The sequence below is a fragment of the Salarias fasciatus genome, chromosome 19 (assembly GCF_902148845.1).
Source record: "Salarias fasciatus chromosome 19, fSalaFa1.1, whole genome shotgun sequence".
NCBI classification, from domain to species: domain Eukaryota; kingdom Metazoa; phylum Chordata; class Actinopteri; order Blenniiformes; family Blenniidae; genus Salarias; species Salarias fasciatus.
Window position 1 is genome coordinate 14126731 of NC_043763.1, and position 142820 is coordinate 14269550.

General features: G+C 44.2%; 6 protein-coding genes and 1 long non-coding RNA gene across 9 annotated transcripts in view; 6 read left to right on the plus strand and 1 right to left on the minus strand.

The window, feature by feature from the left end:
• Positions 1 to 9946: 9946 nt before the first annotated feature.
• vgll2b (vestigial-like family member 2b) lies at positions 9947 to 15180 on the minus strand. Its single transcript, XM_030117012.1, has 4 exons — positions 14881 to 15180; positions 14070 to 14415; positions 11944 to 12390; positions 9947 to 11053 (listed from the first exon to the last, which is right to left on the minus strand). Exons 1-4 carry the CDS (start codon positions 14965 to 14967, stop codon positions 11010 to 11012), a joined length of 924 nt encoding a protein of 307 aa, XP_029972872.1. The 5' UTR covers positions 14968 to 15180; the 3' UTR covers positions 9947 to 11009.
• A 9504-nt stretch (positions 15181 to 24684) lies between these two features.
• ythdf2 (YTH N6-methyladenosine RNA binding protein F2) lies at positions 24685 to 33147 on the plus strand. The gene is made up of 6 exons (XM_030116496.1): positions 24685 to 24864; positions 25073 to 25097; positions 27040 to 27119; positions 28272 to 29963; positions 31367 to 31432; positions 31742 to 33147. The coding sequence occupies exons 1-6, from the start codon at positions 24838 to 24840 to the stop codon at positions 31763 to 31765; spliced, it is 1914 nt and encodes a 637-aa protein (XP_029972356.1). The 5' UTR covers positions 24685 to 24837; the 3' UTR covers positions 31766 to 33147.
• A 20641-nt stretch (positions 33148 to 53788) lies between these two features.
• Positions 53789 to 91637, plus strand: msrab (methionine sulfoxide reductase Ab). Of its 3 annotated transcripts, none has more exons than XM_030116615.1 (6): positions 53789 to 53994; positions 62462 to 62530; positions 62693 to 62812; positions 66391 to 66495; positions 77709 to 77815; positions 90487 to 91637. In XM_030116615.1, exons 1-6 carry the CDS (start codon positions 53922 to 53924, stop codon positions 90646 to 90648), a joined length of 636 nt encoding a protein of 211 aa, XP_029972475.1. In that variant the 5' UTR covers positions 53789 to 53921; the 3' UTR covers positions 90649 to 91637. The 3 variants fall into 3 exon arrangements, with proteins under 3 accessions (XP_029972475.1, XP_029972478.1, XP_029972476.1); XM_030116618.1 differs by lacking the exon at positions 53789 to 53994 and adding an exon at positions 56667 to 56966; XM_030116616.1 differs by lacking the exon at positions 53789 to 53994 and adding an exon at positions 59459 to 59735.
• On the plus strand, positions 60128 to 61596 carry LOC115406522 (uncharacterized). Its single transcript, XR_003933546.1, has 2 exons — positions 60128 to 60411; positions 60961 to 61596. It is a non-coding gene; the product is annotated as an uncharacterized LOC115406522 (long non-coding RNA).
• Positions 91638 to 111503: 19866 nt separating the features above from the next.
• Positions 111504 to 113369, plus strand: id3 (inhibitor of DNA binding 3). Its single transcript, XM_030117329.1, has 3 exons — positions 111504 to 111857; positions 112044 to 112118; positions 112560 to 113369. Exons 1-2 carry the CDS (start codon positions 111561 to 111563, stop codon positions 112095 to 112097), a joined length of 351 nt encoding a protein of 116 aa, XP_029973189.1. The 5' UTR covers positions 111504 to 111560; the 3' UTR covers positions 112098 to 112118; positions 112560 to 113369.
• A 6895-nt stretch (positions 113370 to 120264) lies between these two features.
• Positions 120265 to 129327, plus strand: e2f2 (E2F transcription factor 2). The gene is made up of 8 exons (XM_030117058.1): positions 120265 to 120438; positions 120738 to 121030; positions 126070 to 126169; positions 126335 to 126554; positions 126911 to 127072; positions 127180 to 127294; positions 127389 to 127581; positions 127721 to 129327. Exons 2-8 carry the CDS (start codon positions 120752 to 120754, stop codon positions 128008 to 128010), a joined length of 1359 nt encoding a protein of 452 aa, XP_029972918.1. The 5' UTR covers positions 120265 to 120438; positions 120738 to 120751; the 3' UTR covers positions 128011 to 129327.
• Positions 129328 to 133233: 3906 nt separating this feature from the next.
• Positions 133234 to 142820, plus strand: part of asap3 (ArfGAP with SH3 domain, ankyrin repeat and PH domain 3) — a 19588-nt gene continuing 10001 nt past the window's right edge. The window contains exons 1-6 of the mRNA XM_030117314.1: positions 133234 to 133510; positions 136887 to 136959; positions 138776 to 138921; positions 140431 to 140505; positions 141571 to 141620; positions 142134 to 142257. Coding sequence (XP_029973174.1) covers positions 133331 to 133510; positions 136887 to 136959; positions 138776 to 138921; positions 140431 to 140505; positions 141571 to 141620; positions 142134 to 142257 — 648 coding nt within the window. The 5' untranslated portion in view covers positions 133234 to 133330. The remainder of the gene's footprint in view (positions 133511 to 136886; positions 136960 to 138775; positions 138922 to 140430; positions 140506 to 141570; positions 141621 to 142133; positions 142258 to 142820) is intronic.

Consider the following 142820-nt stretch of genomic DNA (forward strand, 5'->3'; position numbering starts at 1 on the left):
TGAAGCACTCTCTTCTTTCACATTTTTTGACAATTTTCCATCCAACCATCCATTTTTTACCACTTATCCGGTAACGGGTCATGGGGGCAGCAGTCTAAGCGGAGATGCCCAGACTTCCCTGTCCCCAGACACTTCCCCAAGCTCTTCCGGGAGGATCCCAAGGCGTTCCCAGGCCAGCCGAGAGACATAGGCCCAATCCCATTTCTCTTTCTAGCCCTCCCCCTTGGCCCTACCCCTTGCCCCTACCCCTTTGAAATGGAAGGGGTAGGGCCGAAAGTAAACCCCTCCGAATTGGAACACCCCTTTGAAAATTGCGTACATCATCAGTAGTCGCCGCTGCCGATGACGTAGACAGATGCGACAATTGTTTGCCGAAGAAGAATGTTTTTCTTACATTTTAAAACTTTATTATTTGACAAAATACTTACATTTATGAACTTCTTTTGTTGCGGACGCTGCCATTTTGCCGATCTTGGAAGGCTTTCTGGGAAATCTGTCATCCAGTGGTGGCCGGTAGCAAGGGGCGCTTGTTTTGTCCGCCTACACCGTGAGTTGCGGGTGGGGTTAGTTCACTTCCGCATTGGTGGGTGTGCTCATTTCCCACCCGTGCATTCCAGGCGGGCAGTGTTGAAGAAACCAGTTTATTGAAAATAATCGTCTATCTGTTGTGTGTGGAATGGGCCTGGAATGCGTGGGTGTGGAAACGATCGTTCCCACAATGCGGAAGTGAAGTAACCCCTCGCCACCGGCCGCCACTGAATCATACCCCTCTGTTTGGAGTGTGCTTTGGGAGAATCTCCTTTTGGAGGGGTGAATAGCCCTCCCCCTTGGCCCTACCCCTACGTCATAATGACACTTGGAACATTCCTACTCCTCCATGTGAACGCGCAAAACGGAGGGGTAGGGCCAAGGGGGAGAGCTAAGGGGTGAAATGGGATTCAGTGATAGTCTCTCCAGCTTGTCCTTGGTCTTCCCCGGGGTGTCCTCCCAGTGGGACATGCTGGAAAACCTCCCCAGGAAGGCGTCCAGGAGGCGTCCTAAAGAGATGCCTGAGCCACCTTAACTGACTCCTCTCGATGTGGAGGAGTAGCGGCTCTACACCGAGCTCTTCCCTGGTGATTGAGCTCTTCACCCTATCTCTAAGGGAGCGCCCAACCACCCTACGGAGGAAGCTCATTTCAGCTGCTTTTGTCCGGGACCTTGGCCTTTCGGTCATGACCCAAAGCTCATGACCATTGGTGAGGGTGGGGATGTCGAATGACCAGTAAATTGAGAGCTTTGGCTTTTGGCTCAGCTCCTTCTTCACCACGACGGACCGATTCAATGACCGCATCACTGCAGCTGCTGCACCGATCCGTCTGTCAATCTCATGCTCCATCCATCCCCCACTTGTGAACAAGACCCCTAGACACTTAAACTCCTCCATTTGTGCCAGAGTCTCCCCACGGACCTGGAGAAGGCAAGCCACCTTCTTCTGGTCGAGGACCATGGCCTCGGATTTGGAGGTGCTAATCCTCATCCCTGTCACTTCACACTCGGCCGCGAACCGCCCCAGTGCATGCTGTAGGTCCAGGTTCGATGAAGCCAACAGGACAACATCATCTGCAAAAAGCAAAGATGAAATCCTGTGGTCCCCAAACCTGACCCCCTCCGGGCCCTGGCTGCACCTAGAAATTCTGTCCATGAAGGTGAAGAACAGAATCAGTGACAAAGGGCCGCCCTGCCAGAGTCCAACATGCACTGGGAACAGGTCCGACTTACTGCCAGCAATGCGGACCAAACTCCTACTCCGGTCATACAGAGACCGGATGGCCCTTAACAAGGGGCCCCGGACTCCATATTCCCGAAGTCCTCCCCACAAGACACCACGAGGGACGCGGTCGAATGCCTTCTCCAAGTCCACAAAACACATGTGAAGTGGTCTGGCCAACTCCCACGAACCCTCGAGCACCCTATGGAGGGTATAGGGCTGGTCCAGTGTTCCACGACCGGGACAAAAACTGCATTGTTCCTCCTGGATCTGAGGTTCAACTATCGGTCGAATCCTCCTCTCCAGTACCCTGGCATAGACTTTCCCAGGGAGGCTGAGGAGTGTGATCCCCCTATAGTTGGAGCACATCCTCCGGTCCCCATTTTTAAAAAGGTGGACCACCACCCCGGTCTGCCAATCCAGAGGCACCGTCCCCGACCTCCACGCAATGTTGCAGAGACATGTCAACCAAGACAGTCCCTGCACATCCAGAGACTCCAGGTACCCCAGGTGAATCTCATCCACCCCCCGTATCTTGCCATCGAGGAGCTTACCAACCACCCCGGTGACTTCAGCTTGGGTGATGGACGAGTCCACCTCTGAGACCTCAGCCTCTGCTTCCTTCGTTGAAGATGTGGAGATGGGATTGAGGAGGTCCTCGAAGTATTCCTTCCACCGTCCTATAATATCTCCAGTTGAGGTCAGCAGCTCCCCTCCTCCACTGTAAACAGTGTTAGTAGAGACCTGCTTTCCCCTCCTGAGGTGCCGGACGGTTTGCCAGAATTTCTTTGAGGCTGACCGGTAGTACGCCTTCATGGCCTCCCCAAACTCCTCCCAGACTCGAGTTTTTGCCTCCATAACCACTCGGACTGCAGTTTGTTTGGCCTGCCGATACCTGTTAGCTGCTTCTGGAGTCCCACAAGCCAGCAAGACTCGATAGGACTCCTTCTTCAGCTTGACGGCAGCCCTTACTTCCGGTGTCCACCACCAGATTCGGGGGTTGCCGCCACGACAGGCACCGGAGACCTTACGACCACAGCTTAGAGCAGCTGCTTGGATAATGGAGGTGGAGAACATGGTCCACTCGGATTCAATGTCCCCAGCCTCCCTTGGGACATGAGCGAAGCTCTCCCGGAGGTGGGAGTTGAAAACCATGCTGACAGAGGGTTCCACCAGATGTTCCGGCAGACCCTCACAACACGTTTGGGTCTGCCAGGTCTGTCCGGTTTCCTCCTCCGCCAGCGAATCCAACTCACCACTGGTGGTGATCGGTCGACAGCTCTGCTCCTCTCTTCACCCGAGTGTCCAAAGCGCGCGGCCAGAGGTCAGATGACATGACAGTAAAGTCGATCATTGACCTCCGACCTAGGGTATCCTGGTGCCAAGTGCACTTATGGACACCCCTGTGCTCGAACATGGTGTTTGTTATGGACAAACTGTGGCTAGCACAGAAGTCCAATAACAAAACAGCACTCGGTTTCAGATCAGGGAGGATGTGCATCCCATTCACCCCCCTCCAGATCTCACGGTCGCTGCCCACGTGGGCGTTGAAGTCCCCCAGTAGAACAATGGAGTCCCCAGATGGAGTACTTTCCAGTACCCCTCCCAAGGACTCCAAGAAGGCCGGGTACTCTGCCATAAAATCAAATTAAATACATGCATCCAAGTCTTAAAAGGGCTCATCTTTCAGGGAGTTATTCCACAGATTCCATGGGCTATTATGTAACCATCGTCAGATTGCTTGGCAGTCACAAGGCTTTCAGTTGCATCAAGACCATAAATGCACCATGAGGTGAAAGAAAACTGAGAACTAAGCTAAAAGGTTTTAGATGACACTTAACTTTTCAAGCTTCTTTCATGTTTCTGTCTGTTAGTGTTCAATACAAATGGTTGTTTGTACACAATGTTGAGTTTCCTCCCTTATCAAAATTGATCCCTCAAGCACAGAAAGGGGCAATTAATTTTCCTGAAGGGGTCACATGAAAAATTAAGACTGCTGTGGACGGCCAATCAACTGTGATCAATATTCTCCTCCTGGTTTTTCAACAGCATGTTTTATGGCTTTTGAAAGTTTCGGTTTTTGCTCTGCAACAGTCAAGTTCTCATGTGGATACTTGACTTCAATGTCTCAGTGCAGTGAAGATTGCATACATTCACATGTATGAGCTGTGAACAACAGAAAATTAAAGAATCTACCTTAAAAATACAAAACCTTAACAGCATGAAGGTTGTATTGTATTGTCTCGTTTTAACACTGAAATACTGTTGTGGTCGGCATTGACCTGTTTTGACATTTGATAGCTGTAAAAATGCCCTGAATGTCATAGTTTTAGTCTAACATTTGATAACAGTGACCCAGAATAGGGAGAGAAAAAAAACTTTAATATCGTTACATTTACTTTTATTCTGTTTTTATACATTCTTGGCTAAAGAGGTTGTTCTGGGTCACTACATAATGAGCTAAGGTCAGAGGTCATAGATCAGATTACTGATGTACTATTTTGCAAGCAGAACTTTATAGAAGTTTACCTTTTTTTCTTTTTTTTTTGTTACCTGTCCTGTCCAGCATGGAAGCAGCAGAATGGAGTTCTGACTGCTGTTATGTACCCAACAGATTTGTCTTCCAAGATTAGCTTTTAAGCATAAAGCTCCTCTTGTTAACATGGTTTCTTACTTTATGTATTTTGAGTACTGATACATGATATTACTGGACCTGACAGGCATACAGAAAGATAGGTAAAGAGACAGAAAGTGAAAGAAACAAGCAAGCAAACAAGAAAAAAAAAGAGTGGAGCAAAGGAAGAGAGCGCAAAGATGTGACGGTCTTTAAATTAATATCGACACTCCAGACAACCAGCTACTGCACCTGCATAAAGATATGACAGAGGGCATCCTACGGACTTTTGTTGGAGAACATAGCTGGTTGTGAATTGGGACGTGCAAACTGAGGATCCGGGTATCAGATTACACAAGAGCATCAGGAGAGGTCTATTACAGATAGCCATTAGTCTAAGCCACCACAAGAAAACAAGTTAACCGAGTTCACACGCAGAATATGAAGTGTGATTAAAGATCAGTGTGATCATGCAAATGTGACACTGATCATGCATATCTGACCTCTGACCCCTGGGAAGACCAGAAGCAGGCCAGAGAGGCCCTTAGGTCCCAGACAACCGGCAGCCATCCTAGAGCCCAGAATTTTACCTTTTTTAACTGCAATTTCATTTGTTGTACCTCAATGACATCAAGGAGTGGGAGATAAATGTTTATACTAAAACTGAATCGATCTTCCAGGGATATTCAACCTTTTTGAAACTGTGAGTTATAAGGAGTATGGGGTGATACAAAGGGCTCCTTACTGCAAACTTCTTGAATAAAACACTTTCAAATCAGATTGTGTGTACGCATTATTATTTTATTATTTTTCTTGTATGCTACCAGATGCCTCCTCTATTTTTCATACTGCTTTGTCCAGCATATGCAGACAGATCAGATTATTCATTTCGATGTATTATGTTGGACTTAAGTTCATCCTTTTTATGTTCATTTCTTTGACCTGGAAGACATGGAGATGAGATCTCATAGAGCCCTTTAAGAGCCCTAAAAGCATCACGAGGTGAGATCATGTGAAACAAATTAGGTGAATTTATATGAAAATCTTGCAACATTTTATTGTTTAAAAGTTTTCTGAAAAAAGAAAATGATGCAGAATGTGTTGAAAAACAAACTTAAAGTACTATAAAATGGATAAATGTGAGGTGTTTGCTCGCCAATAAAAGGCCGCTGACCTTTTATTTACTTTGTGTTATTTACTTTTATTTATTTTGTGTTTAATACAAAAAGCTCAAGTTCAAAGGCACTTTTACACAGACATAAAGTTTGTGGCCTACTTTATGTGTACTATATAAACCATATACACCAGTCAAGTGACAAGATGACAAGACAAGTTTCAAAACAAATGCAAGGTGTAAATTTAGCATGTTCATTTTTTCAAGGCTGTGCACACATCAGGCTGTGAGGATTGGAAGAAATCAGCCATGAGTGTAAATTTTCAGTGTGTGCGTGTCGTACTGTGGGAAGGTTTGCGGGCTCTTCCCACAAATGCAAAACTGAAACCAAGCGACTGCATATGAAAACATGTTTCTTTTTCCCCAACCACTTCCACATTGTTTGTCACATGCTTTCCTGGCACATGATCGTGTCTATAACAGTCATGCAGAAGCCGAATCGCATCCTTTAAACAGTTAAATATTAACTAAATGACTTGCAGTTCTTTCACCTGTGTGTGGGAAGCCTTTGTTTACCTGGCTTCTGCAGTCTGTAAACAGGCTGAGAAAAAAGGTTGAAAACTATTTGTGATTTCATCAGCGACTGATTTGCATGATTGGGAGAAAAACATATTGGAATTTGGATTTCTGCATGTGATCAGGTCTCTTGCAAACATGGCAATATGTTACCTATATAAATGAAGGTCAAATAATTTAATATAATGCTGGTGGTTCTCACTGCACTCAGAATATTCGTAATGAAAAAGTTTTTGAGCTAATATATTGAAAAAAACTTTTTTATTAGCTCATTTTACACATAAACTGAAGGTTTTAAAATTTAAAAAAACTATTCCAAATATACTTGAAAGTCAAAACTACAGGATGCCAAAATATTAGATTATTTAATGAGATGCGCTTAAATTTTAGAAATGACTGGAAAAAAAACTTATTTTTCAATGATATTCTGATACACTTGTGCTCTGAAGTAACGTTTATGATATTTGATACACTTTGACACAGTTGTGTAATCTGATTATTGGTCAGTGTAGATTGTCACAGCTGACTGCTTTTACAATGTGTAAATGATTTTGTCACATGGGGAGGTGGAGGTCCTGATTCACTCTTATTTCATCCTGTATCGACCTGTGGCTTTGTCGTCCAGTCAGGTTTACCTGGAAAGAGAAGCTGATGTGGACACAGAGATGAACTGAAGTGGATGAATATTAATGTTATCATCATTTACTGCTTCTTCCAACTGGAGGAGATATAAAGGTGTTTTTTTTTCTCTCATATGAAAAAACCGAGTGGTATTTCACATGTTTTAACTGTTAATTCTTAAAGAAAGCATGTCTGGTCTTTCTATTGTTATTGCTGATACTGAAATCTTCTGAATGGACTTGATCACACTAATCATGGGAACTTCTTTTTTTACTGTACTTCAGCATTGTGTACCATGTGTCTGCTGCTGCCAGTGGCCGGTCATTATGTCAGTCTAAACTTGAATCAGTTTACGGTCCTTCCTATGAGGAACTGACTCAAAACGATGCTGAGATGGTTAGCAGTTCTCCGAAATGCTGCGTGACGACCACAGACCAGCATAGAGGTTTACAGCAGTGCAGTGTGGTTCCCACATTACCTCAAATTCACTCACACACATTTTTTTATAATTAGTTCCTTTTTTCAGATCGGGAAATGTACAATTACAAAACTGTGGAAAACACATTTCTTTGAATTTCTGAACAAGCCATGAAGTAGCATTTCATGACTCAAAAAGTTCCCATTTAAACAGTTTGTTCTGGGTAAAGTTCGTGCACACCCTGGACAGGCCGGCAGATCACCACAGAGGAAGACATTCGCACATACAGGCAATTCAGAGTCATCAGTTTGCCTCATAGGTTTAACTTTTAACTGTAGAAATCCCAGACGGGCAGAAGGAGAACCTGCGAGCTTTACACAGAAAAATTTGAAGCAATTAAACTGGGTGTTGTTGAGAGTTGAGTTTCCAAACATCTCTTTGCGCCAAAACTTCCTCCAGCTCTTCTGGAAAAACCCCAAGTCGATTCCAGACCAAACCAGAGAGACAATCTCTCAGGTGAGTCCTGGACCGACCTCTGACCTCAGCCAGGGAGCATCCTTATCACATACCCCAGTGACCTCTGAACTGTGAGGTCCCTCGAACCGAGGATCCTCTGGCTGTGAGGCGACAGTGCCATCCACTGTTCTCTATGCAGCATGGAAGCCTTTTTTTTTTTAAATCAAACATCCTGTTGTAGGATTGCTAGTTAACCAGGAGATGGCAGCATTCACCACTTTAATGAAATTAGTCATTTTACAGGTAAACAACCTCCAATGAAGACCAATAAAACAAACGGTGCATGTAGATTTATCAAGACTAATAAAGTTTATAAATCAAATTTGTGCATGTTTGAATTATGTTATTCTCAATAATTCTGTTTGCAAACTTGCAGACTCCTTCAGTAAACTTTAACGCAGGGCTGGACTGAGTTTCAGTTCAGTAAATCAATGTGAGAGATTCTGTGTTTACATCCTAAATCCTGGGTAGATTCTGATCAGATCAATGATCTGAGTTGGGGATGAAATGAAAACACGGCCTCCCCAGGCAGTGTGAATGAGAGGCTGAGAGGCATGCCGTCCACAGTACCCTCCTCTAACTTCATTACTCTACACGTTTCCTCAGCTTAAAGCCAATCAAATAGTTGGCTCCTCTCTCAGGAGGGGTCACACATAACAGCCGCTAAATTGTGACAGTGGCCCGGGCTGGCATACCTCCTCACATAATCTGATTATCGGATCAATAACGCAGAGACATTTGGCGCATAGCTTGGATGGCTGGCCTCGTCTCTGGTTTCACATAGCTGGCATTCACCACTCGTTCCCACTTTATGGGCGACAAAGTGTGAATGCGAGCAGGAATTCAAATGGTTGGCTTTTTAAATGAGGCGAGCTGCAGAGAGTATATCCTCCATAACATCTGGCTGAGCTACTGTCGCTTCATTCCAGTCACTAAAACACCAAAATCCAAAATCCAGAGGTGGAAACCTCTTCTGCTCAAGCACAACTGCTGTTAAAGCCATTAAAGTGTACTCTACCACAGGTTTCAGAAGCTTTTTACCTTAGAGTTATTTGATTCATACATGCATTTAAAGCACATTTTTTAACAATATTAAAACTGTTTTTGTTCATTTTAAAAAGGGTTTTTGCAAAAGACGCCATGCTGTGGGATGTTGTTAAGCAATAATAATCGATCAAGGTGAAGATTCTTGATCGCCAATTTTATTGTTTTTCAGTGAATGGCCTTGTGTCTGAATGGTGCCATAGAAATTAATATATTTACCTTCTAACAGGTCAATATGAAAAACAAAACATTAGTTAATTACTGCTTTAAAATAACTCATGCGTTAAATCAGATTTGAAACTTTACATTTTTTTTACCCATAAAGTACTTCAGACATTTCAGTATGCTTTCATCTTATCGTTTTTCATACATCAAATGACAATTATGGTTATCTATCTACATATCTATATAAATACATTTTGAAAAATTACTTGCTATTTTTTCCTTTTTGTATTGAGAGTGTAGAAATAACTGACAAAACAATAGTTTGAAATGTGCTGGCATAAAATGTAGCGGCGGCGTGGTGTGAGTAGCTGAAAGGCATTGTGGGATATGTTCCGGGGGGGGGGGGGATTGTGAAATAACCAAGAAGGCTTGACAGTGACTAACGTAAATTAACACAACAAAAAGCTCTATTTGTAAAGAAGAGTGTTCGTCTTCTGGCCACATGATGGAAGAATCTCCTCTGGTGATCTGTAGTGAACGTTGGCGGGATAAGTGGTTAATAAGTGATTATTTTGATATGACTTGATCATTTATTACATGTAAAGTTGTCTGTCAGTATTTCTACAATCCTGTAAGTCCAAGTTTGTCATCAAGGGGGAATTCATATGTTTGTTTGTTTTTTGTTTTGTTCTTTTTATATTGAATACAGCAACTCCCTTTAATCAGATTTACCTTAATTTTTTTTTTTTTTTAGGTCTATAGATGGTTGAGAGCACAGAGACTCCTGTTCTGACTGGAGTGGGTAAATATGAGGAAATTACATCCTCAAAAAAAAAAAAAAATTAAGAAACCTCTCTCAGTTATCTACCTATTTTTAGGAAATGCATGCATGAGTAAAATCACATACCCGAATGAGAAAAAAAAAACAAAAAAAAAAACTTAATAGGAGTCATTTCAGTATTTGCAATCGCCAAAAAAAGAAAAAAAGAATCTGGCCTTGAGCACCCATGACACTTCACTTTTTTTCTGTCCACTCTCTCTTGTATCAGTAGTGTTGAAATGCAAGGTGCACATTCATGAGATCTGACAAGATACCATAAAAATATTTATTGACATCGCAATCTTCTTGGACACAAAAATGAGAAATGACACACAAGAAATCCGCAAAAAAAAGAAAGAAAGTCCAAATTCAAAATGTCTAAGAGTGACAGACGAAAACAAGAGCTAAAATGGAACATCGTCAGATTGAAAGTACAACTTCAGAGCTCATGTCCCGTTGAACGAAATTGAACGATATGTTTCTGAGAGACGATTTAAAAGCTTCTCTGCACAGAAAGACGGAAGAGTCGCTCGACCCGCGCACGTGGCGCGCGACGGCTCCGTCACCTCTCTGTTTGGAAAACACAATCAACTGAATCACAATCATTTCAGAACACTGGCCAACCAAACATTTTAGAAATGCACATAAACACCAATAAATAGAAACACTTTATTTCAGAGAGCAATATTACATAATAATGAAAAAAAAAAGGCCTCATGGATGACAGTCACAAAGCATAAACCTCCAATAATTGCTGCTCTTGTTTATCGCTGCGTGTTGCATTTGTGAAATGCAGATAAGTGGATAATGACAACCACTGTACCAACACAGAGCGTGAGACAGAGATAACCAGGGACGTTGGAGGAAATCCCTGCTCGATGCTATTCATCCCTCTGCCCCTCCATTCATCCCTCTATCTCTCTGTCCTCCGCTAAAGTCTGCTGTGATCCTGTCTTTCTCGGTCCAAACAGGTCAGCGTGGCTCGCACCTCGCCAAGGTCTGTGCCGCACCGGCAGCGGCGGGAGAGGAAGCGGGGAGAGAGAGAGAGAGATGAGAGAGGGAGCGCAGATTATAGACAGTCCGGACCCTCTGTCTCTCGCCCTCGTTTTCTCTCTCTCCCTCTGCTTTATCTCCATGGTGCACACACGTCGACCTGGAGCAAGGCTGCATACTGGCAGGGGAGGCTAGGAGCAGAGAGAAGGGGGTGGATGGATGGGGATGCAATGTGTGTGTGTATATGTGTGTGTGTGTGTGTGTGTGTGTTCTGTGTGGAGGAGGGAAGGGATAAAGGGACACACGGCTTCAATAGCAGAGCAGGTCCAGGGACTAATTGGATCTGGTAATGGCTGGTCAGTGTGACTGAAGGGCTCGTTAGAACCAGTACAGCTCCTTGCCTTTCTTGTGCTGTTGCAGGCCTGAGGGTGGGGGGAAAAAAGACAGGGAAACAATGAGGAGGACAACGGTGAACAACAGAACACAGGTTGTCATGGAGCCTACTTTTGCCAAACATCCTGTTTCAGAGCAGAGGAACAAGCCTCGGTGATGATTATGATGTATTGTGTGCATGTGTGTCTTTGACTTTCTGTCTGCACACTCAGAGCTGTCACCGGCACAAAGGCCGAGGTCTTCAGCATCACCATCATATCCATATGCATGTGTCTCTTGGACTAGATATTTTAATGATTAAGTGTGCAGACAACTGCTTAACTAGTTGTTGGGATGCTTTTTTTCAATATTTCAAAGTTATTTTCACACTTGTGAAATGCCAGAGGAATGGGAAATGTGGACAACAGTGTGATCAACAGTTGTTGATCATATGTGGAGCTCGATGTTTCTGAGACAGAGAGCCTCGGGGAGGGCACAACAGAATCAAAAATCTAGATGTCCTTTGCAGAATGTTTTCCATTTCATTTTTTAAAAGAACTCTTTGAAAATAAGGAAGGAAATTTCAACGATTTCATGAAGTCACATGCATTTAAAACATGTGTGATTTAGGTTTAATTGAAGAGAATGAAAATTAGGAATAAGTTTTAATGCAAAACCAAAAGTGTGACAGTGATGACAGTTAAGAATATTAAAATGAAGTATTTCGAAAAAAAGCATCTACAGTGTCTCACATGTCAATGGATTACAGTTACTGTCTACGATAAAGTATTATGCATGTGCAATGTGAGAGTTTAACTTTATCTATTCTCCACTGAGGGTTTATTATTTGTCAGTGTACCTTTCTGTTTTCATATCTACTGGAACATTTTTCTTTTGCAGGAGATAAAGACAACATGCTGACACTGACGAGCGGCTATACCTGCATCCATGTTGAGCGCCAAAGTCTGGCTGACGTCTCCCGGCGGCAGCAGGCTGGGCCACGAGGCGGCGGGCTCCAGCTTGCTGACTTCGTAGTGGCTTGGCAGAGTGGGAAGGTGAGGCGGCCGGACGGCGGGCATGAGCAGCGGCCCGTAGTGCGGCTCCAGAGCCGACGGCGAGTACAGTTCGTGGAGGGGCCGCGGCGGGCCGTAGGCCTGCGCCTGAGGGTATCCCCAGCTCTCGGGGGGGTGGGGGTGCGAGTGAGGGTGAGCGTGCGAGTGAGGGTGGGCGTGTGGGTGCGGCAGGCCCGGGTGGAGCCCCGAGGCGTATGGGTCCATGGAATAAGAAGGTGCACCCGCCTCGCAGTGGGAGCGGCTCTGCGGCGAGGGGTAGTTACTGTCCCAGAAGGATGGGGGGAAACTCCGTCGACTGCTGGGCGAAGGGGTATCTGAAAGAACAGAGACGGACGGGTGGAGAGGGGGGGTCAGCAAGAATCTGATACAGGCCCGATCATCACGTGTCGTGAATCCCTTGATGTACAGAAACAAATCTGTATCTGAGCAGGAGGAGCAGCGCGTGCTGCTGCGCCCGCTGGCCCAGATATCTTCCCCATTGGATCACACTGCACACGGCTCCAGCCCCAACAAGACACCAAAATAAACACAACCACGTTCTCGCAGACAGAAGGAGCGCAAGAAAGAAAAAGAGAGGCAGAAAGATAAAAGGGAGCCGGATCTCCATACCCTCCAGTTCTATATAAGGCAGACATTCTGACCTGGAGGGAGCCCAAGGCCCACAGCGTCTTAAATCACTTGCTATGGTGACATGTCTCACTCTCATGTCAAGCCAGTGCCTCTGAAAGCACACACACACACACACACACACACACACACACACACACACACACACACACACATAGTCCAACACGCAATTCTGGCCCTGTGCTAGCACCAGCCGCCCCTCTCCTCTGTCTCCTGCACCCCCACCTGTTGTTTTCTCTGCCGCCACCCCGCCCCCTGCTGCCCCCTCTCCTCGCCCTTGACAGAATGTCAGCGGGCCATTATATGTTTTTAGCAGTATACTTTTATATTTAGGTTTCCCCTCTGAAAAGAGACACCGCGCGACACCCTGAGAGGTAGTGTTTCCCCAGCAGCTCCGATCGCACTGACCACAACATATATAAATCTGACCGACAGACGGGCGGCCGGCTGAGCGGCCATTGTGGGGCAGGAGCTGGAGCGAGAGTCAGAATGGCAGCCGCGGAGACGTTTGAAGGGGATTCGCCGGCGAGGCTGTGCGCTTACGGCCGTGTATAAACATAGCATCTGTTGTGAGGCAGGGCGCGCGTGTTGGTGCCGAAATGAAGACGTCCGGCTGAACAAGGAAAGAGACCAACAGCGACAGCAGAGCGGGTAAAGGTTGGAGGCCCTACATGGATATCCAGGGGATATCTGCACGCTGCAAGCAGAACGGGATGGTTTTTTTTAATGAGATTTTGATATTTACTCAATAAATTCTGCAAAGTCAAATCAATAAAAACAAATGGACACAATGATTTGAAAGTTTGTCTATTTTTTTTGTGTGAGAAAAATGCAATATTTGAACCACTACATCAGAAACCATTATTAAACGAGACTGCATTTCATGATTTAATTTCCAATTCTAACCATACAAGATCTTTTTTTTTTTTTTTTTTTTAAGTTCCTCACATTTTACTCAATATGCAGACTCAAAAGTGCAACTTAAAGTGCAACATATACTCGGAGGGGTCCCCTCTGGCAGCCAACAGCTCCTGACCTTCATGACCTCTGACCTGACCTCTCCACAGACAACAGCTCCAACAAGCAGCCCCTGCTCCTGTCACCTGATCACATCACCTGTCTGACTCTCTGCTGTGCTCTGCAGAACTGTCAGCTCACCCTGTGTGGCCTCAGAGCCCCAGCGAGACGCATCCGACGTGACAACTGCGGCACCTGGGCCCACAGAAAATCAACGGAACAATCTGGAAGGCACACCTAATCTCAATCCACACAAATTGTATGAGTATTTCCACATGTTGAGTCAGGAGAATATTCAGATTTTGCCATTAAGGAGCTATAATCTGTCTTTATGAAGGATGCAGTATACCTGTTCCCTGTTGATCGGGCACCCTCCGTTTGCCCTCTCCGTCCATGTAGGAGCTGAGGGCCCTGGAGAAGTGCTCGTCCACCACGCTGCTGATGTCGCCCTGGTAATAAGTGAAGAGGACGCAGCGGGACGTCAGGTACTCTGCCTCCGGGGCTTCCTGCTTCTCTTTGGGGCCTCCATCCGGCCTCGAGGTCGCGGGAGTGTAGGAGGACGAAGACGAGCTGGATGAAGATGAGGAGGAAGTTGATCCTCCAGCGCCCGGGCCCCCAGACATCCCTTCGGGACCGCTGGGAGTGTCCATAAAATCCCGGCAGTGAGGCGAAGCGCTGCTCAGACCTGTGGGAGCCTGCCGGGGGGGTTGAGAGAAGAACAGGCGCAGGAGGAAGAGGAGGAGGAGGAGGAGGAGGAGGAGCGGGGACAGAGTTAAGACAGGTGTTGCAGGCACTAGTTGTGGAGCTGACTCTGAGACATTTTGGCATAATGTTTTTCTTTGTGTGTGGAAGCGCTGGCATGTGAATGTGCGCCGCAAGACGTGCGTGCGCCAAGATCAACGTGAGTACAGAACAACTTATGTGCTCAGTCCTAATACTCCCGCACTTGAATACATTTAGAAATTAATTTCTAAAATAAAACAAACAAGTTTGTGTAATAATGAACTATTAAAGCACGTGTTTTGATTAAATTGTTTGGTTTTACGCGTTCGTTCCATAAATTAAACTCTTATTGTTAATCTTATTAACCCCAATTTTCCCAATAATATAAAATAAAATACATATTAATTTAAATATTTCAATATGAACTCAATTCCTACCTGCAAACTACTAATGAAAGCCGGGGCAGTCGGTGCGTACGGTGCGTAATGTCCATAGGCTGGGTACATAACATCCAAACAGCTCATGGTAAATGAGCGGCGTCTTCACTGCTCTCCTATAACCGACCTCAACGAGACAAGCAGCGACGACATTCCGCTTTCTAAAGTCGAGAAAGGAAAAGACTCCCAGTGGTCGCCGATCAGTGTGAAGAAGCCGGCGCCGGACTCCACATAGCCACTCCAAGAGGGAGCGCGCCTCTCCGCTCTCTCTGCGTGCGCAACGACAGCTGCGGTAGCGAAATGTGGTGAGGTTTATGGAGTAAGCATAAGGGTGTCCTGTCCTGTACATCTTTGTGTCAACCCCTCCCACCTTTACCAGCACCCCCCACCCCCCCCCCCACCCCCAACACTCTCCAACAACCATTATCTCTGCATCAATTATTGCACAATGAGCGCGCAAACACACACACACACGCACACACACACAAACAGAGAACATTTAATTTAATAATAAAATAGATTGGCTAAGAGCCAAAAACACTATTTAATGTCGAAGTTGTATATATTCTTTAAGTATGTCAAACTCATTTTCAATTCAATTACACAAAATGGACAAGAGTGAGTTGTAGAAAAGAGCGTGTGACGGATCACGGCTTCACTGCTTAATCCTGGTGTAAAATGAAGGTTAACTAGTATGTCATCCAGCTTCCAAAATAGACTTGGATGAAGTCATTGAGCTTTATAACGATCCACACAACAATGAGCACATGATACATGCAATTCGGTGACAATTTATTCCTCCCCATGTACTTTGGATACTTGAAAACGTTGTGCTCAGTCCAAGCCCGAAACTATCCGTGGTCTTAAAACAGCCATCGGTTGCCAAGTAAACCCTCAAGTCATCTGAAGTATTTAGTGTGTTCCCAGAACGACACATAGGTGTCAACTATAGGTTGCATACACTGGTCATACCAACACAGAGGAGAAAGGGACTCTGCACAAATCTATGACAAATTATCACCTATCAGCAGTGCAAACAAAAAGATATTTTCACATACACACACAAACGTACCTAATGGCAATCACAGACACCACCGCTGACCTGAATTCATTTCGTATCTAGTATCAAAAGGCTTCCAGAATCATCCAGAAAACCTTAGAAATGTCAACCAACAGACCACATTAACTCTGCTAAAAGTGAAACGCCGTTCCCTTGTTTAAAGTGTTTACAGGTGCTTGATGTTTGGGCATGCCAGTCTTTTTGACAGGCACTTCAGAATGCCTGAGAGAATAGTGTGGAAAATTTGCAGAATTCCATGGACGAGTGTCAGATGAGGTGGAATGTCTCTGATGTATGCTAGTGGACGAGCTCCTGGGGAAGTTACATCGTCTCTCCGCTGCGTTCTCCAGATGGAGAACATGACCAACATCTTGCTATGCATACATCACACATAGTATGAATAACTAGTGGCAGGTTATTGGCATGCTAATGAATTGAACACGCTCCTAAATAGCAGTGGATAAACTAGACGAGCAATGCTTCTCAGGGTGATATCCTGCTCTAATGTTGCATATTCTGCAAGACGATGTTGCATTTGGCCTGAGACGGGCAACAATGCATCGGCTGAAATGTGCAGATCCGCTTTTTAAATAGAACAGAACTGACGTTATTGAAAGACTAATCCCGCTTCAGTCCCAGATCCATATACATGCGGGGTAATGCAGGACAGCGCTGGACCCGTGGAGAAAGCGAGTGATGCAATGCTAGAAAGCTCACTGTTACACCAGCATGATCAACAGCTGCAGCTGACGGAAGGGAAGAGAGGCCGCTATGTATTAATGGCCATGACTAAATTTCTCTGTCTCTCCGCTTCTCTTTTTTGTCTCTGCCTCCGCCTTGTCTTCCCCGGTGATACGCGCACCTTTTCTTTATTTAATCACCAACGCCCCCCCTTTCTCCATCCCCTATAGCCTACGCCTTTTCAATGCAGCGCCGAAAGGGCGTGCACATGCGTGTGCTGCAACATTTGTCATCAAGTGACCAAACAAGGAAGAGGACGAGCGAGACAACCAGTGTGCAGAAACGTGGCACTGATCCCAAAGTCCACGACTTAGCCGCCTAGGTGCACTTATGTCTGTAAGTGATACTCAATAGTGTGCGTTAAAATCTTTGTGTGTAAAGAACAGTATGTGCAGGAGGAGGCTACAGTTGCTCTTGTGTGTGTGTGTGTTTCCCTGCTCGAGTGTGTGCGTGTGTCTACATTTACTTCTATATGCTGAAAATAAACACAGGTTACATCACTCCTTGTGACCCTTCAGCACGTCGAGGCCCCGCCCCTCTTAAAAGAGGTCCGACCAGGCAAAGTCTCCCATTGGCTAAGATGTTGCAGGCCGGTTGAGGTAGTAACGGCAACTTGGTTTTATTTAGCCCACTATTCAAACTGCAACACCAGCTTTAATCGTTGATACTCTGTGCTTGAAATGCCTGCGTACGTGAACGAAAGAGCGTTTGTGCTTCTGCCAGTCGTTCGCGCGGCAAACAAAGTTGTGTCGTCACACGTAACGCCGGTTCATTAGGATGTAAACGTAATAAGGAAAACGTTATCAGTAAGCTGATAATGATGGTCTGCGAAGTGGGGCTTGTTGCAATATGAACCTGAAACCATATAAGCTGCCTCCTGAAACAACAAGTCCTTTATTAAGGTCTCAGTCTGGCTCGGACCCGAGGGGGTAGGACCTCAGGATTCCACTGTTGTTTATATGCCTCAACGTGTATGTGTGCATATGTGTGTGTGTGTGTGTGTGTGTGTGTGTGTGTGTGTGTGTGTGTGTGTGGTGTGTGTGAGAGAGTGTATATGTCCGAGACAGAGATGTACAGCTGCCCCGTTGTCCAGCTCCACACAAATTCATCTCAGCTGTTCAAAATCATCACCGGGTGTCATCGGGAGCACAGACAGCCTGGCACACTCACACACACACAAAGGGCCACATATGGATAGGTCCGGCTCATTCAACCTTCTACACAAATGTTGGTGATAAATCCTCTGTGATAGAATGTGCAAGTGTGCGGCTATTTTCTTCCTCAGACAGCCTCCTCATTGTCTTCGCAGACCACCGGGGCCCCGGATGGAAGACACAGTCGTTTAAAACTTAATTCACTATCATTCGAACAATTCATGGGTCATGTCTGCGTTCGCCGCTGAGGCGAGTTATGTATTTCACATAATTGTTCGTTCTCCATAGCATGTAGCGTAATTTAAAAACCAATGGTTGCATTTTCTGCTCTTCCTCTGGGAAGTTTCCGCACTGTTTGAAAATCAGTCTAACAAAGATCAAACTGAACATTTTGTCTCAGTTAAAGGAGATTAGAAAAGATTTAGCTGCTTATCATGCTGAAAGTCAACACAGAATTGATCCCAGCAGACTTTGGATGGAGGACACCAAATGGACAGGTTGCCGGTATAATGCCCTCTTGCAATCGCACAACTCCAGAGTTACCAATTAGCTTCAATGCTTGTTTTCAGAGTGTGAAGGAAACCAGATAAAACCCACGTTTTGTAGGAAAAACATGCAAACTACACGCTGAGGGGTTCTTAACCACAAATTTACAGATATTCTCACTGTGAGAAAAGAGTGCCAACCACTGTGTGAAAAACTAACTAACCCGAACCCTCACTCAAATCGAAAACCTCCATTAAAGTTCTTGATATGTGGAGTTTGCATGTTCTCCTTTTCCATCTATGGATTTTGTACCAATTCAGACAAAATGCATGCATGCGTGCACACTCCCCTTGACCAACAAAACTAAACTAATCATGAGGGCTGTCACTTTAATATGTTGATTAGATGAATTCATTACACTGCAAATTAATGCATGATAAAAACTGATGTCAGCTTAATTACAGCACACTTCAGTGGCAATTCAATGCAAATTTAATTGCGAGTTGCCTTATTTAGAAGCATGTTATACTTGTAGTCTTCATTTTGAAGACTGCATTGATTTAGCTGTAGTATTAATGTGGAATTTACAGTTTGCTTAACTGCTTTAACTTACTTTATTTCATTTTTTTTAGTCTATATTTGTTATTTGTCATTTTTTAAATAATGCACCGGACCTAAATGGTTTGCTGGAATGTGCTTGACCTTTTTCTGCTATTGAATTTCATTAATGAAACACACTGAAAGTGTTATTTGAGTTGTCTGATTGGGCTTAGGATTTATTTTGGACACGATGCCCTGACTTAGGTTTCATTCATCATCAGTGAAAATGTGGATTTCAAATCTCAGTGCATTCATTTGATGAATCATGCCCTACAATTCTGTAACGTCCTAGAATTCTAATTATTATGAGATTCAAGATTTTGCTCAGGAAACTATCCGGACAGTGAGAGGAAACAAGATTACCTGAAGGAAACTCACACACATTCACAGGGAGAACATGCAAACGCCACACAGAAAGGCCCCAGCTGGTATTTCAACCCCCACTCTCTGACTTTAAGGCGAAAATGCTAACCGCTGTGACCTTAAATTGGATAAAGTGGATTTAGGCCAGGAGAAAAGGGATGCATGTTCACAGATATAAAAGTATTGTGGCTGATATTGTGATTCCTGTGTGGTGTTTTTTTAATCAACCTGAGCTGTTTGCGGAAATTGGAAATGAAATTAGCATGCGAAATGTAAGCAGACTGTCAAATGACGCTCTCATTAGGAAGCTATTTGCACACTTGAAATCAGAAAACAAACAGAGCGCCTGCTCACGTGCAAATATACTCAACACTCGCTGCTTATTAAAGGCTAACCTTCGGAAATGGACAGAATGTGAATTAACAGCATCCTCAGAGAGACTGACAAGTGCTACATTCCTAACATCCTATTACTGAGACTATTCTGCCATCGCGCTGCCGCCGGGTCACCGGAGTTAGGCGCACATAATCACAAATTCACATACTGGCATACAAACACATGCTGATATAAAGCCAAAGGAACACATACAAACATATGAAAGATGCACAGAGAAACTCTGATCTGGGCATGTGGGATTGTCACCTTCCCGCTTGACATTCCTGCGCCGCCGTGCCAGGAGGGGCCGGCAGTTAGAAGGGGGCACTATGGGAGGCAGTGTGTCGAGGGGAGGGGGATGCGGAGGGTGAACAGAGGGCAGAATCACAAATTTGGCGTGTCACATGGTCAAACAGGGAAGATTTACGAGCGATCATGTTCCTCATCAGCAGCATGGTGTTGTGGCCTCAGAATGCCAGGTATGGGAGTGAGATCAGACTCCGGCTTTAGTTTGTACACCCTTTCTGGCAACTGCAGCCAGTGTGACCGGCTGAAGATGGCGGCGCGGCTGCACGGGCGACGCCGCGGCCCGTCTTTGCGTCTTCCTTTACGTCCACGTGGTTTTATGGATAAACATGTCCGAGGATGTGCAGCTGGAAGAAGATAAAATTTGAGGATTGAGAGCTGAGCGAATGCAGATCCAGACAGAAACCGATGCAAGAAGTCTTTTCCCAACCTGAATTCATGAGGGCCATTTTTATTCCTCTAATTTTATTTCTCACTTTACACTCCGGAGCGATGATTTACTCACCGGTGACATCATGGAGACCGCAGCTATTTTTATTGGATGGTAAACGGCCAGCTCTTCTCCGTGCTATGCCACCTGTCCAATCCGCACAAGTCAACAAGCCCATGGGAGAGGGGGAAAAAAAAAGTCAAGCACCCAAAAATGATTGAGAGTTGAAAGGCGGAATACGATACGTGCATGTCATGCTACTGTCCTAGGCGTGTTTCACAAGTCACATCTCTTGTCACTGCTACCGGTTCGCCATCCCTGTTTGCCCGTGTTATTCAGACACTTGTGCGGTCAGTTGTGTGTCCCATGACCTATAATCCAACACTCACAGGCATTGCATCATCTCTGCTGCAATGTCTTTTTCCACAGCCCTTACACCATCACTCAACTTTCAGCTTTGGGGGAATTTAAATTTAGATGAAAGCTGAAATGCTTCTTTATAAAACAAGTCCTGTGACTGTGTTGGTCTCGTCTGCAGTGTTGTGGGGGGGGGGGGGGGGGGGCGGTTATTCCTGGCTGTGTGTCGTGTGTTCTTGGGTGCAACAGTTGCATACCTCATACAGTAGTGGGGCAGACGGGTGATGATTTCACGCCCCTGCATGACGGTAAAAGTCTTCTTCCACGCAAAGACGTGTTTGCTGCTCTCATGGTTTGTATGCTGCAGAATCATCTATATGCAGATTAGCAAAACTAGAAGGAAAAAAAAAAAGACTCAGTTGACAAGCATGATTTGTGTCAGGTAGTCAAATCAACACTGAGAGAAGGTCACTGGATACTGAACTGGATACTTGTTTGGAATCAGAATTATTTTTGAAATGGTTAACCTTGTGTTTAGAGTGTTGAGCATTCGAGGCCAGGCCAGGCTTTTCCGTGTAGAGTTTGCATGTTCTCCACGTGCGCCAGGTCGCTTCCCCAAGCCAAAAAGATGCTTTTCAGGCTAATTGGTGACCGTTAATTAAGTGCGTGTGCGTGTGTACGTGTGTGTGCATTTGCTCAGTGATTGACAGGTGGCCTGTCCACCCTGTCTGTCCCACTTTATTATCTGGGATCAGCTAAAGGACCGTGCTATAGAAAATAAATCTATGGAGATGATAGATAGATGGATGGATTACTTCAAATATCCAGGATTTTAATTAGTGAAAGTGCAACTTCAAATAAGGGCCTTTTTTTTTTCATTTCTTTTTTTTTAATTAATAAAACATACACATTGTCCAAAAAAAAATTGCACATATATTCCATCACATATATTTGGATTATTAATAACTTTTAAGAGAAGTTCATTAGGGGAGGTGAACGATTAGATTACAAATTCCAGATTATTTCAGTTTAAGGAATATGTACGCATGTAAATAATATGTAAATGATACAGTATTTTCCCCCTATTTAAATTTCCACACCAAAATTGCGACAATTTAGTTTACTTTTGTTCAGTTTTCCTTATGTGGGTCCACAACACAGCCACCTCATTGCATTTCACATTGATAAAAAAAAAAAAAGAAAGAAAAAACAGCCAGTGCTCTTACATGGACAACCATACATAAAGAATACTTGATTTGAATGAAGGAAATTAACTGGCAGTGGCTTCCTGTGTTTAAAGAATAGTAAGAGAAATCAGAAGCAGGCAGAGAACAAAAAACAAGTTTACATCAGATAGTACTGTAATCTAAATACTGTACACAGGCACAGATTTAAAAAATTCTGAGAGTTTTTAATAAAAAAAAAAAAACTAAAAAATAAGCAAAAACAACAAAATGTTCATTGGGGAGACCAGGTCAATTTACTCCTGAATTAAGTCATAAATTAACTACCTTATGAATTAATGATCTTGAGAAGATTAAATATTTATCGTACTCATAATGTTTAACATGTTATGTTGTGATGTTTTTGCAGGTCTTTAATTGTAGGGACTTGTAATAACCACAAGACTCCAACAGAACTTTACAACTCAGTAACCTCCGAGCAAAGATCTGCTTACATCTCTGATTACTGTTGGCAAAATGTCTGGTTTGCATGTGTCAGAAAGCTTAATACCTGATTCCTGCTGCCTCCCTTTTAAAATAGAAAAAAAAAGGCATAAACGAGGACTCCATCTGGTGGTGGAGACCTCAAAAGGATGTAATAAACTGAGGCGACACGAGGGGGCAGTAAAGTGAAAAACCTGGCAACACTGTAGTCATGTCATATTTTTCAGAAAAAAATGTCTGTTTTGTTTTAAAAGGGTTGCTGCTTTCAATAAACATTTTAAATGCTAATTTAGTGATTATTTATTTATTTTGCTGAAACTCTTTCTTACTTTTGTTCTTGTGATCACATCATCCCATGCAGCTCAATGTTAAAGACAAGAACAATACTATTTAAACTTAACTGATGAAGTAACGTGAACAGAAATGTCATCAAAGTGATACACTGGACAGAATTACTTTAATCCCTCACACATTTGTATTACATTTTGTTTCGTTTTTATAATGTGGTTGGTGAATTTACAAAATGATGAAATATTCAACAGAAACTAGTCAATTAAGTATCTTTATACACATTCAGTTGCATTCTCATCTAAAAATCTCAACATAATTACAGCAGGCCGATACGTTATTGATAAATTTGTACTCAAATTATGGAAATTGGTCTTAAAGAGCAAATAAAGAGATGCTTCTTTAAGACTACTGCTGCAACAGAGGTGTCACCTGCGAGCAAGTTCTGTTAAAAAAAATAATTAAGTCAAGCTTTTTTTTTTTTTTTTTTTTCGTTTTTTGTTGAAAAGTTATCCCACCAGTTCTGGCCTTCAGGTGATGCATTTGTCACCCCTGATTTAATGCAAGATCAAGATCAAAAGTGTTTCAGCAGCTGCAGAGTATTTATCAGACGGCCGGTCAATTTCTGGCCTGAGGTCACATGTGGCCCAGCCTCCTAATTCCCAGTTTGGTGTGGCCCGCAAGCCAGTTTCCAAAAATCTGGAAGATATTTCTTTCTGGTGATGAAAGCAGTGGAAAGGTCAGTTTAATCACAATCAAACCAAAAAGCACCTTATTACACTACAAGTGATGAAAAATGATAAATATAATTTATGCTGGAAAATATCGAACTGTTGGTTTAAACCATTTATCAGACAATAGAGATATTTGGTGTAATTTCTTCTTTCTCCCAAATTAATAGTTGTAAATAGATGAAAACATGATTGAATAGTTTTGCTATCCAGTGGCACAAATGTTGCTGTTGTGTTTCACTCTTTACTTTGTTACAATATGTCTTCCTCCAAGTCAGAACACTTTATTAAAGAATTTTTACTTCAAAAAGTGCTTGATCACACAAAACAAATGCAAGATTCCTTTTTTTTTCCGATCATTGGGTTTTTGCAGCAAACACTTTGTATTGTAGGTCACGAATGCTCAGATACAGCAGTCAAAAGTAATTAATGTATTTAATTTTGGTAAGTATGTTGCTGTTGGGCTCAAGGTCAACTTAAGATCCCATTTTCAAGATCTTGGTCTTGACTCAGTCTTGGATTAGTGGTCTCGACTAAAACTGTAAAGAATTATGGTTGCAAAGATGAATTTTGTCATGTCAGTCAGCTTGAAGTTGTTCAGCAACTTTTATTTGACAGAAATGCTGCAGAAGAGGTATTTGGTTAGATTATTGGCATTTATATAGTTATTAAATTCAGTTTGCGGACATACAATCGGTTGTTTTCACAAAATTTGTTGCCACAGTCAATTTCCCTGATATGCAGAACAGAATTGTATTGAATAGAAATACTTTATTAATTCCAGAGAGAAATTCATTACAATGTTGCCCCAGCCAGAATATAGAGCAAAGAGTAGAATAAAATGCTGGAATCTAAAATAAGTCAGGGCAAGTAAAATAAGTAAAATGTTAAATGTAAATTTGTACAAAGGCTGAATGGTGAGTAATATAAGCATGGAAATAATATACTTGGCAAAAAAAACAAAACAACCCCCATTTACAAAGATGAGCTTTGGAGTCTGAAGGCCACAGGAAGAGATGGATCTCCTGTGGCAAAATATTATTCATTACCAAACATTAAAACACTTAAAGAAGATGAAATTCATTAAAAGGGCAGAAAATAAAGGAAAATTGACATCTTGGGTGATAAATCAATTTGAACCATGATTTGAACCAATGGTGTCGTTCCTTGGTCCTCCTCGCCGCCAGGGGGCGCATGGTGGGGCTAAATAAGTGCCATCGTGGGTTGACGAGGCCGCTCAGCCATGTTGAGGAGTCTGACAGGGAAACTGCAGCCCGCCATTGTGTAGAAAGCAGGCTGTGTAGAAAGGCTCAAATTCTGCGGTAGCTAGACTAATTCTACACCCTGCCGCGTTTATTTAGGAGTAAATACAGTTACACAGGCTCCGGGGGGGAAAGACATGTCAGCCAGCAGCCTTCTTGAACAGGTAAAGAGAGGTGTTTTCTGAACATTTACGTGGGCCAAATTTGTCAGCATCGCGACGGCTAGCGAGGATAGCTTAGCTCCGAGGCAGCGGCTGAGGCCTGACCACCTGCTAAAGGAACTGACTGCTCAAAATATATCTCTTCATCTATTTTTCCCCTTCCTCTCTTCTCATAAATCAAACCTTCATGAATCACCTGGACCCAATCCAGAGACCGAAAGGCCAAGCTAATAAAGGTAAGAGCACATATTGTGTGAATATCCTCTCGTCTGGCTGAGTGAATGCGGATCTTTTTGCGTGCCGTGCGCCTCGAAAATCTTGCGTGCGCGTATGCGATAGCAGGTCCATGGCTTCTAGTGATGAAGGCCCGTCTAACATTGATTTCAGAACTCGTATGAAACACTAAGGGACAACTCAAGTGAATATGGATCGTCGCAGGTCTTAGATTCTCATTTTGTTTTATGTCATTTCCATCCCTGAAATATAGGGACGCTTCCTACAGGTAGCATTGAGCTAACGTCCAGCTAACGTTAAATGGCAACATGACACACAGCAGCATCCTTTCCTGGTTTAGCGTGTAGCGCTTTTCATTGGTCCAACAGGTATGAGTGTACGCTTGCACAACACGGTGTGGCTCGTGATGAAACATTTAATTAGCGTTAAAGTGCAGGTGCGTCTCGGCGGTCGGCTAATGTTAGCCCGGTCCGTCAGGTTGAAAGGACTCTTGGCGCTCGTTAACATGGAGACGCTGCTAGCAGCCGCTAGCGTTAGCTGATGGCTAAGTTAACCCGAAATGACACGTCTTCCGACATGCTTTTCCTGTATCCAACGGGCCTCGCGTTTTCCCGTCAGCATATCGTCCACTGTGACTGCAATTAAGCTCATATTCCTAGCTCCGTTTTACGACTTTTTTCCAGTGAACCGACCACCACATGCTAGCAGTCACAGACGTTTCCCACGCAGACGAAGTCTTAAACTAGTCCCGACAAACCACCGCGCTCCTGTTTCCCGGTGAAACATACAGACATATTATTTTGATATAACTCATTGGTTTTGTGTGGTGACAGATTATTGCACATTTTGTTTAATACTGCTTGACTTCACACAGTGGTGTATCTTAAACCTCCACACTCATAATAAACTGAAGTCGCAATTTAGCGTTTCTACACTCACAACATTGATTTATGCGTTTTCTACCGCATGGCAGTGCACTGCATGAAGTAATCCGACGTCAACATTAAATATTTTCCTTGTAGGAATCATGCTTAGACTCCTTGCGAGGTTTCAGCTGGACCTACTTCTTATAGTCTTGACCTGTTGGAGTGATAAATGTACCAGAGTTTTCCCACCACCTAGTGTTTTTTTGTTTGTTTGACAGTTTCTGATTTATTCCGCCTACCAAATATTTTGTCACCGCCACAGTACATCCCAGTCGATGATGGAAAGAATGTTTCCCACAAGTTAAATCTAATCAGGAAATAACACTTGGCAATAGTAACACCCAGTCAGCTCTCTCATCAGGCGGTAAAAACTCTAAGGCAGACAACCTCACACACACCAGCAGTGCATCTGCCTGCATAGTGTCCCGATTTGCTCTATGAGAAGCCAGAATCTTGAGGATAGCGTAGTCTCAAGGATTGGGAGAAGCTTTTAAATTGCACCTGCAGACAGTCAAAGTGGGATGCTGCTGTTTATTAAAAACCTCTTTATCAGACGGATGCAAAACTGTCAGTAGATAACACTGGTCATCAGTGAGGCATGTTATGGGTGTCACTCACTTGTTACACCTTTGCTGTCTCTCCTACTAGAAACAAGCAAAGGCGTTTTGCCTGTATCTGATCATTGCTTTTGCCAGAGTTGTCCAGACCACACCAGAAACAGTCTTATTAAAGTGTCCTTGTGCACAGAGACTACTGCATACAGGCAAACCTAGTGCCTGTCCATGTTTGACCAATAGACTGAATATATAAAGTGCGGGAACTGCTGCAACTGGGTGTTCCGCTCTGAATGACAGAAATGCTTAATGTGCTGTTAAAGAGGAAGAGGTTTATCAACAGAATAGACTGATGTAAATTCACATAGTTTATATCTTCATCTTAAATAATGATGATGTTTAGATTTGCATGAACTTGAACACTATGTTCACATCAATGTTTCTTTTTTGTTTTTTCCCCCCAGTGCAAAACGGAGCTGTGACCCAAAAGGATACTTTGAATGACGATGAGTTTGAGCCTTACCTGAATAATCCGGCCAGACAGGTAAGAGTTTCAGTGATAACCCACAGTGTTTAATCATTTTTGTCATCAGTAGCTTAAGAATTTTTTTGTTTTTATTTTTAATGGCAAATCTTTTGATGTTATAATGAATACTAGCCAATAGTTTTAAATGCAAACATTTCCTATTAAATTTAAGTATTTTCCTGTTAAGTACTAATAATGATGTGAATACAAAAGTCAGTTTATAAATGTCTGATGATCCTGCTCTCGTTGGTCATTTGACTATAAATGCCTCTTGTTTTGGAACTTCTGGTGCTCCATCTAAATCCTAATTTGATGCATTGCCCTGCATTCAGGATGTGAGGTTGAGGTTTTATGCAACCCTAATATACTAAGTGTATGGAAAATGGATGTCTGTTTGGAAAGCCATAAGAAAAAATGTATGCTCATGAAACTACAAGGTTGTGGTTCCTTTTTTAAATATATATTTATGTAAAGCATACACTTTTGAAGTTGATATAAGTATTTTCCAAAAGAGTTTAAATGTTTTTATGGAGAAACTAAGAATAAAAGTCTTCCCAGAGCAGAGTAAGCAATTCTTGCAGATTTAATTGGCTTCACTGGCCAAGTTTCCTTTTTGTACATGTGTACTATGCACGTCTTTGTTTTTACATAACTAGAAATAAAGGGAAGATGTGCAACAGGAGTTTGCCGTTGAACTTGCCGTTTTGTTTTCATTGATATTGAATGTTATCTCTTCTACTGCTGTAGTAAACTTGGTTCACCTTGTTTGCTAATAGACACACTGGGAGCTGAACTGTAGATGATAATGGAGCCTGTGTTCTCCAGAATTCAAAAGGATGTAGAATCCTTTTGTTCAAGAGACTTCAAAACAAGTAGCTTAGTTCATTGTTGAGGGCTTTGTGTTAATGGATTAAAAAAGATCAAAGACTGGATTTTAAGAAATGTGAATTTACTGTGTGATTGTATAATGACAATAATGCCATAACTTTGCTCATCTTTTATCTTGGTCTGACTATTTGGATCTACAAGAACAAGGTATATACCTAAATAAGCTAAGCCTATCTTGAATGTACATGTTTATCTTGTTGAGTAAACTATGTGCATTACACTGTAGTTACTAAGAGATGATGTAAACTTCTTGTCACTAAATCCAAGTTTCTTTCTGTTTAGAGCAATGCCTATACGGCCATGTCGGACTCGTACATGCCCAGCTACTACAGCCCCTCCATAGGATTTTCCTACTCCCTCAATGAGGCAGCATGGTCCACAGGTGGGGACCCTCCGATGCCTTACCTGGCCTCCTATGGACAGCTAAGCAATGGGGAACCCCACTACCTCCCGGACGCTATGTTTGGCCAGCCAGGCCCCCTGGGGAGCAACCCATTCCTCGGCCAGCACGGCTTCAACTTTTTCCCCAGCGGCATCGACTTCTCAGCATGGGGCAACAGCAGTTCTCAGGGACAGTCGGGGACGCCGCAGAGCTCAGGCTACAGCAGCAGCTACGCCTATGCTCCCAGCTCGCTTGGGGGTGCCATGATCGATGGACAGTCCCCATTTGCACCTGCTGCCAATGAGCCTCTAAACAAGGCGCCTGGTATGAACAGCCTCGACCAGGGCATGGCTGGGCTTAAGATCAGTGGTGCTGCCCCTGGCGGGAGTGGGGACATGGCCCCTAAGGTGGTTGGCTCTGGCTTACCTGGTGGGGGTCCCCTTGGCCCTGTGTCATCTGTAGGACCTCCGAGCATGCCGCCTGTCTCAATTGCCCCAGCCAAGCCCGCATCCTGGGCAGATATTGCCAGCAAGCCAGCCAAGCCTCAGCCCAAGCTTAAAACCAAGGGTGGCATGGCTGGCGCCAATTTGCCTCCTCCACCCATTAAACACAACATGGACATTGGCACCTGGGACAACAAGGGCACGATGCCTAAAGCTGCCACTCCTCAGCAGGTGCCCCCCATTCCCAGCAACGGGCAGCCGCCCAACCAGGCTTCCCCGCAACCCGGAGCTACTGCTGCAGGGAACCCACAAATGCCCCTGAGCAACGGACAGCTGGTTCCTCCCGTCTCCCAGATGGGGCAGCATCAGCTTCCTCCCAGCGGGCAGCCAGGTATCGCTCCGATGCCCCAGCCTCCTCTCTCCCAGGGCCCTCCTCCACCAAGCCAACAGCAACCTTCTCAGCCGACTCGCTGGGTTCCTCCACGGAACCGGGCCAATGGATTTGGGGACGCTAGCGGGGGCGGCGCGGGCCAGTCGCCCCCCTCCTCCTCCGGTGTGGGCGTGGTTCCGGGGGTCCCGTCTGAGCCTCACCCGGTTTTAGAGAAGTTGCGCATGGTCAACAACTACAACCCCAAGGACTTTGACTGGAACCCCAAGCAGGGCCGGGTGTTTATCATCAAGAGCTACTCTGAGGATGACATCCATCGCTCCATCAAGTACAACATCTGGTGCAGCACGGAGCATGGAAACAAGAGGCTGGACGCGGCCTACCGCTCGCTGGCCGGCAAGGGGCCGCTGTTCCTCCTGTTCAGCGTCAACGGGAGCGGTCACTTCTGTGGCGTGGCGGAGATGCGGTCGCCCGTGGACTACAACACGTCTGCTGGCGTGTGGTCACAGGACAAGTGGAAGGGTCGTTTCGATGTGCGCTGGATCTTTGTTAAGGACGTTCCCAACAGTCAGCTGAGGCACATCCGGCTGGAGAACAACGAAAATAAGCCAGTGACCAACTCTCGGGACACACAGGAGGTGCCGCTGGACAAGGCCAGGCAGGTGCTAAAGATCATCGCGGGATATAAACACACCACTTCCATCTTCGATGACTTTTCTCACTACGAGAAGCGTCAGGAGGAAGAGGAGTGTGTGAAAAAGGTAATCAGCTTACTGTTGAATAAAGTGATTAAACAGATGATTGGGGGGAAAGAGCGTGCTTTTAATTGACACTGAAAAAGATGCTGTCTGTAAATGTTTGAGAGTGTCTGTGTAAGAAAACAGCGAAGCTCACAGGATTTAGAGCGGAGTTAAGATCTTCCTCAGAATTAAATGTGACTGTATACATTAGAACTGTATACACTCTTTTGCTCTTGTGTTTTCTGAGGCGTTCCCAACCTGTTATCACTCCCTGCTTTTAAATTAACACGGGGGATGAACACCAGCGTTGATGATGTCCTTTTGCTAAAAGAAATGCTAATATAACAGAATGCTGTGGATTACAGGAGGCCATGTCTGGAAACAAACTCGGTGGTATTTGATGTGGAGATTTATGAAGCTCTGAGAAATGTGCTCCTTTATCCCAGATGTCTTTATGAATTAATTTTTCCATATTGTGTTGAGCTGTCCGGATCAACTGAAAAAGTTAAAAGGAAATGTATTTTGCATTTATAGAGACCAACGTTTTTTATATACTTTTGTATCAAAGAAAGTGTTTTTTTTTTTTTTTGGTTTTTTTTTTGGTTTTTTTTATGTGGGTGAGGTTTTTTTTCTTTTTAAATACTTATGATTATACAACAGAACACACTGGATCTTCACCATCATTATTAAGCTATATCAAGTCTTCTTGCAGTACGCATCTTTTACATGTATCTGTTTTGGTGTAGCTGTTTTTATTGATCCCAGTAATTTCAGTTCCACCAAAACCAGAAAACACAGACTTTACCAGATGAATTTGGTCACTACTCCCGCTAATTTGTTTGTCTCTGAATGTTTAGGGTTGTGCTGACTTTATCTCCAACACTTCCTCACCCTTGATTGCTGCTGAAACATTTTTACAAAAGCAAATTTAGCAGTAATTGCGACTGTGATTACACAGCCATTAGCTTTTATTCGTTTCAATTTGAATTATTCACTTTGCGGCTGCTTAATTTTTCCTGGAAATTCGTTTAAGATGTTAATTAGTTTTCATTACATCTATTTTTAGATCAACTCATATCAAACTGCCGATGTTTTTTTAATGTGTGAAATATCTGTTTGAGGAGTTTTGTTTTTTCTTTTTACACCATATTTGTATACAACTAAAAAATGCACCGTGTTAGTTTTTAATTGCATTTTCTTGAGCTCAGCTGGTGTGGCCATTTTTGTCGACATCTGGGGAACAGTATTCTGTATTCTTTAAATTTCCTGCTTCAGTGTCTCATCTCTCAGATCAGTTTTGTTTAACCAGACCTTCAGTCTGTAGCGTTTTGGTCGTGCTGTGGTGAGAGAGTGAGCAGAGAGTCTGTGTTGAACCTGAAATCTTTTGAGTTACGCTCAGTTTTTTTCGCTCCTATGTGTGACAGGTGGAGGTCCAAGGCAGCGAGCCATATCCCAGCAACCCAAGCAACAGGAGTCATTACAGGCTTCAGGTAACTCGCGTCACCTCCCAGTCACGGCGTGCGCTCGCTCCGGCGCTATTGTGACGCATCGCGGAGGCAGCCCAACCACCTGACCTCCTCCAGATGCTCCGTATAGATAATACCTGATCAGATCGGTGTGGAATGCTGTCGGCGTGTCGCGCTTCTCCGTCTGAAACCCGCAGTAGTTTTAATGCGGCAGATAACTCCGAAAAATCCGTTAACTCTTTGAACAACCAGACCGCACGCTTATTCATATTTATACTCTGCCATTAATGCGTAATGTGTTACTAACTGGTTTTCCCTCTGCCTGTGTTCCAGGAGCGCCAAGGACGAGTCAAGTAACAGTCGGTGCTCTGGTCAAAAGACTGCAAAGGCCCCCACCTTCCCCTCAAGCCCCGACCACCCCATTACGTCATTACATCCAGATCTCTAAGAAATTCTAATAGGGGTGAAGAATTAACAAAGGACAAAAAAACTAAATGAAGACTTTGATTTCTTTTGACTTTAAAGACTTACTTCGAACTTGTAGTGAAAAGAAAAAGGAAACGATTATTCATAGGACTACAGCTAAATGCATAGCATCCTTAGATGAAATCTTCTTTGCCCCACCCCATTCCACTACATATGCTTTTTTTCCCCCCCCTTGTATGCTGCTTTCTTCCTCTTTTTTTTTTTTCTTTTTTAAATGAAAGGATCATTTTCTGTTTGTTTTTTTGTTTTTTTTTTGTTTTTTTGGTCCAAAAAGCAAGTCTGTAATTCTCACACACAAACACACAAATCCAATAGAAATTTGTAGTGTTGGCTAATGTTAGCGTCCCAAAGTGACGAGTGGGAAGTCTGTCTCATTTTCTTGTCCCCCCTCCCCCCCTCCACTCACTCGACCCCACCAGTCTTCAGAGGAGGCTCAAACCTTCGACCAAAAAAAAAACCCAGTGGAGTTCTTTTTTTTTTTTTTTTTCTTTCTTTCTATTCTCGTCCTTGGTGGATTCTCATCATCAGCGGGTGCCAACGACACTCACTCCAGATTCTCATGTTTTGCTGGGGAGGACTGCAGATGTTTAGAAAGACCCTCTTATCGTTTGTTTTCCCATCGGTTCGGATGGAGTGTTTAGGAGAGGTAAGGTCAAGAGGAGCGGTCGGGGAATGGGGTGTTTGGAAGCAGAAGACAAGTTAAGTTGATGAGCTCTGCTCACTGTATAATTTCATGATCTGGTTAAAAAAAAGAAGAAAAAAAAGTCTATTGGTCTTAATTTACCCTCTTTCTTTGTCTTGGACACGTGAATTGTTGCTGCGGGCTGCTTTCTGTTTTGTTTCTTCCTCCATTTTCTAAAGACATCGACGCGAGTGGCTTTGCCCCCGCTCTTTCTATTAATCAGTTCAAAAGTAATAAATGTGGTATATTCAGCAGAACTGTGTGCATTCCCCTCGTTTGTCTGTGGAAAGCGGTTTCGTTCTCACACATGGTTTTTATGAATGTTGAATCTTTTTGTTCTTGCTTTACTTTTTTTTTTTTTTTTTACTGCAAATCTTCCTAAACAACCTGTCTACCTTCACCCTCCACCTTCAGTTTAACGCTGCAGCGTCCTGCATCTCTTACCTCTCTACTTTCCGAGCCCCGCTCTGTCCTCCACACTCCCAGGTTTTTCTCATTTCTGTTCAGCCAACCATTCATATAATATCACAAACGGCTTCAACCATTCTCAGAATGTCTTTGTTGGTGAGTTTAAAAAAAGAAAAAGAGAAAAAAAAAAAGTGCAAGGTCCTCTTTCAGAACTACTGGCTTTTATTTGTGGCATAATAAAGATGCTCCACAAAGTCACATGTGGGTTCTTCTCCTCATTGGATGCTTCTTATGGCCTCTTGTCCTCCTGTCTGTGTGGATTTTCAGCTCTTCCTGACAATAGGTGTGGCATAATCACTGGTGGGATGTACTTGAATGCAGTAAAATGTTTTAACCATGTTGCAATTCATTACCTGCAGTTTTTGTGTGTATAAAGCTATAAAGTGCTGTACAAAAGCTTGAGGCTGCAAGAGTGCTTTGCAAGTGACTTAATTTGATGTAAATTTCAATGTGCATCAAGCAGGAGAGGAGTACTCGGTGTGACCATCTGTTTCAGCACAGATGCATATAGTTTGGAGGGGTTTTCTAACTCTGGGGGAACTTGGATCCTTCTGTCTCGCGTTCAGATCAGGCTTCTGTCGTGGCACCACAGCACTTCCAGGACCCCCTACTCCTCTGACCATAACTTTTAAATGCTTGTTTTCCACCGTTTTGGTGATTAAATCTGCAGCCAGTCAGATATCTGGTATCTCACAGTGGAGGAGTTAAATTATGTTGCACTAGTTTAAAGCCTTTCCTTATTAAAGAATGGATTCTGGATCAGTTCTGTGCATTTAGCTGACTTAATCTATTATCCAGGGCTTCAATATTTGAAATGATGAAAACTTTGAGGATCTTTTTTTATATATATATCCACTCAAATTGACTTTGTTGTCGTTTCCTGCCTGTAGAAATAATAGTCCGCCATTTTCTGTCCTTTATCAGTGAGGCTGCAGTGCCTGTAGTGACCACGAGAGGGCGGCACAGGCCCGTCCACTGCAGCCCACTGCTCCACACTGCAGGTCATCAAGGCCTTCGCTTTACTTCACTTTAACCTCCAATATACCACCCTGTCTTTTATTTTTATTTTTTTCCAGCAACATACATGATGCATGTCACTGAATTCCAGACAAATAGTCCACAAAGGTGGATTTTTAATCGCTGTATACCTCACTTTCAATTGCTGACATGTTTCAGAGATATATAAGGATTTTAAAGGCCACTAGTTATGAGATGTGCATAAATAAAAGGTTAAAACAAATTCAACTTGAAAATTTGTTTTTATTTTGAAAACGTGGCGCAGAGCCACATGTTTCCGGTTTCCTTCCGGAGTAGACCGAGCAGGTAAAAATGCACGCTCACACCTGAAGTCTATCAAGTCAGGTTGGTTTGCTTTATTTATAGGGACTGTAATAGTTCCTCTTTTTTCAGTTCTGAAATGTTTTATTGTGTGAATGTGCAGGGTCTGGACTCTGCGTCGTGATTTTAGGAAACCGATGAAACGCAAATGGATCTTTGGCCTAATTAATTATTTCATTGAAACATTTTCCCGCCCGTCTTTAATGTATATTTGCAAGCTTGTGCCTCTAAAAAAATGTTGAGTTTATTTAAAATTTGAATGAAGAAAATGTGCGGAATTGTCAAAACTATGAATTACTTTAAAAAAAAAAAAAGTTAAGTTGAAAATGAAATGCGTTTGATAAGGGTAAAAAAAAACATGGAGGAGCGCAAAGTAATAAAATAGACAATAACTGTGTGTGTGTGTGTGTGTCTCGACAGACTGGGAGGGAGGGAGGGAGGGAGGTCGGCGGCACGTGTCGTGTCTGCGTGGAGGGTGCGTGGCAAACACGCCGCCTCGCCTCGAGGGGATCTCCTGTGACCCTTATCTGCGCCTCTCTGGGGACGCCTCCAGCCCCTCCTGGGATGCAAATGAGCGGCCATAAAACGGAGACAGAGAGCGACTGGAGAAGAAAGAGAAAGGAGGGATGGAGGGGAGAAAGTGATGGAGGAGGGAGTCAGCTCTCACCTCCTCTGGGTCACATGAAATAAGTTGCTCCCTTCAGATTGGTGAGAAGAAAAGGTGTGTGTGTCTTGAAAAAAAAAAAAAAAAACTACTTAAGATATTGACTGCATCCATAAGAGGCTCTTGAATCATTATTAAACTCCTTCCAGTTCAAATGAAATTTAATAAGCATGCAAACAAGAAAACAGTCCAGAATTCAGCCTCTGATTTGAGGGATTTTATATATTGCTGGGTTAACATTTCAAAGACATTAGAGATCATTTTTCTGCCGTATTCTGTGAAAAGTATTGCTGAAGCAGGGAGCTGCACATTAAACGCGCCGCGTGTCTCTGGGTTCATATTGCACTGCAAGGTCATGCTTCTGCTTTATTTTCCCCCTCATTATCATAAGGCATCCATCTCTTTCTTCCATTAGTGACGCTTCGCCATGTCGCCAACCCGACCTCTATTTACATGACTAAATTAGATTTCTTCTCTCTTTTCGTGTGTTTCATATCAGAAAGCCTGCCTATAGCTAAAGGACAAAACGGGCCACTTCATATTAAGAGTGCGTGGAGACTGCCTCATTTTTAGTAGGAGATATATGAATGTTTATGGACTTCACTGGCCGCATCTTCACCGTGCAACTTAAAGCATATTATGATACATATATTTTACAAATAGGACAGGATATACAGTCCCTGTATGTTACTTATAGTTGTCACACTGTGAGAGCAAGTGTAGTTTTCAAGACACTTTATTAAACATGCAGTGTAAATATTTATCTTTGCGATGGCCTGTAATTTATCTGCTTTATGTGGCATCGCTTGGATTCAGAAGAGGAAAAAAAAAATGAGTATTTAGGAAAAAGACTTATGTCAGGATGATGAATGTTTGTATCATGTGAGGGGGGGGGGTGTCTGTATACGGTCACCTGCTCTCCAGTCGGCAGGGGGTCCCGCGCTGTTGATACACTGAGCGTCACCCCCGGCGTGTGGTTTGGATTGCGGGCTCTGACGGTGCATAATGTGCAGACGGGCTGAGAGGGGGCCCGGACGCAGTTGATGACCTCCGTCTCAACATATGTGGCACACTTGCCCTCTGCACTCCCTGATTGTGTGGAGATGACAGGCATTAATAAAACGCCATTCACAAAACCATGAGGGGACAAAAAGGGCTTTTGAGATATTCAAAATATACGAATCCTTTTTTACTGGGAAAATCCCTCTCGCTTCAGTGAGGCGCTCGCTCTGATTATATTTATATTGTTAATTCATCTTTCTGGAATTAACACATTTAGACTGCTGCAATAAGAATGAAAAAATAATAAAACTATTTAAGATAATGGGATCGAAAGAAAGAAATCAATCGAGAAATTCAGGATTTCTTTCTTTCCCCCCTTTTGCTGATCACACCTCCATCATTGCAAATTTAGGTCAACTCACATCTTTATTGCCTTCAGCAATTTACAGCTTGAATCATTTGATGCTGCTCTGTGATTATAGGAGTGAACTGAGGCTTATTATTTTAATTACTTGATGGGGTTTGAACCTTTTTTTTCCCCATTACTTAAGAAAGAAATACTAAAGCATACAAATAGAAATGTAGTCCATGAAATGACTTCTTTATTGATGCTTTTTGTGTGTGTGTGTGTGCAGAACAGAAACAGAAAGGCGCGAAAACTCGTACACAACGGTCATTTTAGAAGAGTCGGAGCAGAAAGTGGTGTTTCAGGAGTTTGGACGGTTGTGGAGGTCGAACTGGAAGCATGAGAGAAATTCAAGTTGTTGCTTTTTTCTTCTTTTTTTTGGACTGAGTAAACTGAGTGAAAATCATTTTTCTACAGCAACACGTCGAGGACTTTTTGAGCATTTTCGCCCTGGTTTTTTTTTTTTTTTTTTTTTTTTTAATGTTTCTGTCGGAGAGGGCGAGTGTACGCTCATGCGTGAACATGTAGACCTTTGAAGTGGCCCTCTGTCGCCACATGGCAGATCCCCCCAGTGTGATCCCTCTGTCCATTTGGCCACAGGACCCACACTGCTTAGGCTGCCTGCGGCTCTGCCTGTTCCGACTTTATGGAAACCGGCGAGTCGGTGGACCCGGCCGACTTCCTCTCCGGCGATTACGCTGTCTTTACAATCGCTGCGTTCAACCTCTAGGTCTTAATAATATATGTGATCTGCATTAACTAATCTGAACACCTGTCTGAGGCTCCTGCTCGCCTAACGCCTCCTCTCCTGCTCCTCTCAGTAATCTCCCGGGATTGTGGGGACCGTCCATCTGTGGAGCTGTCAGCGCCACTCTGCTGTCCTGTAGCGGCTTCACGCTGGTCTCTCAGGTGAGCGACGACTGTGGCTTTTCTCTTGGCATTCACCGCGTGCCTTAATTGTATTGAAATTAAATCAAGGTCCACTGTGAACACAAAGAGCTCAAACCCAAAACTTTACTTTCCACGTCCTTGTCTAATCTGCCACTTACCTTGTGTTTTAGCAACACTTTCCCTACTTTGTATTCTTGCTCCACTGCAATCTTCAACATGTGGACTATTTGCTAAATGGGCCACTTGTGAAAGTGTGTCCTTTTTTTCCAGTCCTTTTCCCCTTTGACATTCCTCTCTCCTCACCTGTGATCTCTCATCTCTGCAGACTCAGTGGCAGCTATGCGGTCCTCTCACACGTCAATATCCACGGCATGCTAATCCCACCGACACATGCATTGTTTCCTTGCAGTGAAAACACGTTGACAAATAAAACACATTTCAAGCCAGTGACATTTTGATTCCTCTGTTTAAACATCCTGCAGTATTTTCAATGCATGCATGCAGTTATGGATGTGCACGAAAGAATTACCAGCAACCAAAATGAGAACACACACACACACACACACACGTACAAAAAGAAAAAAAAAAAAATACAGAGACATCCAGACATCTTCAAAGCAGAATTCAGACCATTAGGACATTCTCTGTATATGCACTCTACAGCACATCATTAAAAAGCACCACAGAGAGAAGAGCACAGAGAGAAGCAGGGAGAGAGGCAGAGCGAGCGAGCAAAGCTACCTTTGTTGCACCATAAAGAGAGCAGCAGCCCAGCTACCTGATTGCTACCATTCCTGCAGACCATCTTCCCCTCAGAGCAAAACAAAGGATGACGACTGGATATTTATGAGAGCACACTGCGATGCATCGCTATGCCGAATCCCCTCCGTAGCGCTGCCTCCACTGCTCCTGGTTAAGAGCTTGGTGCGGTTTAACCAGACCAAGCAGTTCTTCATTACAGTTGGTAAAGCTGTGTCGTTATCTCCCCTTTACCCTCCCTCCCTCCCTCCTACTCTCCATCTCTTGTCTTCTGTTCTCTCTCTCTCTCTTGCTCTCTCTCTCTCTCTCTCTCTCTCTCTGTCTTTCTGTGCACTCTGCGCATGTAACTATAGCCATGTACAGACTGGAAAGCAGGATCCTAATAACAACAGTCTACATCAATGTGGCGAATATCTACATCTTCAAATGAATAATTTTGCAAAAGGTGAATGCTGATGTTAAACACTAAGCAGAAACATGGCAGGAAACATTTAGCCTCTCTGCTATTACGCCGGGATTTCCCCAAAAAATGTCTTTTTTTTTTTTTTTTTTTAAACTAATGACCTATACGCTTAATTCCTTGCTGTTTTTGCCTTTACGACTACTGTTGCACAAACAGAAGAAGGTACTTTTTTTTTTCAGATAAAATACATCCTTCCTCTCTAAAGACGAGGCAAAAAAAAAATAAAAAATAGCAGAGATGCTGCAGAGTATTTCCTCCTCCGGATCCTCGGTCCTGGTTTTGTTATTGTTGTTGCTGTAGTTGTAGCTGTGACTGCGCAGCTCCATCCTGTGAAGGTCCTTGTGGGTTGGGAATTGCAGGGGGAGCAGGCATACTGGGGGGGGGTGGTGGGATGGCGGACAAGGGGGCTGGAGGGACGGGAGGCAGGCAGGTGTCAACGCATGCAGTCAAGGGGGAAAGAGGAGAGGGTAGCAGGAAAAAAAAAAAAAAAAAAAAAAAAAGGACTAAACTACCCAGTCATCACCAATCGAAAAAAATTCCATTTGGATGTTCTCAAGACAAAACCAAAAAAGGAAGACGAAAAAGCCCAAAATGTAAAACATACATATATAAGCCAGGCGGGTATATATGTATAAGGATCCAGGGAGAAGGAGGAGAAGGAGAGAGAGAAGGGATGGACGGACGAGGAGGAACAAGCAACTGGCTCACACACAGACACACTGCGCCGAGGCGAAGGCACGGGCTTCAATTTATGCTTTCTGGTCGACACCACCCCCCACCTCACTCACACACACACACACACACACACATACATACACACACACATACACACACACACATAGAGCGTCCCGCCCCTATCTGCCCCTGTCCCTGTCCTGTCCCATACTGGATGCGTGGCCCAGCTGATCAGTGCAGAGGGATTAGCCAACAGGGCCAGCTGGCAGGGATTACACAGGCAAAGTGGGGGAGGTGTGTGTGTGTGTGTGTGTGTGTGTGTGTGTGTGTGTGTGTGTGTGTGTGTGTGTGTGTGTGTGTGTGTGTGTGTGTGTGTGTGGGGTGGTGGTGGGAATGGGAGGGGGGACGAGGGGTGAGGAGGGTAGGCCTAATACTGGGGGGAGCGGCGGTGGGGGGGGGGGATGGGAGGCCTTGTCTTGTCCTGCACACACACTCACACACACACACACACACACACACACACACACACACACACACACACACACACTCACAGATGTGCGACACACAGATTGGTCCAGATATCTAGTGCATGTCGCGAGGACGCACATACGCAGGACACACCAACATGACGCCAGATATGATGTTTTGCAGCGAGTGCAGGAGGCGCAGCGGCGCCGGCTGCAGGGGTAGCCAGTGCGGCCGCGCCGCGCAGTGTTGATAAATGTATGTAAATGCACAGGCGGCGGCGGCAGCGGTGGCGGCGGCGGGGGGTAGATGGACGGAAGAGGCGGCAGATAGAGGGGAGGGAACCCCACGGGAGAGCAGGGCCCGGCTGACAATGCAAGGTTTTGACCCTTGACCCTCCTGCGCTCCATCATCCGCGGCCATCAGCTGATCCCGGGAAATGGACAGCCACAGCGACACCCCCCCATACACACACACACACACACACACAGACACACACACACACACACACACCTCCAGCCCCCCCTTCGCTTTCTGCCTCACAGACGCACTCTCCTGCACACACACACACACTCAACTGCTTATTGCACTGAATCTAGCCTGCCTCACCTTTTTTGTACATGTTATATTTATATGTGTGTGTGTATACGCACACACACACACACACACACACACACACACACACACACACACACACACACACACACACACACACACAGTTCCTGCACCAGCCCTCCATCGCTCCTTCACGTCTCATCGTCTCATGCCTCACTTCACCACTTAGCTCATCGCGATATCCCCGCTCCTAACCTTTCTCATTATTTTGAAATGTGTCGACATCTACAACTGTCATATCTGTGCGAGTGGAGACCCCGGCTGTAGGAGTGTGTTTTTTATACCTTCATGTTTTCATTCAACCCACTGTATTATACTTTTTTTTTTTCTTTTTTTTTTTTTTTCATAAAGGCTGTAACTCCAGTTTTCTGGCCTTTTTTTTAAATCAACAAATTTTAATCAATTTGAAAACATAAAAATATTAAACTGGGTTTATGATGATGAACAGGCTGACGAGTCGCTCGAAAATCACATTAGCAGCACCTTCTCTGTTCAGCGCAGGCCAGTTTTGATCGTTTCCCTGTTCGGTTTAATCCACAGGGGTAGCGTTTTCACGTGAGCCTGGAAGTTTGGATCTTCCGCGTTGGTCACTGCTGTCAGGGTGAAATTTGTTGAGCATTTACCAAATCATGCAGGCTAAACGGCTGTACGTCTCCTCGCCGGCGATTTGACACACATTTCCTTCACACCCTTTGATCTCCGTTTTAGAGGGGGGGAAAAAAAAAAAGCATAAAATGTCTGTTTTGAGCATCACGCAGAATTATATACCTTGATGGAATAAAACGTCCCTGAATTTGATGTATTATTTTTCATGGAAAACACGATCTGTCACTGAATCTGCACAGGATGCCTGATATGTGGGGATAATTCAGACGTGTTCACTTAGTATTAGTTGTGCCGTGTGCTATTCGGTGAAAAGCTAAATGTCAAAAGTTTTTGCAGGCTGTCAACAACAGTTTGAGCTACAGTACATGAGACAGAGGCTCGCATCAGTCCAAACACACACACACGCATCCAAACGCCGTGCAGATGTACACACACACACACACACACACACACACACACACACACACACACACACACACACACACACACACACACACAGAGGCAGGCATGGATTGATTTCTGTAAAATCAAAGAGACATTTTGTTGGGCCTTGCAGGCAGGAAACAGCCCCTGTGTTTTATAGTTAATATATAGAATCAGACATGGCCGACGTGTGACAAATGTGACATTAGTTGAGATGTGTTTACATGAAAAGCACAATAAGGTTCTTCCGGCAGCTGTGGGGTGGATCGGCTGAGTCGACCGGGCCTTCGATATGGGAGGGACGGATTTTAGGACCGAGTGTGAGGAAAGATGTTTCAAATAGAAAAAAAAAATAAATGAGATTATTGAAGACTTTAGACTTTGTCCCAAATATTCTTTACGTGTGCGTCCTGGCGAGAGCTGGAACTTCATTATTCATGAGCGTTAATTACGCGTCTTGGATTTCATGCCCGCCGTATTGTTACTCAGTGTTTTTATTTGACGTGTTTACTGTTGTGTGTGTGTGTGTGTGTGTGTGTGTGTGTGTGAGTGCGCCGGCATGACGGTCCCAAAGAAGATTTGTAACCGCACTTTGATGTCCCACCACCTCGTCCTCCATTTTAAAAGGCTCGCACGCGAGCTGAGGATGAGAGCGGGGCGAACAGGCACGCAACCCCGACAGCAGACAGCGAGGAAGATCACAGGGAGGCAAGCAAGGAATTTTTTTTTTTTTTTTTTGTATCATACAGAGGAAAAAACTGCATGGAGAAAGACGCCCGGCGATTACACAAAGAGACAGACAGGCAGGAAGACGGAGAGACAGGCCGGGAAAAACAGGCAGCGCTCGTCCCCAGTTTGGTAATCTGATGGAGAGATTAGCAAGCAGGCAGCATTTGGGTCGGATTATCGAGTCATTAGAAAAGACTGGTGCTCCAGAGCCTCTCTCATGTGTTAATGTGGCTTTGCAGGTCCTCGGCTCAGTCTGCGCAGACGGGCTGGATTGCGTTAGGAGTTCATCCAGTAGGTAGTTTTCAGAAATGCAAAAGGCCCACGTAAGCTGAACACTCCATATGCCTCTGTGTATATTTCTTTTTCATTTTTCCTTTATAATTTTTTTTTTTTTACATTTTTTTTTTTATTTTATTGTTCAAGAATTATCCTGCTGTGGCTGTTATTAATAAAATTGTTTCAGTTAATTAAAAATGTGCAATATACACCTTCATTTTAACTTTTGTTACACTTTAGAGAACTGCTACATGAAAACTTCCTTTGCTTTTGCCGTAATTCCTGCAGTTTTAAACAGTTAAAAACTCGTGTCTGTCCCGGAGGTACGTGCAGGAAAAGTCTTCAAGCAGAATCATCGTCACTGTTGCTCGCTGAGACGCAGCCTTCAGCTCGGGCTGTGGGTCAGTGGGGAACACGGAGGAACGCGCCCCTCGCCACTCGCAAATCACACCGACGTGATGTTGGGCGATGACGGGATTTAAACAGGATCAGGAGGAAGCCGGGGAGCTTACGTGTGCGTGGGTGTCTGTGCAGGGAAATACATGTATTTACAGTAGGTTATGTGGATTTGGGTATTTACTCTGTAAATATCAGGGGTGATACGCGCAGCCCGCCGCGTTCAGTGGCGTCAGGAGTGGGGAGAGCCGGGCTGCTCATCGACAGCTGATCAATGCTGCTGACGCTTCCTGTGTCAGATGTGCTGATATGGTCCAGTGACCACAGTATCAGTTTCACTGGAGTGGACAGTCAGGCCTCCGATGAGTGTTTTTTTTTTTTGCTGTTGTTGTTTTGGTTATGCCAGATTGTCGCATTTACTAAAAGCAGAAAATGTACGGATTGATTTTTTTGGATCAGAAAAAAAAAGAAGAAGAAGTAGGACTTTCACACTGGCCTTAACACAAATCTTCACACTTCACTTTTAGGTTGTCTGCGTTTTCGCTCGCTCATAAACGCGCTCGCCCGTACACATACACACAAACACACTATCTGATCTGTGTTCCCAAAAACCTTCCCTTCTGCGCCTGCCTCTGCATACACCATGCCCCAGTTCCCCACCCCCATCCCTTTTTGTCAAATAAATTGCTATGTGACCTACTTCCCATTTTGCACCATTTCTCTCATGTTCAGATATTATTGTTTGAACATGAGTGATTTGCTTTGGGGCATACAGTATCAAAGAAAACACTGTGTACAGTATATAATATGGGGGCATGCCAAACAGTAGAGGCTAATGAATGAAACGCGTTTTTTAAAAATATGCACACGGTTAACATCGGCATTGATAGGCTCTTCTTCTTCTTCTCTTTTTAATTACAATTTGATGTTGTTGCGGCGTGCGGCAGCTTCCTCCAATGTGTGGGCATCGCGCTGTGTTTTATTTTAGGCTTTTGTTTTTTAAAATTGCCCTTGTATGATTTGTAATTAAAATACATGGTCCACGTATTTTCTGATTAACACATACAGTAATACTCATAGCGCTCATAATGACAGGATGTCTTTGTGATGGTCATAGACTGGGGAAATAAGGTAAATCAATTTTGCAGCCTAGTTAAGCAGAAAGCACAGTGGTAATTTTCAGTAATAAGCATGGCTAATTCATTGGACCACATTGCATTTATAAGCCAGTTAGGTCTGCACTAGTTGGCATCCAGTTTGGAGCTCGGACTCGGGGCGCATCTCAAAACGCACTTCAACATTTTATATCGGTACTTTATTTAACGGCTTTTTGTGGTGGAAGTAACAGTTAAAGCCAAGTTATATTTTTGGATTTTTCCTTTTTTTTAATTTTAAGTATGCAGTTTTTATGATTTTTTTTTTTAACGATGTGATCTACTTATAGCAAAAGCTAACTCAGTAAAGCCTCAGTTTGAGTTTGATTTATCCAACCTTTTTCTTCTGCTTTTTTGTTGCCAATAAGTTTAATTCTTTTAGCAGAGGAATTTCCTGTTTTACCTCGATGTGTGTTTCTGACATTGAAATAATTATGAATTGATTAAATTGTAATAAAACATCCAAGGTTAAGAAGTAACTCCGACTTTGAGTTTCCGAGGAGAACACTTTGTAGTTTTTACTGAATTTTTTTGTAACCGAATTCATATCAAGCAATTTAAGAAATTGATGTGCTTGAGTAAGACATTCATTCTCAGCTCTGTTCACTTCTAAATTTTATATTAAAACTACTTCTACTTAAAATGATCAATGAACTTTTTTTTTTTTTTTTTTTTTTGCTGATTTCATTCCAGCCAATATGTTATTTTATAAATTTTGCGAGTGAAGTTTCATCTTTAATTGTCACATTTGTCAGTATTTCTTATTCGGCATTTTGAGACCTGCAAGCTTACACTTGAAGGTGTGTGTGTGTGTGTGTGTGTGTGTGTGTGTGTGTGTGTGTGTGTGTGTGTGTGTGTGTGTGTGTGTGTGTGTGTGTGTGTGTGTGTGTGTGTGTGTTTGGTGACTTTGCATAAATGTGTGTGCCAGTGTGTTTCCCTGTGTATCGGATGGAGGCTCCTTGCCCTGCCTTCTCGCCGGCGTGGAGCGGTGGCACCGGAGAGACCACACTGACCCTGATTTATTGGGATCAGAATCCACATGACAGCAATTAATTTACATCCATTAACCACATCGCCCGCTCTCTCTCTCTCTCTCTCTCTCTCTCTCTCTCTCGTTCCTGCTCTCCGCGGACGTTTTGCACTCTCGCACAATCAGTTGGAACACTCTTCGTTTTCTCCCCTCACTCCTGGACTTTCTCCTTTCTCAGCATGTTCTCTCCCCTTTAATCAGTCACTCTCACTCCCTCAGTCACTCCTGCGTCTCCTTGCTCATGTTCTGGAATTCCATATTACTAATCCATTTAGAAGACCTTTAGCATTCTCCCCTACCTCCATGTATTAAGGAGCGCTATAGAAACCATAATTCCATCAACTTTATATTGCGTGTGTGTGTGTGTGTGTGTTTCCCCTGCAGTGTTGCGGAACCTCTGATTTACCGGGAATCGCGTGAATAATCCCTCTGAGTTATCATTGGGTTGTGTGTGCTCACTCTTCATTTAATAAAGGAACCGGCATTGCGTAATGGCGCCAAATGAAACGCTGCTCAACAAATCGGCTGATTGCGATTGCAGCAGGAAATTGACATCAACATGATAAGCTCAGCATCTTTTTGATGGTTTGGCCGTGCCCTCCGCGCCGCTCAGTCATTAGAGCATCCAGCGGGCCGCGGTGCTCTGGGGTCTTTGTCTCTTACCCTTACATTAAGACCCTTTATTACTGGCCTACATCTGTCACTGCTTCCGCACCTCTCACTCTTCCTTTCTACCACTGTCTGTCTGCCTAATGCTTTTTTTTCCCCCTTCTTCTTCTTCTTCTTCTTCTTTTTCCCGGGCCTTTCAACTCAAGACAGGAGACTTTGCTGCAGGGAGAATTTGCCATTTATTTCCGGAGACAAAAAAGTGGAAAGGGGCTTTAGCGCTTTGTGTCTTTCCCCCCTTTTTTGTCTTCGTTCTCTACGCATCTTTGCTCCCCGCGCCATTGTGGCGCGTCTTCATCCAATTCAGGCTTCCATGCTCTGACTCTGTCCTCGGGGTGAGTCGACCAGAAGAGCACGGTGTGGTGAATGTGCTGGGGGTTGGGTGACTGGGATGTTACAGTGGAGGTTGAATCCTTTCCACTCTCACCCCTTGTTCATAGCAAGTGAAGAAGAACGCGCTCTCTTATGCACATGCAATCACACACAGGAAACTCTCACATGCACATTTTCTATAGGTAAGCATGCAACGCTGGGCGCCCATACACACAGACATGCAAGCGACTACCATTTCTTTCTAGCATTGTGCATGAGCAAAGCCATTTTGTTTTTGGTTTTTTTTTTTCTTTTTTTTTTTCTTGCCTAATTCCAAATGTATTCTGAAAAGGAGAGACAATGAAAAAAAAAATCCTTTGCTTGCATCTCTTAACCAGCATAGCTTGGGGACAGGTTCCACCAGTATCTGTTCAAGGATTGGCTGAGGATGCGGTGCGGGAGGAAAAGTTGCAGTTGGCAGCAGGCAGAAAGACACTGCAAAGGGAGCGGGGGTTCACAATAAAGGATTTTAAACTAAAGCCTCTTTGGTAAAGAGGAGGGAGGGGGGGAGGCATGGAGAGAAGAATGGGGTTGTGGGGGTGGTGGATAGATACAGGATGACACAAGGTCCAGATTAACCCTAATCTCAGGCCTGGTGGTTTAGGTGAGGCTGTAGGGAGTGAAGGAAGCTCTTCCGTGCCAGGTGGTCATGAGTAGGTTAAAACTGGGAGAGGGCGGGGTGGGGTGGGGGGGTCATCGGGAGCATGAGTGCGGGATGAGGCGTTGCTAGGGAAGATAGATGGGGAGGAAAGCGAGTCGAACAAGGTGCCTCAAGGATAGAGCTCAAACCGAAAATCCAAAATGACTGTTCACAAACAGACTTTAAGAGGAGACGCGCCGGATTGGAGGTGGGGGGGGGGTGTTAGTCAGCTACCACAACAGCAGGGACCGCGGTGGTGGCTGCAGGGTGATTGGGTGGTTGGTGCATGGTGACAGTGGCACATGCCCGGGTGCATGGGATTAGAGGGACAGTCGGTAATCTGCTGTTTAGGTTGTATGTAGGGCAAGAGTAGCTTAGCCCAGCCACTCTTAGGAAGGGTGGAGCGCCAGACCGAGAGGAAGTGGACTGCTGTTACATAGCTGCACTCAGCTCGCGCAAATCACCCCTTGGTTTCTCTGGGGGGTTTTTCGTATTTCAGTTTGATTCTCCATGTAGATTTAATGATCAGACGAATTTAGCTCCAAATAATTTCCAGAAATGCAGCGACTAATGCCTGAAAGAGGCAAGGCAGATGGAAATTTATATAAATCACTCCATTCATTCAAATACAGATTAGAGAAATAAAAAATCTTATCATGTGGGGGGAAAAAAAAGAAAGCATTGTCAATGGAAGAGGAAGGAGATGATACATGAGAGAATGTCTATTCCCAGGCTCGGTGATCAAAACTGGCCTGTGGGACGGCGTTTCAAGACAAGTAAAAATTCCAAAGACGTTGACGGGATTTTTTTCTATAGAAAGTAAAAGATGAGTTCATGTATTTCCTGGAGAGCGCAGTGTTTTAGTAATAACAAGACAACACTGACACCCGAGGCGACAGATCAGTGATTGAGCTCATTGATAAAGTTCTGTTTGTGTGAAAGTCATACTATGAGAGGGATCTGGTGTAACTGAAACCACATGGTTTCTGTTTATGTTTCACTAGATTTTAAATAATGAAACTTTTTTTTTAAAATAATGAAGCATTTAAAATAATGGGATAATCTTGAAATTGCACTCTTATAAAATTATAAACGCAAGCTTTTGTAAGAAAAAAAAAGGATAAAAAAAACAAGGTCAAATTAAATGCAAGTTTTTTCCATAATGTATTTATACCTCTGTGCAGTAAATGAAGAAAAACATCTACAATTATCCACAAAGGTTATTATATAACTATTTTATTGATGTGGCCCACTTGAAATCAGATTGTACTGTTTATGTCTGAGATGTAAAATTATTTTTTTATTTTAACTTTTTAATGATTAAAAAACACACACACTCTCTCACACACACAATGAGCCAGTGGACAGAAGACACCTGTCATTGATACCCAGCAGGCCAAATAGTTCCAGTCTGTTATACTGTCAGGGTCAAAAAATGAAACAAGGAAACAGACAAGAGAAACTATGTATGAAAATTATTTTTACATCTCAGGTAAAAAAAAAAAAAGAATGATACAATAAGCCACCAAATCGAGAGTAAAAACAATATACACAGTGAAATAAATGTAGTTTTTTTTTTTTTATTCAACAGCAGAAACAACAAAATAAAGTTCAGTGAAAGCTCCTGCAGGCGCATGTGGGATAAATTGCTTTGAACAGAACTGGGTAATACAATCAATTACAGTACAGCTAAAATCCTATAAATTCTCAGATTGCAGAACAGCAAGAGCACACAAGAGACAGCCTCTAAAGAAGCAACACATCCTGTGAAGGTGATAAATATCAAACAAAGAGCCAATGCCAGATGGGCTGAATAGCTGAAGTGGGTCTATAAGCAAAAAGCCCCGAATAGTCAATGCAGAGCAGCTCTTGTCTTCCCATTCAGGATCAATTGACAACAAACTGTTAAACATAACTGTGAGACTTTTATAGCTCCGTTTGAGCTCTCCAGATTCACATCATGTTTTGCAATGAACCAAAAAATCATTGAGCAAATTAAATCTCATTGTTTGCACCGCTGGAATAACAAATGCAAAAAAAAAAAAAACTCACAACAAAATGACACGCTACATGGCTCTAAGGAGAGACGACAAATTGGCAGACTATCTCCTCAGAAGTGCACACACATCCCCACTGAGTGTACAGTGTACAGGCTCAGCGACTGTCAAATGAGAAGGATGCACAGAAAAGTGAGCGCTTACAGTTTGTAATCACCGTCGAACAGGAAGCGTTGCGACAGGGAAGTGGCGTCCTCCTCCTCTCCTCTGGAAACTTCTTGTTTTCAAAGCTCACAGAAAACACTTCAGAAATTCACATTCATCTGTTGTGAGTGAGAATTTTAATGAATAAGAAGGCAGCATTATTTATTATTTATCAGCAATACTTCGTTTCTTCTACAGTGTTGTATTTCTGTTTTTTTTTTTTTTTTGTCTCCTTTTGGTGTAGCCTGCGACTGAATTTAACCCTTTATATTCCCTTACATTCTCATTATCGATGGAAACTGTGCTTTTATTTACTGTGTATTTTATATCTGTGGCATAAAGTGGAAGAATATAACACAATGTGGTGAATAAATTGACTAAAGGATGCTTCATGGCACACAGCATGTAAAACTGTATTATGTAGAAGAAACTGTATTACCTGGAGAAAACCCAGACAAATTCCACATAGTGTCCACCAGGCAGACCCTGGATTCAGACCAGACTGCTACCACTGCACCACTGTACATAGCTGAGAGTCTCCTGTTTAGTTTGATGTTTAGCATCACTGTTTTTACACGACTACAGCGTTGTTGGCCGAGCTTTCTGTCTTCCACGTACCTGGTTTCCCTCATTTTTTTTTCTCAAACATAGATTGATCAGCAGTTGTTTGCAGAGGGAAGTGTATTTGTTGCTTTTGTGTTACTGAATTCATCTACAAGTGAGTTGAGGAAAAGCAGAAACTGGCTTAAATTCCTTTAATTTGTTTTCAGAATATTTCACTTTTTTCTTTATTTTTGAATAGTTATTTTTCTTTTCTTCTAAATTTATCACCAGTGTAATGAACTGATCGTGAATGAGAATAATTCTTTGAAAAATGATGGCATCTCTGACCCCAGTGTTCAGGGTTTAGTACTTTGTGCTTCCTGCCAGTGAGAATTGCTGAACTGAGGGAGAAAAGGAGGAGAGGCACGATGTCGCTTTGCAAGGTCACCTGTTATAATGTGGCTCATGCAGAGTGCGTATTTACTTTCTTGCTGAAAGCAACTAAAATATACAGCAACCATCTTGGAAAGGTACCACCGTGCAATTTCCCCTCCGCCTTTCATGTCATTCAAACAAACCCCCCATCTCTTCTCTCCATTTTCCAATGAGCCAAGTGATTTATGTCAAGTGAAGTCAAGCATGGGCCAGCATATGAATCAAAATTTGTCAAGTTCGCTTTTCTCACTCCGGTCTATGAATTGATACGGCTTACTTTTGAATATGAATCCCCGGAGAGCGCCACGTTGCTTTTAACTGACTGTAGCTTCAGCAGAGCAATCAAACCCTTTGTTTTTTCACACCATCCCACAATCCCACCTGCTTCGGCGAGACGATGGAGGGCCCTTTGAAAACAACGAGGCGGCATGATTTATTATTCTAATTAGGCGAAGTGAGACTTTAGCCACAATTACACTAAATCGCCAAAACAGTTTTCTGGTTGGCTGGCTCCTCTTCTGTTCAGATGTTAATCAGACGCAGCTATTGACTGGAGGTGCAAACTGCTTGTGAGTCACACTATTGCCGAGTAATATTGCGCACAAACAATCAAACAAACAAATTCTGGAGTCCGTATTGAATTACAACTAAGCATTTTGGCTTAATAAAGAAAGTTGCATCCAGTTGTCAAGACCAGGTATGGAGCGCGGCTCTCCAACCAACTCCCAGTCAAACGGGGCTTAACATGCGATGATACCCAGTTAAAATGTACCGCGGCGTTTAATTCCAGGTCATTTCATAATCTCTTTGATTCTCGCTCACATCTGCACGTCTCCTCACTTCTCACTCACTGACAATCAAACAGCTGCAAGCTGGCATACCCTCTAAATCCTCCGCTATAACACACACACACACACACACGCAAACATATGCAATCCCCGACCGCATGCACGCACGTACACAACATACACGAGTGCTCATTAGGGGGCTCGCGCGCACGTGCCTACCTGCACCAAGGCACAGACACGTCCAAGCGGATGCTCACATTCACTCCAAACTGCAAATGCAATCATGCAAAAATGGGTTTCTTTTTTTTCCTCGCAACATGTTTTCTTGCAGGTTATAAGCAGATCCCTCCACCATCGCGGCGCAGGGCAGAGTTGAAGGTGAAAAAACACATTTATTGATTCTTTATTGGAGGAATGCAAAACAGATACACACACACACCGGGAGGGAATTAACACACAACATGGACTCTCTCTGAGCATGGAGTTCCCATCCATCCCTTGTGGTTCTCTCCACTTTTTCCTCTCTCTTTCTTCCCATTCCTCTTCCTACGCCCCCCCACCCCCACCCCAAACACCCCAATCATCCTGCATCAACAGGCATGTGAACCCAGTGTTCAGTTCATCTCTTTCTATTGCTCCCTCTTCCTCCCTCTCTCACTCTGCCTGCTCTATTTTCATCTGTGTGCTTCCACTCTCCTAGCTTTCGGGTAATTACCTGGCATTTGCATTGCAAAGTCCCCTGTGCCGCCCTCAGCTCCTCCGCAGGTGATTGAGCTTCATTTCCCCAGCAGATAAGAGAGAGAAAGAGGAAGAGAGGGAGGAAAGGAGGATTGCAGCAGGGTGTGATGTTATTCTGGCTCGCAGGATATAGGAACAATGCCCTGGGTTCTTTGTTATTCTCGCCGTCTGGTTCAGAGCATTGTAATGTTTTAAGTTCCCTCACATAATCAATCATCGCCATTACGAACACCTCACCTGGTCTGGCTGGAAAGTGAAATCAGAGTGCAGAGGAATCTGCCTCATGACGACTGCAGGCCTGTGACTCAGTGAGTTTTATTTGAGAGGTTGAAGTTACGCTTGCATCCTGCCAAAAAAGTACCTCGTAAACTCTACGTCATCTGTGACAGACTGTTTCTGTAATAAATGTTCAACATTAAGTAAGAATTTCAAGGTTTTCTACAACCACTTTTCTCTTATGATCATTTTAAACAGAAATAACCTACAGTTTTGTACTGGCATTGATGGAATTAATACATAGCAAATCATTCATCAAAAATAGTCTATATTTGGTCTCCAGTGGCCATTTCTTCTTGGTCCAACATTGTTTTTCCATACTCAGCATTTAATCACAGACAGCAGTGTGCATGTAACTTGAATTTACAACCTGATGATGATAAATCTATATTTATATTAACAGAAGACTAGTCTGATGATGACGATATAAACAGTCAATGCAGAACAATACATGCTCTGGCAAACTCTCTGGCGCGAAGATTCGGTTCTTGCACTGATAAAGTGAAAATTATGTTGTTTATATCATACATCACGCCTCTGTACACAGCTCACCTTTGGACTAAGTACAAAAAAGGAAAAATGCAAAGACTACAAGTGGCCTACAATGACGCTTTATGTCTGCTTCTTAGGAGGCCAAGATGGACCAGTGCGAGCGAGATGTTTGTTACAGCTGGAAATAAAACGTTGCAAGCCACACTGCAAAAGCTTATGTATAATTTTATCGGTAGACTGAATAACTCATTGGATGTAATTATCTTATCACTGGTGAACATTGGCTATCAGTCTGGGATGTGGAAGCACTGGTACAGCTGTCTCTTTAATGGGACCTCTTCAATGTTTTTGTTTGTATTTTTCCTGTTTTTATTGTTTCTTTGTTTCTTATAATGTGTGTCAATATTGGACCTTGTGTCCTGAATAAAGCTGAAATTAAATATGACTTGGTTGATGTTTACACTCAGTGCTTCCTGCATCCTATGTCTCCAGCGTACAACTCTTCAGCCCAAATGGGCCGCACAGCAAGACTGTCCCCGGTACAGTCCAGTTTGGAGCCTCTCTGTGTGACGCTCTGCATGTTCACCCGGTGCATGCATGGGTTTCATCTGGGTTCCTCTGACAGGTCAATGGGTGACTGTTAATAGCATGTAAATGTGTGATTGTCCAAGATGGACAAGTATCTTTTCCAAAATATACCATGTTTGTGTCCATAGTTGGCTCACAGCCTCGCCTTTGATAAAGTGGCGGGCTACATCTCAGGGAAGGTCAATTTTCATCATTGTGAGAGTTGCAAAAAAATATCTCACCTGCAAGCCAAACCTTGAACCGACCATATCTACCTAAAGAGTTTCTCAGGATTATGATTATTGTAAGGAAAAGGCGGAATTTTATGTCCTTAACTTTAAACATATAGCAAGCACATTATATGGTTTACCTCAAAATAAACCCATCAATGCAATAATGCGAAGGTAAATCACTTTATTCTACTATTACCTGTGAAACCAACAGTATATAGATTTTTGTAAATTGGTAAAGTATAGGGATGGAGTATATGTGGCCCACTGTCTGCCAGTTGCTCACATCCACTATAGAGGACATGAATGGATCGATGGAGAAAATAAATAAATTGTCTCTGACAAAGATGACACACATGTAAATTCACAACATTTAGATCAAAGGATAAGAAGACTTAAAAGGAAAGCAACTGTCAAATTGCGTGAGATATACCTTAATAGAGGCAGACATATACAGTATGTGTCTTATGTTCTGTCCATAAAGTATATCAGCATTATTTATTTAATACAGAATATATAAATGAAGGTTGGAGCTGCTTGGTATGGGATTAACACCAGCCTCTTCCAAGTGTTAGTTATACACATTAACCTCACGCACGCCATTCTGTGATGTAAATGGGACCACAAAGGGAAGCCTAACCATCTATACATCCACAGCCCAACCTGGTCAACCAGAAGCGCCTCCCACAGACCGCGAGCCTGATAATTGGCGCGTGCTCATTTGCATGCCGCGCGTCGTGGATATTTATTTAAATTTAATTTCGTCCCCGCACACGGTTGCTCTGCAGGCTTTTGTGCCAAAGTCATATTAACCCCTTGACTAGTTAATATGCAGTGCACGGCGCTGCCCACGCGCGATGAATATTCATAGTCGACGGCGTTTTTCGCCGCCGTCTCTCCACCCTCCTCCTCCTCCTCCTCCGCCCCCCCTCCCGTCTCCCGCTGTGACACGGAACGGGAAGACCGGAGGCACGCGACCACTTTCACTTTATTCCAGACCCCAAACTGTTTCTTTCTGCCCCGCGAGTCGACACACAATGACCGACAAGACGCAGCTGCCGAGCAGAGAGCGCGCCCTGAAGGGGAGGGAGGAGAAAATGGTCGTGGCAGGTAAACTGGCGCGCGGTGGCAAGTTTTGTGGAGTGGAGTGGGGTGGCACGAGGTAACCTGTCCGAGTGTCCGTGACGCGGGAGAAATAAAACCAAAACAAACATCACAGGAGGTTCTGCCTAAAAAGAAAAAAAAAAAAAAAAAAAAAAAACATCAAAACGCCCAAAAAAAACAACAGAATTTTCAGTTTAAAATAGAATGAAATGATCTTATATAACAGGATCTAATGACAGCTGCATCTGTTTTCTCTGTGTTGTGGCCTGTAACTCAATTAACTATCCCGGCCTCTGCAAAATTAAAAAAAATAAAATGAAAGAAAGCAACACATTCTTATTACAATTGAAATTAAGTTCTCTCAAAGTAGAGCATTTACACCAGGAATCAAAAACTTTGATCATCATTCGAAGAACTGATCAAATATATAGTTCCCACTCACTGTGACTAACCTCATCCATTGATTAATTTAATAGAAACAGCTGTAAAGAAGCATTTCATGTACATACATATATCAGTTTAAACTGATACCTGTTTAAAATGTGAATAAATTGGCTTGTTTTCTTATATGCTTCTGCCAATGTACACTGCTAGTCCAAATAACAAATAAAACTTTGAACCTTATCAATGTAGAAGAAAGGGGGACCTTCAAATGTTCCACGAACTGTGAGTTCATATGTGGTTTGCACCTGTTGGATAACCACTGACCAGTGTTGGAAGTCTTTATACTGTTTACTTCTTCTTCGAAAAAAAAAAAAAAAAAAAAAAAGGAAAACTTTAGGAATCAAGTGGCATCTGTTGGGTTTTACTTTCTTCTTCATTTTAAACATGGACTTCAGGATACATTATATTTGAAGAATAGTGAGAGATCTGTGACCTTGACATGATAATTGTTGACTAAGCTGATGTTAATATTTACCACAGTTTAAACCTGTCTTGTTTGTGAAGTTGTTTGATTCACAGAAATAGTGCACAGTTGAGGGACAGTCTTTGCAAATGCAGAATAGAATTTACTCTATGAGAAAATGCACAATGTGTATTTTAAAAAAAAAAAGTGATATTTACAGTATTAATCAACAGTCAAGTGTCCAGTTCATATCGAGATATGAATGAATTTTAAGTGATCTGTCAGAAATTAAATGAAATGTGCCACATGTACCAGGATTAAATGACAGCTGCTGCTGATGGAGATCATTGACTGTCTTTGAAACATCTGTTGGTGTTTGAGTCCACCTCATTTTGCATTGCCCCAGTGCAAAATCAGAAATGAATCACCATCTAAAAATCATTTTATCCAGTTCTATAAATAATGCATTTATACCTGTTGGGAGACTTGGATTGCTATTGACAAAAGACTTAGAAATGTTAATGAAAGTGTTTTTCAAGCTTCAATTTTTAGTGTTGAAGTGATGGTGTTTTTTGCTTTTAAGTTGAACTTTGGAGTGCTTGATGCAATATTAGAAAAATGGCATAAGTCTCAGTCTTGCCACAAGGAAAACTGATGAATAAAACCCCACACAGACATAATAATCCTGGGCAAGAGCACCCTCATATAGTCAAATGAAAAGTAACTACAACAAAGGAAAACTTTTTGGCACATTGAATATTATATAGAGTGTCAAATTAATTAGATTAGAAGTTCCAGAATTGATGTGAATGTGTAGAAACTGCTTGAAAAGGAGGAACCTCTGTCTTGGTTCGCACCTTGTTGACTAAAATAACGGTCATAGTGTTTGTATGCTCAGTATGAACCAATCACATTTGTTCTGTGGCTTTGGAGGCACAACAGTGGGAAACACAAATGCTCCTTGTATTATTAATGCAATATAATTCAACAATTAGGTGTCCAGTTATTCATCAAATACAACTGCAACTAGTGTAGATCACACACTGTTACCAACATGTGTTTGTGTAAAAAGCAGGAAGCTTTCAGATTTTTTCATCAAGAAAAAAATTAAATAAAATACAACTTCTGTAACTTTGCTACAATTAATTTCAAATTCCTTCTTGCTTTTTTCCTATGTCATTCAATTGTTATGTCACATCCTTGCACAAAGATGAATTTGTGTTATGAGAAGATGCCCTTTGCCATTCCATTATTAATTTTTTGTGTGCTTCATTTCTGCTGTGTCATGTGAGACAAAGTTTGCAGAACAGGTTGCATAAAGTGTGTTTACTATCTCTGTTGATTTAAAGCTTTGATAAAGAGCAGTAAATGTTTTTATTGGGGGTTTTTCAAATCTCTCACAAGCCTGTACAAAGAATAAAACAGCCCACTACATACTTTACTAAATTAACCCACGTGCTTCTTGACCGTACTTGCTAATGTTAACTTTGTCGGTGCTGGTTTTTGCACCAGTTACTCAATTTGCGGAAGAAACCCAAGATTGATGGGTTTTGAAATAACCTTGCTGGGTTCATTTACAGTTTAAATTTGCTGGTAGACTTTTACTATTTCAGCTTGTTTTCTAGTTAGTCTTTGGAACTATTAAAACCATATATTTAGTCGTTAATTCAACTAATTAATTTAACTGCTAAAATTGTAATAGCGATAGGTCTGTTCCGACGTATTGTTAAGATTGTTATACAAAATGCTGATTAAATCTGGACAACCCCTATTTGTTTTAGGTGTACTGCCACTCGGAAAACCTGATGTTCTTGTTTTCCATTTTGTCAGTTTCGATATAGAAAATGAATGTGCTGCGCTCCTTTTGCATGCTATTTGAATTTAATCTCACTGTGTATCACAGTCTTTGCTTTGTTTTTTGGCATCATCTGCTTTTCATCACACTATTTTGAAACAGGAAGTCGGGTAGGAGTGCATCACAGAGGACAAACCTGATGCTGCCACTCCTCACCTACTCAGTCGTATGCACAAAGTGCATTGTGGGAGCTTGGTGTGAGAGCATAGGAGGAAACGGTGCCGCAGCGTCCAGGGGCCCATCTGGGCATTATGCGCATGAAGGCTCCGCCCCGTCGTAAGTTCCTTCTCCGTCTGTCGAAGCAGCTCGGAGACACCGCATGGCAGAAATCTGTTCCTCCCCTTTCACCATGGGGGGGGGGGGGGGGGGGGGGGGGGGCAGTTTAGACGGGGACAGGCTTGTGCTGCCGTGTGCATGTGTGTTAGGGTAGCATGCTCCTGTGTTTGGCGGCGTGGGCCAGTAAGCGTGAGTAATTGAAGGATTGCAGAGACAGTCTCCACATATGCCCCATGCAGCCTCAGCCCTGTGTGTCTGTGAGCGCGCGCGCTCGTCCCCTCTCCACAGTGAAGATCACTAATTCTGAAAGTTTCGCCCGGCCCTGCAGCCACCTTAAAGAAGCTCCTTGTGCCTTGTTCAGACGTCCTGTTGTCCTGCCTTCCCTCCCTTGCTCTAGTCTGTATAATGTACTCGGTGACCTTGGCGAGTGCGATCCAGTGGCAGATTGCTACATGGTAGGGGCACAGCGGCTATTATTTTGAGTCGGAGCAGAATAGACTGCCAATATTTCTTCTAAACAGGATGGGGCGGTCAGCTGACCAAAATCAATCTCTTGTTACATGTTTCACTATAACTCTTAAAAGCGGGTTCACGGTGAAGATATATTTCTCAGATGTTTCTTTGCCTCGCTGCTTTCCCTGCATGCCCTTGTTTTTGGCTTTACAAAGAGCTTAGAGGGGAAGACAAAAACATGTAAGCAAGCGAGAAAGCATGCAAATTAGCTATCCAAACATGAGATAAATAAATAAGAGAGATTTGCTATTAGGCAACACTGTGGCTCACTGATTAAGACCAGTTCCTTATTGTGGCGCTGTAACCTGATATATGACACCTGGTTGCTCTCTTGGTGTCCGTGTGAGGTTATTCTTGGTGATCTGGTTTCCACAGTCATGCAGGTAAATTGGAAACCCTGAATGGTGTGGCATGCATCCTGCTCGGTGCACTCTGCGATAGACCGTGCACACACTGTTGAAAATAAATAGATGATTGGATTTGTTCTCATTTCCACAGATCCTCCATAACATTATCACCACTGACAGGCCAGGTAAATAACACAATTCAATTTTTTAATCATAGCAAAAGTAGTATATAATTGGCTTTTTTTTTAAGTTGACTGGAACAATGGGAAAGTGTAAGGTTTTTTTGTGACAAGAGTCAAACAGAAATGGCCAGATGCCTCGGTCAGAACATCTCCAGGAGCATTGTGTAAAGTGTCTCCTGTCTCTTCTGGTCGATATTTATCAAAAGCTGTCCAAGGAAGGAAAAGTGGTGGACCATCCAGAAGGTCTTGTGCAGCCAAGGATCAAAAGCAAAGCTTGGCCCATGTGGTCTGATCTAACAGATGAGCTGCTGTAGCTCAAGTTGGAGCAGAAATTAATTCTGATTCTGTATTGTAAGTTGTTGCACAATTATAACAGTTCTGCTTAAGAGAACAATAAATTATAGTGGTCTGGTTTGATGAATCATGCAGCCTTTTTCATCAGTTGCATCGTCAGGTCTGTGGACGTCATTTAATTTTGTAGCAGGTCACCAGGTTTAGCTATGAGAACAAAGGAAGCTGGTGGACGCAGTGCGATGCTTTGGGCAATGTTCTCCTGGAATATATTGGATCCTGTCAATCATGCGGATGTCGGGTAGAAAACCACACCTAAGCATTGTCGCAGGCCGTGTACACTTAATCAAAAGTGTATTTAATGATGCCAGCTGCTTTCAGCAGAATTATAGGCTCTGCCACGATACAAATATGGTTTGATGTGGTGTCCTGATACACCGGATCTCAATTCAATCAAGTGTCTGTGAGATGTACAGGACAAACAAGCATGAGCCATGGGCCTGGCATTACATCTACGGCTACGCCAGATTACCCGATGAGTCGCTGCCATCCCATAAAGCACCTTCGGAGGTCTCTTGGAGCCCATTTCTCAGCCGTTTTGGCAGGAAAAATAGAATACACACACAAGATTAAACTGGTGGTTATAATGTTGTGGTTGGTCCTGACATAGTTGGTTAAGTTCTTTGTTTTAGTATAGTTTTGTAAACAGAATGATTTTTATTTTTTTATTTTTCCTTGCCAGATGAAGGCAGCGCCATATTCCCCCCACCCCCCCCAAAATTAGCTTTTGAGAATTTTTGACCAGGCCCCAACAGGATGTGCCTCCATCTTCCTGGAAGGAGATAATGGAGCCGCTGCTATAGTAAGTGGGCTTCTCCATAGCAACTGTATCCGTTGCTAGGCTACAGTATGTATGGGATGCATGGAGAGGTTGAAAGTTGTGCTCTTCAGAGTCTGGACACTTTTCCAACCCTGGACTGTGACAGCTTTAAACATGTGCATGTGCTGCAGCACCGAGCACTGTTGGTTTAAAGACCGCGGCAGCATCATTTACTTTACTTACCTCCCACTGTTCTTAAAAATGGACCACCTCCCACCAGTCTTGCCACATTCCTCCCCTCCCCTCTTTTGCCCCACTCCTTCTCGCCCCTACCCATCCTCCAATACAGCAGAGGGTAGTTGGCACCAGTATAAAGCATCAGCCTCCTCCGACAACTCGTGCCTGACTCTCTGCCAACCTGTGTGAAGCTAGAAAGAGGAATGGCAAGAGGGAGGGAAGGGGAAGAGAGAGGGAATGAGAGAGAATGGATTTTGGAAGGAAATAAAGAGAGCAGCCTGGAAATCGACCTTCCATCACCACTTTTGGCATCCACAGACAGTACCTCTCCCGTGTCTCTGTGAGAGGAGGCAGCAGCGCCTGGACTTCAGTTTTACGGGTGAGAAACATGGGATCACGGGTAGAACCGGAGGGTAACAAAGACTAAATGCCCACCCAAACAAGTCAAACCGGACGTCATTATCCGCTGAGCAACAGCTAGATTGCTGTGCCCTTAACCTCGTTTCAAACAGACCGGTTGGGCGTCGGGTCCGATGTTTTGGTTCTGGTCCAACCGCCTACTGCCGCCATGCTAAAAGCAACAAAAGGTGACCAAAGTATTCCGCTTTCAGTCCGGCTTTACTTTGTACCGTGCTCTGCGCTTTTCAGATATCCTTAAAAAACAAAGGCGAGCAAAAGAAATTACGCCCATATCTCATCCAAGTTGGGGGGGAAAAAAAAAATCCTTTTCACGAATCCTTTCCCCATATTCAGTCTGTATTTCTTCTTTTGTGAGCTCAGTCGGTCAACCTCCCCGCTTGTTTTTTGTCGTCCTCTATTCTTTCTTTTGCTGGCGTATGTGAGGCAGCATAGTGAGGGTATTCAGCCAGCTCTTTTTCGGTGCCTGTGTGTGTTAGATGGGGTAATTCTGGCAGAGTGGGTGTGGGCGCTGGTCTGGCGGGTGGGGGTGTGGAGGGGGGGGGGGAGGGTGCTGGACGAGGCACAGTGAAAGAAACCAGCCTGGCACTGTTTGGACCAGCGCCAGAGGCTCCATGGGAGTCGCACTCACTGCAGAGGTTGCTTTTGCAAGTGATTGTGTGGCTGATTGCATTGCTTATGTGCATGCAGGCAACCGTGCACGTGCTCGCTGAGAGAAAAAAAAAAAAAAAAAAAAGAGTGAGGGATGATGGGAAGGTGGTGTGAGGAAGAGTGTGAAGCGAAGATGCAGCTGAGAGAGATGAGAGGGCGGGGAAGTTTTGGCTGAGAGCTGGCTTTTCTGGACAGTGCTGTGTCGGCATGTTCTTGGCTAACTTCATCTTTATCTCTCTTTTTTTGTTTGTTTATTTGTTTACTTGTTTGTTTTCTGTGTTCTGACTTGGACAGGGTGCCGGCTTTTTCCTCTCCCTTTTTTTTTTTTCTTTTTTAATATAGTGCCTGAAGGCATGGCGATCTAAAAGCCAAAAGAATCCTTCATTGCCTCTCTGCTACCCTCATCTGTTGCTTCTCACTGGCTATTTACTCCTTTTATTGTTTTGGCAGGCTGATCTCTCCTCCTCCCACTTCTCCACCTCCTCTATCACACACTTCTCTCCCTCTCACTCTCACATTCTCCCTTTCTCTCGCAGTCATTTGGCAACTTCACTACTTTTTATCGCCGTGGCCAGAAACAAAAGGACAACAGGGGGGGGGAGAGTGAGCAAGGGGATAGAGTCAATACAAACTCACAGAAGGATGAAGACTTCTCGTGTGCTCGCATCGGCTCAAGTCACCCCGACGGACGGAGAGCATTTAGCCAGTACGACTGCTGACACAGATATACTTTGATTGTGGCTGACGGTGCCCGTGAACATGACCTGGCAGTGCCAAACAACCTGCTGCTAAAAGACAGAACTGTCTCACGACAGGAGGGCAGGAAGAGACTGCCTGAGGGCAGCCAGGCCTCTGTGACATTTCAGTCCTTTATGCTCCTGCAATCTGTTAGTGCTCAGAAAAAAAAAGAGGGGGAAAAAAAAAACATTTTTGTTGAATATCAAAAAGTGCCCTTATGCATCAAGAAGGGCATTATCAACTCAAGTGTGATGGTGTTTCTTTTTACTTTCCTTCATCCTTCAAACACTTCATCCATGGAGTACCGGCATGGAAACAACTGCTTCTTTTCAGGGCTTTTCTATGCTGTGTGGCTTCATAATAAACTCTGTAAGTCTGAAATAAACTGCAGGTTGTTGCCTTTTGTCGGTTAGAGATCATCCCTCACCTACCGATGGAGGGGGGAAAAAGAAAAAAAAAAAACTATTATGTGTGTCAGATTAGAGATTGTTTGTATTCAGGTCAGTGTCACACATAACGTCTCTGAGCAGCCAGCGAGCAATCACACATTTTGAACTTAGAGCAGGCATCCATTATTGGTGTGTGCCTAAGCTCTGAGTGTACCCTGTGGCCTGTTTATCTGTAGACTAATATTAGTGGTTGCAGTACAAACCAGCCTTGCTTAGTGGAGATTTGCACGCTAAGTCACCTCAGTCTTCTTAAACCCTAATCCTCCTCACACATCTGTGACACACGCACACACACACACAAACACACACACACACACACACACACACACTTCCTTTTTAGAGCTTAATACCATGCAGCACAGTTGGCAGTGGAGTGCCACCTCTTAGCACTCCAGTTGTTTTTACTTATTGGGTATTTTTAACATTACTAAGATTAGGACGGCCCTGGATCCCTCCCCTGCATGCGAGAGGATACAAGTCCCATTAAGAGTTGACACCACTTTGCTCCGTTCGCAACCTGTGGCACCAAATACATTTGCTTTCAGCGCAACACTGCAGCGAGTGAACAGTCATAAAATGACTATTTCGTCGTGTTTAATTGTGGGTATTGAGGAGAGAGAGGACAGCAGGGATGGGATAGCGGTCAAAGCTGTGTAATCCCTTAACTGTCTTCCTGCACAGAAGCCTCTGGCTCTGATCCGCTGGCCCGGGTCATCCTGTAACGAAGTGAAGACCTAGGAGGCCGACTGGAAGCCACTAATGGGCCTTTTTGCTCACAAACTGTAATTTGTACCGGTGCGACACAGTGTTATGATCTGGTAATATATTTGCACACTGTTTTCCTTCACAGACAAGCATGCAGTCAATGGGAATCCAACTGTGGAGCCTTTTCCAGAAGGCATGGAAACCATCATGTTTGGTGAGACTGCACAATCACACTTCACAAAAAATCAGAAAATAATCCAATATGGAAACCTCATTACCAGTGTGTGGTTATTAACACATTTTGGTGGAACGCTGGTTCTGTCACAGCACAGACAGTCTAATTATGCATGTGTTTATGTGCTGTGCGTATGTCCAGGAATGGGCTGTTTCTGGGGAGCTGAGAAACTCTTCTGGCGGCTTCCGGGAGTCTTTTCCACCCAGGTGGGCTACGCCAGCGGTTTCACACCCAACCCCACCTACGAGGAGGTCTGCTCAGGTACTGCACTTTGCACTCTTTTTTTTTCTTTCCTTTTTAAACCCCCACACACACACTTTGATTCATATTAACCAGTCTCACTGCTCTCCTGTGAGGAAATTAAGTGACTTGGCAAGGCACCTCAGTGTGTGATGAGTCGAGTTTCAAAAGACCGCAAATTGCAAAGGACGAAGAAAAAGATACGGAGCTGGAAAGATTGTTTTAAGTACGGCTTGCATCCTCTTGCTCTTTTCCTTCATCTGCAGTCAACTACTCAGAATGCACTGCTCCAGATGGGCTACACCCCCCATCCCCACCCCCCTATGACCTACTTGTAAGGATTGGGCTCTGTACTTTGCTGTACTGCGGCGTTCTCGCCAACAGAGGTTACTGTGTACGAAGCGCCATAAATGGGCTCCTTTCCCATGAAAATATGATTTGGCAAATGTAATGGAGACACGGGCATTAATTCTGTTTGCTGTCGATGCCGTCGAAAATGTTTGGTTACCTGTCTGGGTCCCTGAATTTGTCTGCTTGGATTTCCATCAGTGTGCCATCAGATAAATGGGGACTTGATATATAATTTAAACGAAGACGTGTCAGCTGCGTCTCGCTGCGCGTCCCTCGTTCGCTTTTTATGAGACTGGAGATAGCTTTGGGTTTGAGCATTCTCCGTCTCTCAGCGCACGCCGTTGCAGGCAGGCGCAGAGACGCAGCATGGGGGAAGTATGCCCTGAGCTTCGGCTGGCAGATCTTGCGAGACATCCGCAGGATTTCTGTGCTTGCCTCCCGATCGCCACCTTCTCTCAGCCTCCCTGCAGCAAGATGGTCAACTATGGACCACGATGGAGACGAAGGTGGGGGGGAAAAAAAGAATGCTGCAGGTGAAAGAATGGTGGAGGAAATAAAGTTTTGAGTGCAAAGAAAAATTGAGGGGGGAAAAAAAAAAAGTGTGAGAAAGAATGGTTACCTGTCCATTGGCTGAGAGGGTGCAGGCATCGCTCCAGTGGCCATGACGGAGCAGAACACTGCGACGGCATGAGACCGAGGAGCTGTCAACACAGCCAAGCCAGGACAGACAGACAGAAAGAAGAGGTTGATGGAACTGTCAGAGGAGCCAGGAAAGGATAGGACAGGCAGACAGCTGGATGGTCTGACAGACAGAAAAAGAGGTTGAGGTGCAGTCAGATTTGTCTTGGGAGGACAAACAGAGGCAGGTGGGAATGAAGACGACATGATTATATAACCAATCGCAATATTTTAACCTCGTCCGATTCGGTGTTTTGTTCATTTTCCGGTTGCTTGCTGTAAAGAATCAAGTCTTTTGACGCTTGTTCTCTACAGTACTCCATGAAATTAAAGCCAATCCTCAAAACGCAGCAGCACAACAAGTTTTTAAACTTTGAAGGTGTTGCCCAAAATGGCAATTTTAGTGTTTTCGGTAATATTTATGTGTTAGTTTAGGTGCATATAATAGGACACAAAAGATCAACACTTGAGCGCGTCAGATTCTTGAACTTTCACTCCCGTCCAAAAAAACAAAAAAAAACAGCAGCAAAATGGCAGTAACAGAATCCAAACTCATACATGTGAGAGACAAACACACTGTGGGTCTAGAAAATTAAATTTGTGTTACTTCTTGAACTGTCCTTTATTATTGCCTCCTTGTTTATTCTCATCATGTTTTTTTAGTTTCTGAATTCTTGAAGTGTCCAACAAAAGGGCAAAGTTAGTCCTAGTTTTGACAACAATGAACAAAATTTCAAACCACATTTCAGCACTAGATTTCTCCCCAGTAATATGTGAATGCTCAATTTTCTTCTATGGTTTTTGCAGATGTTCTTTCAATTTTGATTTGTGTAATGAAAGGAGGGAAAAGAATGTCATTATTATTATTGTTATTATTAATATTATTATTATTATTAAACCAGGGAGTTTTCTGCTTTTCTGCTGTTGTGTTTCTGCAGTTTTTATTCGCTGTGACTCAAATCATTTGTAGCACTGAGCAGTTAAATTGACTTTGCTGTGTGTGTGGTGCTGAAATGGAAAAGATAATTGTGCCATTTTATTGCTTTGTGTTGTTTTCACTCTGATCGATCACAACTTGCAACAACAGCGGCTTATGAGAGAAATGTCACAGCCCAGGCACAATTCATGCTTCACCCCATGTGCTTTTTCTTCTGCTGTGTCAATTTTGAAGTCATATTTTTGAGCAACATCGAAATGGCCCTGTAGCAGCCTCTATAGGTACGCCGTATTCCCCGAAGACGAACACATAATCTTTACAAATGACATCAGATGCACACTTTTTATTTTTGCTCATGAGTTAATGTTGGTCAAGAAGATTTTCCATAGTTTATAAGGTGCTGTTGTGTCTGTTTTAAATTGCAGAAAAAGATTAAATAAATAACAAAAAAAAAAAAGGTGTAACAGGACATCGTATTGATTTGTAACACTGTAATCACCCAGAAGGCTTTTCACTGTACTGAAAGGTGCTTCAGCCAAGCAGTGAACCTCTGGCAGCTCTAGTGGTCTTTGTCATCTCTCATCCTTTCACCCTTTTCATACCGAACAAGCCTTGAGAGTCATTTCGCACAGTCACTTTTTTTCCCCCAACTGTTCACAACAAAAGCTTTTTCTGTTTGATTTTCAGATTTTTTTTTTTAAACTATTGCTCTTATTTTCCTGCATAAGCCAATTTGTTATAATCTACAGAAAGCATAAAGGATACATCTCTGTATGGACATGATAAAGTCTGTTTATACTGTTTTTAATGTTACTTGTTGCAGGCGTTCACATAAACGATGACATTGTGACAGGCTGCTGGAAAAACACTGAAAAATGTGCTGTTTGGAACCTGGGTTAAAGCAGGTGAAGTTCTCAGTATTAATTTGACATGAAATCATCCCTGCAGCCTGCAGAGTGACACTTTCAGCCGCGGAGTGAGTCTCACACGAGACGCAGGATTTTGACAGTCCTTCTCCCGTTATCCCGTCATCTCGCGGCGCGGCCACGTTAATACGCCTGTGTGTGCATCGAATGTGTGCCATTCGCTTGTTATTGATGGCAACATACGTGTTTACGGTGAGAATTTGAATACATTTCTCCACTGCCGATGCGTGTGTGTGCGTGCCTGTGTCGGTTCACCTGTGTGTGTGTGTGTGTGTGTGTGTGTGAGAGACCTAAAGCAGCCCCCAGTTTGAGAATGCCTGCAGGCAGCTTGTTGAAGCTTCGGGGTCCTGGCAGCTGCAGACAGGAGCGAGACTCTGTGTGCCTTTTGGCAACCTTCACCATAAGCTTAACCTTTGCAGTGCCTTTTCCCTCTCTGTGTAGCTCTCTCTCTCTTTCCCCTGTCATTGTGCCATAAGCAACAACACTGCTGGATGTGGATTCAACCTGAACATCTTCTACCTGTAGCACTGCACACAGCGGCGGGCACATCGGTACTCGAGTATGCTGCTAGTGCTCTGTTCGTGAATTTAGTCACATTTCAATAATGTGATTTTTATGTCTCGCATTTAAGAATATTTTAAAGGACCGTGTAGAAATAGATGGTGTCTTTTTTCTAACTAAATATAGCTTTGTGTTTTTGTCTGCAGGTCTGACAGGACATACCGAGGTGGTGAGGGTGGTCTTCTCCCCCAAAGACATCAGCTTCGAGGAGCTGCTCAAACAGTTTTGGGAGAACCACGATCCTACACAAGGTAGCAGCATCCACACACACGCACGCCCACAAACCCCAAACTCGCCCTCAAATAAGACCTGTCCCAAGGGGGAGCGGGGTGTATTAGAGCAGAAGGATGATGCCCAGACGTGTGCCTGCGCGTGTGCGTTGCGGTGGGGGGATGTCTCATGGGCGTAAGTCAACGCCAGACAGTGTTAATGTGTCTGAGATCCAGCCATCCATGGAGAGACACACCAGTGTGGTGCATGTTCTTGCCCAATCCTGAAAAAAAAAAAAAAAAAACCCTCTTGCTGAGCATTTGCATGGCGTGTCATTTCTCCTGTATGAAGCAGCCTTTGTCATTCCTGTACATGCTTCTGACTGATGATGATTTTACTCTTTCTATTATGAATAATGTCTGTTTTTTTTTGCTTTTGTTTTTTAATCTTTCTGTCCTCACTGCATTTCATTGGTGGTTTTATTCCCTTTTATTCCCTTTTTAGCAATCTGGACGTTGGCGAGCTCAAGAATCTGGTGAATTTGTCATAAACGTTGCTGTGATGGTGTAGCATTCCACCTAATGAATTCATACGGTTGGTTTGCGATCCATATTCCTGTGCTACATACTTTATGCAGCGTACCACAGTTGTGCCACCCACTCACACACACATCTATGTACAAATACGCACACAGCGCCAACCAGAACCCCATCCCCCACAACCTATTTCTTCAAGTCTTGCGCTCCCTTGTTTTCTGTGCTCACTGGAGGAGGTGATGTAAGAACATTAATGCACCAGGAGGACACACGGAGGGTGTGTGTGCATGTGCTCGTGCGTGTGCGTGTGAGACGGAAAGAGAGGAGCAATAAGGTACTCCGCTCGCTCATATTGAATGTAGGGAGCGCCATGACAAGTTTGGAAGAGGTGGATCAAAGATTCATAGGCCCGACCTTCAGCGTTAAAACAGGCTTGTGAGGGTACACACATGCACACACACACACACGCACGCATGCACGCACGCACGCGCGCACACACCTCAGTGAGGAAGCCCACCACAGTTCCGTCATCCCTTTTGCATCTGTCATGATTGCTTTCTCATACACTGCGTGACCTAAATACACTGCAGCGTCTGCCATGTTTGCGTATCTACCACATCCGCTCGGATATAGAAACATGAAAGGTGACTTGACAGCGTTTTTCATACATTTTTCACATTTCCCTTTGATTGTTGGAGTCGAATTTGGTTTGTTAGAGGGCACGGGGAAGAAGGCTCAGTCGTCGACTGATGTTCAATCAGAAACATCGCGACCTCTTTATCAGGCGAGGTTCCTCCCTTGCTCGCCGTCGTTTAGGGCAGAGACGCGTCTCACTGTGGGCAAAGGCAGAGTCGAACCGGCACGCCACGGGGCAAAAGCAGTGAGGCCAAAAGAGTAGTCATGCATTTCCCCTGACTCACTGCCTTGTCTCATCTCATGTTTTATTAATAGCATGCAGCTTATTGTCTATGCACTCTGTTTGTGTTTTTTTTTTTTTTTTTGTCACAGTTGAGCTTAGCGACATATTTTGAAATAACCACAAACTTAGATGTCCATTTTTTTTTTTTTTCTTTTTTCCGAGGAGTGTTGCTCCTTGCGCGTGACTTAAATGTGAATCCCTGCCGTTTCTCTCCTCTCAGATTCTGGGTTCACGTGTAGCAGAAATTCCTCTGATTTGACAAATGTAGCGTGGAGTGGTGGAAAGGGGCCCGCTGGCTGTGCCTTCACGCATGCTTAAGCTCCAATTTATTCTGTCCACCTTAGAGCTGGGCTTAAAAGAGAATGGAGAAATTAAGGAAGTTCACTCTTTTCCCTTTTAACTGCACAGATTCGCTAGAGATTGCATATGGAGACGGGCCCTGGAGCATTATGAATTCTGTTTTCTCCTGATGCATATCAACACAGAGCACGGGGTTTTTTTTTTTTTTTTTTTGCACTGAGTGCTGGCATGCATGTGGAACCATGCACAGGTGCATATTCAGATGCATGTAAGACTTCCTTTTAATGCATGCATGTGGGTGTGTGTATGCACATATGTGTGCGTGTATGTGTTTTGATATCTGTGCCTCTCTGCTTTGCCTCAGTTCAAAAGGGTTTAGTCCCGACAACGTGATGTCGGGCTGCGTCAGATCCACCAATCCCGGCCTGGATAGCAACATTAGCAGCCAATCAGAAACTCCCAGCAGCCTTTGCTGTGTGCCCTCTTTCCATATTCAGCAACACTAGTCTCAATCTGCTGGCTTCCCTGGGATGTTGCATAAAACCCCCATTCAACACGCTCCCATATTATAAGTTTCTTATGTCTATGCTAAGACAACTCTTCAACTGTGCAAACCTTCACACGAGTGCACCGAAACGCTCGAGCTCAGTCAAACTCTTTCCTGTTGAAAGAACATCAGAAGCAGCCTCTCTGCTTCACCGTGATGGCTGGAAACAGAATTCGGTTTAGCATAACTAATACACAGATGCAAATGCATCTCGTTTGCTGTTTCACATAGCACCAACACATTCCTCCATGCAACAGCATGCTGTTGACCTCAGCGTGTGCACATGTGGCCCGTATGCACGTGTGGGCTTGATGCCAGCTTATAGCGGCACTGCTGACTTTTTGCATGTGATCAAGCGGAGCAGGGCGCACGCAGCGCTCGCAGACGATGCTCACAGCTGCACAAGTGGCATATCAGTCGGGCGCACGTTTTGCTACTGAGGCCTGTAGGCCCTGCTTTCTTGCTTTGAGTCGCATTGAGAGATGGGAGAGGAGCGGATTCCTTTACCTGCCAGCCAATCAAATCATCGCTTGGCTTTCTTCTTGCCCTTCCCCGGTGTATCTACTTCAACTTGAAGTCACCAGTGCTCTTGGCCCTTTTTAGTGATTTCTTTTTCTTCCTTTCTTTATTTCTTCCATCAACGTCTTCACATTCTTTTCCATTTTGCTTTTTTCCCCCCCGCTAACCCAAACTCGCTCTCCCGTTTCACCTGTACCCTCCGCCCCTTGTCCTCGTTGCGGTGAGCGGCGCGCCGGGGCGGGCTGAGCGAGCAAACGGCCCGGAGCCCATCAGTACATCCGCAGAGCAGCACCGTGAGTCGACCGCTCCCCGAGGCCATCCGCTCATCACACAAACACACTCACATCCACTCACTCCTCTTTTATCTCTTAGTCACTCTCCACTCCTCCTCCTCCCCCCATTCCTCATCCTCCCTTCCCCCTTTCCCTGCTCTCCCATCTCTTCCTTCATCCCGCCACCCCCCCCCCCCTCCGCCGCCCTTCATCTTAACAACCAAGGCTTTTCCCCTCCTCATTGTTTCCTTCTCACTCCTTTTCCTCTCCTTTACTTCCTCTTCCTTCTTTTCCTTCGATCCTCACCGTTTTTTGAGGTCATGCAGTATTTATGATTTGGGTTTGCTGATGCTGCGTCAGTGAACAGGCGTCACAGTCGTAGGCACAAAAAACCTCACAAACGTACAGCTAAAATGGCCGATGCAGCTGTAGCCGTCCTCATTTGATAACATCTGCACGTATATGCATGCTCGCCCTTGTCGGTAGGCATTCATATTGTCGCCGGGTAGAAAAAAAGGCAGATCTATTTAACAGTTGAGTGTAATTCAAAAACTCCTGATAATGGTCCCTTTTATGCATTTCAGCCTTGAGGTTGAACCATTTATCAGAACATCACTTTTCACACCACACGCGTTTTGCTTTCGCTTTGCTTGCAATACACAATTTTTATTTTTTTTTTTTTGAGCTTACCATGTGAAGTATTAATGGATTTTCACATACACGCTCTAACTGCTCCGGTCACATCACAGAACAGACATGAATCAAGCTGTCTTTTCATTTGACTCACGCTGGTGGCGGTTACTCCCCGAAAACTGGAATGAGCATGAATATTCTTTTATGTAATATCTCCAGCCCAGCTGGCCCTGACACACGCCAATTCCCCGTTGGGGTACCCCCCATGTCACCCTGTGTCACCGCATCCCTCAATTTTAGGGGTGCCCCTGCCATCTAAAAGGCAAACCCCGCAGGAACTGACCTTGACCTTTGACCTGTGACCTCTGCCACCCCCACACGCCTAATCCGAATGCGTTTTCTCCTCTGTGGTTGGCTGTGGGGAGCACGCTCATTACCAGGTGTCGGTTATTAAACCCTCACACATGCTGACAACCCTAATTTATGGAGATTGCGGCACGTGTGTGCACAGTGTGGGGGTTGAATTCTGCATGTCCGTTTGATTATACAAAAATTATACATTTTTTTAAACTTTTTTAGTTGTCTTTTTGTGCTTGAAAAACATTGTCAATGGACTTTTTTGGGAAAATTTGAAAAAAATCCATGTGTTTTTCTCAAAAAATGTTCCTCCAGGAACGTAAAACTGCTTATATTTGATTAACCACCGAATATTGATGTTGTTAGGGTTGTTAATGTCAGTTTTATTGGTTATTTTGTAATGTTTTAGTTAGATAAACTTACTGGTAATGCATTGCTGTGAGAGTAATTTCAGGAAATGATCACAAGTTTGCACATTTGCTGAAACTGCTTACCGTAATACTACAGTAGACAAGGGTGGAAATTGAGGAGTCCAAATCATGCTATCATCCGGACAGATTGCAATACGACGGGAGAGCGAGCACCGCTCGTTAGACCTAGGTGCAGCTAAAAATAAACAGTTGAGGGCCACAGTCACAGTTCTCTGACAACATGCCCAGAAACATGAAGTGATCACGTTAGAGAGCAATGCTCTCAAATAGAGACGATAAAACTGAAACTCAGGAGTGAGAGGAGTTGGATTGTTGATCTAGGTTATGGCTGTTACTGCAGTAATCTGCATCCCCCCCCCGTAGCGTAATTTACAGAAACACTCATAGCTCTGATATAAGATATCCTCCATATGTCTTATGTCGGTCACAGCCAGAAAAGCATTATTTCCACTTTGCTAAGTTTCTGTTTATCACATACTCACTCTTTTAGACATGTGTGTGTATGTGTGCATATGTGTAGAGTATGTTTATGCGTGCGAGCCCATGTGTTTGCACGTGCAGGGGAGTGTATGTGTGTGTCCGCTGGGGATGCTCTCACCATCCCAACTCCGTATTCTGCCTCTGTCTCCAGCGCGTCAGGAGCGGCTTACATAAGAACAGGGCAAAAATAGCAGCTAAGAGTAGAGAGGAAGAGAGAGCTCGGCTGGCACGCACACAGTCGTAACGGGACCGCCGGGCACGGCACAACCCTCAGTACCATCACACACTCGGGGAAGACTGCAGTTATCAGGCCTTATTCCTGTGCAGTTTTTTTTTTTTTTTTTTCTTTCTGACAGAATAGCAGAAATGACAACTCCATCAACACCATCAAATCTCTGGTGACCCTTCAGCATTGACACGGGGCCATTGTTAAAAGTCTCTCCAGACCGTGCGAATGTTGTATTGAATCAGTGGCTGAAGACGGAGTGAGGAGGTAGGAATAAATAGGTAACGGAACAAGAAAAAAAAAGAAAGTGGCTCAGATTGTTCATTAGTGCTCACTCTGCTGCAGTCTAATTGGTACGCAATGCCAAGTGAAATAATTCAGAATTCTCTTCAGATGTTTTCCTTCCATGCTCAGAAGCTTGCAAAAAGTCACCAATTATGCAGAAACATTTCTTAATTGCGGACACTGACAATAGCCTGACTGCTGAAATGTTTGTTATTCTTTCTTCTGTGTAATTAAACGAGTTCCCTTTTTTTTTTCTTTTTTTTTTTTTTGTGCCTCATTTGCAGTCTTTTCTTGTTTTACATCTTTTTGAGCGCTGGTATACGGGGGCAGCGGGGTGGCTCAAACAGACGGAGGTGAGTGAAGGACAGTGCATGAAGTATTGGGGAGTTTAGGCCGATCTCCTTCTGTTGTTAACGAGTGATGGATCGCTGTGTGAAAAGACGCCCGGGAGAACAAGCTGAGGTCAGGTCTCCGGTTCCACGGAGGCCCTGGAAGGACATGTCTAAAGTGTGCCAAGCATCCATAGATTGTCCTTCTTCTACCTTTGCAGGTAATTCCCACCTTCATCTTTTTGTCATCTCTTCCATCCTCACCTGTCTTTGTAAGATATCCGTTTTTTTATTTTCTCCTTGGAACTGAAAACTGCAAGTCTGGCGATTCTTTGCACAAGTTGACCCCTTGTCTCACCGCTCGCAAGCATATATACACAAGAGGCGCAAATGGCTAGAATTTCAGTTAGGAAGGGAAGAAGAGAGCAATAAGGCGAGAGCCAAAGGAGCAATATATATTAGCACCGGTAGCTGAAGAGGGGGGCAAAAAAGAAGGTGCAGCTAGTGGGAAGTGGGAAAAATAGCAGGCTTTTATCCCCAACAGCCAACAGGGACAAGCTGAGTGGAGCCATTTTTTGTGTGAGGGTAAACACTGGAAAAGATTTTTACAGAGTTGCAAGAAATCTCAGCGGGTTTGAGCACAACAAGCGCCCAAAAAAGAGTCTATGCATGTACATTTGGGTACACAGGTTCGTGCATTAACATCAGCCAGAGACAAGCTACTCCTTCCAAGACTGGAGGTACCGAACGCCCTCCCACTTCGTCTGGGCGCTGGCTTTCATTTCTGTTAAAGGGACTGTTTTAATGTTACGGTTTTGGGGGAGCGGGGGGTAATTAATTAATATTTTTGGCTTTTGCAGGCATAGGTCAGTGACCCCAAGAGGCAGCGCGTGTGTCCGTGTATGTGTGTGTGTGCGTGTGCGTGTGTGTGACCCGTAGCCCCTCCTCCTCTGTCCACCCCCATTACCCTCTGCTTTCAGAGGCAAGGTTCTCATGCATAATGCAGAGAGAACAGGGAGGCTCTCATTAATAATTACTGCCGCCTTTGATGGATGGAGAAAATAACGAAGGGGGCTGTTAAAAATGGAGAGAGCAGGAGAGACGGTTGAGGCGGGAGGGGAAGAATTTGAGTTTTTTTGGGGGGTGGTATTTGTTGCTGCTGTAGTTCTTTGAGGACTCAATGCTTATGGGTCTGGATTTGGAGTTGGTATAATCAAAAGCTGGGCTGATATTTTGGACGGTTTCAATATTTTGATTAGGGAGCCGCTCGTCTTCTGACGCTGGTTGGATCTCAGAAGATCAGATGAATCTTAATTGTGTCTGAAGCCACTATTTCCACTCATGGGTGTTTGTCCCTTGACTTTTCTTTTGATAAGCCATGTTGTCAGACATTTCTTTGTGATGAAAGTTTTTTTTAATGTGAGATATTAAATGTCTGCCTTTCCTGTTACTTTCAGAATTAATGCTATTCAGTGATAAAAGAGCTTTAATCAAATTGCAGCAGTCAAACCAGCAGTTTGGTGATATATGATGAGCCTCCCTCTCCTCATTAATATGCATAATTTGTCCATACATGATCTTGCACATGCATAAGCAGGTCTACGTGTGTGTGTGTAAGTGTGTGGTTGGGATGGTCAGCATCACAAGTCAGCAGGGAAGGTCAGGGGCAACGGCAAAAAACTACAAGACCCCTGCCAGGCAGCCAATCACAGTCAAGACTGTGTTGGGCAGCCAATTGCAGTGTGGCTTGGTGGCCTTTGATGGAGGGGCAACCATTAGCCTCGTCACTGAACAACAGCGCTGGGGGCAAGATGGCCGACATCCAACACTGCAGAGATGGAGAGAAAGAGGGAGCGGGTAGAGATGGCTGCAGAGACATGGGGAGGCAAATACATTGGCTGGTTGGCAATCACACGAATTGGAAAAATATAGAATAGGTGTTTGTAAAATAGTGCAACGCAATTAAGATTCACCAGTTTAGCAAAGAGATGAAAGACTCAACCAACAGCAATAAACATTTGAACATTTTGCATGTGATTGTTTCGTACTTGAGCATTATTAGTCAAAGTGACGTGTTGTGCTGCCGTCTTCACCAGATCTCTACTGATCTTGGATCTCAACTGGAATTACTGTAAAATAAAATCGTAATTGTGTATTTTTGTGTCTCACTATGTACCAGCTTCTTTGAAGTCGTCACATTTGGTTCAGTACTGTCCGAGCTAACGCCGACAGAATACATCACAAGGCCAACACACAATTAGCCGAACACAGCTAAGAGTTTACAGTTAACCAAACAAGCATGATATTAGGATCAGGGTAAGCAGCTGGAGTATCCAGAGAAGCTAAGCGTGGCACTGGAAGAGTTGCCAATTCTACCCCATCAATGCAGGTCTTTTCACTGTGAAGCAACTGTACGAATCACTTAAAGGTGCTGTAGGCAGGATTCAGCATCTCCGCCATCTTGCTTAGGGTTACCTAAGCAAGATGGCGATTTGACCCATCTAAGATGGCGATTAGAAACCCAGCACAGCCAATCCTGTCCGGTTTTCTCTGACATCACGCCCTTACGCAAGTTAAGCCCCTCCCACAAGAACGTGCGACGAACGCCCCTCGACCAATCACGGTTAGAGCCTCAGGTGCTCTTCTGATTGGTCAAAGATACCTGGAGCTGTGGAGATTCCTTTTCAGCTCAGAACAGAGACAGATGGAAACGCTGCGCCCTCGCGGTAGTGCAATTATGCTACACTCCTGAAGGATTATCAATGGATACTCTAACATTTAATCCAAAGAAAACACAGAAAAATTATCATTGACTAGCAAAATCCTGCCTACAGCACCTTTAAACATGCTTTATTGTTATGTTTATGATTTTTTGTTGTTTGAGTGTACAGACCATGTTTATTGTCCAAAAAAGCTGTATAACTTAAAAAAAAAAAACTCCTCAGGATCCAGTGTTCGTGCCAAGATGAACTAAAAATATTGATCAGGATTTATTATTAATGAATACTGTAATGACACTACTTTTTATATTTTTATTTTTGAATGCAATAAATTTTCCACCTTTTCTACCATTTTTATTGAAGTTGGAGTTACAGGGGTCAACACAGTTGGCCTACGACCCTGCACAGGTCACCAGTACATCAGAGGGATAGCCAACAGTTGCCCTCTGGCGGGTCAGATTTGCTTCTTAACAAGCAGAACATGCAAACTCTACCCAGAAAAGCCCATGGCCTGAAGACGAGGCAGTGTGACAGTGCTCATGTCTCTTTTTGTGTTAGTTTATGTAATTCACTAAGGTTCATTGTGGAAGTGCTCCTCCAGTGGCAGGGATGTTGCGGTGAAATAACCAGCTCGCTGGGTTTTTTTGTAACTTTGAATGCACTTCTTGTATTGCAGTGCTTTGTGAGACTGATGATATACGTCTCGTATTCAACAGGGTTTTCTCCCCAGCACACTTGTTTAATCGCGTTTCAACCGCACAAGCATTTAATATTGTCTAAGAAATTTTCTGTGAGGCATATTCTCTGAGGCAACGACATTAGTTACCGTGAGTTTACTCTGTGCGTGCTGCAGAGCAGGCGATGTCTGCCTGTCTGCTGTGATTTGAATGAAGACCAGATGAATACTTATGGCCATTATGTTTGAACAGACTGTGCCTCAGATAGGTTGTGACACTCTATGATGCAAGGTAACGTTTAATCTAAAGAGAACGAGATATGCAGATCACCGTGTCAGGGTGACGTCTCGCCTGCACGCTCGTGGAAATTATCCTCCCACATTATAAATAGAATATCAGGAGATGAGATTTCACAATGGGAGGAAGTTACAGTATGAGAAAATTCAAATATAACAACTCTTATCTCATAAACGCATTTAGACATATAGCTTTACCCAGTCAATTGCATTATATCCATATATTTAAGTTAGGATGTTATACTTGCTTCCTACAGATAAACATGCATTGGAGGCATATTGTATTGCTCCCCTCTGTAGAGATATCCTGTGACTCGGACTACTACCCTCATCCCGCAAGGTTTAATAATGCCTTTTGCACAAACAATGAAAATGCTATGTGTAATGTGAAAGGTGTCACTTTTTTATGAAGACAGTTCATTATAATCTCGTTCACATCCTGCAGCATTGTTTTGATTTCACATGAGCATCATGAGCATCCTCATTTTTTCTCTCGCCACACTGGTCAGTTTCATCTCCAGCCTCAGCATACGGTAGTTTTCAGCAAAGAAAGCTCCGAAATTTTTAAAAAAAAGAAGAAGAAAAGGTACACAACCTGCCAAGAACAGGCTGCCAAGCACCAAAGTAACTATCTGGTGAACATTTAGTGACTGGGAGGCTATAAATTTCCCTCAGGAGTTGGTGGACAGTACAAAGAAAGCTGAATGTTCAAACTCCAGTGTGTTAGATGGGCAGAAACTGAACTGCAAAAAATCCCAGTCTCACTCCCTGTCCGATATATAAATAAACTTCTTGCCAACGTGTCCGCATATAACCTTCTTTGAGAATATGTCTTTTGTGTGTTTACAGCTTGTTTGATGCCCTGAAATGGCCAGCAATTTAAACGTGCTTCACATAAATTCAGTTTAAAATGAGAAAAAGTAAAAGACCTGTCAGTAAAGCACAAAGCACCGCAGAGACGGAGGCAGGATTATGCATTTAGAATACAACAATGATCTTTACCCTTTTGTTTTCAGCAGCATTCACTGACCAGCAGCCAAAACTCGACCAAGTGAGACTGGGCCGCGAGGAAGAAGAAAATCTGTTATTTTAAATGAACTAAGCCGGTGTCACTGTCAGTGGGCTGAAAGGAGTATCTATGAAGACCTTACACACTCACACTCACACACACACTTGCGCTAGCCTGTGATGGCCAGCGGTTGAGAAAGACTTGGATTTAAAACGATAGGTGAAGAAAAGACTCTCACTCTACTCTAAAGAGAGGAAACAATTACTGAGTGGGAGAGAGAGAGGGAGAGAGCGGGAGATAATAACGGAGAAGCCGCCATTGATGTGTCCACGGGTGCCAGTGACGCTCAGGATTGTAGTATGGAAGTGATGGCAGCTGTTTGGCCTCCTAATCAAGGTACACTAGTCTTGGGCCTCCTCCAAACACACTGATGTAAAGCTGATGAAAATTCCGACAGTGCCACAGAGATGACAAAGAGGGAGAAAAGGCACCCACCTACATGTGCCCATACACCTACTCACCACAGGCCTTCCTAATGAATGCCCGAATCGGCTGTGATCTTTGAATTCATTTGGCTTCATGAATTCAAGATGCCGGATGATGACATAATTGTGAAAACCTTTTACATGCAGATGGCATTGTGTCTGTGCTGCGATTGTAGCACTTATGCTTATTTGTGGGGTGTCTTATTTTCCTTTTGTCTGTGTGTTTTACGCAGGTATGAAGCAGCACAAAGACATAGGTACTCAGTACCGCTCGGCCATTTACACATCCAACCCCACTCAGCAGCTGCTCGCTCTGCAGAGTAAAGAGGCCTTCCAGCAGGTATGGTACCGCCACACACATTACAAGATCTGGTTGTTACCTTTACTCAAGCGGTGTGTTACGTATAACCAGAGTGTGGATTGTGAAGACGGACACAGGTCATCCCATCTTTTAATTACTTTCAACAACTGTATTTGTAAACCTGAGTTAAGCAGAGCTGCCAACTCTTGACAATAAAACTTGCATGATTAACTCGGACTGCTTTATAAAATGTGATTGAGTTCGACTTTGTCCTGACTTTCAGGATACACCTACAGATGATGTTACCTGAAATAACAGAGAAATAACCAGTGCAATGTCAGGTGTGTGAGAGGCTTGTGGCCCAGAGATTTAAGCGTTTATTTATATAAGGCCATGGTCCTGCAACAACTGTCAAACAATGCTGTAGTAGGTGGGATGATCCAAGGTTTTCCAGCACAGCATTGTCCACTAGTTTATGTGCGACTATGCAGCCACATACACAGCAGTTTCTGATAGGCTGTATTATGACTCCTTTCTATTTGAGCCAGCATTAATTTCTGCATCATCTTGAGCATGCCATCTGTAGGATTAAACAACTTGAAACAACTTTCACTACCCAACATGCATCAGTGAACCTTGGCTGCCTTTGGCCTTATCAACAGTTCACCACTTTTCTTCCTTGGATGAATTTGATTGACACTGACCACTACAGACAGGAAACGCCCTACAGGAGCTTTGGTTTTGGAGGTGATCCGACCCACTCCTCTCACCATCAAAGTCTGGTTCTTGCCAGCGTTGCTTAAATCCTCAAATTTTCTTCTTTCAAAACATCAACTTTGAGGTTGAAATTAAGTGCCTCTATATGTGCAATATGTCATAATGTTATGACTAATCAACATATCTGTGAAATGAAGCAATCAGAAGTGAAAGTGTTTGTTTATATATTGTTTATTTATCGTAATTTGCAGAACATATGAAGTGTAACTCGAAACACTTTAATGTAATTTTAGATTGTTTTTTATAACTACAGAGAACACGCTGTGCACTGTAAGTTTTCATCCCAAGTCCTCCAAAAACGATCATTTAAAGAAAGAGCACACTTTTAGCCGTTAAACAAGTTGAGTTGAGTTTTTTTTCCTTTATTTGAATAACAAAAGCTCTGCGTGTGGAGCGGTGACCTCTTTTGCTCTTTAGTTAAGCAGATCCAGCTTTATGTAGAAGATATCCACCTACATCCACTCAGAGAAACGGTCTCTTTTAATCTGAGAGAGAAGAAGAGGGTCGAAAGGTCATCCTAACTGATTTTGTAATGCTCTCCCATTCAGTGGGACACGCGTCCGTCTTTTGTTCCCTCGATCCATATGTCCGTCCGTCCGTCCGTCCATCCGTTGAGCCCTGCATCACTTAGGCTCGTTCATCCCTTCTCCCCTGTGGACGGGCCTGCAAGGGGCAGAGGCGAGCAAATTATGATCGTCATGGTTACTCGGGGCTCCTGGGGTCAGCAGTCATGGGCCGCGGGGGATGCTCCGTTGCTCTGGTAACAACCTCCCAACCTTGGCCTTGGGCTGAGGTCAGAGGTCAGAGAGGAGCGGCAGCTGGGACTGGGAAAGTGGGGAGGTCGGGGGGAGGAGAGCAGGGAAAGTGAAAGAGGAAGGCAATCAAATCAGAGCGCCGTCACTGACAGGCTATCAACCGACGATGACCCCGGTCTTCGGCTGTCAACTGACCGTGACCCCCCCCCCCCCCCGCACACCCACGTGTGCCTGCACAGTGGTTTGAAAAAAATCAACTTCAACCACCACGAGGCTTTGGGTTGAGGGTCAACACACACATTATTTTGTATTTACAAGTTAATGTGAAATAAAGAGCAGGAGGAATGCATACACACCACCAAAGAACTACTGCAGTGTGGCAGTTGAGCAGATATTTATCTTACAGGCCGAGAACAAGAATATACACTCAGCTGTATCTTTATTGGGGATGAAAGTTCAAATATTCATTAATGTAAATGGTTGATTGGTAACTGGATGTACTCGGAGGCACAGGCTTGGTCAGGATGATCTCCTGAAGTTGAATCTGAGCATGAGAATGGATAAGAAACGTGAGTTAAGTGACTTAAATATAGCATGTTTGTTGTTACCAGATGGCCTGATCTGAGTATTTCCAAAAATTGCTGATCTTTTGGGATTTTTCATGCACAGCCATCTCAGGGTTTACAGAGAACGGTCAGAAAAAGAGAAAATATCCAGTGAGAGCAGCTTTCTGGGCCCAAATGTCTGAAGACAGTTGCCAAACTTCTTTTAGATGACAGAAAGACAGAACCTGGTTCAACCAAGGTATGCAGAAGGCCTACTTTGACCACACAGAGACAGAGAGGTGTCCAGCAGCAGCAGATCACACCACGTGACCCTCAGCTGAGAACAGAAACTCCAATGGAGACCTTTTGGGATGTGGTAGAACCGGACATTTGTGCTATAGAATGGAAATCTGCAGCATCTGCATGATGTTATCTTAATAAGGACCAAAATCTTTTCAGGAATATTTCCAGCACTATGTTGAATCTATGCCACAAAGAATTAAGGCAATTGCGAAGCTAAAAAGGGAGTCCAACTATATACTGCCCGATAAAGTAGCCAGTGGTTGTATAGCCTATACAGTATAAAACTTTAACCTTATCTTTGGAAATAGTGGTAAACTGCAGAGTGACACAGGGAAAGACGAAAAGCACAAGTTTAAGACAGAAAAACAGACTGTCGGACACACACATTAACCTTAGTGTCTGGATTGTGAGCGAAGGTCCCAGGACTCTTGAGAGAACATGCAAACTCAGCACACATACGCCCTGCCAGCCAGCTCCTGCTGGTTCAGACCAGGAACACGGGCCGCGGCCTCGGTCTGCCCGAGCTTTCAGTCTCCTTGCATCATTTCCATCGTGCTCTGCTGGTTGTTACCTAACTGTGAACTCTCTGGATCGCTTGGAAGCTCACATTAGGAAACAGTGGTTTAATCAACTTATTGTGCTGTTTCACTTGAGCGACGCACTGTACACACACAGCTTATAAAAAATGTCAGATGTATTGGAAAGATTCATACAAATGATATGGATGTGTTGGGTCTTATTTCAATTAGAGTAACTATATAGAAAGATGTGCTCATTTTTGTGATGCGCATCAATTAGTAGTTTTCGAAATGTGCGGCTCTAACCTGGAGGGGGTAGTGGGAGGGGCTCAGCTGCAAAAATAATCTGGGGGCAAGGATGTGCTTTTTCCCAGCATGACTCTTTTCTGTTTGATGATTTTTCCAAGTGAATGGTAAAAAATAAATAATTAAATAAATAATATAGGTTTTCAGCAGATTTTCTGCGTGTAATGCCAACTTAATGTTGCTGGGTTGGCCTTTGAAGTGTGCAAAGTATAGTCTAAGCTCCACAAGGGGGTTTCATCCACCCATACATTGAAAGTCACTTTTCCACCTGATTCTGAATATGAAAAAAAAAAGTATGTGTGTGTGTATATAAAATATATATATAAAACACATTAATGGTAAGGTTTGAATCCCTGTTACCATCAGCTTGCAAATGAACTGAATGAAATCTGGTGCGGGGTTCACCGGGTTCATATTACAGCACCAAAAAACCGCGGCTTTTACATTGGACATTATCTCTTTGTCACATTCACGCAGAGGAAAGACTGAGAACGTTGATCCATTTCACAGCAGACGCTCACAAAAAAACACACACACATACAAAACATCTCGCTCCTTCTTCCCCGCGCCGTGTCTCCCCGCAGTGCTGCTGACACCATCGATCTGTCAAACATTTTAGTGGCACCCCAGTTTCATCAGAGGGCCACTGGGACGCATTTCTTCTCAAAGCAGCTGACATGCTCTGAACCAAAATGGCAGCTTCCTGCCCTGAAATGGTTGCCTTGCCGCATTGATGCCGAGTCCCAAGAACGACTCGCTTGAAAATGGCATCTCCACGGAGGAAGGGCTTTCCGTACGGGCTGGTCGACCACGTGACTCGCTGTGTGTTTTATCCTAAAAGGCCAAAGCTCAGAGAGCATCAGGAGGAAGGGAGCGCGTGTTCAGTAGAATGACAAGAGACAGTGGGTGGAGGCGATCTGAGACGACCGGAGATAAGACAGGCATCACCAAATCCAGATTCCACCCCACTGCCAGCTCATGACTCACGCGCACTCGCGTGTGCATACAGACATGCACAGACATACATTTGGCACATAGAGGCACAGCCCGATGAATAATTAACCCGTACCAAGAGTCTCTTCTGCAGGGCTTTCAGTTTCTTAACTTCAGCATTGATGGGGGGGGGGTTGAAGTGGGGGGGGTGTGGGAGAGTGAGGCAGAAAAGCTTGTTTAAGCGCGAGAGCAGAGAGGGAGGGAGGAGGGAAAAGGGGAGAGGAGAAGGGGGTTCTCTATAATGAAATTTGAAATTTGCAGAACATCAAAGGCTTCTGTAGCCAAGCCGCTGTGGCAGCAGAGCAGAGAGGAGGAGTGCATCTCTCTCTCTCTCTCTCTCTCTCTCTCTCTCTCTCTCTCTCTCTCTCTCTCTCTCTCTCTCTCTCTCTCTCTCGCTGTCTCCCCATCTCTCTTCTCTTTCTCTCTTTCTCTTCATCCCTCCCTCCCTGCTAAAAATTTGTCTCCCTAGAGCTGGGTGAGGGGTGTGGGGGGTGAGCCGAGGGTGAGAGAGAAGGGATGGGAAGAGTTGATTAGGATGAGAGTTGGGGGTGGGGGTGGCTTAGAGAGGGGTTAGGGGTTTGGAGAGAAAAATTGATGAACGGTGGTTCTCTATATATACGTGTGTGTGTGTGTGTGTGTGTGTGTGTGTGTGTGTGTGTGTGTGTGTGTGTGCGTGCGCACGCATGTATGAACAATAGGTTTTACCAAGCCAGCGTGTGTGTGTGTGTGTGTGTGTGTGTGTGTGTGTGTGTGTGTGTGTGTATGCACATGTGTGTCGGGCCTTGGAGGGGTGAGTGTGCCCTCTGATAAAGCATCCTAACTTAATGAGCTTGAAAAGGGGATGAAGAGAGGGGGGGTGCACAGAGGTTTGGATGATGGCTGGGAAAAAAAAAAAGGGGGGGGGGGGGGGGGGGGGCGATCATATGGGGCTGAAAGTCTCCAGGAGAAGCCCAAGGGTTGGTAAAACAGGTCACAACATCAGCAGGTTTCATAATGGGGCTTCAAGTCACACAAGGTCACGTTTTTCTGTTTTGGAAAGTCTTCAAAAAGTCCGATTCACGCGTCAGACCGCTTCCCGGCTCTGCGGTTTGTCTCGCCTTATCGCTGCGTCAGTGTAATTTCTTTCAAAATCTTAGCCCCCCGTGCTAAACTGATCGGTTATGTAGCCATGAAGTCTCGGCGTCTTCAGTGAATAGAATGAAAGGAAACTTGCATATTGTTCTCAGATAACTTTTGTGGTTGCCGGAAGGTGAATGCCCGTCCGCCAGGGAGATTTCGTCGATTGTGTAGTAGCTGCAGTGTTAAAAGGCGATGCCTTTTTCCCAAGAATGCAAGACTGATGTTCGACATTTTCGGTCTTCAGATACTGCGCTTCTCTAAAAAAAAAAAAAAGAAGAAGAAGAAGAAAAAAAAGAAAAGAAAAGAAAGAAAGAACCCAATGTAGGAGCGTGCACCGCCTCGCTCCGAGAGTGAAGTGCGTGCATCCTCTCTCCCTCTCAAAATGTAGGAGTGTTGGCTTCCTTGCTCACAAAATGTAGGAGCGCTCGCTGAAGATTAGAGCCCAGCTAAAATGGATGCCTGACCCGTGTTGAAAAAGAGAGAGATGAACAGAGCAGGGCAGGGAGGGGAAAAAAAAAAAAGAACACTTGTCATCATCTGCACAGAGAGACTTTAGGTGTGATGCTTTACATATATGGCATTTCGGAAAACCTCACGGGAACGGGAAACGCCATGTCCTGCTCTTTCATTATTTTCTCTCCATTTGAAATGAATTATTTCTCACCACCATACCCTGCTCTGCTTTTCATTCTATCAGCATCTCTGCAATCGCTCGTCCTTCTCTATATCGCTCCATCTCTCCACCGTCCTCGTGCCTATCTCGCTCTTTAAATGTCTGTTTTTCTCTCCTCCGTCGTCTTTCCATCACTCCCACTCCGCCGCGCTCCCCGAGGTCATCGAGGGCAAGCTCGGTGCCGGCGACTAGTCGATGAGTATCATGTCAGGCTATTTCATGTGTTTTCAGGCAGAGCCGCAGTCGATCTATTACTGGCGTTTCACCACGGAGCAGCTCTGCTGTCTGCACTACTCAGAGTGTATTTACATTTTTAAGATGTTTAAGGGTTTTTTTTTTTTTTTTTTTTGCTTTCTATTTTTTGGGTGATGCACGGTTCAGGTGTGCAGCTGCAGTCGACATTACATGAGCGATCCAGAGGGGTTAGACATGCAAAGACTTTTTTTTTTATTATGTCAGTTAAAGTTGCAGGAAGTATTTTTTTTCCACAACATATACTTTTTTCATAGACAGTAGTAAAAATAACTCATGATATTCCAATAGCATCATTTATGTGACACCTTTCACAGTTAATGCTGTTGCTTCCAGTACTTTATAAACAAAATTTAACATAAGTCTTAATACTTCTATCTAAATTTCCAAGAATTATAGCGTCACCATTTTTTAAATATATAATGCGGCAATAATCAGTCTTTACATGCCCGTGAAATTCATAAAATCTGTTAATAAATACAATAGGGATGAGTAGTAAGCAGTGCTCTCCGTACAGCAGTAATTGTAGTGGACTCAGGGGTGATTACATAAATCATCGAATTGAGGTCATATCCCTCTTCAAATGTCTTCACCATGAGTCATCGGGTGTCACAAACTCTATGTCAGCGCGCCTCTGCCCCACCGAGCTGCAGCCGTGGGCCTTCCGAGGGGAGACGACACACAGAAACAAGACAGTGGGGTGAGGGAAAGAGACGGGAGAGAGTACATGTTCCTGTTCCTCCTCCTCCTCCTCCTCCTCCTCCTACCTCCTCCAGCTCAGGCCCTCTCCCGGGGTGTCACGTCCTATTTGTGTCCCGCGGCCGCGACTCTGGCTACTGTTATGGTGCGAGGGGGCTCTCTCGCTTGGCTGCAAGCAGGGAGGACCCGGTTGCACGAAGCGATGGTCTGTGCTCGCACTGGGGGGGGGGGCAGGGGGGGGGGTCAGTCCAGAGGAGGAGGAAGGAGAGAGAGATGCACCCATTCAGCCATGTCTTTGACATGGGAGTCTTTCCGACAGGCGTGAAGAAAGGAAGGGCTGATTGGGCTGAGTGAGCTCAGCCCCGGACACACTCGCAAACATGTTTTTGTCGCTCCGGAGGACGTCGCATTCACGCCCGATCACGGTCTTTAAATTCGCCCCAACATTTAACCTTTGATCGATCCCTTAAAAAAACTCGGCATGGACCAAGAACTGTGAAATTTATCGAGGAAACGCGTTTTGTTCCAAAATTTAATTCAAGAACGCAAAATATGGCATTGTGACGTGATCTGTCCCGACACCCACACCGAACCGGTTCATTCCTCTCATTCATAACCACAAATAGAAGATTTTTTATTCAGCGTTTGAGCGCCAGCTCCGAAATGCAGTTTTCATGTTTAGATTTTCGCATGTTTGCGAAAATCTAAACATGAAAACTGCATTTCGGAGCTGGCGCTCTTCACCCTCCATATTCTTCCTTCCACTCCATCGCTGCTGCTGCTGCCGCCGCCGCTGCTGTTGCTGCAGTAAGAGAGGCAGAGAGCGAGCGAGCGAGCGAGAGAGCAAAGCCACATAAGGTTATACACAGTGGCATGACGCCATGCATTCTGATTTATAGATCTAAAATGGCTGCCGTGTTGTGACTGCTGTAGAGGGGCTGCTTGATGGCGAGCGAGGGAGTGGTGCCGGGGCGGAGGTACGCCTTCGCTCCAGCCCTCCAGACCTCTCCTCGGACGTTGTGCTCTCTCTCTCTCTCTCTCCCTCCTCGCACCGAGCGTCCTCTGCCCCGGAGGCTTCCATACTGCTGTGGTTTGGTGGCGATGACTGATTAATTAGGCCACGATGTACAAAAGCTCTGCGCTTGCTGTTGGACGGCTCGCCACTGCACTGGCGGGGAGGGAGGGGGGGAATGGGTACGTTCAAATCGGGCGGCTCACACGCTTTTGCGCGCGAAAAGGTAAATGTGTACGCTCGGCGAGGCTCCGGCGTTCTTCTGCGCCGAGAGCCGCATTGTGCTGGCGTGGGCTCTGCGGACAGTCGGTCCTTCCTACAGGGAGATTAGAGCCCTCACATTGTAGCGGCAGCCACCGAGGACTAGAGGTCAGCTGCTGCCTCAGCCTCTCTGTGGGGCGCAGGGCTTTGATTTACTGACTCCACTGCATCACCTCCTGCACACTGTACACACACACGCACACACACACACACACACACACATTCACACACACACACACACACACAGCTGGTGCCACACTGCCTCCATGTGGACAGAAACACACACTACACCAACATTACTTTTTTTTTCTGTATTGGAGCAATGTCCCAGATTAAAAAAAAAAAAATCATAACTAACAAACAAGCATAATAACTTAGAAAGAAGCAGGAAAATTATACCTGCCTCATATTTACACGGTTTGTGAACACGCGAGACGCGTTTCCTACATATTCTGTATCAGGGATGCTCAGTTTTGATCACGGCGGGGGCCACTAAAATGTATTTTGTACCAAATCATGTTGGACATTTTACCAATAAATGAGAATTGGAGTGATGTAAAGTAAAAGACTGTGAAACAATTAGTGGCAAGTCAATGATGTTGAATCAGAATGATTTGATCATAAGTTGAAATGCATTTAATTTAGCAATATTTAAGGAGTAATTGAAGTTGCTATTGGGTTCAGATGTGTTCGATTGACCATCATCCAAAAACACTTGTAAGCTGCAAATAATTTAGACGAGGCCACATCTGGCCCGCGGGCCACCAGTTGCCAGCATCTGTTCTGGGAATTGATGATACATTTTGGCTGCTTCCTTCCAGCTTAGATGCCGTGGATCATGTGATCTGCATGTTTGATGTGGTACGCCAGAACTGGCACAATCTTGAGGTTTCAGGCATATGCAGGGAACAACAGTGGGATTCAAACTAGAGAACTTCCAATTACAATATTCCTTTCCTGACTTCCTTCCCGCCACGGCCCACTCTATACATTCTCCATAGTTTTGTGTGATTTTTTTTTTTTCTCCATATACGGTAGATGGCCTTTTTAAATCACCTGGCTTTAACCCCCTGATACCGCAGCTTAGATGCTGATGTTGGAATTATGTTTACTCTCTATACTGTCTCAAAACCTTTTTAATAAAGTTGCACTGCAGCATTGTTAAATTGCTTCTGTCTCCCGGTAAATGTGTGTTCTTGCCGTTTCACTGGCTGAGTGGAGGAGCGAAAGACTGAACAAGATGATTTGTTCTCATTGAGGGTAGTAAAAAATAATGTCCTGAGGGCATAAGGACAAATTCAGAGGAAAGGATAATTCTGTTAAATTATTTCCCAGGCTTGATGATCCACCTCCTATTCCCCACAGTTAACATGTTTGCTGGACTCCAGTGATCATTTCATAACAAAACCAAGGTAGTTCTTGTCTGAACTACCAATCCAACAAGTAGAGAAAAATGCTGAAATACTTTAAATAAAAGAGTGGTGAAAGATGCTTTTCAATTTACAGTCAAACTCAGTTCATATTCACTTTGATCCTTGTTTGTGTGTTTTCTGACATTTTACTCTCTCCAGTGAGTCAAGAGTTGTTGAAACCCAGATAAGATCAGGACTTTATTTGAGTTTGAGCAATGGATGAAAAGTCTGTTAGAAATCTTTACAACAGCTTTTCTTCAGTATGTTTGTGGCTTGCATTGGTTTTCCTCAACATGAAAATCTGTTGCCTGATGAAGAAATAGAGAAATAAATTCTCGGAAGAAATTATTCACATAACGAAATTCCAGTTATTTACTGGTCCTGAATGTTTTTTGCTCCAAATAATCAAATTCTACAGAATTATTTTTCAACTCACTCGCAAATGGCCAACCGTTTATTTCACCGAGTATTTGGTTTCTCATTGGCCTGTGTGTTGTCATTTAAGTTGCAGCCAACTTTCATCAAATCCTACTAGAGGAAAAAACATCTTAATTATCTCACATGCACAGTGTTGTGATTAGCAGAGCGCACAGTATCTCTCTGGAAGTCATTAGCATTTCATCAAGCTTGTCGTTTTGGTCCAATGTTAAAAAAACAAAACAAAAAAAAAAAACAAGGTCAGCATGGCTTCAGAGCCGAATGAAGTTTGGTCTCCAGTTTTTTTCCTGCCGACAGACCATGCTAGTTAAACTTAGTTATTGACGTTCGTGTCCGTACCAGTTAACTGATTTAGGTCTACAAAAAAAAATGAATGAGTTTTCCACCCATCGATTAAAAAATGCATTTCAGCCCACGCCAGCATGTCAGGAGGACCCCCGTCTGTACAGAGCTTCAAACACATCGCTTTTAAAATGCTTCAAATCTGAAACTGCCCCAAAGACTCTTTTTTTTTTGGTTTGTTTACTTCATACCTATTTTAAAAATAAATTGTTAATTGGTGAATGTATAATGAATGTATTATGTTTTTATTAAAATGAATTATTGGACAAAAAAACAAGCTATAAAACAAGTCCTCCTTCGCCTCCAATTCTTCCTGCTGCTATGAGCCCCTAAAGCTCTCTGAGGCCTGCCCCACACTTAAAAAAAAAAAAAAACCCACTGTTCTGCATATTATTTGAGTCATATTTAATATATTTTACAAGGTTGTAACCATTAAGATTTGGAGAGCAGTGGGTTTTACATTGTAAAGCGGTGAGTAATCCTCAAGTCTTTTGAGGAGCTCTAAGAAGAACATTTTATGTTTTCGTCCTTTGAAAGCACATCCCGGCAGTCGCCATGATGGTTTTCACATCGCCAAGCCGGTCTCACCTTCAATAAAGAAGCAAGCGACGCAATTTTCAAGGTTAATCGCCTCGACAACGACAACAAAGTGTCTTCCTCGTCGCAGCCGTATCCATGGCGGCGTCGTGCAGAGACGCAGGACGTATGCAGAAGCCGATAAGAGCGGGTCGAGCTCCGGTTGAAAACACCCAGCTTCTGTTTTAAGACGCTTGCTAAACCCACCTGACGCCCCCACAAAGCAATGCTGCAATTGTTCCGAGGTGTAAGCACGCTACTTGTTGCCCACAGACGGTCCCGGCGCGCCTCCGACTTGTTGTTTCGTCAGTTCTCTGGAGCACTGATCTAGAGAGGACTGCGCTCTCGTGTTATTAGATCCAGAAAACCACTCAGCGCAGCAGGTCTGGCTTTGATTTATCTGTCGGAGGTGTTTAGTGTGTGTGCATGTGTGTACGTGTGTGTGAACAAGTGTGCTCTTTTAGTGCGTTTGAAGGCTTCTCTCAAGGTGTTTAGAGAAGGGTAAGTGTGAAAGTGTCTTAAAGAGTTCTCAAAGAGAGCGGATCCTCTTTGATGCTTTGTCCCACAGAGAGAGCCACAGAGGCTCGCTGCACTACAAAAAGAAAATGCTGCTCCTTTCTTCTGTCACTCAATCACCCTGCTTTCTAGTTGAGGAGCAGAAACTCTTTACTGTATTAGCGAGAGGTATTGGAAGTTCACTTTCAATACGCTGCAGAAGAAAGCGGCCGTTCAAGATGTGTGTTCATTTTGAGGAAGTTGGAGAAAAACCGAGTCCAAACCGCGATGGCGGATCAGAGCATGTGTAGACGTATCGCGGTAGGAATGGAAAGCCTTTTTGAAGCAGGACTGCTGTTGGCTGCACGGTGGTGCAGTGGTTAGTGCTCTGCTGCCTCACAGTGAGAATACCAACAGAAACAAAGAAGTGCAGCTTATGGTTCAGATAATTAAAAAAATCATGAAACATTTTTTACTGCAAGCCCTGATTGAAAGTACGCTCTGCCATTAATGTTTAGCAGAAATATTAACTGCATGCATTTTAATCAAACCCAACGGCACCGATAGCCAAAGCGCCACATGTGGCCTTCAGACAGTATCATGTCCAGACGGACAGCGTTTATCCTGGAATAGCACGTATTCCTGTGTGTTTCTTATTTTTTTCTGGGGTGTTTTACCACTTTTGAGTGTTATTTTAATTGAAAGTAAACACAGTTTGTTCTCTGACAGTGCTCCTTCTGTACTATCATGAGCAGCAGCCAGGAAATGGAAGTTTTGTTTGTTTAAATTGACTGGTTTCAATGATTTTTAAGGCAGCAAACTGTGAAAGATGCTGTTGGCCATGATGGAAATCAATAAGACTACACACAGAAACAAACACACACACACACACCCACCAGTACATTAAGAGAAACTAACTCCGGGGTGTCAAATTCATTTATTTTGGCAGCCATATGCAGCTCAGTGGGATCTCTGTATTTTTCTCTATAAATAATAACCTCTCCAAATATTTCTGCTCAGTTTTAGTGCAAACAAGTACGAGTTCATTCAGTAAATGTCATTCCCGGGTCTCTGTGTTGTCTGTTGACTTGGCAAATTAGGGACGCTTTTATTTATTTATTTTCTTATTGAAAGTGCAGTAGTTCTCTAGTAGTCTGGATAAGTGCCTGTTCTCTTGTTATTTTTAAAGAGTGCATTCTCCTGCTCATTTTTTGTTTTTGTGTTTTGTCTTCAGGAGCTTGATAAGAATAACTACGGTCCCATCACGACTGTGATCCTGGAGGAGCGGCAGTTCTACTACGCTGAGGATTACCACCAGCAGTACTTGAAGAAGGTACCGAAGGGCTACTGCGGCCTGAAAGGCACCGGGGTGTCCTGCTCCATCGGGGCCAAGTAGGATGAGCAGTGACGGCTCAGTGGTGTAGAAAAACGAAAGAGGACAGAAAAGGGATTTTAATAAGAGTAATGAAAAACTGTTTCTCGTGCTTTTTTTAATTTTTCCCATACACGAGTGAGATGAATGTATTTCCAGTGTATCTGTGCTTTAAATTATTATAAATAAGCCTAATATAATATATTCAAAGCCGTAGCCATGAAAAATACAAATGATATATACAAAGTTGAGTTTCGGTATAACTCATGCATTTATCAAATTGCACTATATATGTTTAAAAGAAATTATGACAAAAGTTTAATTATATGTGGAATACGAATGACCATCATTTGAAACGCGCCCGTGTTCCTTGTTCAGGTTTTCAATCTGCTTTTCTTGGAGAATTGCTTTCAAAAGTTTCAGGCATTATTTCTGTAACTCCTTGCATCCATATACCTGGCAGGTCTCTTTAGAATGAGCCTCAGTCTTCATGTGAGCAGAAGGTTGATTCTTCTTGAAAGAAGGGACATAATGTCAAATACAGTATGAATAGTTACTGTACGCAAAGTTTGGTAAAACAATCTTTTTTAAAAAAGATTTCGATCAATTATAGATTTCTTTCTCCTTTAAAAAAATAAACTTACAAACTAATTGTTTTTGTAAGTGCGGGTTTAACGAGTTGAACTTTAAATTTGTCCACTGAATTGCATTAACAGCCAGCCGCCACAAGGTGGCGACATTTCTTAACAGTTTGAGCTCTTGCCTTTTTTTGTTCCAACAACAAATCAACAATGTAGAAACTTATTTTGGACCATTGGTAAATCTAAAAAACCACCTGAATTATTTGATTCATTCATTCACAAAGCTAGTGTTCTGTGGCTTTTTTTTTTTTTTTTTTTTAATTTGAACTGTAATGTGATCAGAATCGGAGAAGTAGCTACATACATATCTTTTTCTATAAAACCGCCTCTGATTTGCACATCTTTCACTTTGGGAATAATAAAATCTTTCCTCTCCGACCTCTTCTTTACATGTTTTTATTTGTCAGTGTGTGATTAAGTGTGAATGTGTTTTTTTCCCGTCAATCTGTACGTGTAGATAATTCAGCTATGAGCCACGGCTGACATTCTTCGTCCCCTTTTCTGCACTAGTTGAGACGGCACGGCGCGTGGTGGTTAAGGGACTAATGGGGATGACTCACTAAGACACACATTCGAGCCCCACTCATCTGGATCATATGCAGAATGACATACTTGAGGCACTCGTCTGCAATATGATACACAGTTTGTTTAAACCCTCACTCCACTTCCTGCAAGCCTGTAATTAGCAATAAAAGTTCTATTGTGAATGTAATTACATATACTAAGGAGAGCAGAACACTTACGTGAGCCTTACATTTTACAATTCGACACTTGAAAGCCTGTTTAAAAATGAAAATCACACATATGGTTACACTCCAAAATACAGAGATGATATCTAGAAAAAGCTTTTTGGTCGACCGCAGCAGTGTGATTCACCCCGCTCTTGTTTTTCCCCTCCCTCTCTTCTATCTTTCTTTCTCTCTGTGTGTATGTGTCACATCCTGACACCTGTGTGTAGGTGTGGACCAGGGCACAGGTGCAGGTGCAACCTCTGAGGGCCTATTTTAGTATTGGGACAGATATTTTTGCATGTGTCTGCATGCAGCAGCCGTGTGAGGATGTCTGTGTGTGTGCATGCGTGTGTGTGTGTGTGTGTCGGCATGTGAAGCTGTGGCTTGCTTGATCGAACCACGCTGAGTGGTATGTGGTCAGGCCAGCTAGCTGTTTTCCAGGACCTGTGTGTAGTTTTTAGTTTTTGCATCCTGTCTTGTTTTTTTTTTTGTTGTTCTTTTTTTATTTATTTATTTTCTCAAGTGTGCAGGAGGAGATAACCTTTTAATAAAGCGATCTTCATTTCCTCCAGCTTGAAGAGGGGATGGCGTGAAGCCTTTTAATCGCATGCTGGAATCAGTTTTTCCACCAACTGCAATGAAGTCTGACTTGAACAAGCTGTGCCTCAGTGAACCGCGGTGTGAATCGGTTTATTTCTGCCACAGAGCGGCTGTTATCGAAGTCTGTGTTTATGAGCCCTTAATATGTAGGACGAGGTTTGCTGGAGATATGTTAAGAAAAAAAAAAAAAAAAAAAAGTGAGTGATATTTAAAGGATTCTGTTGTGTTTTCTGCGTTTTCCTTTGTAATAGATGAAAATGGGGGCATGGAAACGCGTGGTACTCTCATATACGCATCCATACACAAACACAGAGAGGCAGGGCAGGACAGGAACCGGGCTGTGTGTGCCCTTCAGACAGAGCCTATTGTCTGCAGATGGGCCTTTAATGGCCCCACAGCTGGCCACAAAGAGCATACCGCTCCAGCCTGCTGCAGTGGCCTATACTGCCTTGAAGAGAGCTCACATGCACATCACCATGCACATCATTTTAATACCTTCTGTTAGATTATTTCCTTGTCTATTCTCTTTTTCTGTCTTATCAACACCTCTAAACTTGCGAAGACCGCATCATTATTTGAAGGAAAAATAATTTTTTGTGTGTGTGTGTGTTTTGTTAAGTGGGCTGAAACAGATGATTGTTCCATCGGAGGTCGTCTGCACTCTAACCCGCACTTGCACACACACTCTCACAAACACACGTCCCAACCACTACCTCCTGCGTCGTCCTGTACCGCCGCCTAATGCAAAAGGCATCGCCCACGCAAAAAGAAGCAAGCACACCAAAAAGACACCTTGCAGAGACGCGCACCCACACAGATCTTCTTCTCGCACTCTGATATGCTCTCCATTGTGTCCTCCTTTCAAAGCTTTGCATTTTTCTCCTCCATGACAGCTTCAATAGATCTTACCCTGGATATATATACACAACCCAGTATGTATATATCATTGAAGGCAGCATTGTCTCACACTGCTTCCTCTCTCTATATGCGATGTGGTTTAATTTGTTGTCTTAGACATCAACATGGCATTGTTTGGTGAGCTATAAAAATAGAACAATAGCAGTCGTGGAGTGGTGTGTTCTGGTGCTGTCCGACCAGCTGGAGGATTGTTGTGCCTTGTTGTCCTGCTCCTCACATAATTACTTTTTGAGACTGCGGAGCTTGGTAGGCACACATTGAATGGGTGTGTGGGTGTATGCGTTTTCTTCTTGCATGTGCGATGAGCGGAGTTGAAGACGGCGCTTTTCGCCTCTCTGTGCGGCCTGTACATTTTCCCCCCGCGATGATATGTGAGGTTGCGTGGCCGGGCTTTTGCATACGCCAGATGTGTTTGCATCCCCTCGCTTGCTCTCCCTTCCCCTCCCTCTGGTTCCTGCATGGGCGCAGGGGCTCAATCAGAGCATCAGGGCTCCAGGAACCAGAGCACAGCAGTCTCTCTGTGCTGTCCAGAGAAGTGCAGCCTTGTCTGGGTCGGTGCATCTGCGGCCTGGGGGCGAGCTGAGGGAAGAGGGCAGACCCTGGTGCCCCCGCATGCCGGCTTCGCTCGAGGTCTGCTCAGTCGGCACGCCGTGACCCTTCAACTCTGAGGAGCTAACGCAAGCATGTCTCCAAATGCTGTTTACAGCATGTAAGCAGTGAAGTTCATTACTTGTTACTAAAAAAGTAACTTTTCATCCCCTTGATTGATATCAAATGGAGCCATCCATGAGTGTCTGAAATAGTGTCATGTCTTCCTCTTTCCACTCGTCGTGGCACTGGGTTGGGGCTGGGGGGGTGGAGGGCAGCACGTGCTGCAGGCCCCCGTCGGCTGCTGACTGGCCCACAGGCTTTCTGGCTGATGGCCCGCTCCGTGACACTCTGCACCTGGGAGCTTGTGTGTTGTCAGCCATGTTAGCGAGCGCGAGCCGCCGCCGCCACATGACACACAGGAAACACAGAAATAACTGCTGAGTGTCTTCAGCACAGTTGCCACGCACCGGGGGTGTGCTGCTGACAAAAAGTGGTGAAGTCGAGGGGGATAGAAGAAGGGATGAAAGAGGGGAGCGAGGCTGGGTGCAAGAATAGAAAACTGGAAAGGAAAGTGAAAGAGCAACATGTTAAAGCATTAGCGCCTTGACTCAGTCTGCTCATCTCTCCATAGGTACACTTATGTATTTGCTGCCGTATGCAAGAGTATCCTGTTTATCTTGTCACGTTCGTGATCAAGCCACTTCAAAGATGGTTGTGCAACCATCAAGAAATCGACATTTCACATGCGAGGCAGTCCTGTAACCGTAGCGTTTCCAAAACAGCTCTTTAATGTTCCTTTTTCCGGCTGTAATCTGCTCTGTCCATCTGCGCTCAGTCAGTTCAGCTTGGTGTCACACAGGTGCAGAGGAAAGTTTTATCAGCGCTATCAAACCCTTGATTACAGCTCGGTGCGCTTGAGTGTTTTGCAACATTTTAGGTGTTGATGTGCCAGTATGTCGGTACTTTCTGGAGAGAAGGCAGAAAACGGGACGGGCGACACGCGCAGACTGTGTTTTCTGCCGTTCCTGCCAACAGTGCAGACCGAAGCGTGTTTTAGTGATTGAAGCTGAGGCAGAGAGGCTGGGCGGTGCTATCTGTGTCTGCCTGGGGAGCAGCGATAGTGAGGGGAGGGAATGAGTGAAGGGAGGAGAGGTGGCGCTCGCTGCACCAGGAGGAAGCTGGGTCTGATGCCCCTCCATGCAGCTGCTCCCAGACACCCACACTCTTCCTGTTGGAGTGTGTGTGTGTGTGTGTGTGTGTGTGTGTGTGTGTGTGTGTGTGTGTGTGTGTGTGTGTGTGTGTGTGTGTGTGTGTGTGTGTGTGCATGTGAGCGTGTGTGCGTGTGTGTATTCACACTGCCAGATACAGCTTTTTTGTCTGTTTTACCAGTGATCGTGTCAGTTTGTCAGGAATCCCTGAAAATGTTGGTGATAAATGAGATGGAAAATAGAAATTTCTAGTATCATTCAGAAAATGCAGGTTTGTCCTCCTTGGCTGGGCCCTGAGAGTCTTTTCAAAGAAACACTGGCCTCAAAAAACATCCGCTGGCCTGTCAGTAAGTGAATGGAAAAGTTTGAGGTGAGCTTGTGGTCACACTGAGGTGTCGGCACTAAGTGCAAGTGTATGTGTGTGTGTATGTGTGTCAGTTTTTGTGAGTTTCCAATACAATGAAATGCAAACTGGCTTTTTTTCAATAACCACAGTGCTTTTTTCAATGACCCATTGTCTCCTTAAATGAACTTTTAACAGCTTCTGCACACCACTTAGAACATTTTCATTTAGACTATAACAATATAAAAAGCCAGGAACTGTTAAATGAAATGTGCTTCTTAAATATACATTTATTCTTACAATTTGTAAACCTTATTGTTTAAAGAATAAATACATCTTCCTTTCAGCTGTCTTTTGTTCGGTAGTGCCACTGCAGTACGCAGTGTGTGAGTTTGCCGCCAATACATTTCGCTATATTTCACGCACTGTCGAAAATGATCAAAATCTAAGAAAAACTGAAAAAGACGAATAATGTCAGGATTTTATTGATTTCATTTGTGGTGTTTTCATGTGACTGCAGTGGCTTTGCAATTTATATTTATCAGTCAAATGTTCATGTACAGTTTTCATCAAGACGATCCTGATTTCAGTTTCAGGCTTGGTTTGGATTCACTCTGGAGTTTTCGTGTTCGACTTTCCTTCGGGTATTCCAGCGTCATTACACTGTCCAAAGGGACCGGAGTGGAACTTTATAGTTTATAAGTGTCTCTGCATTATCCAGAGGTGAGAAACTTTGTGGCACGTATCACTGAATATGAACCAATATCAAACTGAAGATGGTGTGAAGAAAATTTAAGCTCAGAAACAGCCATCTGGAAGGTTGCACCAGACTGAATCCTAAAATTACACGCACGGTTGTCATGAAAGCAGCACTATAAGCACGACTGTTAATGTGTAGCCAAACGTATTAACCATCACCAGCGTGTTAAATGATCACATGTTGCCCGGCAACTGAGCTGAAACGGCAAATAGTGATGAATGTGGGCTCGTCTTTTTATGTCTTTCTTCGTGTGCTGCTGAGGCTGAGCGCCGAGCACGGTACAGTACATCTGCTTCACTGTACTTAATGATCGGGGGGGGTGGGGGGGGCTGCACGTGTTCACCCCCACCACAACCGTGTGTCAGTGCAGACCGGATTGCTGTTATTTCATTGGAAATCAGAGAAAATTAGACAACAGAACTTCCACTTTAGTTTAAAGACACACACTGTGGTGTTCATTTCTGATATTTAACTTTAATTACGTTAAATGTTTTTATGGACGGTGTATATTTGGTATTTTCTGCATCTCTTTTTACTCCTTCATAACACGTCGCCTTCCAAGTCACGTGTGTAGTGCAGACGATTGAGAGAAGATGTTGAACACACCAGAATTCTTTTTTTTTTTTTTTTTTTTTTTTTTTTTTTTGCTCTTAACCAAACAGTTCATCAGATATAAATGGCGTTTATTGGTGTTCCAGAAGTGAAGGCCAGTGAAGGCCGTCCCCAGACGGCGTCGTAGTCCTTGAGTGAATTTCCAAAAGTTCATAAAATGTTTCATCAGTCGTGATAAGAAGTAACATGAACCATTCACTTAATATTATTAAAGTCGATGTATAGTGTTTATTTAAAGGTAAAACGAAAAAAAAGTTCATATTTTCTAAAGGCAGAGCAACGAGACGATCAGAAAATAATTCGTAACAATGCTAACAGTAATGAGTGACTGCACTGCCGTGGTTCCAGTGCAATCTGTGTCTGTCATGTAGAAAAGAGGAGGCGCGGGTGCATCCCGAAGCCGAGACGCCGGTGATGAAAGTGCTTTCTGCCTGGATGATCAGCCTTCCTTCAGGTATAATCAGCTCCTTCAAGGCCGCCAGACACGAACTCAGTGAAGCAGGTGAAGGTCGGACAAAGGAGGCGAAGATCAAATGAAGAACGGCATGAAGGGAGTTTCTCCAGCCACCAAAACAGGGGAGCCTAAACTGCAGCAGAAAAACATTACAACCATCATTACAACTGCATTGAAACCACATGAGAAATCCCAGGAGGTCCTTGTTCTTTTTTTTTTTTATTACAGAACAATCTTTCACCACTTTAATGCCTCCTGCTGCAACATTGTTTCACAGGAGGTTTTTATTGGCGTGAATGAGCCGATCCACCTGAAGGAGACGGAACACGAGCACGCACAGGCGTCTGCTCCGACCTCCTCGGCCTCTTCCTCATCTCCGTTGCATTCTCTAATTTGTCTTTATCTTGCTCACTGGCTTCTCCGTCTGTCTCACACTTTCCCCCGTCGACTCTTGGGGCGGCGTGAGATGAGTTTAAGACAGAGGAGAGTGTGAGCTGTGGTGAGCCACAGACCAAAATAACTGGTACTTTTTCTTTCTTTCTTTTTTTTTTAATCAAAACACATGTGCATCCACCCACACATAAAGTCACACATGCGTGCATAGCCCCACACACACACACACACACACACACACACACACACACACACACATACACATACACATCCCTTTTACTTGAGGATCCCTGGAGAGAGGTAAAGCTGGATGTGATTAGAAGAAGTGTGTGTTGGAAATGGACCTCCATGATGTTTGAGAGTAGATAGACAGCGTTTCAAGGAGCTATCTAAAGTTTTGTCAGTTATCTGGACCAAAAGAAAACAAAAAAGGAGATGCAGTTGCAATTTCCTTGTCTCTGTGTGAGATAGCACTCTAGCACTCTCTCTCCCTCTGTCTCGGTTTCCCTCTTGGTCTCTGTTGCCTTCTCTGGTGACAGATCCTGCAGCCTCCCTGTCAAGCTGGCATAGTGGCATCATTCTAAAACTGGTATTAGGCATTTCCTGCTGCGTCCGTTGGCGGCTGCGAGTGTGTGTGTGTGTGTCTGTGTGTGTGCGAGTGTGTGTGTGTGTCGGGGCGGAACGCACCTGGTCCGCGCAGCTGTGGGGATCCTAGCAGGGGGGAGAGAGAGAGAGAGAGAGAAAGAAATAGAGAGAGATAGAGGAAGGACAGAAAGAGCGAGGGATGGGAGGAGACGAAAAGGGGCCCTGTGTGCTGTACTGGGGACCCGGCAAGTTCAGATTTGAGGAACGAAATGTGCGGAGAAAAACACGGTCGATTTTTAGAGATGTCGCACGCTGAGATTTCTCGCTGCATCCATGAGCTGGAAACTTTCTGGAGAGTGGCCTTTAAAACTTGATATCTTGTTTATGAGAGTCGGACGGTGGAAGATAAAGTTTCTGTGTCCTGTGCGACTGTGACGGAAATCACCGTGCTCTGTTTTCTCTCCCCTGCGATGGTTTGACAATCATTTTAAACACCACACTGAATATGTCGTTTCTGCATGTGTTTTAAAGTCATATAAACAGGAACCTCTTCAGTGTCATCGCTTATTTCCTAAGAAGCGCTTTGCAGCCCGCCACTCTTTAAGCTTTCCGCAGAAGCTCCATGCAGCTTTCATGAAACGACATGTAAATAAATAGTTCTAATTGTGTTGCACAGCCTCTCATCTTGCAGCTCAAGACGGTTTATGTTAGGCTTGGATAAAATAAAGTTAGAGAAGGCAGACTCAGAGCCATGCCACCTGCCTGACCTCTTTCACTGCAGGTGATTAAAGGCCGACTCCTTCATTTGGTCGTATAACCACGTGAGGAACCAAAAGAAGGTCAGTTTTCTAGAATAATAATTCGTCTTTGTTAAAATAGTGACATTTGAAAGACATGAATTTGTGGGATGAGCAACATAACAGAGAACGTGGTAGGGAAAAAATGTTCTTTTGCAATGCTGGACCAGTTTTTTAGGCTTTCAGATATGATAGTTTATTACCAAGAAGCATTCTTACACACACAAAAAAAATATATGAAAGAGTGAAAGCTAGAAATAATAGCTTCTCATAATTAATATTTGTAGCCCAAAACAAGTTTTATTTTGTAGCAGGCTGGTAAAACCAGCTGCTTTGGACATTGAGGCAGCAGACCTCTGGGTTAAATAAAGCACTGGATTCTACACTCACCCTCTTGGTGAACTTCTCCAAACCCTCTGTCTGTATTTTAGTTTCAATACTGATTTCATTTGTCTGTTTCCATTCCAGCGACTTTAGAATGCAGTTCCAAGGATCCTCTGCAGAGGGGGCAAGGATTCTGGGGGTGAAACATGGATGGAAGAGCAGCAAAAAGCAACAAAGATTTTACTGTGCAGATTGAACGTGTGGGAAAATAAGTCTGTGATAAGAAGAAACCACAACGAGGAAACAAATATCAGGTTTTTTCTTTTAGTTTATGCGGCGCTTCCTCCAGGTGTCACGGCTCTGCAGATGTGCTCTCATCCGCAGTCTGCTGCGCTGCTGGATGAGCGAGCAGAGGTCAGCGGCGAAGCGGTCAGATGTCCGTGTCAGAGGTCAAACCGGAGAGCTCGGGGGGCATCGAGCCCGACACGCACGTGCGTTCATAATCATCCTCACACATCTATTCAAGGCGTCATCAACACTTTTGCTACTTTTGACCCTTTGCTTCAGATGTTCAAAAGAAGGCAGAGAGTTTGACACACACACACACACACACACACACACACACACACACACACACACCCTCCAGCAGTGAGTTGGTCAGACAGGAGGTTGTTTGATAAGAAGCGGAACAATAGTTTTTACTTTATTTTCTGGATTGCAAAGTCAAACATTTCACCTACAAGGATATATATATTAAAAAAAAGATAGTTTTGTGGTCCTGAAGGGCACATCCAGCTCAAATCCCTCCCTGAGTCTGTATGTTATACCACTGCCTTGTTTTTATGTTTTTCTTGTGAAGCACAAGAATTTGACTGATTTTCAGATTTGTTCAATGAGAGATTCTCTCATATTGACATCAATGTTTTACTGAACTCACAGTTTATCCCTCCACAGTAATCATTGTTATTTTTTGTGGCAAAATCAGGAAATGAATTGCCCACCCTTGCCATAAACTGTGTGCCATATTACAAATATGAAAGTTAATGCTATTATTCATACAACTGAAAATGATGTATACATACATTCTCTCAGTATTAGTGTCAAAAGTTTGTGACTTTGAGACTGTATACTGTATGTAGAACCACTGATCTTCAATCCAACCTGTTTGTTACTGGTAGGGAACATCGCTGCAAAAAAAATCATTTGTTACTTAAGTAGTAAACATCTGCGTGTTAGAGTATGTACGGTGACTTCTGGTGACGTGAAATGTCTCCGTTACACAGAGATGAAACCAAATAATATATTTTAAAGACTCTGAGTGCAGGCATTTGGGTTTAACAGCTATTTCAAAGCTCTCAGTAATTCATTAATCAAGTTGAGCAGCCGATCAGGCTGACTCTCTCCTGCTTTGCCACCCACAGCAGCCACAGATTGGAGGTTTCCTTGGTTAAAGTCAAACCGACGCGTTTCAGTGACTTTTATGGCCGCGAACTGTAAGAAATCCCATTTCCCACGGTGTTGATCCCTCATGCATCACCTAACGGCTGTGTTGTTTTTCAGCTCGTCGGTTCACTCCAAACACACACCCTCTAACGCCACACACAATCTTATCAGTACATTAAGATAGGCTAACTAACAGGCATGGTCGGCGATGCGTGTTGCTGACCCTGAGTTCAATTAGCCCTGGCGTGGAGCCTGATTTCACAGTGTGACCCCTGCTGCTGTACGGACACACTCGCACAGAGGCAGCAGAACAACTCCCTTAAGTTATCTGTCCGAGTCCAGCGGTGATCAATGTGTCCTTTGAAAGGAGCACCAGTGAGGGGATGGAGGGAGGGGGGACGATCACAGGATCCCGATGGAGAAGGGTGAGGAGGAGGAGGGGGAGGAGGAGAGGCAGAGACGCAGTCCGGGATGAGAGGTGAGGAAGGTGACACTGTAACCCGCAGTGATGGATGAATGTGCACATTCAGAGATAGTATCTTTGGAGGCCAAACGACCTGCGACCCAACCAATAAAGCCTCATGTGACGATAGCAGCAGTGGTTGTTTTGAAACTAGAGAGAAGGGAAGAGGCTCCCGTTGCAAAGACAGAAGAGCTGGAAGGAAACAGCAACAGCCAGAGATTCAACCATTTAAAAACCTGTTAAAGTTAAATCTACATTGACCTCATATAAAATTGTCTTTTCAAGGATGGATTCTTAATGACGCCATTTAAAAATGAAGGTCCCTCATTAAGACCCAGCTTGAGAGCTCTCAATCAACAAGACTGCTCAGTGTCAACACGTGCATGAGACGTCCCAAGACAAGCAATGTAGAGTTATCAGCATCTAAATGTTTAGAGAACGGCAAGAATTTCACATTCAGACTGAAATCGCAGTCATTATTTTATAACCTCAACAACAGGGAAAAATGTTTCAGATTGTAATAGTGAAGGAAGAAAGGGTTAACACACGGCCCCTCTTCGTCTCCAGCTCGTCTTCGTCCACATCTGGAGCTCACATCAGCCCTCTGCAGAGACTGGCACCGTTAGAGCAGGGAAAGGAAGAAGAAAGAAAATCTTTGATAGCGGTAAATTGGAAGTTATGAAAACAACATTTCAGAGACATAAAATGAAAACAATCAGGAAGAGTGAAATTTGATTTTTACTTTGATATTGTTTTTCTCTCAACATGTTCAAAATGAATGTGAAGAGTGTGCATGTGCCTGCACTGTGTGGGGCAGGTGTCTGTGTGTGTGTGTGTGTGTGTGTGTGTGTGTGTGTGTGTGTGTGTGTGTGTGTGTGTGTGCGCGCTGCACTGATGATTTTCCAGTGATCGTCTTCACGGTGCAGAGCAGAGAGCACTTGTACACTGGTTAACTTCTTAACTTCTGTGGCGAAACACTCAGTGTGGCAGGAAACTGAGCAACCTGTGATCTCTGCAAAAACACTAATGGAAAACCTCACTCAGACAGAAAACGTTGGCGTGTGTGTGTGTGCGTGCACCAAAGCACAAGTGTGTGTGTGTTATATGTGGGCACTCTGAACATGGGTGACAGATGTCTTTCTCTTGTATTTTTCTAATCAGATTATAATGATTTTCAAAGTTATCTGAAGAAAAGAATGGAGAGTGAAATGTATGGAACTATATTTTGCCGCAATTATTTTGAGAACCTCAGTCTTTCCTCTCAAGATAACAAGTGAGACTGCCTTTTGAAATGCGTGAAGAAAGCTGATATGACAAACCCTAACCTTTAAATGCCATTCAGTGCCGCCTTTTTAATCAAGGGGAGAAAAAAAAAAAATCATCCCACCCTGTTTTCAACTGCTACTAATGCTTTAATTATCTATTTTCTTTTCGTATAATTACAGCTGATTCAACCTTGTTCCTTTTTCTTTCCACCTCATTTTCTGTGGCATTAACGACATCAAACCTGGATTACACTCATGAATGTTTATGGTTGTTTTCACTACTTTATTGGCAAAAAAAAAAAAAAGGCTTCGTATGAGACGATTACAGGATGTACTTCCTTAAACAGCATAACAAATAAAACTTAATTCACGCAAAAGCAATTCCTGAATTGCTTGACTGCTGGCCGGGGTTTCTTGTAATCTGCTCGCGTTAGGTGAAGCCCCGCTGTCGTCTGAAAGGGAGAAAGACCGGCCGGGGCTGCAGACACCAGAGATGACGGGCCTCAGCGACAGATGTGAGTAAGTTATCTCTCAGCTTCGGCGTTCGGCGGTGGTCCGAAAGCTGCTCACTGAGTGATGTGTGAGAAGTGAGAGTTAACGTTTCATGGTTACGATGGTGACTTTGTAAAGGGCACCCAGTGACTAACTCCAGCTGAAATGTGCAGGTTGCGAGAGATGATGAGTGTGTGTGTGTGTGTGTGTGTGTGTGTGTGTGTGGATGGGAGGTCACGGGGATGTTCTTGACTGTGTCATCTCCAGCAGCTGTTTCCCTCAAACCCTGCCTCGCCCGCCGCTCCCCCTCCCGCCCCGTCGCCTCACAATGAAACCAATACAAAGGAACAGGAAGTGCCTCCCGTTAGCTGGGGCCCAATCAAAGCCATCATTATTCCCATGTCAGAATTTTTACAGGAAATAGCATCTCAGAAAATATGCCAGCTGTGCAGGGAGTGTGGTATCATTGTCTTACAGGTCTTGTCTGTTTTTGCTTCTTCTTATTATTATTTCTTTAATTTATCAGTGGCTGCTAACAAAAGGGCGCATAGACGCGTCTCCGCCACGTGTGCGACACACTGTCGCTGCTGTACGTTCAAGCCAGGCACCGCGTTCTCTGGCGCTGGCTGGTTATTGTGCCCTCTGTGAAAAGGGCTTTCCTGCTGTGCCTGCTCTGGTTTCTTTGGTTCCCATCTTGAACCGAGCGATTGTCTCTTAACGCCCCGAGTGCACACGCAGATGTACTGGAGCCCATATACGATCACAAACACACACACACACGCGCGCGTGTTGAGCTCTGCCTGCCGAAGCCGCATCTGTAAGAGCGCCGCTCGGATTACAGCGTAAACGGTAGGTTCAGGTGAAGCCTAACGTTTGCCAGATGCTGCGGTTGAGTCACCAGGAGGTTAGCCTAACACTGGAGTGTTGTTGTTGGTCAGGGGAGGGTGGAATCATCTGCCTCCTTGACAAGAGTGGGGCTCACATCTGGCTCCAGCGCAAACCTAATTTATGAGCATTATCTCAAACGAGCGTGAATCAGAAGCGCCGGCCCTCCAGCCTTATTGGCGATATTTAAACGTCCGAACGTGACTGCCGTCCCGGGATCGATCTGTCTCGGAGAGAGGCAGCATCTGCGTCGATCTAATCTCCAGTTTACCTTCTGTAATCTCTCTGTCTCTCTGAGGCCCCGCAAACGTCTGGAGGACAATAATTAACTCACTCACTCAACGCGTTGACACAGGTGAGCACAGCCCCACTTGTTAAACAGTCATTATGAGGCTGTTGCGAGGCGAATGAGCAGAAACACAGGAATCTGATTGACGGGTGACTTTGCCGCGGCTTGTCTGTCACGTCAGGCCGGAGCTTATTCACTTACTAAATGCCACTGTTGATTGTATTAAGACTGATTAGATAAACTCTGCCTCTATCCTCTGTTGACATTCACCAGAAAACACACACACACACAGACGACAACCTTCAGCCTTTTACTTCTGTGAATACAGTGCAGAGACATGCCTGGTTTAACGCTCGTCTCTCATGAAATGTTCTTTGTCATGCCTATCTCTTGTTTTGACCCAGGGAGTCCTTCGCAGCGGAGCTTATCCAGAGCGTTTGAAGTTCTCGTCTTTTATCTGAGATTTACGTTGAGCTCATGTACCTGATGTAGCAGATATTAATGCTCTGATCCTTCTAACTCCAAATTGTTTATGTTCTTTTAATTATATAAAATTGCAGGATGCCAACAATGGAAAGAGAGGAACTTAACGGCGTGCGTCCCGACAATGGCGGCTTCCTGCTTTTGGTTGTGGTGGGAATGTCGTAGGTGTTACCAAAAAACTGAACAAGTGGAGTCGTAGGTGCAATTCTGAGGAATTGTTCTGGCTAAAAATAGTGCTGATGGTTCATAAAAATGCAAGCAGCTGCAGTTGTGTTGCTACGGATTCCTGGAAGAAAATGAAACGTACATCAAAGGAGCATTTTTTTTTTGAGTTGAAGGTTCCTTTAAGGTCAAAAACTTCACAGTAATTTCACAATGAGATTAAATTGTATACTTTTTTATTTTATTAGCCAAGCACATGATTACACCATTGATGTCCAAATATAAATCAGGATTATTTCAGGTTTACAGAAAATTGCTTGTTTTCTTGTGCGAGTTTTTTTCTGTTTTCAGCTTTTGATTGAATCAAATGTTTAATGTGACCGCGGCATACTGAATGTGTCACATCTGAATTCATTTTCATTCTGTGCTTCAGGATTGTGTGAACTTTCTTCCAGGGGCCATTCACCACATGTTCCACTTCTGTCCATTCTGGAGAAACGGAGGAAGCAACATTTTTAGAAAGCTTGAGTGGTTTTGACCCTCCGCTCTGACCGGACTCCTAACTTAGTGGTGTGAGGATATTTTCAGTAATTACAGAGTAACTAGGGAATGCTAGCAGGAAATGTCCATAACACAATACACTCCGGACAGACACGGCCGAGCAGATACAGGAATTTCCTGGTAGCGTAACTCGTTTAAAGAGTGACTCAATCTTGAGTTACTTCAGGCTTCACTCCCAGGAATAATGCCCTGTGCACATTTTGCAATATTTTTGGTTTTTGTTCTGTTTGTAAGCAGAAAGGCCGATGATGACTAGTGTGTGAAGAGTAACAGACGAAGACGGTGACCTCTGACACTGTTAGTCAGGCAACAAAACAGGCCACAAACAGAATAAAGGCAAAATGAAGTTCAGATCTTACTACTTTACAAACTGTTATTCAGAAAAAACTCCCTGCATGGGATGAAAAAATCTCCCCATAAGAGAGTTTTTGAGCTCATTCCAAATGGAGAAAGTGTATGAATACATGACAGTTACAGCGAGACATGGTCCAGTAGCGGATCTGGGGTGTGTGTTTCCTGTGATTGGTTACAGAGATCAGTAGTCTGCAGAAGAGCTTTTAATCAGGTCACCGAGAGCCCAGACCTCTCTGCTCCCACTCTGCCCCCCCCCTCGTCTGGAGGGCTCCGCCAGGGGTGACCAAGAGGGGCACCGTGACCCAGATTAGGAAAGGGTAAGTGTGTGTGTTGGTGTGTTCATGTGTGTGTGTGTTTGGAGGAGGAGTTGAGGGGGGGGGAGTCAGCTGTGTATCATGTCACAGTCTGTTTCAATTCATTAGCAGCTCAAGGAACAGACAAGAGCGATGAGGAGGGGTGTGTGTGTGTGTGTGTGTGTGTGTGTGTGTGTGTGTGTGTGTGTGTGTGGGGTGGGGGACAGTGAATAAAGACGAGCACAATGTCAGTGACAGAAGGAGAAAGTCACTGCTGTGGTTCATCTTAGATTTCAGGAACCCACTTGACCTAGAAACACACACACACACACACACACACACACACACACACACACAGGTGCAGAGATACCCACCAGGGACCTAATGGCCTCTGCATGTGTGTTTCTGCGGAGCCTGACCAGCTGAACCCCTGCAGCAGCCGCCACGGCGTCCGACCGCTCCACATCTTTGTTCCTCTCTGTCTGAACGTCTCTTTTATTTTTATCTCGCCTTTCTGTTTCTTGCCTCGGAGTCTGTCCCTCAGTCATTTTTCCACACTGATTTTCTCTACCTCTTTCAGCTCATCCTCTTCCTGATCACCCCCAAACAAATTTCCTGTTTGTATCTCGGCATCTCGCTCCCGCAGCCTGTGTCCGCTCTGCGCAGAAACACATGCGTGAACTTTTGTGGGGGCCGCGAAGAAAATGAAAAGTCGGCATTTGGCTCGGCGCAGCTCAGCGAGCAGATGCAGGCCGAACCCAAGCTGTCAAGAGTTTCCCTCGACCTTTTTTTCACGGCAACTCAATACTGCATTGTAATTGAACAAACATGTCGGGTTTATTTTCCTTCTATTTCAGTTGAGTTTCTGTTCGGCAACCGGCAGTCTCGTCTTCCAGCTAAGTTGGATGCATTTAAAGGAACTGATGAACAGCGTTTTAACAGCCCGAGTGGATTTTGGCACATATGAGAGCAGATTTGGATCCTGCTTTGAAACATTGTTCATGAACGCTGGGCGTGATCGCATAGATCCAGACAGCGCTAATACGAAAGCTCCGAAATCCAAGTGAGTTTATGGAGCGTTTATTTCAGATGAGCAGCAATCTGTTGAGAAATTTATTGCATGTCATCATTCAGTCATATTGAGACATAAAACAGGCTGCGGATTACATTCATTCTTTCATCATGATCTGAAGAAACCTATCAGGCCCAACCAGCATGCCTGCGGTCTGCATAGTTTGCTGTTTTGAAAACAGAGGAATTGTTTTAGAGAAGATTTTTGGTGCTCTGGTTCTTCCTTTATTGGTCATCCAGTTGGAGTCTCCAATAATTTCAGTGACAGCCTCAAAAAAAAAAAAAAAAAAGCTATAAATATTTGTGTTCGGTTTATCCTCTTGACAGTCTGAAGCAACGTGCCTCTTGTGAATTATTGAATTTGTTATTTTGGAAAATGACAGTAAGAACTAATGGAAAAGCTATTTTCAGTTTTCCTGAGAGTTCTGGTGGTAGGTGTTGTGACTAATCAGATCCCACTCGCCTATACACCGACTGGTCCAAACCACAATCACCGAGCCTGGCCTTGCTTACACAAAACCAGATGTTTATCCCCCGTTTGGATGCCTTGCAGAATAAACCGACTGTTCCAAGAAGTGGATGAAAACGACAAAACAATGGTGTGACCAGCACCTGGCTGCATCGCACTGGATACTCCGCTCGGCTTGTTTTGGCCCTACGCGGTGGCCATGGGCTCTGCGGCCTTCTGTGGCTTGTGTCCCACCTGTTGTACAGTTCCGCTGCCGCCGCTCAGTCCTGCACAGAGAAAGCAGTAAAGAATTTGCACCCAAGGACGTGCACACGGCCACCTGACAGCCAGATAAGGACAGCGCCGCAGTTCCCACAATGGGCAGCCGTACTAGTGTGTAAACCGCTGTAGCCTTATGTCAGTCACTTCAACAAGCACATTTTTTTATATGTTTCAGTCAAATGTGTTTATTGTCGTTAAAGGGCAAAGCTGGAACCACAAGGTGCTGGTGTATTTTAGTTTTTAGCCTTAGTCATCCCCCGTCCGGCGCGCCATTAGAGACTGTAGAGTATGAATTAATAATGTGTGGGTGAGTTCTGTCCCATCTGCGAATCCAGTAGGGAGCATTATGTTAAACCCCGAACAAGAGACTCTAACATAAATAACAAGTGACCAACACAAATCGACAATGTGTATAAAATGCCGTGTCGCTGCCCGGGTCAGCCGGGACAAAACCTCGAGGTCTGCGCGCCGTTCAAAGCCGACGGAAAGGACTGAAGCTCCTTTGATGGAGAAAAGAGTGAAAACGCTGAGCAGAGGAGGAGGAATCCTGCATGACACACACACACACACACACACACACACACACACACACACACACACACGGATACAAAGAATTAAGTTTCACTGTGTTTCTTGCCACTTAATTATCCCCTCCTAAATGGGCCTGCACTTGTGGATGAAAAGGATACCCTTCTGTATACAACACTGGCTCTCCTCATGACAGTATGGTGGTTTAACCCCTCCGTTTCTCCGCCCTGCTCCCTCCTTTCAGGCTCATCCCACGAGATGACCCTCATTATTCCCCCTTCTGTTGTTACAAGAGGTACAAGGAGACGGGGAAAGTTTGTTTATCTTGAGACGAGGTGTTTGAAACTTCAGGGCGAGGAGCCGTGAGGCTGTTCCACCTCTCACTTGTGTACATTTAAAGTGTTGAAGAGCTGCTTAGGATTATAATTACAACACAGTATCTTCCTCATGTGGTAGTAATCGACTGAATAAAATGTAGAGGACTGAAATTTAATTGAGAAAGAGAGAGAGAGAGAGAGGGAGAAAGGAGGGGGCGCTGCTAATTATGCGTGGCGATTGTTGATGGCTTGATTGTCTGCGTCCAGCTGCACGGAGGAGCAGGGAGAGGGAGAGGGAGGGCGGGGAGAGAGGCAGACTCACTGACGCCGGGCTCGGAATTCTCCCATCCATTGAAAGAGAGACTCGATTGTGTCCGGGGCCTTTCCGACAAGCACCTGATCCCTGCCCAGACACACGAGCGAGTGTGTGTGTGTTTCGCAGATTTACGCACTGGGAACTCTGGAATCTGCAGACAAGCACTGGGTAGCAGGGGGGAAAGCAGTCCGCTGGCATTTTGGACAACTTAGTAACCGCATTCATATTCCTAATGTATGAATAAGTGTGCACAATGCTTTCTATTAAACTTCAAATGAAGATGGGATGATTTATTTAGCTGCAGTCGGACAGTCCCAAAGCTCCAGCCGCTCAATCCCTTTCCCAGCAGTCCCTCAGTCAGCAAACAATTATTTTCCCACCAGACCTGGGAAATTTGAAGCAATATTTGTCCTCCCCTTGACATATTTAAAAAAGATATTTGAGGTCAAAGTCTTGTTTGGATACTCGGCGCCACTCACGCATATCTTTAAAATAACGCTGGATCGAAGTCCTGTCTCACGGCTCAATATTATGGTTTGCTCTAAAGTGAGGTCAGTCAGTGACTTGTCATACAGGGTCAATGGTTGTACGGAGGAGGGATGGGGTAGGGGGTGGGGGGTGCCAGGAGGAAGGCAGTCCCTCCAACATCTGTTAAACCTCTGTGTAATTGGGAGGATATGTCCAGCCGTGTGTATTTACGCACACATGTGCCCGAAACTGAGATAAGAATATTCGCTGCTGGTAGCTGTCTGCGTAACAGTAATCCACCACATCTTGTAGTTTTGTAACTGATTAAAGTTTGTGATTGCATGGACAGTTCTTGTTGTTATGGTTTCTAACTTTGTGAGGGGGAAAAAAAATTGAATTTCTGTCCTCCTAATATACTAAACATTTTTAATTTGTAAGTAAAAACTGCTTCTTTTTTTACTGTTGATGAGAGGATTTGTCTCTGTTTCGTGTTTTATATCCACTAGTTAAAGTGCTTTCAAAGTTTTTTTGTTTTTTTTTTTCCCGTTGATTTCCATGAGAAGCCAGAAGCAGCGTGCCGGCGCCGAGCTCTCCTTCCCGGTGAGTGACAGGAGCGGCTGGCCAATCAGAGCTCGGAGCGCCTCTGCTTCTCTCCCCTCCGACGGTTCACGGGGGAGGGCGGGCCGTCTGCCAGAGAGGGGAGTGCGCGTCGGGGTGAATGGATGACGTCGGGAGGCTGGCGCCAGCATGTCTGGGACTGGCGCGTTAGATCAACACAGCTGGGCCGGGATAGGACACACAGCTGGCTCAGGCCTGCATTCCTCCACAAAACAGGATTGTGAGAAAAGGGGAAAATAAGACCCAAATAGGAGCAGTACGGAGCGTGCTTTGATGTAAACTAAAATGGAACAACACTTGGAATTGTTAAAATATAAGTTTTATGAAACACTTTCATCCCAAAAAAAAAAAAGTTGAGATTTTGGCAATGGCTTGACTGCTTGAGAGCATTGAGACTCATAGCTACCATATATATATATAGCTATATTATTACTGGAGACATGTACAGAAGCAACTGCACTATATAAATACTGATTTCAATAGGCATCTGTGTGAATTAACATTAATTATTATTCAAGCGACACTTTAACCAGCTGAATTTAATTTAAAAATCACCAGTCTGACCTTTTACCCACATTTGCCTCTTTTCTGTTTTGATCCCTATGTCTTGTTGCAATGTGTCCCGAGATGAAGAAATCTCTAAGATGTTTTGCAGTTAGTGTAAGTCTGGACTGATTTTCACCAAAGAGTTACAGCATGATGAAACAAACTGTCATTTACTGACACTCTTTGGACACGAAGAGCAACCTTTTCACCCATGTGTGTCATGTGAGCAAGAATGAAACACAAATAAACTAGATCATTAATTTTAACAAATTAAATTAACGATGCTGTATGAAAATTAAGGCGGATCTGTAAACTTGTTGATGATTTCTGTACACTTCTGTTGTTGCATTCGGGAATGTTGTCGACGATCTCTAATCAGAACCACCACCAAAAAAAAAAAAAAAATTAAAAAAAAAAGAACCATTTCGAACTAATTGATTGACAGTCGCCTCCAGGCTTCCCAGCCTGATTTCCTCATTCTTTCCAGCTCCTCCACAAGGTGAGATCGACCAATCGGACGCGGCTCGCTCTTTTACACTGGCCAATCAGCGCGCGGTGCGAGAGAGGGGGCGTGCGCGGGCGCGTGGCGTATAAAACCCTAAGTGTACGCCGCTGTCACAGCACTGTAGCTGTCCAAGGAGCCGAGCCGCCAGCAACAAGCATTCGATTTTTTTTTTATTTTTAGCCGTGAAACGATGAAGGCCATCAGTCCCGTCCGCTCGGTGAGGAGCTGCTACAAGGCCGTGTGCTGCATCTCGGAGCAGAGCCTCGCCATCAGCCGGACTAACAAGCACGCGTGCGTGGACGAGCCGGCGGGCGCCCTGTGCGACATGAACGACTGCTACTCCCGGCTGAAGGAGCTGGTGCCCAGCATCCCGCAGAACAAGTCCGTCAGCCAGGTGGAGATCCTGCAGCACGTGATCGACTACATCTTCGACCTGCAGATCGCGCTGGAGGCGGAGGACGCGCCGCAGATGGTCCTGTCGATAAAGGTGAGGGGAGAAAGAGAGGAGAAGTGTCAGGAAAATGTCCCGTTTATTACCAATCAAATGATAGCTAATAAGTTTTTTTTTTATCTTCAATAATAAACCTACAGTGAATATTGTTATGAACAGAATCGATTGTGTTTGATTTTTCAGTTTTGAATCCTAAACTGTTTTCGCCTCTTTGCTTTCCAGACTGCGGATATTACTCGCAATTTCTCCAAAGAAGAAGGCAGATTGTGCCATTAAAGCCGAGCACGAGAAATCACGGTGAGCGTTTTGTCTTCTGATGAGTATCTTCTTAATTAAATAAACCCACACAATGGACGTGTTGGGTGGAGGAGGTGGCGGTGGTTTTAGGGGGGGGGGATCTTCCGGCTAATTCTCAACCATTCGCTCGGAATCAGCTCCATCTGTATCTTGTTTTGGCCCCCTCGAAAAATCCCACGAGTTAAAAATCTAACTTTAAACACCGCAGAGAGAATAGAGTGGGCATTGATGGAGTGAGAAATGAAGGTCTCTCTTCCCTCCACATTCACCATGGTCGCCAATTAGACAGGCCAATGATTGTGTAGCGGATTCATTGCTATCTGCCTGGGGTTAATGAAAGTTCCATGCTCGGCGCCAGTCTGTCTGCTCTCCTCTGCAGGGAGGGAGGGAGGGCGGGAGGGAGAGATCTGACTTCACTTTTCTTCCTTTCTCTCCATGCAGGTGCAGGGAAACACATGTCTCCACTTCACTCCGGGCAAGAGGACAAGAGGGGCAGAAAGGGTGGGATAGGTATTTGGGAGAGAAGGAGAAGAAGAAGAAGAAGAAGAGGAGGAGGGAGGAGGAGGAGGAGGAGGTGGAGGACGACGTGGTGGAGGGGTTTAAAGAAAAGAACAAGAAGAAGTGGACTGTTTCCTATGAGTGGGGATCAACAGTAGTGCATGAGCAAGAAAACAGAGACTCATTCTTTGGCTCCTGGACAGACGAATCAACACACCAAAGCAGAAGCCAGAATTGGAAACTGAAAGCGAGCAGCTTTGTATGCCTTCCTCTCAAACTTGGGGTTCCTGATCTAGATAGAAGTAGAAATGTTGGTACATTTTCCTTTTTATTTCCTTTGTTTTTTTTAATATACTGCATTCCAAACCAATTTTTTCGACTGATCTCCACATCCAACCTGACCTACACATTGTCTTATATCACCACCTCACATAAGTGTCCCCAAAATGTGTTTTCCCATGATCTACAGACTGTTAAACCTCTTTTAAGAATGTGTACATATCTGCTGTGGGTATGTAAGGCGCGAGTCACTCGGGATGTTGGTATTTTTTTTCTTTGAATGGGAGTGTGAGTCTTCTTAGGTATAATCAGAACTCTATACTAGAGTTGATTGTAAATGTTTGTAGGGATTGTGACATTTCTACAGACACTGTGCTGTGAGTTTCATAAACTCTTTATTATGTTTTTTTTTTTTTTTTGCTTTGTATGTATGTTCTTACGTAATGAAAATAAAACGGGAAGTGAATAAGCTCTGACAAGGCTCACTTTGTGTGAAAGAATGAATGAGTTTGGAGTACGTGTGTTCAGATGACGGCGTCGATGCTGACTTGATTTCTTGGCTTCGGAAGAAAAGAAGAAATGCTGACAACAGGATGTCTTCAGATGAATGTTGAGCTCGAGTGCTTGGAAATCAAGCAAAGGGAGTTTCCTGTGAGAACTTCGACTTTTCCACTGAAGTCAATGACAAGAGTTAATAGTTGAACATCCTTGATGTGGTTATACTAGAGGATGTGAAGTAATTGATCTTATTCAGGTCATAGATCAACATGTGAAGTATGTTGAATTAGGAACTGGAGGTAAGCAGTGACTGTTCAAAACTTAATTCACACAATCTGTTACTGACAGTTAATTTTATCATGTAGGACAAATGTTTCTGCAGCTGGCTGCTCTGAAAAAGTGACTGAAATCCTCTGTTTGGTGGATCCTTTAAAGAATTACCGTAATACTTGCTTCAGAAATCGTGGTTACTCACTGTTTTTGCGTCTTTTCTCCCATTTATGCATCTTTTATCATAACTGAAGGGAAAGACAAACAAAAGTATAATTCTTCAATATGTTTTAGAAGAGTTGAGCAGCCTGACCCAGTTCTTACATTCAGCTTACCACTTACAGTGACACTGCGCTGCCGCCTAGTGGTAAACATTTGTTATTGCAAGAAAAAAATCCCTGTGTCCTCAGATGGAAGGAGTAATCAGTGCGTTTAGAAATAAAGAGAAACATGTTGATAATATAACCATTTCATATCAGCAATACACAAGCTGACACTTTTTCAATCAAATATTTTTTTTAACATTAATTTGTTTGATTTCTAAATTATTGGAATACATTATGTTTGGTTGTTTTATTTTACAAAATGCATATCATGAAAAACAAATTACAAGCAATCGCCTTCTATTCTAAAATAACCACAGAGAAAAAATAACTGACAGCTGCACAGTGATGTGCTTTATATGTGTATCTATGAGTTGATATTTTAAGTTTGCATGTTCTCCGTGTCATGGATTTTCTCCAAGACCACTCCCAATACACGTATTTGAGATCGGTTGGTGTAAATTCTAGGTGTGAATGCTAGTGTATTTCTGTGTTTTTTCCCTGACACTGGTGGTTGTAGCCCTGCTTTCACCTTTAGTCAGCTGGGAGCAGGTCCAGCAGCAGAGAAGATAAATGGATGAATGAAAACAGAACATATGCCGTCACAAAAGAAATATTGTGTTGGTTTAATAACTAGGCACAGTCAAAACTGATCTATTTCACCACTCCGACAAGAAAGATACTTCACAATGAAGAAATAAGATACTCAACTATTCAATTGAGCTTCATACATAAAGTGCCAATTACAACCTAGTCATTGACACTTTTACAGAGAAAACCCAGATTCACATGAGCAAGCAAAAGTGACTGTGGAAAGGAAAAACTCCCTTTTAACAGGACGAAACCTTTGCAGAACCAGGCAGAGGTGGCGGCTTTCTGCTATTCCGGTTGGGGTGAGAGGACACAAAGAGAAGGAGATAGGATAGTTTCTTGTATCTACATATAGGTCATGTATAAGCAGAGAGTACATAGGCTACAAGAGGAACAATCATCAGTGAACATTACATAGAAATGAGAGAAGTGAAGCAGAACTGGGAGCTGGTTTCACATGGTAGGAGCCCGGGATTAAGTAAGCTGCTTACACCCACTGGGTCTGGGTTACCTCAATCAATCAATGGATCAGCTATTTTGATTGATGCCCAGTTAGAAACTGATTGCACCCACTGAGTCCAGGTTGTCTCATTAGATCAATGGATCAGCTGCAAATCTTGATGTTCTGTTTGGCGATCCTTCTCGTCCACCTAAGAGCACCTCTTCTTCCAGAGTTTTGGTGTTCTGAATGTTTATAGCCTGGCACGCCAGATTGTCTGTCCATGCTCATGGATACATGGGGAAACATGTCTTTATATGTGTGTAACACTTAAATAAAGTCAGTCCTGCATGACAGGCTAGAATTTTTAGTCTCCCATGGTGGAGTGAACTGTCAATCCTAAATAGATAGATAGATAGATAGATAGATAGATAGATAGATAGATAGAGAGAGAGAGAGAGAGAGAGAGAGAGAGAGAGAGAGAGAGAGAGAGAGAGAGAGAGAGAGCGAGAGCGAGAGCGAGAGAGAGCTAGCAAGCTCCTGGCCAACAGGAAAAACAACAAGAAAAAAATGGCCAGGAGAGCCTGAAGCAGCCCTAACTGTAAGCTTTATTGAATAGAAAGGTCTTAATCCGAGCCTTAAAAGCCGAGACTGTGTCAGCCTCCCTCACAGAGACTGGGAGCTGGTTCCACATAACAGGAGCCTGGCAGCTGAAAGCTCTGTCTCCTGTTCTACTTTCAGAGAACCTAGGAACCTCCAGCGGACCAGCACTCTGAGAACAAAGCGTTCTCCCGGGACAGTATGGGACTGTTGGGGAAGTTGTTGGGGCCCCCTGATAACAAGGGATTACAGTAGTCTACTCTGGAGGTAACAAATGCATGGATTAATTTCTCAGCATGGCTTTGAGTCAGCATGTTCCTGATTTTAGAAATATCACGCAGGTGAAAGAAGGAGGTCCTGCAGACCTGTTTGATGTGGGAGTTGAAGGATAAGTCCTGATCAAAGATCACTCTCAGGTTCCTCACAGTGTTACTGGGAGTTAAAGCAACACCATCCAGAGTGAATAGTTGTTTAGATAATTTTTCCCTCAGGCGTTTTGGGCCAAATAAAATAACTTCTGTTTTATTTGAATTTCGGAGGAGAAAATTATGACTCATCCAGGTTTTTATGTCTTTTAGACAAGCGTCTAGTTTGACAAGTTGATCAGCATCATCTGGCCTCATGGATAAGTAGATCTGTGTATCATCTGCATAACAGTAGAAATTAATGAAGAGTTTCCTGATGACGATGAAACTATCAGGCTTTTAAATACAATTTATGACACAGATGACAACAGTGAGGACATCTTGTCATTTCTTCGAACCATATTGCATTGTGGGGATTTAAATAGGTTAGTGTTTTTAAAGTATCAACAGAATGGATGTGTGTGAAATCCCATACAGCAAGCAATAACACAAAACAAAGATTTGGAACAATGATCAGGATTTTTTTTTTTGATTTTTTTTTATTTATTTATTTTTTTGCAAATATCCAGTTTTATTCAGTTTTATTTCTACGAAGAGCTCACCCATCTTAAAGCATGTCATATTCCAACATTAAGAAGAGCACACTTCCATATGAGCATGCTTTGGTCGTGATGAAGACAAAAGGTATATTGTTTTACTAGGAAATCAAAGAACAACATTTTCAGAGCTACAGTTACATTCTGATTGATCGGCTCATACAGGAATTTCGTATCCCATAAACAATAACCCATGTAAACACTCATCATTTTTTGGTTATTGTATGTAAGTTCGTTATCGAAAAAATAATCAATAAATATTTTGTCATCAAATCTGAACTTGTTTGACCTTTTAAAGAAAACAAGTATTTTCAACCTTATACTAATTTCATTGTGGGATCCTGAAGTGGAAATACAGCGAGGTGTCTGTAAATCACATCCACGTGCTGTCTGTGTTTTATTTTGAAATTTCATCCCTCCACAAATACAATAAACGACTTAATCTTATTGGCAAAAACTGAAGATAAATGTAAAGTACTTGCCACTGTGCTCCTCTTCAGACGTTAATGTCAGTCTGTTGCTTCTCACTGCGACCTTCTGAAATTCATCATTATACAGAAAATCATGCTATTGTTACTTTACCTGCTGCCAGTTTTTACAGCTGCAGCTACTGTCAGGTATTCAGTATGATGTGTGTGTGTGTGTGTGTGTGTGTGTGTGTTCTCGTATTTCTATCCTTGTTGGGGCCAAATGTCCCCACAAGGATAGCAAAACGTGGAACGACGTGCCTTGTGGGGACCTTTTTCCGGTCCTAAGTAGGAGAAACAGTGTTTTCTTGACCATGTTGTTGTTACTGAAAAAAGTAAAAGTGCAAAAACATTTCTTTAGGGTTAGGCTTTGTTGTGGTGTGGGTTAGGGTTAGGGTAAGGGTCAGGGTTAGGGGCTAGACATGAATGGGAGTCAATGGAAGGTCCCCACAAGGATAGAAATACGAGACTGTGCGTGTGTGTGTGTGTGTGTGTGTGTGTGTGTGTGTGTGTGTGTGTGTGTGTGTGTGTGTGTGTGTGTGTGCGCGTGTGTGTGTTTTCCCCTCCCTGCCTGGGGAGGGTGCTGCTCATCTCTGTGTATCAGTGAAGCAGGCGCTGAAGCCTGAATGAAGCTGATAGTATAGAATAAAACAATGTTTTGTTATTTATGTTGTGAAGCTTTCTTTTATGTTCTCAGTTAAATAAATACTGAGATTTTGACCTGTTCATAGTTGTGGCCATGGTTTTGGGGAAGAAAGGGGGTCACTTTTATGTGTTTAATCGGTGACCCCAAGTTACTGTAAGTGTTATTCTGTGAAATCACTTGTGAATAAATCAGTCACAACAGTTATTTTTCTAAAAAGTCTTAAAATCTTACATTCCAAAACATCTGAAAATCAAAAAAGAATGAAAAGAGTCTCCTGCCAGTCCAGGCCACCAGAGGGGGATGCAGGATGAGAAACTCGTTGCTCCTTCTTGTCTCAGGAATGTCAGCAGAGTAAACACAAGATAAGCTGAATGCTCCACATGTCAAATGTCCCCCATGAACCCTGTTGAACCCTCACAAGGCTGTTTGAAACTGTTTATTAGTGGTGATATAATAAGGAAATATACCTTATATGTAGTTTAAAAAATTGGATTAAAAACTAAATCATGTCAATACATCTCTGACATGAGCTGCATGAAACTGTGAATCAGATCTGGATGCCACGAACAAGTTCTGACATGTGGCAAACAAAAGGCTGTCATTACATTAAATGTTTGATTGTGTGTGTTTTTGTCAGGCGCCACAGCGAGTTTCTCCATGTCAGGTATCACAACACCTGTAAAAACATTCGGCTTCCGCACTGTAGTGTCTGCAAATCTACATATTTATACATTTTCTTTCAATTTTGAGGTAAAATACCCAAACATGACAAACAAAGTTTCAGTATTCAGACATTTTACTCTACATTTCTGCCATCAGTAGCCTGATGTCTTTTCTTTAAACAACATATGCACATTTATTTACAGAAACGTTTCAGTGTGTTGCTGCTAAAGACACAAACAGTAAATATATTGACAATGCAAAGGGTTCTTTTTTAATCTAATCTATTTTTGCTTGTAATTGAGTGTAATAACACTTTACTTGCGTACATTGTCGTGGCACCTTGGTATGAATTTTGTTTTCTTGCTTGCCTAATATGAAGTAAGAGCATATCTGTAAAAGAAAATTTCTCACAATGACTATTTTAGACCCTTTGAACTTGTCACTTCAAAAAAAGGGATTGTACTGTAGAATATGAGAAGAAAGGATGGGTTTATGGCTCTACTGAGGCTGAAAAGTGTTAAAGTGATGAGAGAAGATCAGGTTCATGAGTAAAACAAATCAGAAATATGTATCTATACTTGTGGAGTAGCAAAGACTTTTTTGACATTACAAAACATTCTACTGATCAAACTTCTCCACTTCATCCTGGGAATCTGGAACATTGTTTACTCAAGTCCACATCAAACATGACTTAAAGTGCTTCTTATTAATGCATTTTAAATCCGTGTGTTATTTCATTCTGTGACATGATGAACAGATTTCCTAACCAAATGATGACTAATGATCATATCTAATCCAGTGTAATGAGCAAACAACAGTGTCAGCTCCTCCCTTCCTAACTCCAGTCTGTCAATTATTAATCCTGCATGAACAAGTTTCCATGTATTCCAACATAAAAAAATAAATAAATAAATTTAACCTAAAAAAAACAGATCATATTCGGCCATGACAATAGGCTTGTTGTAGGTTGGAGTCCACTTTATTTTCCTCAGTGGGGGTCAAGCTATATAGGCTTGGGTTTGGTGCCTTGCTGATGGGGGAGGGGCTGTTTTCTTTCAATATCTCCTCTGAGCCAATAAGCAAGAGTGCTACTAAGTGAATCCCATTATCATCTACAAACTATGGCCAGCAACACCTTGCAGGGGGCCACAACACAATTAAATGTATTAGTGTGTGAAGGCCCATGATGTGAGCAGTAAAACATGTCTTATAGTGCCTCAGTGAAAGTGCTCTCTGACAGATGGATTCTACGTTGTCTATATGTGTGAATTTCATATTATAAACACTGTTTTAAATCGCTTCTTCTTGCTTTACACATCTTTGTGTACAAGCAAATATTCAGAGATAATGTCCCACCATACTGTCAGTTCATATATTGAAAGACAGCTGTGTTTTTATATGCTTTGAACATATTGAAACTTTAATCAAAGTTATCAAAACAGCAGCATATCAACACAGAAAAAAAATAAGTTGTTTTTCATTTTTTCAAAATAAAGTTTAAAGCAAGAAGGTGAAGTCAGATTGTGATATTATTGAATAAATTTGAAAAATAAATTCTTCTTTTTGTTGTTTAATAAACTAACCACAAAGTGTGCCATAGTATGATGTATTAATGTTTTTAATGTGTGTTAAGTTTGGTTATACAGTCTGGACTGGCCATTGTGTGCAATAAAAGAACATTATGTACCTCAATAGTGTCCTTGTTCCTTTAAAATAAAAAAAAAAGAGAGAGAGACAGTCCCACCTCTACGCAACTGTTTTATGCAAATGAGACAAGCCGAACGTGCCGTCAGCCAATCAGGAGCGACTTCCAACCGCGGGAGATCTAAATTTCGCGGGACCGAGTTTGGCGCTAAAAAGCCTGATCTCCTTCCCCACCTCCTGTCCTCTTGTATGGAGAGAGGAGCCGTGAGGAGGCCGGACTGACGCCGCGGACCGGGTCGCATCGAGCTTCAGAGGAAGTCACAAAGCCGCAAATCTCCAGCTGAAGCACACTTTCAGCTCGACACCCCGCGTTTGGACTTTATCTGACTGGATGTTTTAAATACTTTATTTATTCGGGGGGATCTTTTATTTTCATTACTGGTAAGGCAAGTTTCCTCCGCACTCTGACACCGGACAAAGGATAATAACATGTAGCTGTTTACTGAAGGCGCTAACGTGATGTTTGAGGAAGGTTCCCCCTCTTTTGCATGTGTGGTAATCTGTATTTTGCATTTAAAAGGAGCAGTCTGAGCTGTTTATTTCGCCTTTGTTTATTCAAATAGTGCAAGCTAGGCTTGCAGTCGCGGTGTGTAGCTGCAGGAGCGAACTAATAATCCAGATCAGGTATTAATTTTCTGCTCTAACAAGAAGCTTCTTCTGACCAGCCGGGTTATTTTCAGTTTATTCAGGAAAAATGATGCGGATGCCGAAAGGCGTCTCTCCGGCGGTGGGTCTGCCCTGCTCCCAGCAGAAGATGAAGGCTTTGTCCGCTGGAGGAGGAGGAGGAGGAGGAGGAGTGAAGACGGACTTCTTCAGCACCGGGCTGTCCAGCCCGCCCATGCACACGGTACCGGCCGGATACTTCACCCAGATCTGCAACACCGCCGCGGCCGAACAAAGAGCCAACAGCCTGTACTCCACCCCCCACGGACCGGAGGCTAAACCCATCAGATCATCCTCCGGGAGACTGCCGGTACACACACACACATTACACTACACACACATACACACTGCACAGTGGCCTGGAGAGAGAGAGTCAGGGGAATCGTTCCGGATTTCCAGTGGTATGCATGTTGTATCAGGCCGCATTGAAATATGTTTGGACGTGATAAGCCGCAGAGGGGCCACAGTGGCTCTGGACTCTCCCTCCTGCCCTGTCCAGCTGGAGCTGCAGGCCCAGACAGACACTGTATGTATATGATGCTTGTGATGGGGGGGCACCAGAGGGGGGGGGGGGGGGGGGGGGGGGGTTTGATAGTGGCCCCTCTTATTGTTAGGAATGAAATATGCATGCATGCATATATGTGTGTGTGTGTGTCCCTTCTGGTGCAACAGGGGTAGCTTTTACACCACGAAACAGTGCAGAGGAGCAAGACCAGGCTGGTGGAGGATCGTCACCTCGTGCAGGCACATATTTTCTGACATGATGAGGTGATTCGGGCCCATCGGCAGCTGCTCCATCTGCTCCTGTCGTTGAGGCGGTGCAGGACCTCTGTAATCTGTTTGTGCTCTGTATTAGAGAAATGGAGGTTGGAGATCATCATCGGACAGCCGCTATTCACCCTTAAGCTCAGAAAGAGCCCAACATAGTTGTTATGATTAAGAGAAGTGCAGTGTAGCTCAGTATGAGCTGTGTTCAGCATGTCTCTGTCTGAATTTGGAGCAGATCCACTCACAGTGTGTTTTTTTTAATAGCCAACCTGACTGTGTGTGAGTTCACTGCAGTTCGGTTGAAGGGGTTATTATGAAGGGTGTACATGGCCTCCAAATCTCACGTTAACCCCTGTGCCCTGTGAGCCTGTGCGCACTAATAGGCCCTCCAAGAGGATTAGATGGACATAAGTAAAGGGAGGAAGCGGCTCCTACCACCTGGCTTATCGTATGCCAAGGTGAACAGCATCGTTATTATCTCTGCGTTTTCTTGCATTTCTACATGGGAAACATCGTTTATACAGACTTTGCCTGTTTCCTGATCTAACCCAGCACAACCACTTTTACCTACAACCGAGGTTGACAGGGTTTATTATGTTTTAAGCAACGTTAAGAAAAGTTGGTGAGAAGTTACAGGCGTCACGCTGCGCTGCTGTTGTCCATCTGTCCCTCACAGGTATGATTCCCCTTCAGAAGATGTTTTAATTTCAGCAGAGCACATTTTAGGGTGGAAACAAGTGGTTGCAGGTTTCAAAAGCTCCAATATGAAGAAACTTCCTCAGGCCTTTTTGAGTAAATTCCCTGAATCTTTAACTCCTTGCTGTAAGGTTCACATGCACATCGTGGTGTTTGTACAGAATGAGAGGAAACATGTTTAACGGGCTGATAGTGTTCACATCAAGTGAAATGTGGTCTCTTATCGATCCCACTTAAAGGAAACTAGCCGACACATTTGAATACAATTTGCCATTGAGCTTTGAGCTTGGTGTTGTGTTCAACAGTAAAATACAGGATGAAGCATCAGTTGCATTGTAAACAGTTAAACATAGTAATTCATTTGGAATTAAAAATGTTAGCCCTCTGTGGCAGCTGATGAGAAAGCGTTCTGCTCTTTCAGTTTGCTCCCCGTCCTGCCTCCTTCGTGCACTTGCTGACCCTGCAGCTTCAGTTGCACGCTCACCTTTCGGGTTTTGTGTTCTCAAACTTGATGACTCTTTAAGTTCAGCTCACTTCCTTGAACGAGAGCAGCGTCGTGACCACAGATTGTTTTTAGCGTCTCACTCTGGGAAACGGATGCTTGGCCTGACTAGAGAGGAAGGAGATTTAGAAAATCAACAGACCAAAATCAACACGGCGATCATGCGTACTTTCTGGCTCCCTCCTGGGAAGAAGTTAATAATTGGCCAGTTGTAGTTAACTGTAGCTGCTCACTACAGTGAAAGGATCAGAGTGGTGTGTGAATTTTAACCCGGGTGTGTTTGGCTCTGGACAATAATGAGTCAGTCTGTTTCCTTTCACTTTGAGAATGTGTTACAATGTTCATCCATCCAGCCAAAGTCCGGGGAAGCCCTCCCTCTCCCTCGCTCTCCGCTTGGCCCTGACTCGATGTGCGTACTTGTATGACGGCGACTCTCATATCAGACGTCGTCTTGTGAACTCTGCACACGCATGAATTGATCTGTTTGTGATTCTACCGGCGGATTTCGCTGAAGCCACAATATTCCTCTGCATAATGTTGACGTGAGACAGTGTCCCTGTTCTTCCCTGCCTGTGTCACATGTGCGTGCGTCCAGACTTCACCGGAATGTGCACAATCAGCCACTGTTGCTTGAAATCTTGAATAAATCTTTATGAATAAGTCATCCCGTCCTTCTTGTTGCTGGACACTTGCACCTCCTCAGAGAGCTTCGCTTCTGCTCCTTGCGATGGTTTGACTCAGGCTCTGGGAGCCTCCGGGGGGGGGGGGGGGGGGGGGGGGGGGTTCTCTCCTCCATTTCGCTCTGACGCTTTGAGTGCAGCATCGCTCACATCTCCAACTGTACAGAGCGCAGCAGCTCACCTTGCCTCACCCCGACCTCGACGCCCGGCCCGAAGCAACAACACCCTCCACAGTGGGAGTTTTGCATTTCAAAGCAGCTTGTCCCCCTTCCTCCCCCCCCCCCCCCCCAGCAGACCCTTCCTTCTGCTTCGCTGGCAGGTTAGCACCACATCAGCACACGCCGTCCTCCCGATGGTTGAATACTGGCAGGCAGACTGTGACTTGTCTTTAGGAGTCCGCGTCCCGTGCAGCCTGCCGGGCGACTTTAGCGTCTGTGGAAATCCAGTGTGGAGGGTTCGCCGCCGCAGCCCGGGAGGCGGGAATCGGCCAGACAGTGTACGGCAGACGGTAGACGGCGGCGGCTGGCGATGCTGGGGCGTAACTTTACAGGCGGGGCAGGGTGAGGCTCCCGCAAACGTGAGCGGAGTGATAGAGTCAGTCCAGGAGATAAAGAGCTGAAGAGTCAGGTCGAGGACCCGGCCTTCCCTCTGCCTCTCAGTGACAGGCCTAAATTTGTTATTTTGTTGTCGTAACATGTTTCCTGACAGTAAAACTTACACACTGGAACAGGAAACAGTGTTTCGTGGCTGTCAGCTTGCAGATGGTTCGATGGCAAAATGAGTGCAACCGACTCTCTGCTCTGTTGCTCATCCCACAAATGTGTGTTCCTCATAAGAGCAGCAGTGTTTACCGCTAAATAATCACTCAAGCAGGATGAGATTAAATGCCAGTAAACATTGTTGCAAAGAAATGATCTAAAATGCAAAATGTCTTCACTTCCTGTGAATACATCCCTCTCAGTGAAGTGATCGGTGTGGTAAGCGGGTTTAAAATGTGTTGACAAGCAGAGCCAGGCTGTCTCTCTGCTGCATGATCTTGTGTTTTTGCAGCATGGTTGACTCACCACATTCAACCCTCATGCAAAAAAAAGAAGAAAAAAAAAAACCCAGCAGTGAGAGCACCTAGGCCCCCGCCCTACCCCGTACAGCTGCAGGGTGAAACCGTTGGTTCCCTTCTAACAACACGTCACGCCGCCTGTGACTCGGAGTTGTTGCTGGGCGTGCGGGAAAACGTCGAGGCGCGGCTCGTGCGTTCAGATCAAGGAAGTTGTCAAGAGCTTCGCTTCGTTTTGTGGAAGTGTCAGATTTTTCATTTGTTTTTTTTTTTATTTTTTTTGTGTCGAAGCATGAAGGGTTTGAGAGTCGACAAAATGACAGGTCGTCTCTCCTGCTCACAGAACACCGGCCTCTCAGCCTGTACACCGTCGGACCGGCGGCCTGAAGCGGTCTGACAGATACTGTCTGAACTCCGAGCCAACGAAAACTCAACACTCACTCCCAAACACAACTTCGTTTTAAATCCCAAAAGTGTTTATTTGGCTCAAACGTGTCTGCTCTCTCCACTCTCCTCAAGGCTCGCCACTAAATCCTCCCTGACAGCAGAGCGCTGCTCCAGATGTCGCCTGCCGACAGGTGGACGTGTCGGGGAGCACGCCGGGACAATGGCGGCCTTCACGACCCCCTCCCCCCCCTCCCCCTCGCTGTCCCACACATGCTCAATCAATTCAGCACCTTCCTGCTCTCTGTAAAAAGCGTCAACTAGTTCAGATCGGCTTCACGAGTGTGAGAGAAAGGATTCACTCCCACAGAGTGTCGCTGAAGGGTGTGAGGCGGTGATGAGAGGTGAGGACGGAACCATTACCCAGCAGTCCGGAGCATCGTGGTGAAATCCCACGTCCTGCCGGAGGGAGCGGGCGCTCGGCGTGACTGCAGACTCACCCTCTCATCCGTCGTAAACATTTATTAGCGGCAGCAGGCTGCCTGCTTTAGATTAACTTTAGTTTATAGATTATTGCAGTGAAGTTCTGGGCAGCGCGATCAGGTTTATTGGCTCCAAAGTTGACGTGATAGATTTTAGTTGACGCTGTTATCTTTGAGGTGACGGCAAAAATGGAAGCTTAAGTCATACGGAACCTTTCCTCACATCAGTAGTCTTTATATTGCTTTAGTGCTTTGCTCCATGACACTGGTGAGACGGGGAACTGAACCACCAACCTGGACTGGAAGGTGACCTGCTGACGGCACCGGGCTCCGTTTCAGTGTGTCGGGGTGCAGAGGGGGGAGGAGAGGTCACCGAGTGACTTCCTGGAGTCATTCAGGCAGCAGGTCGAGAGCCGTCCCCCCTCTTCACCCGTCCACCCACAAACGCTCCACATCAGCCCCCCTTGAAGTGCTTGGGAAAGTGTTGTGGGGGGGGCGGCTTTGTTCCTGCACTTGAGGGCTGTTGGCACATTTACGACACGCCACTTTTCAACAAGCCTCTATTTCGACCTTTTGCCTGCATTTCTGTCACCGTCCCCCCGGCGGCCTGACGACCCGCCACACCGCCCCTGATTCACTAGAGCGCTTGACAAGTTTGTCGCTTTACCATACTTTTCATGGTTGTATGCCACAAAGAGAAAGAAAAGTGAGTTTAAAGCAAATTAAAGCTGTTTGTGCTGGTTAAATATTTTTTTTTTTTTTTCCATTTCATTCTTTTTCCAGGCGAAAAGGAAGCTGGATCTAGAAGACCCTCTTTATCTGCCAGATTTCCGCACCCCGAAAGGCAAAGGCAGCGTCGCAGTCCGGATACCCAGCCCCAGAAGTGAGTACGCCGCCGGGCTCGTGTCTGAGCGCCGGAGCTCAGAGAAGCAATTAGAAGGAAGAGGCTCTTTTTTTCTCTCTCTGTGGGAGTTAAAAACACACAAAAAAGCAAAAATGATAATATTTTAATTAGTTTTTCCGAATTGCCATTTTTTTCCACCGTCAGCTCCGAAGTCTCCGGGCGAGCGGACGCGCTACGACACCTCGCTGGGCCTGCTGACCAAGAAGTTCGTGGGTCTGATCGCCGAGTCTCCGGACGGAGTTCTGGACCTGAACTGGGCCACGGAGGTCCTGGAGGTCCAGAAGAGACGCATCTACGACATCACCAACGTCCTGGAGGGCGTCCAGCTCATCCGCAAGAAGTCCAAGAACAACATCCAGTGGCTGTAAGGCACAAAACACGCCAGGACTCAGAATTTAAAAATGAAAAACGGAAGTAATAGTAATTGTTAAATGTTAATTGTTATATATTATATGATAGATATAGCATTAAAAGATACTTTATAAATGTAATGTGTACCGTCCTGGATCACATTAATTATTCAAGTGTAACAAGTGTTTCTCATTGGTTTTTAAGGAGTTTTCATGAAAGTGTGTCACTCAAGTGACCAGTGTGTTTTAATACTTGCTCATCTGCCCCCTAGTGACTCCCAGGAGGCACTGCGGTGGTCTTCCTGAAGGACCTGTTGAATTGTGGGTTAATAGTGGTTGTTTAAGCAGTGTGTTGTGTTTGTGTGTCCAGGGTTGGAGACGTATTCGAAGGTGGCGCGAGCGGCGGGGAGAAGGGCCGCGCCCTGAGGAAGGAGCTGGGCGACCTGGAGAAGGCGGAGCGGTCCCTGGACGAACTCATCCGCTCCAGCGGCTCGCAGCTCAAGCAGCTCATCGAGCACAAAGACAGTCAGAGATATCCTTTACGAGCGAGCGCCGCCGCTCGTCCTCGCCGCTTCCTGCTCCCGACTCCGCTTCCTGTCCCGCTTTCCGCCGTTGCTCGCCTTGACCTTCGGCCCGCACGCTGGGTTACGTGACGTATCAGGACATCCGCTCCATCGCCAGCCTCCGCGACAAAACCGTCATCGTGGTCAAAGCTCCCACCGAGACCAAGCTGGAGGTTCCCGACGCGGCGGGGGTGAGACGGACGCTCCGACTCGCCCTGAAACATTCTCTCTGCGCGTGAAGGTCGCGGCTCACCGGCCGTTTGTCTCCTCATCTCGTCACAACAGGCGTCTCTTCAGATCTATTTAAAGAGTAAAAACGGCCCCATCGAGGTGTACCTGTGTCCGGAGGAGGGCCTGGAAGATGCCAGTCCTGTCAAGGGCGCCGTCAGCCCCAAGAAGGAGTTCCCTCAACCGCTCGGCCCGCCGCCTGCAGCGGCAGCCCAGCAGAGCTACAGCGTCAAGGAGGAGCCGGCTGACGGTGAGATACTGCAGAAAATAATGAATTTTCTATCCCAGAGATATTACTCTTTGCTTGATTTTCTTGATGGGATCTTTAAGAATATCAGCAGGTTAAACCTGTGTTTAATCAAAACGGTGTCCCGTCTCCCCAAACACAGCCTCCATATCTGAAGTCACGGCCGCCGCCGCCACTGCCTCGTCGTCTTCGGCCGTGACCTCCGGCTCCTCCCTGCTGGACGTGGAGGGTCTCCTGGGCCTCCCCCCGAGCCTGCTGCAGATCACCGAGGACCAGCTCCCCGGCACGTCCTTCACCTCCGACCCCAGCACGCCCTTCGTCAGCTTCTCTCCGCCTCTGGACCACGAGGACTACCTGTGGAGCCTGGAGGACAGCGAGGGCGTCTCGGATTTCTTCGACACGTACGACCTCGGGGACCTGCTGAAGAGCTGAGGTATACAGATGAAGAGCGGGAGGATTTGATTGGATGCCTTCTCGGTACAGGAGATCAATACACTATGAAGCCATGCCTGTTTTCAGCACAGGATCCACTTCCTGTGAGATTAATTTACATTTTGTAAAGTTGATCAGACTCATAATGAGGGTAAATAAGGAGTCAGTCGCCTCTTTCTCCTTTTGGAAAAACACTGAAAAAAAAAAAGAATCTTTTGACGATCTTCTGTATTTTCTGCAACAAATAAAGATGAAACACTTCAAGGAATCTCAGAAAACTGAGGTTCATGTTCAAATCACACCATCTTTGGGTTTTTAGGGAGCGTTTCAAGCGACCCAACTCAGGAACCTTTTTTTCTCCCAAAGTCTGTGCCCAAATGGTAGTGCCGGCGGTTGGCCTGTAGGGGGCAGCCTTGTATAATGCCAGCTTTAACTGCAGCTTTTTCAGGATTCAATCACTGGAGGAGGAGGAGGAGGTGAGATAAAAGCCATTGAGGAACTGAGCTGTGGAACTGTTTTCACCCCAGATCAGGACGGAACTGTGTTCTGTCTGAATCCTGGAGGCGCCTTAAACTCACCGGAGCTGCCACTCAGAGTTAACGACTAATAATGGCTAACTTTGTGAACACATTCAATCTTCGACTGAACAGGAGTGTTTTTCTCTCCTGTTGGTTTGGCAGCTTTTTTTTTTTATTATATTATTATTCAAATCCAGTTCTCTGTTGATTATAGTTCAATAGTTGGGTTTAAAAATGTGCTTTTTTTTTACATATATATTGTATTTCTTAGGAAATAGCCAATTGTTAAAATTGAAATGCAACGTGTGTGTTGCAGCTGTGGTGAACGGGGTCAATCGATTTAAGTGAGGTTCAATCGGAGGCGTGATTTCCTCTGATTTCAAAACGAATTTAATCTGCCGTTCTGACAGAAACAGTGAGGATTTTATGGATTTAATCTTCAGGTTTTAGGCCCATCAGTGGGGTTTGTTTTTTTTATTCCCCCCCACATGGTGCAGCATTTAAAAATGTCAAAGACATGATCCTGAGGTCAGAGCCGCTCAAATCTTTTATTTTGTTAAAGTTTGGTTCCTTTTAAGCGTTCTAGAAATTTGAAAAAGAATTGAATTTTATGCTGATCTGTTCCTGGGCTTTCCCTCTACGCTGCAGAGATAAGCTAGCTGACCTGTCCTAACAAAACTTGAAAATGTGTGTTTGCGTGTGTGTGTGTGTGTGAGACAGTTTGGGGACTCTGGTGCTGTGGTGCTGTTTGTGTGTGCGGTTTTACTTTGTAGATTAGACAATGTGAAATAAGATTTGTAGGGTGTTTTTTTTTTATCTTAATTAAGTTGTTTTGGCATTTGTGCATAAATTGTTTTGTATTTATACCTATTTTTCTGAATTTTTGGACTGTCTTAATGACATTGCAGCACTTAATATTTTGTAATATTGCGTGGTCTGTTTGAAGTTAATGAATAAATACTGAAGCCATGGTTTATACAAGCGTGTTTCTTTCATTTTGCAGCAATTATCATGAACCGTTGTGGAAATGCAATGGGGCGTGCGCCAATAGGCCTTTTGTAATCTTCTGCACCGTTTCCCTTCGTGTGATCCTGCGGCCGAATTTAAGGTATCGCTGCATTTTAAAGACCCTTTAAGTGTCCCCGCCACCTCAAGCCGAAGCAGTTTCTGTGTCTGCCGAGGATAAAGATGTAATAAAAAGTGACGTTCTATGAGGAGGAGACAATGAGGCGACACGACGAGCCACAAACGCATTCAGACAGGTAGACAAAAAAAACCCCTGCATCCTGCTTTGTTGAGCTTGTTGCTTTGGAAACAGGCACACAAAGGGGAGTAGACCTCCAGGGGGTCAAAGTTCAGCGGGTCGTGGGGGTGGCTGTGCCGCCGCATTCAAAAGGCAGAAGACGTTTTCAAGAAAACAAGAAAACCACAACAGGAAAGCAGTTTGCAGGACTGCATTGCTTTTACACGCAGCTATGGAAACTACCTACTTAACCTAATGAGCATTTGATTGAAGTTAGGAGGTTAATGACCTTCTGACATGTGGAGGTTCAGCATGTAAAAGCAATAGACTGTGATAGAGTGTGTGATGAAAGATGCTTTGTTTTGCATGAATGCCTTTTTCTTTTTTCTTTTTTTTTTTTAGACTAATTCAGCAGACAACATCGAATAGTTTCACAAATTTCGACTGAAGTGACAATGTGGAATCTCTTCACCGCACATGAATCACAAACTCGTCCGGCCAGTCGTGTCCGTTCTGGAAAAGTTTTTTTTTCGTTGCTCCATCGGCTACATGAACGGCGTGGCGGCGGAGGGCGCGGTGGAAGGGCAGGTAGTCAGTCGCCAGGGGAAAAGTGACGCCACAGAGGATTGCATGGCACTGCGAGGGATGACGTCTGTCTCCAGAGCAGAGGCCGTCACTCAGAGCCTGAGGATTTATTTGATGCTGCTCTGCAGGTTCTTGAGTCAGAGTCAATACATCCTCTCATGCTTATTCCAGAGGGAAACTTTGGTCTTGCATTGAACAATAAATCGAACCCCTCTCCCTTTCTCCAATCCCGTTACTTCCAGTGGTCCGTGTCGACCAGAAGAGGGGGTATTTTACGGTAAGCCTGGGCCTCTTGTCCTGACAGGGGCAGTAAATTGATAGCGGGACCACTGGAGCTGAGTCAACAAGAGGAAAAATGAGGGAGAGGGATTTTTTTTTTTTTTCTTTTTGGTTGGAGGGAGGCTGTTGGAGGACCTTGTGCAACTAGTCTGGGCTGCTTGGAAGCAGCGAGGAAATCCTGGCAGCCGGTACATTTACTGGAAGATGCAGTTATGACCTGCGTCGTCGTGCGTCAGAGAGAAAAGGAGAAGATGTGTTTGGTGTATTTCATTTAATCGCACTCGGAACTTTCACTGGCCATAAACAACACTTAGGACAAAATGTATGAGAGGAAAAATATGGAGAACAGTCACTGATAGTGAACACAAAGAGGGGATTTATCGATGGAAGAAAGGAGAGAGATGGCAGGATTGGAAAGGACAATAACTACAGAGGAAGGAAAAGGGTGGAGAGACGAGGAGAAAGCATGAAGTGACTCACTGCAGTTTATGAAAGCTGGCGAGTGAAGCTCCACTTGTTTTCCCCATATTGTGCATTCTCTCCCCCACTTTCTCTCTCTTTTTTTTTTATTTCAACAAGGGAAAGCGATTTATTGCCGTCCTGTCACCGTCCCCTGCTCGTCCCCTCCTCCCTGTCCTTGGACTTGCGTTCTCCACTATATATGAGTTCAGTGCCTGAGCAGACCGGTTTGCTGGGTTTTACAATAGGGCCCAAGACTGGCAGGCGCACAAAGGCTTCGCTTCTTTACTAGCGTCTGCAGAGAAACTGAAGGAGGGTATTGTTGGGACACTGCGAGGCATTACATCAGCTCAGGCGTGCATGCAAATGGTTTGTTCATGCAGACATACGTGCATGTTGCACATATAACAAAACCACAGACACATAACTACGGCAGTTTACATTTGTTTCTATTGGTTTTTCTCTTCCTTTCGCAGACGGTTCACACACTTAAATAGACATACAGAAACAATGAGCTCATGAGGCGCCACTCAACTGGGTCACCAAACCCATTTACCGGCTTCTGTTTGCCTCGTGGCCTCGCTTCCTTGAACGTGTGCTCCTTTTTTTCAATATTGATTAATTTGCAATGTGCTCAGCCTGAACTTGCTCAGATAAACATGAATGGTATTTCCTTGTTCCCCTGCGCATTTTCACTTTATACTGGAATGTGTTTGAGAAAAAAAAAAAACCCTCTACTCCTTTATGGTTTCCTTTTAAAAATGATGCATGAGCATGTTATGCAGCAAGGGTATCCAATTTAAACCTGGTTGGGCGTTTGTGGCTACTCTGTGAGGACATTCAGCAATAAGTAAAAACACAGAACATCAAACTATTCAACTGCTATTTGTCTTTTTGGTTAATAGAGCCATGATAACCTCAAGCTGCCCATTGGGCTGGAACTAATTCAGTGTTTCCTTTTCCATAGGCAAATATGTGGTTTTGTGGTGAAGGGAGCCTCTGTGTGTAATGTGCTTCCGAAAATCAGCCATCTGCACTTCAGAGTGTTTTGTATCACTGCTCACCCTGAGGCAAGGTTCACTGATACTCCTCCTTTCTTTGACTTGACAGGCTTGACAATGGAAGGCATCCAGGACTGATGCTGTAAACACAACTCCGGTGGCTTCCTTTCCCATGCACCTCTTCTTTATTTCTCTCTCCACTCTGTCACGTTAGTTCGAGAAATGTTTTGTGGGAAGGAAATTCAGAAAGCCTTCTTCAATGAAAAATGGCTTTTCATAGGATGAAAGGGAAGAAGGAGCTTTGGAGAGTCAGCCAAAGAGGATCAAGGTGCAAAGACCCAATGAGGCATAACACCTACTGCAGGGACAAACTTTGATCGTGCTGAGGAATATAAAGTATTCTTTCTGTCTGAAAATGTCAAATTGTGACAGAATATTTTACAATGAATGAGAATTGGTTATGAATAGCTGTAAATGTCACTTATTGAATATAGATGCATGGTTTTGCACAGTGTAGACATTGTTTCACAGAGTTTAATGATGCATTGTGGTTAACTGACCTTCTGTGCATCATTGGGTTTTGCACATTATTCTAGAAAATTGTGAACTTCTATTTTAAAAAGTGAACATTTAAAAAAAATAATTCTTAAACACATTTAACGGCTGAGGAATTATTCAAATATGTTTTTTTTAAGGACTAAATCCTTTTTCTCAGCACCTTCAGCTCGCCCATTGACATTCCTCCTTGTCCCCTGTGAATGAGGCTTTCTGCAGATCCATGGCGACCACACTTCAGCCTCTCTGGAAGTCTGCATGGAAATGAGAAGTATTGATGAAAGGGCGCGCGCACACACAAACACACACACACACGCACACACGCACACACGGACACACGCACACACTTTCCTCTGTCTTCTTCAGTGTGCCAGAAAGCACAAACATTCCCACGTGATGATGAAGTTTGCTCCCTCCCTCCCTCCCTCCTTCTCGGTGCGCACAGTCGCGCGCTGGCTGTTGCACCTCCACGCGCACTCATTCACTCACTCTCCGAGTGGAGTCAGTCTAAACCGGGCAACAAGGACTCGGACTTGTCTTTACTTGTTTGTTTGTGTTTTTTTTTTCTTCGTGGACACCTGAGTAAACATTTCTCTCGCGCGCAGAGGAATAAACTCGGTTCGTCCGTTTCCTCGCCAAAAAGGACCAGAAAACTGCTGTTTTCTTCAAATGGGAATTACATGCGAAACTTGGGCGCACTCTTCTCCTCAGTGACTGTCGGTTTCGCTCCAGACATGCCGGAGCGAATCAGCATTTCGGACTTCGTCGTCCTGGCGAACGAGGACTTATCCTCGCCGGGAACCTCGAGCTTCCAGTCCAAGATGAGCGACTGTCGGAGCACCGTGTCGGCCGTGGAGGAGGTGAGAGGAGCGGCAGCCTTTTGTCTGCAGTTTACCTGTCAGGCTGGCTTCATATGGAGTCTGTCTCTCATATTTTACAGCAGTAAAGATATAAAGGGAGTGAATGTGAGAGCTGCTCAGTGGGGGTTCCAGGTGACCTGGAAGACTTTGACCAGGAAGGTGTTTCTGTCAGAAAAACAAACCAGGTGAATCCCTGGCTGCCACACATATGAGGACTCTGCTCAGCTTGTGCTCTGTTTTCAGTGGAGGTGTTTTTTTCTGCAGTCCTTCAGGAAAGACATTCAGAGTTGGTTGACCTGGTTCAGTAAATGCAAGTAAATAAAGCATGAGACAATGTAGCAGTGGGAGAGTTTACTTGGCCTTGTCTTCACTCCCACCAGAATCACGGCTTTAAACATGAGTTGAACAAAATCACTAATGATATCAAAGTGTGTGAGAGCTTGAGAGTCCAGTTTGCATCTTCTACCTGTTCATGTATGGATTTTCTCTCGGTATTCTGATTTCCTCCCACTGGTCACTGTACACTTCCAGCATGTGAGTGATGGGCTGTCTCTCTGTGTTTGACCTGTGATGAACTGGTGACCTCTCAGCGGTGGATCCCATATGGTCAGCTGGAATCGGCTCAAAAGTCCTGAAACTCTGAATTAGATACAGGCTGATGGATGGGAATGGCTGTTTGACAGAGAGACTTTGGATGTAGGTTACCTTTGTGCACTTTAGTTGAGATCTTCTGGAAATCCCGGAGTTGTATAAATATTTAACAGGGAAGTCCAGTTGCTGGAAAGTCAACCAGTGGGAGATAAAGAGATGAGCGGTGTTGTTTGGGACTTTTATTGGCAAGATCCTGTAGCTGCAAACATACATAAAGACTGCAGAATTCTGTTTTTGATGAAGACAGCAGTTCTATAAAGCACACATGGCAGATCAACCGTGCCAGAGCGGGATATTGTGTCAGTCATCGTAAGCATGCACATATGTTCGGTGTTCGGTGTTTGCAGGCATGCCAGCGAAAGACACTTTCTTGTTTGATGTTGGTGTGCATGTGAGTGTGTTTGAAATCTTTTCCCTCAAAGCTCTTCGGGCAAAAGGAGGGAACCCAGGGAGGCTATCATGAACTCTGCCGCTGAACAAATAATCAGAGTGTGCTCACAAATCTGTCCTCCCCCCCTCATCCGACTTCTTTGCGACAAAACGCTAAAGATCCACGTTCTGCTGTAAAACAGATGGATGTCTGTTTCTGGTTAAAGTCCAATCAGTTTGAATCATAGTGAATTTTCTGGTGCATAGACAAATTCTTCTGGAAGAGGATGCACTAAGTTGAATACATATTTCTGGTGTGATGGCTGTTTTTCTGGATACCTTGATCAGCTGTTGCCACAGAAGCTTTTAGACAATCAGCTAAAGATGGAAGGTGTTTATTTATTCTATCATAAAAATAACTACAAACAGAAATCGGGACTAAAGAATCCAATGTTTTTTTCTAAGACAGCTGTGTGTTGCATTGATCTTGGACGTATGTCCTGATTTATGAGGATGACACAGTGGAAAATGCATAGCAGGAATAGCTGTTCAGGGAGGGTCATGTTGGAATCCTGCGCACGTGCTCACAGACAGACGGATGTAAATGCAACAATCTTGTTATACATAGATAGATATGGTGATTATGTTTAGTCTGCTCAGTAAGCCCCGGCTTGATTAATGACTTGGGTAATGTGTGGGCATGTGTGTGGTTTACAGCAGCAGGCCGGGAGACAGAGACACTATTTAACCCCACACACACTCAGCTGCTTGTTACCAATTACTTTTGATTATACGCCATGATAAAAGAAGATAGACTGTCACAAGGAGGGATTTTTTTTTTCTTTTAAGCTTGATGTTCAATCCAGCAGTGTTTTTGGGAAACAAATCTAAACTCTTCTTGTACAGTTTTGAAAACAAGCACTGTGTGGTGCCGTCACCGAGTCGAGTTGTTGCAGTAAATACAGATCGCGTATCGGCTCGTCATGAAATATTAAGCTCTCCTGCCCGCGGTCGCACACGCCCTGGCAGCATGTAAACACAACCCTGCATGTGGGCACAGAAAGGCATTTTTCCACAGAAGGACATTTAAATTCAGTGCTTCTCAGCCGCTATGTAACACGCTTTTTTCAGTGTTTGTTGACTGAACTAATTGGAGAGCCGTCTTTCTGTGAGTCCTTCCTTCAGCCCTGCTTTTTTTTTTTTTTTTTTTCCACCAAATTCAGAAAGCACAGTGTGTTTCATTGACCTGCACCAGCTTGTTTCCATTGTTGATCCCACGTCTGCTTCCATTAGCAACTCGTCTCTCCGCCGGCTCCGCTGCAAAGACTTTCCCATTCGCCGAACCTAACGTCATTTTGCACAACACCCACGCCACCTTTTAATTAATGAACCAACGCTTAGGGAGTGGACCCGACCAGGAGGAAGGGCTGCGGCGTGTAAACAGCACTATATAACAGGGCAGGCTCTCTATTAAGTCCAGATTACTGCCTCATTAAAGCTATTCCTGGTGGCTTGTAGGTGGAGTGCCACCAGTGGAGTGGAGTGGACTGAGACAAGGGGCCAGTGTGTGAGGGTAAACGGCAGGTTTCCCACCTTGTTGGTCTGGTGGAGACTGATGGTGAAGTCAATAGATGGTCTGCATCACGTCTGGATCCTGCGTCATAAGTCTCCTGCAAAATAAAAAAAAAAAAAGCAACAACAAACCCTGCCATGGTATGAGACAGTGTTGCAACTTGGAAAGTGAGAGGTGAAATGAACGCACCGACTGCCAACTCACCTGTTGGGCTGAGTCACACACCGTGAGAAAATGAAACAGACACTTACTCAACTGAGTGCAGGTATTCTCTTCACATTACGGCGACGCTTGATTCAGATTTGATTTCAATGTTGCTGGTGGTTGGATCACTGGATAAACTTCCCTCTTATTTATGTATTTAAATGATAAACTGCTTCTACTGCAGGGCAATGATAAAATATAATCCCCCCCCAGAACACAGAGCTTCAAATGAATGTAGGCTTAGTTCTTCTTTTTTCCCTATTCGCCTATCACCGTTACTCGGTAAACTTCTGTTTTTTAGAAGAAGTAATATGGCAAGATGGCGTTTTCTGCTATTGGCTGTAAGATCAGAATGTAATCGACAGCTGCAATCAGTCAGATGTATTCTTAGAATGGCATCTCTAATATATCCCAAGTAATATATTTGTAAATATACTTTCCATGCTGGAAAAACATCTGTTTTCATCCTTCACCTTCCCATCCGAAAGATTGGAATAAATCTTTGAATGGAGTAATTTTGAGTGTCAGTCTTTTATTTTAATGCCATGTTCTCATTTTTGTCTCTCTCTTTTGTTGCAGTCTCTCGATGTGGACCTCACAACTCTGCAGAAGATGAAGAAAATGATTAAAGCGATCCACACATCTGGACTCTGTAAGTGTTGATTTGTCACAAACAGCGCTCTCATTTACACAACTCTTTACTATCCTTGGATTTCATACTTATTGCATAACAACGAGCTTGGCCATCAGTTTTGGTTCCTTTAATCAACACATAGCTGAGGTTGAGGGATTAAATGAATTCAATCTATAAGCTTGCTTGAAGTGCTCCTCTAATAGAGTAAGCACCATATTTCTGTCCTTTGTGTCGACTAAATATTTAGTTTTTAGATGAAGGTCATCCTCTGTCACGGCAGAATGAGCTGCTGACTGCATAGAGGAGCCTCCACATCATAGCTCTGTGTGAGCCCTGATGTTTATGAGCGAGGCCTGTTGTTAGGAGGCCGGGCCGTGTGGGATGATGGCCGATTGTGTTTTGACGAAATGGCTCTGTGGCGTATGCATGCGGGTCCCCGGTAAGGTGAATGGCATGTGTGGTTTCGGCAAAAACAGCGTTTCCGATCCGATCCATAATAATCGTTTTGTGAGTCACAGTGTGTCACGTAGATAGATCTACATCACCGTGCTGGATTGATCCGATGATAGCATGCAATAAAATGTGAGTGTTCAACCTCAAATATGCACGGGAGAAAGAGAGGAACTGCTTAAGTATATCTTGATGTTGTTTTTCTGGACTCTCTTACGGACCTGCTTCCCATTTCAAGACTCAGAGATTTTAGTAAGACATGAGTCAGCAAGCCGGCTGCCCAGAGTTAGGCAACAGCGCTATAGCATCTGCAGCGACCGCTCCACCGTTAACTCTCTTTTTATTCTGTTTCTCTGGATCGTTCCCCATGCTTAAGTAGAATCATATGTGCTGCTTCCAGTAACGTGTTGGTGGGAGGCTTTCACTTTTCATGAACCCTTTAATCAGACCCGATGTTAATTGTGGATGGACGGTTTGACTCACCACAAAGACAAAGTACGCCCACTCCTCCCTCGCGCTGGTCTGACGGCCTCCTGCTTTTCATGCAGACAGAAACTCTCCGAGATGTCCTTCATGGTCTGCCCGTCCCCCAGCTGTCTGCCAAGACGCTGCGGCTTGCGAGTGTGTGTGTGTTCTGCCGGAGAAGCCAAACAAAGCAGACACACTCGTGGCATCTGGCAGTCATAGGTCAGCTGTAAAACCATCCTCTAAGCATCTTTTTTGTTTGATATTTCCATGTCTACGTTGTTTGTTATAATCCAGTGTAGCCACAACAGTTCCCAGCCGCTGCTCGGTTTGGTCTTCTTCATCTTCAGCGTGCCTCAATTTGTTGCTTAACTTGCAATTTTCTGTCATGCAAAATGTTCCCTTTTTGCCTTTAATTCAGTTAAGCTAGCTTCTTAGTGTTGCAAATTTCTTCCGAAGTGGAAACTAAAACAGAAAAAATTAACTTTTTCTTTCACCGTGGTTATGTGTCGTAGAAATTCAGCGTTTCTTGCTCATGTTGATTTACATTTCTTTAACTGCTCCACTGTATCCAGCCGTAAACCTTGTTTTGAGACAGTTGTGCTCCTAAAACTCATCCCCAAGTGGTGGTTGCATTCTTTTCCATCAGCCCGTTAACTTATAAATCCTCCAGACGGAGAGCCCTCTGAGGTTGTGACCTTTGAGAAATGGACTTGCGAGTGATTGAAACATGGGTCTCGGTGTGTTTGCCTGCCTCCCGCTCGGGGTTGGGTGTAAAGCAGGACTAATTTGTCCCACATGTCTGTCTTGTTAAAATAATCCCAAGGCAGTAGATCCAGTCGGTCAGCCTTCTTCTGATTTTCAAGTCTGAGTCATTGGATGCTGTGTGCCTCACTGCGCTTCCTGCAATGTTTTGCAGCACATGTGGACAATAAGGAGCAGTATATTGAGGTGATGGAGAACCTGGGGAACAACCAACTGACCCAGGACAACAATGAAGTGTACACAGGCTTCCTCAACCTGGCCGTTTTCACCAGAGAAGTCACAGCGCTCTTCAAAAATCTGGTGAGAGAAGTGTGTGTGTGTGTGTGTGCTTTCACAAGAGTTTTCAAACCAGAACAGAGGGAAACTTGGTTTAATCTAAAACTTTTTTTTTTTTTTTTTTTTTTTGCCCACAAATAATGGCAATATAAGTAAACCAGGAGAAATTGTTGAAAAAACAGTGAGTGGGGAAAAAAACAAACCCATATCTGTCCCCAAATTGGTGTGTGTGTGTGCGTGTTCACTGTGCCAGAACAAACAGTGTGTGTGTGCTTGCGTATGAACACAGATGCATTGAAGAGAGGAGTTTTCAGCAGCTGCATGCTGGTGCCTTTCGGCTGCGGCCGTCAGAAACCCTCCCACTGATAGTTTCTATGGCGATGATAATTCATCCCAGACCTCCGTGTGTGTGACACGCACACACACACACACACACACACGCTCCTTCTCATGTGTCAATCAGGGCCTCACGGGGGAGACGCGGCCTTACAGATGTGAAGAAGGAGTGGGTCAAAACGAATAACCTGGAAGTTGATTTAATAAATTCGACTGGAAATTCAGTGGTTTTCATACATTGTGTGAGTGAAAAAAATGTTAATGTTCTTTGTATAAAGTGTTGACATTAGAAGCATTTATTTCCGTGTGTCAGGACTTCACGTATTACCTCTTAGTTGCCTCAGCGTTTGGATGCCAACCAAAACAATCCTACCAATCTCCTGGCTGCTGTGTCAATATTTCAAGGTGAGCGCTGCTGGCCGCTCACGGAAGTGGTTCGACAGTATTTATGTCAAGAGCAGGGTGCAGCGTGGTTGTAATTCACCGAAATCCACGGAAAAGTTGCAGTGCCAGTAAAAACAAACTGTGAATATGCGCATGACACAGCTGGAAACATGTGGAAATAATGAACACTCGATGTAGCTGCAAAACATGCTAAATTAATGATGTGACCCACTTTAACGCCGCAGCCTGCGTGTTACTATGAAACAAAACCCATCGGGGTTACGCTGGGTGTTGTGAATCACCCCAAATCCACAACTGGGTTCGATCTCAAAGCCATCCAAACCTCAAATCTCTCTAAACTGGCGGCGTTTTCTGCAGACATACTTCATTAACGTCACTGCGTCACGCTCACAAGTGGGTCCAAACTCTGTAATAGTGCAGGTTGAAGTCCAGAGTTTTTTTTTTTTCCTTTTTCTTTTCTTTTGATGACTCACCCCTTCAAAATGCCTGTATCACCATGTTTTTGAGTTCTCCGCTCTCATTCCGAGAAACACAGGTCCATGAGGACGTACAGTAAGAGAGTGTAGAGCTGTGTGTGTGTGTGTGTGTGTGTGTGTGTGTGTGTGTGTGTGTGTGTGTGTGTGTGTGTGTGTGTGTGTGTGTGTGTGTGTGTGTGTGTGTGTGTGTGTGTGTGTGTGTGTGTGTGTGTGTGTGTGGGGCTGTTTGCTCATGCGGGTGCAGATAAAAAGCAAGTGTTAACGTTATCCTGGATATCTGAACTTTCTCCACTAATTTCTCGTACATTTTTTTCAGGTGCAAAACCTCAACAACATCATGGCGTTTCCCCTGGAGAACGTTCTGAAGACAGAACTTCGGGACAGCAGATTAGTGAGTTGACATATTAAATAAATACTCCTTAAGTTCAAGTTAGTTAAAAGGTAATGGTGAGCTGTTTATACACACACAGATATTTCGTTCTCTCTAAAATCCTGATTATGTAACTCGGCACAGTGGAGATGAGTGGAAAATGCATTGAAAGCAATAAAAATCTAACAGTTAAAAGGTAAATAATACTAATAATGTACAAGTAGCTAAAAATTACTGCACATTTGAGTTTGTTTAAGTTTTATTTACTTTGATGTGAGTATTTTCTGAACAACAGCTCATTTACTTGTGATTGAGTCCAATCAGAGGACACACAGCGGTGTCGTGGTTAGCCTTCTCGCTTCATTTGGATAAAATGTCTATTCTTTCTTCCCGAGTGTGTGTGGATTTTCTCTCTGTGTACTAAAGTTTCCTCCCACAGTCCAAACACTGTTTGAGGCTAATTTAGGACTCTAAATTGCTGTTGTTGGTCCAGGAAGTACCCTGGCTTTGCCCAGAGTCAACTGGGATCGCCTCCAGCACCAAGCAGTGGAGCCGTAGCTTCACTGCTCCCTCCACCTCTGATAATCCCCAAAACTAATAGAAAAGTACCATTTAAAATCAGTTCTGTCAGCTGTATGGCCGTTGGTAAGCCTGCTATAACATTATGCTGCTATAACTTTGGCTAATATTCAGTTATTTATGCAGACGGATGAGTCAGACGTGGCTCTGAGCCAGAACTGAACTTATCTTGTCCTGCCTCGAGTTTTGTCTTCAGATTTGCCTTCAGACGAGTGAGTAATGGCAGGCTAATGCTTCTGGTGAGCTCCCGCGACTGCCCGTTTCTTTTCTAACAGCTGATTCGACAGCTGAACGTCACTCAGTTGTAGCTGTGAAGGAAGACGCTGAAATCCAGTTCAACCAGATATCAGACGAGTTATAATGTTCTGAGTAATCATGTCTGTGTGCATCAACTGTCTGGCTCTGCTCACAGACATCATCTGCAAAATAAAAACTTCATTTGTCTACCACTAACCACTTGTACGGGTGTGAATGACACCGTCTCCCCTTCTCTCCTCTCTTCAACAGGAACTCAAGAAACATATGGAGAAGAGCTGGAAGGATTACGACGTTAAAATGTAATCACCCGTACGCTTACTGTAGATCCATCTGGCCGCCTTGTGTGACGTTTTTGCAAAGTCCCTCCACTTCAAACCTGAAGGGTTTTCCTGGGGGAAAAAAAAATCTGAAGCCATAAGACAGATGTGTTTACTTAGAGAGGAGTGAATCACACATTTACATTTTTTTTGTTCTTGTCCTTTTTCTGGGTCACAGAGGTTGGTTTAGCAGCGTAGATTAATATGATGGAGGCTAATCCCCCATGGTCAGTCTCCATTACGTTTCCATGCTGTAACTAAGGCACTTGCACTTTATAGATGTCATTTGATCTCTTTCTGTCAGTGGGTTAAAGTGTTTTATAATGCTATGAAGAGATTATACCACTCCCTCATTACCTTTTTATACAACTTCCTCACTCTCTGTGAGGAAGAGGAATAAGTGAGGGGGGCGAAAAAAGGTTCATATGAATTAATAAAGAGACAGATTTAGACGTTTAAATGTATAACCGTATCTTTCTTTCCTTCCTCAATTAGAGGAAAGCTAGAAAAGGAGAAGAAGGATAAGACCCGGCAGCTGGGTTTGATCAGGACAGAAGGATCAGACGGAGGCGAGGACATGGAGCGAGAGAGGAGGATCTTCCAGCTGCAGATGTGTGAGGTGGGGGATCCTCTCCAGTCAAAATATCAACCGGCTACCTGATGTGCAGTCCAGTCAGTTCACCCCAGCGGCATCGGGTCGTTTTCGAACTCTCCATTCATTCCCACAGTTAAACAAAAATACGTTTGAGAGAGTTAAATGTATTAAATTGTTTGTGTCCTCCAGAGGTTTAGTGCTGTAGGGTCTCATAAATTGAAAACTGCAAAGTTAGAAAGCAGACAAAATGACAAATGGTAGAAAAGTTGTGGAAAACTGTTGAGAAATACAGGTGGTGCAGTCTATGCTAGTCCACATGAAGGGGGGGAAAAAACCCTGAGAAAAAACACATTTATTCCTGACTGAGACCAGCTGTTGAGACAAAGAGGAGAGGCAGGGAAAATGGAATTTCCACTTGTTGCAAACCTCCCCAAACTCGACGTGTCTCTGCCTTTCTTTCCCCTGATATACACACAAATGCTCAGTAAACCACACGGAAACACACAAGGATATACACAGAACAAAAAGAGTTCACCCAACTGCTTCAAGACGGGGCTTTTATGGAACAAAGACAATGTAGTCATTCC

What these genes read in the sequence shown, in the direction of transcription:
- vgll2b (XM_030117012.1), bottom strand. Translation starts at nt 14,967, where the DNA reads ATGAGCTGTTTGGATGTTATGTACCCAGCCTATGGACATTACGCACCG. An exon ending in CTTTCATTAGTAGTTTGCAG is followed by an intron (nt 14,416 to 14,880) that starts GTAGGAATTGAG and finishes CCCCCCCGGCAG; the next exon opens with GCTCCCACAGGTCTGAGCAG. An exon ending in GCCCGATCAACAGGGAACAG is followed by an intron (nt 12,391 to 14,069) that starts GTATACTGCATC and finishes CTGTTCTTTCAG; the next exon opens with ATACCCCTTCGCCCAGCAGT.
- ythdf2 (XM_030116496.1), top strand. Translation starts at nt 24,838, where the DNA reads ATGTCAGCCAGCAGCCTTCTTGAACAG. An exon ending in GAAAGGCCAAGCTAATAAAG is followed by an intron (nt 25,098 to 27,039) that starts GTAAGAGCACAT and finishes TTTTCCCCCCAG; the next exon opens with TGCAAAACGGAGCTGTGACC. An exon ending in GGAGTCATTACAGGCTTCAG is followed by an intron (nt 31,433 to 31,741) that starts GTAACTCGCGTC and finishes CCTGTGTTCCAG; the next exon opens with GAGCGCCAAGGACGAGTCAA.
- msrab (XM_030116616.1), top strand. Translation starts at nt 59,594, where the DNA reads ATGAGAGAGAATGGATTTTGGAAGGAAATAAAGAGAGCAGCCTGGAAA. An exon ending in CATGGAAACCATCATGTTTG is followed by an intron (nt 62,531 to 62,692) that starts GTGAGACTGCAC and finishes GCGTATGTCCAG; the next exon opens with GAATGGGCTGTTTCTGGGGA. An exon ending in GAACCACGATCCTACACAAG is followed by an intron (nt 66,496 to 77,708) that starts GTAGCAGCATCC and finishes TGTTTTACGCAG; the next exon opens with GTATGAAGCAGCACAAAGAC.
- id3 (XM_030117329.1), top strand. Translation starts at nt 111,561, where the DNA reads ATGAAGGCCATCAGTCCCGTCCGCTCGGTGAGGAGCTGCTACAAGGCC. An exon ending in AGATGGTCCTGTCGATAAAG is followed by an intron (nt 111,858 to 112,043) that starts GTGAGGGGAGAA and finishes TTTGCTTTCCAG; the next exon opens with ACTGCGGATATTACTCGCAA.
- e2f2 (XM_030117058.1), top strand. Translation starts at nt 120,752, where the DNA reads ATGATGCGGATGCCGAAAGGCGTCTCTCCGGCGGTGGGTCTGCCCTGC. An exon ending in AAGAACAACATCCAGTGGCT is followed by an intron (nt 126,555 to 126,910) that starts GTAAGGCACAAA and finishes TTGTGTGTCCAG; the next exon opens with GGTTGGAGACGTATTCGAAG. An exon ending in AGGTTCCCGACGCGGCGGGG is followed by an intron (nt 127,295 to 127,388) that starts GTGAGACGGACG and finishes TCGTCACAACAG; the next exon opens with GCGTCTCTTCAGATCTATTT.